General features: G+C 39.9%; 3 protein-coding genes and 1 pseudogene across 5 annotated transcripts in view; 1 reads left to right on the forward strand and 3 right to left on the reverse strand.

Moving 5' to 3' along the window:
* Positions 1 to 6,287: 6,287 nt before the first annotated feature.
* On the reverse strand, positions 6,288 to 57,292 carry Ido2 (indoleamine 2,3-dioxygenase 2). Of its 2 annotated transcripts, none has more exons than XM_020182487.2 (10): positions 57,092 to 57,292; positions 44,902 to 44,997; positions 35,051 to 35,170; positions 32,242 to 32,360; positions 30,482 to 30,496; positions 28,825 to 28,924; positions 26,855 to 26,972; positions 15,128 to 15,179; positions 8,201 to 8,349; positions 6,288 to 6,985 (listed from the first exon to the last, which is right to left on the reverse strand). In XM_020182487.2, the coding sequence occupies exons 1-10, from the start codon at positions 57,188 to 57,190 to the stop codon at positions 6,630 to 6,632; spliced, it is 1,224 nt and encodes a 407-aa protein (XP_020038076.2). In that variant the 5' UTR covers positions 57,191 to 57,292; the 3' UTR covers positions 6,288 to 6,629. The 2 variants fall into 2 exon arrangements, with proteins under 2 accessions (XP_020038076.2, XP_073910716.1); XM_074054615.1 differs by lacking the exon at positions 57,092 to 57,292 and adding an exon at positions 56,859 to 57,085.
* LOC109698343 (zinc finger CCCH domain-containing protein 15 pseudogene) lies at positions 17,909 to 19,113 on the forward strand (annotated as a pseudogene).
* A 21,736-nt stretch (positions 57,293 to 79,028) lies between the features above and the next one.
* On the reverse strand, positions 79,029 to 91,604 carry Ido1 (indoleamine 2,3-dioxygenase 1). Of its 2 annotated transcripts, none has more exons than XM_020182482.2 (10): positions 91,429 to 91,604; positions 88,198 to 88,293; positions 87,960 to 88,079; positions 86,045 to 86,163; positions 85,000 to 85,014; positions 83,157 to 83,256; positions 82,617 to 82,734; positions 81,356 to 81,407; positions 80,718 to 80,866; positions 79,029 to 79,732 (listed from the first exon to the last, which is right to left on the reverse strand). In XM_020182482.2, the coding sequence occupies exons 1-10, from the start codon at positions 91,501 to 91,503 to the stop codon at positions 79,377 to 79,379; spliced, it is 1,200 nt and encodes a 399-aa protein (XP_020038071.1). In that variant the 5' UTR covers positions 91,504 to 91,604; the 3' UTR covers positions 79,029 to 79,376. The 2 variants fall into 2 exon arrangements, with proteins under 2 accessions (XP_020038071.1, XP_073910717.1); XM_074054616.1 differs by lacking the exon at positions 79,029 to 79,732 and adding an exon at positions 79,759 to 80,099.
* Positions 91,605 to 132,089: 40,485 nt separating this feature from the next.
* LOC109698344 (disintegrin and metalloproteinase domain-containing protein 18) overlaps positions 132,090 to 144,179 on the reverse strand; it is a 112,411-nt gene continuing 100,321 nt past the window's right edge. The window contains exons 17-18 of the mRNA XM_074053313.1: positions 138,518 to 138,632; positions 132,090 to 132,247 (exon numbers count right to left, since the gene is read on the reverse strand). Coding sequence (XP_073909414.1) covers positions 132,090 to 132,247; positions 138,518 to 138,632 — 273 coding nt within the window. The remainder of the gene's footprint in view (positions 132,248 to 138,517; positions 138,633 to 144,179) is intronic.

Below are 144,179 nucleotides of genomic sequence, written 5' to 3' on the forward strand. Positions count from 1 at the left end.
GTCACCGGGCTGAGGTCCTTCTGCACCCCTGCAAAGAGCCCCTCCTCCCACACCCACTGGCCAACACCACCATGGCCACAGTCATAGCAAACACAGGAGAAGACCACTGTTGCCAAGAATTCTGGGATTCCCCATATCCAGAGCATAAGGTTGTAGAGGTGATGTGAACTCATCAAAGGTGATTAGGGCACCCAAACTCTTTTGTCTGCATCTGTCCTGACCTCAGCACTGAAAGTCCTGTGATGAGGGAGACCATTTATCAGAGTGCTAAAGCCCCAATTTTCAATCTTAGGTCAAAAGATTCAAGAAAAATTATAAAGTCTATAAATTGGCTTCCCTCTCCTAAATAGAGACCAAAGGTGACACTGTTTCCAGTACTGAATGGATATGGCATAGGTTGTCCATCTTGCCTAGTCAATGCCACTGGTTTCTCCCTCTGATTGCTGATGTATGGCCCCCAACGTGGATCACCTGTTGTTCACTCTGAGTGACATGACAGTCTCTCTCTCTGTCTCTCTCTCTCTCTCTCTCTCTCTCTCTCATTCTCTGACTTTGCAGTGTTTTAACTGCTGTATTGAGATATTATGAATTAATTTTCTCCTTGTGAATATTGTGATCATGATTTTTAAATTCTTTAAGTTTATATAGCTAAGATGAGAACAATTACAATCACATATTATCTGTTTAATTTGTCCCACTATTAGTTACTACTAGTTGTCGCTGTTAATTGGCTAATTATTAGTTTTAAATGCCACAGAAAAGTAATGCAGAATATAATGCAATTTCAGGTAGATGCGTGTTTTGCATATTTTAATGATAAAATACTAGCATGTGTGTGCATGATTATATTATTATTATTATTTTAAATTTCTGTCTGCTACAGTTGTGTCCCCTGCTGGTTCTCTGAAATGTTGGAGAGTCTCTCTGGCCCTGCAAGGGGCAGAGTGAGTCCCAGGGGCCTGAGCTCATGGCTTCCAAGCCCTGAAGGTGAAACCTCACAATGGTTCCTTTAAGAAGTAACAAATCTGTTTATGGACAATTAAAGGTAAATGCACGATAGAATTTGGCTTGATATCTATACAGCTGCCACAGAAGCATGGGCTACAGATTTGTGAGTTTATAAAGGAAATGACTGCAGAGAAATTCATTTAGGTTTTGGTGATGCTCACATTCAAGAGCAGATTTTTAATGTTACCAGGAAGCAGATGCTGAACTGTAAAGATGAACGAGCAGTGGCGTCTCAGAAAGCGGTGCTACCCCACTTCTTTATTAAGTGTAGCGTGCAATGTGCAAACAGAAAGAAGAGCATGTCTGCCATTAACAAAGCAAACAGAATGTCTGTGCAGAACGAAATGCAGCACAAACTTGATGGGTAAAGTTCATTGTCCTGGAGGGAATAATAGATATGTAGGTACAGGAAGTTTTATAGTCCAGATCTCAACTGAACAGTGTCTTATGGTTTTCTAAGATAGTGTCTTCCCTCCCTCCCTCTTTCTTCTTTTTCCCTTTTTGCTCTCTTTTTTAAAAGGGACTCATTTTATTTCGATTTTAACCCTGGTTTGTATATATCGAAAAATGACTTTCAGCCCAGCAATGAGGGAAAGGGAACTTGTTCTATGAGCTGCACTGTCTTGACTTCACACAGTGTGAGTACCTTTGTGTCCCTTTTTGAGGGGACCACCCAGCCAGAGTTAGCTCAGGAGTCAGGTCAATGCAGGGCCATGAGCACTACAGAGTGGGCAACACATGTTAGCCATGTTACTTGGCTGTTATTTCTTTACTATTCTTTGTTTACTTGCGTTTATAGTCATTCTGAGTTTTTACTAAGGTCTCTTTAACATTGCCAAACTAACCCTAGGACTTCGGCACAACCTAAAATGAACCAGTGTCCTTCGAAGGCAGCAGCAGGGATAAGTGGCGTGGCCCTGGCAAAGGTGAATCTCGTGTGCAAGATCTAGGCCTTCAGGGCCCTTCTTTCCTCTCCATGTGAACGTTCAACCCACATTGCCAACCTGACAGGAGAGTCTTTTTTGTTACTAAGAGGGTATTTTCAGGGTCAGGGGTGTAGTTCAATGATAGAGCACTTGCCTAGCTTGCTCAAAGCCCTGGGTTTGATCCCCAGCAACACAAAAAATTTAAAAAGAGGCAATACCTTCATTCCACATGGGTCACCTGGCACACAGTGCCTTTAGTGGTGAACAAAGTTCCCTAGGCCACACCCCCATGTTTCTCTCAGGTGTTTCGATCCAACCTATGGCCAAAGCCTGGAATCTCTTTGGTTACAGCCACACTCTCCACCCCTCTTATGATTGCTCTGGCACTATGAATGGAGGACTCTTTTGTCTGGAGAGTGGAGGGACAGCATGTGCCAGAAGCCCTATTTTACCCTGATTTGGGTTCTTTAGGAGGCTTTAATGATTGATTTCATGTTTGAACTTCACTGGGCCTCAGCAGACAGATATATTTGGTCAAACATTATGTGGTATGTGTCTGTGATGATGGGTTTTTTGTTTTTGGTGAGATTGGCATTCAAATTGATGGACTTTTAGCACGACAGATTACTACCTTCCCAATGTGGATGAGTCTCTTCCAATCAATTGAAGGTCTTAATAGAACAAAATCCAGCCTAGGAACTAGGAATTCTGCTAACAGATGGCCTTTGGACTTGAGCAGATGAGCTTAACATCAGCTCTTCCCTGGGTCTCTAGCTTGCCAGGCTCCCCCAACTTTGGACTCTCTCTCTCACTACATGGTTTCGATTTTCTGGAGAACTCTCACTAATAAATATAAGACTCTAATCAAGGAATCTCAAAAATATATGACCATTGAAGGAGAGATCCATATGTAAGGATAAATTTGTGAAGCTTCAGATCAAACCCATAAGCAGCACCAATTCCAGCTACTTGTAGACTGACCTTGTGCACCAATCCAAGATACAAACTCCCTAAGACAGGAAGAAACCATTATGCTTCCATCTCTGACAGGCTCCTGACAATAACAAAATCATTTTCTGAGGGGAAGAACTTGTAGACCTCCCCTCTCTCCCATTCAGTCCTGGAGTTAATTGATTCTGAATTATTGAGCAGTTGTGATGCATTAGACACTAGAGAGGGCTTGCAGAGCACACATCATGGAAGCCCTGATGAGGTAGCTATTATCCTCATTTCCATACGTGGTAACTATGACTTAGAAATGTGGTGCAAGTTAAACAAGTTGTACTATAAATAAGCATCTAAACCATCCATACCAGGACTTGAATCCACACTGCCACTTCTTCAGGCTTGAGTAGGGTCCCTTCATCACTACCACCATCATCATCACAAATTATTTCCACCATTACATAGCCGTTTTTCACTAGTGTGCATGCTCTTTGTTCCTGCAAATCTTGAAAACAGCATATTCACTTCTACATGGAACTCTGCTGTCATACCATAAAGCTGAAAATGGAACTCTCTACCCAAGGGATCACCTCTTGACACATGAACTACATCCATCAATTGACTGTTTTCATAGGCAAACAAGATAAAGGCTGTCTGCATTGGCCCCACGCTTGTGTCTAAGGTTTATCAGCAATGAGCACACAAATGCATTCTGAAGGCTCTGAAACACAAGCTTAGCACACGCCTCTTCCCACTCCATTGAGTCTGTCGAGTTGTGCCCAGATTCAATATTTATAGAAACCTCTGTGTCAAGCTCTATGGTCTCAGTGAACTTGATTCACTGCCAGGAAACCAGGTAGGATGGACCCAGTTCAGCATAGGCATGGATTATGAGTATGACATTTCTCCTTTAGTTCTCACTATTGCTCACCACACGCCTATGTGATTACCAGAAACATCCAGTTCCATCCCACTTTGTTGCTTGTTGTGGGGTTGCATTGCTCCTTATCTGCACCACATATGGAAGAGACAGACACCCAGTTCCTGCTTGTTTTCTGGCTCACAGGAAGCCCTAGGCCAGGGTCTCTCCAATGAGGGACACATAGATGAAACATTGTCATAATCCACTTAGCTCCTTCTTCCACATGCAGATGTGCCCCAACTTAGGACTTTTTTGCTTTTACAATGGTGTGAAAACAATAGACATCCAATAGAAACCAGACTGAGTGTTATTTTTCTCCCAGGCTAGCCATGTGCAGTGTGAGCCTCTCTCAAGTGCTGTTGAGCTGGGATGTCCAGTAGGTATACTCAGCACATTCCAACTTCCATGGGTTTCCAGAGACATTGTGGGCTGAACAGCATCTGTCTAGCTTCCCCCAGTAATTAGGAAATATTCCTTCTCTCACGATGAAGTAAATCACGGCTCCCAAAAGTTAGTGTCAGTCAGTGTACTATGTGACAAAGCTGGGGTTTTCAGCTCTTTTCACCCCATGCTTTTGTCACTTTCTGCTTTCCAGCATCCCCAAGTGATAAAGGGTCTCGTCATTGTTCTGCAGTCTCTGTGGATCCCAGATATATGAGGAATACACTGTGTTCTCTGGGCTGATAGGTATACTATCCTATGAGCTCCACTTCACAAGCCACTAAACTTGTATTGATATATTTCCTTTGATAGTTATCCTTTCTGTTTTTTGTATCTGCTTTGAGACCCGATCATCTCGATTGTATAAGAAATAGGAAACTGAGAATTAGTGACTTTCTGGAACCAATTGAAAGCCATGTTGTTTTTTAAAAAAAAATAGGAAAGTCAGAATCCAACCCAGGTCCTATCTTAAAGGTCATTTAAATTTTTGCACTTAAGAATGACAGAGGGGAGGGACGGCCATGTGAATCCTTAACCACCAGGCTTCTGTCCTCTTCCCTACCCAGTCTACTTCATTGGCCCATGACACATGTGGCATTGTCTGGCCTTGTTGATCTCAGAGCAAAGAGAAATAAAGACATTCATGCTCATATTTTTGAAACTTGAAAAGAGACTTTTCACACATAGGACAAGGACAGGATGTAGAGAAAAAACGGTTTTGGGATTCTGACAGTCTGAGTTATTTAGAGCTGAGACTCTGACCTGAACAATAAGCAGATAGGATACCACCAGACCCTTTGTTTCCCCTTGGCCACCGAATTAGAAGGAGAAGGGACAATGACAGACACAGAGGAGAGCATGTTTGAGTGTATCTAGGTCCTGTCATGTGCGCCTCCCTGTCTTTGCCAGACCAAGCCTAGGGAACATGAAACACAGCCCGCTGGCTGTGTCCAGTGCCAGACTTGCTCCGTGTCTTTTTACCAAATGCTCAGAGAGTTGACAGAGTACAGAACTCTCTGCCCCAGGCAGAAGAGCGGAGATTGTTGCTGTGGGCACTGGATAGATGCCCTCAGCTGCTCCTATGGCCTCCAAATACCCCAGAAAATGTAGGGAAGAGTCGAATGGTTTTGCAATGGCATAATAGGACTTTGACAACCAATGGCTGAAGAGTCTGAATTATCTTTCTCACAGGATGGGACATGCTGCCAGTTCCACCCAACCAGAGTCTACAGCAGGAGGGCTTCTCAAGAGGCTGGGATAGATTCTATCTCAGGGCTGTGTCTGTGCACGCATGCTTGTGTGGGTGCGTGAGTGTAAAGTGGGGATAACTTTAAATTAATGGAGTTTATTCTAAACTAGCAAGATTAAAGTTTTCTGTTTTTCTATTGTCAGGTAGAATGAAACTTTGAGATAGAAACTGAGAGAATAATAAGTTACATCTACTTATACACTGAACATCAGGTTTACTATTATTCCCCTTTGGATCATTTACTTTTAAAGGATCAATTAATTAATTTTATAAGTATAGACTTCCAGTGTCAGGATTTTTTTAATTCTTCTAAAAATAAAGAAGGGAATCAAGACAAAATTTGCAAATCTATGTCCCATGTAGAAAAGTCTCATCAGTTCCCTTACCATTAACTCCCTTTCTCACACTGGGACTTCCAGGTCTTCATTGTCACATCCTCTCCTCTACATAGCTCTCTGGAGCTTCCCCAATCTCCTGCCACCACATTCACCACACACAGGGAGAAGAGGGCCAGCCTGGGGTCACAGAAATCCCTGTTCTAATTCTCCCAGCAAGAGCTTAAGAGGAACTTAAGGAATTGTTAAGTGAATTTGTTCTGTAAAGGAATCAACAGGCCAGGTGTGGTGACATCTGTAATCCCAGCCTCCAGGAAGTTGAGGCAGGAGGATGTCAAGCTACACAGTAAGATGAAGGAGGGGGGTGGGGAAGAAAGAAAGAAAGAGAAAGAGATAAGAGGGATGAAGGGAGGAACTGGAGGGAGGGAAGAAGGAAGGAAGAATGTAAGGAACCAATAAGGTAATCTGTCAATGGACAATTTTATTTAGTTTTTGAAACTTAGTCTGGTTTTCTATCACTTGGCAAAGAAGACAGGATACATCTTCTCCTCTGTGGGACTCTGCATGGGGAAGTGTCCATAGCTGTGAGCTTGTTAGGTGGTGACCAAGTACGGCAGGAACATTTCTAGCATCATAAACTCTGCTGTGTGAGGACAACAGCTTGTCAGCAGAGGAGAATATGGTGTTTTGTAGAGCAGACATATAAAGAGGGTTGAGGTCCCTTTTGGAGGATTCCACGCCGACCCTGATCCTCATTCTCCAGCCCTCCATGGTGGGCTCTGCTTTGCCAGAGAGAAGGTGTCCTAACCGCTTGGTTTCAGGATTGCCTCTAAAGTCTTATCCCTGACACTCTTCAGGAAGCTCAGGATGGCACTGCCTCCTGTGCCTATGTCTTCTAAAGCTTGAGGTGGCCTGGGGAGGTGGGTTGGCCTTCTGCTCCTTGCTTTGGCTGCAGCTGTGATGAGGTATTTGGTCACCACGGTGATGTGATAGCTGCGTAGCTCTGCCAGGGCCTCCACGCACTGGTTGTAGGCTGTCAGGCAGTGGCCATGGCCGGAGGACAGGATGTGGTCCCTCAGAGAAGGGGCTGAGTGGATTTCTTCTATGAAGGCCTTATGGGAAGGAGGCATGTAGTCCCTCATCCTGTACAGAAAGGCAGCTGAAAGAAGCAACCCAGAAGAACAACTGAGCTCCACACAAAAATACAGGAGTTTGCCTCTGCTCCAGACACGAAGGTACCAGAAACTGTTGCTGATGTCCTAACTCAACCTACTTGCTGGTTGTTTGTTTATAGACACCTAACACTCAACTGTGTCTTTCTGACTTTTGACAGGCAATGAGGAAGAGAAAAAGAAGGAAGCGCATCCCAGATAAGTGAGGCAGAAATACATCGACCAGTTGGTGTATAAACCATTGGCCAAATGTGAACAAAGCCATCTAGCTTCTCACTGCAGTCACTGTGAGGGGAACCTACAAATGAAAGACACAAACCACAAGCTGACAAGGAGTTTTGTTCTCTAAGTGCTTTCTTTTAGAGGGATTGCAAGGGAAGATAAAAGTTACACTGTGCACAAAAACAGAAAGATAAAGAAGGAGCAACTGTTTTAATAATAACCTCTTGAAGCGAAGTTGTTTGAAAATCAAATGAATCGATATTTATAGGAAATTCATTATATGTTTAATATTACATTGTAGTAAATCAATCTTCAGCACCACCAAACTCAAAAAAACACATGAAGTTATCATTGTCCTAGAGAACCAACTTTGTGGAAGAAACTAGACTCTGGCACAAAGTTCTAGTCATTTTTTTTTCTAATGCAACTTGAAACCTTTATAGTGTGAAGTGCTTTTTTGCAGCTGTTAAATACACAGCTTGATACTGGCAGGCAAAGAAATAAGCAATTTCAAACTTCCAAAATAACAGACCCTCCCTCTCTAGTCCAAATGGATTTGGCTGAAAGTTGTACCATTTTATGGGGAAGGACATTAGTGGAGGAGCTCAGGTCCATTACCAGCTGGCTCCAGTCTCAGCAACATAATTTCATAGTCTTCAAATTCCCCATCTCTCCCCTGTTTTAGAAAAAGGAAGCAACAGCCTAAGGATCCAAACCAAAATTACAGGGGACAGCTGGAATATGTAGGAATGTTTCAGATTTGAAAATGAAATCCAAGCTTCTGCTGAGATCTGGTTCTCTGATATTAATTGATTTGACACAATAACATGTGGCAGGCATGCCCTGGTTGATTTAGGGAAATACATACTTTATGCCATTTTAATTTATGCTTGGTTTTATCAGTTGATTATAAAGAAACCCTCCCTGTTCTTCCTCACTCTCCTCTTGAGAAAAAAAGAAAGAGCAAATGTCTGGCTTACCACTTTCCTTGGTGTGATGAATACCCAAGAGCTCATCGAAGGCGTGGAGCACCGAGCTCTGAGCTGCACTCCCTCCAGAGTATTTCAGGGGCTCCGTGGAGACTCCTTCATATATGAGTCCTGCAGACATTGCCGGGTTGTCTTTCCATCTAATCAGGAGTGAAAGGCAGAGAGAATGGGCACTAGGAATGAACAGTATATTCTCGAATGTGGAAATTGACAGCAAACACAAAAGTGACCATGGTGTCAGTGATATGTGTAGAGCAAGGCCTGGGAGTCTCCACAGGTATGTACTGCAGCATCACTTTGACCTCAGCTGCACTATGCTCCACAATACCACATCCCTTCTCGTCCCTGTTTCAAGGACTCTTTCAGAGAAGTAAGGACTACTTAGGGAGGAAGCTTTGGCATTGGTTCCATGACATACTAAGTGGGAAAGATCAGTTCTAACAAAGCCATTCGTTCTGATCGGCAAGACAGTTCAGAGACTGTTGACAAATCTTCTCTTCCTCTGCTAATCTCAACCTCAATGATCTCATACTTGCAACTCCAGAAGTACAATTTTACAAATGCACACACACACACACACACACACACACACACACCTCACACAAGCACAGTTTTGCTCTTCTCTGAAACGATGGTAATCGTCACAGTGTTGCATTAAACTGTGGGTGCGAGATATCCCGTCTTTGTGAGAATTCCTTTATCAAATGTTTTGTTGACAGCAGGCATTGGTGCTGCTGGTGGCTAATAAGGGTAGCGACAAAGAAAGTGCAGCACAACCCTGCATCTTAGCAGGGCTGCAGGCAGGATCCATGCTCAGAGTAAATGGCTGTTCTCCCCTGCGCTCCTCTTCTCCGTCCTTCGTGCCCTTTCTTCCTTGTTTGCCCAGTACCTCTCTTTCTGCATCCATCTAATTGACTAACCTCCTCATGCCTGACTTTTCCCAGAGTCTTGAAGAGTCATAAGTGTAGGTGGTAACCTCATAGTAAGAAAAACAGTGACAAGGGGAGTGTGTTACATTTGCACTCACTGTGCTTTGCAGTTTATAAAACCCCTGCACACTCACTTTCTCATTTGACCTCTTGGAACTAGATCAGGGCAGATGTTTTTAGCTCATTTTATAGATAAACAAAGACTCAAAGTAGTTAAGTTTCCAGAGTCTCATTATTAAAGAACAATGGAACTAGAACTTGCATGTCAAACTTAATAATTGCCTATCTTTCTATTTTCACTAAGGAAAAGAATCTTTTCCCTTTATGTCTGGTAGCAAGCTAACTTCCTGGTGCCTACAATGGAAGTAACAGAATTGCATTGATGTTTTACCTTCTTCCTGAAATTCCAAATGTCATTTTGCCCAAGAAAAGAGACACCTGACACACTCATACATAAAAGCCACAAACAGACCACTCTGGTTGCATTCAAGACCTTTTTCAAAGATGCTGCAAGGAGTGGGTTGATCTCTCTGGAAGTTGTTTGGGGTTGGCTATTCCTGGGTTTTCCCTGGATAAACAGCAGAGTGGCTTTAGCAGTTGGGGTGCTATCTTTCTGGAAGGAGATGAGGCATGGAAAGAGAGGCGGACGCATGGCAAGAGCTAAGGAAAGAGTCCCACTCTAGGGTCATGACAGGCTGGGGCTATTAGGAGCAAGGGCTCCATTCAGCAGGCAGATATGCAATTTAATCTCCACTTTGCTATTGCTGACTGTGAGCCTTAGTGAATTAACCTCTCCAAGCCTCAGTTTCTTCATCTGAGTAATATTAGTATCTACCTGCAATAACTAATTAAAATAACATTTGCCTAGAGCTTGAAACATATTATCCATTGAATAATAAATATTAGTCATTTTTGTATTATTCCGAATGAGTTGGAATTCCTGCTTCCCCTCTCATTACTTGCTGACTTTTAACCATAGAAGGAGAAGATTCTTTCCCTTAGTGAAAATAGAAATCTATAGGGTGGGTTTGTTTGGCAGAGGAAGATAGAAAAATGCAAGTTTAGAGTTCAAGCTCTGGTTCCATCATTCTTTAATAATTGGTCCTGGAAATTTAACTACTTTGAGTCTTTGTTTATCCATAATGACAAAATCCTTCCAAACCTTAGTTCCCCCAATTTGTATCTATACCCTGTAACTGTTAGAAGAACTAAATGGGCTCAAAGAAGTCTTGTGACTCATCTAATAAAATGTTGAAGACATGACTGCTACTGGCTCCTAAGTGGACCCAAACACACTGGAGCACTGTGTGCTGGCATTTCTCTCTGTGACCTGAAGGTGATAAGAAGCCATTTCAATCTCCTTCACTAGCCCCTTTGCATCCTGGACCACTGATCTGACTCTCATAGGTCAACCTTGGACTTCTCACTTCTCTCCCTTCCCAAGCAATCACTAAAAAACCCAAGTATCTTCTATTTACAAATTTACAGCCATAGCTGTACTCCAGACTCAAATGCACAACTACTTACTTAATGTATCCCCAGAATGGACATATCCTAAAACCTATCTCCCAATGCCTCCTCTTCCTCCTCAATCTTGTTGTTTCCCTCCCCCAGTGCTCTACATCCTATTTGACGTGTCCCCATACTGCCTCTTATAACACATCTTGCAAGAGCTTGTTTTTCTGTATGTGTGTGACACTGGGATTTGAACCCAGGGCCTCATACTTGCTAGGCAGTTGCTCTACCATTTAAGCCACACCCCCAACCTTTTTGGCTTTGTAGTTATTTTTGGATAAGATCTCACATTTTTGCCCAAAGCTAGCCTCAGACAGTGATCTGTTAGAAGAGAGATAATAGATATGCAGCACAATGCTCCGCTTGTTGGTTGAGAGGAAGCCCTGGTAAACTTTGTGACTGGGCTGGCCTCCAATTGCAGTCTTACTGATGTCTGTTTCCTGAGTAGCTGGGATTACAAGCGTGAGCCATGGCACCTCACTGATGTTTGCTCTCATTAGGTTCACTTGCTTATTAATTCATTTTGTGTCCCTGTCTTTAAAATGCAGGCTCCATAAGGAAAAGTTGTCCTTTTGCTTTACCTCTCTATCCCAGAATGTACAACCGTGCCAGGTAGGAGACAAGCACTCACTAGATATTTGATGAATGAATGAAAAAAATAGCATTCTTTAAATCCGTATTATATGTCCAGAATATGCAAACCCATATGAGTTTCTTGAAAGGACCTGGCCTGCTTAAAGGAGCTATCAAATATGCCAGTCTCCTTTGTGCCCCAGGCTGGAGGGGATGTGCTGAGGTCACATGGAAGGCCATGAGGAATCACATGCATGAAAGCCCAAAGGCTAAAAGAAGAACATCTGCTTTGAAGCTCCTTGTTCCCCGCTCACTCCCCAGCTCAAGCTGGTCTGAGGAAGGGAAATTGCCTTTCTCCAGAATCACACTTGGGCCCTTGCAGGCCAAGCCACTGTTTACGTAGGGAAGAAACTAATTTCCTTCAAATCTCTGTAGTCAGGGTTATTTTTAATCTTTCTCATAGCTTATTTTTAGCGACCCCAAGAAAAGAGGAAGCTTAAACAGAAAAAAATTGAGATGACATTTTTTCCACAAGGTCTGATAACTTTCCTGAGAAATTTAATGTGCATGGAAACTAAAGGCAATATGTTTATGTACAGATGAAATTTTTCACCTCTCCTAAGTGAAAATGTTTTTAAAGAAGTTAATAAATAATAAAGCAAACAGAGGAGAAGTGGGGAAACGTGCATTCTCAAGACAACTCTTTTGGGAATTCTTAGCACTCCAGAGGTTTTGAGCATGTACAGTTATTAACACATTTAGGATTTGGTACTGGTCACATAGCTACATGAGAAATATTTTGTGGACTGGAAACACAGGGGATTCATTTGTGTAGACCACAGATAAAACATGTCACTGACCTAGAACTAATTTTAATGAAAACAAAGTCATCCTCTGCTACCTGTCTAATCACAAGATTTTCAAAATATGCAGTTTATCCTTACCAGATCCTCTGACAGAAAGAAGCAGAATTAATTTATTCCCTTGAAAGACACTGTGGTAGGAAATATTCTAAAAATGGTTCCCATCCTAATTCCCAGGACTGCTAATATCATGAAATGTTCCTGTCAATATGACATGGCAGAGGGCAAGGCAAAGAGGGTTTTCCGATAAAATTAAGGTTACTGATCAGCTGACCTCAGGCCAGAAGTCTCCTTGAGTTATCTAGGTGAGCCAAAATTTACAAGGCAGAGTTTTCCCCGGCCAGTGGCAAAGAAAACAGGGAGGTTTGCAGTACTAGAAGAGTCAGAAGCACAATTGCCGAGGCATAGGGAGCCACACAGGGAGGCTTCCAAGGCCTGAGAGCAGCTCTCATCTGACAGCCTATAAGGAAACACAGACGTCAGTTCTAGAAACACACACACATACACAAAATATACTACACAGACACACACACAGTGCCCAGCCCATCAGATCTCCTGACGTCAGCCTTTTGAGACCCTAAAGGAAGAACCTAATTGAGCTTGCCTGGACTTTGGATCTAAGAACTGTGAGATAACAAGTGTGTTGGTTTCTCATGACCTGCATGAGTTTGGCACAGAAACCTGAGGGCAACAGGAGTTGCAGAGAAAGACAGCAGACAGAAGACCAAACATGCATAAAGCTTGAGCCAGGTAGGCTAGGTGTTCCCTCACCTCCAGGGAGTTTATTATATACAGTGGCAACATGAGGTAGAGAGGCATTTCTCGGGGGAGAGGGGCTTAACATTGTAATCCTCGGGAACAGGAGAAACCTGTGACAGCTTCTCGCTGAACGTGAACATCTTAGGAAAAAACAGCTGTACTGCATCTTGCCCACTTCTGCAGCTGAGACTGTGCTAACTCAAGCATACAATTCATTGGGCATAACTATGCTTGCTCCCTTCTGCGGTTTGGGGCTGTGCCAAACTCAAACACGTGGCTTATTCAATACACCTGTCGGCTCCCCACATTTTTTATAGCTGCTAAATATGGTAGTTTGTTACACAATACTGGAAAAATGAATACAAATTTAGAAACTAAAGAGATACGCCAGGATTCCTTGCTTTCTACATTCTAGTCTGTTTCCATATCTAGTATGAGCTTCATGTAGAGTCTCAAAGCCCTTTTATTCTCCTACATCAACTTACCAAAATTATGCAAATTCTGAGATCAATTCCAAACCCTATTTGTACTCACTTCTTCTCATGCCAGTCAGCTTTCCACCCCTGTGACAAAATGCCTGGGATAATCAACTTATAAGGAGAAGAGGTTTCTTTTGGCTCATGACTTCAAAGGCTTCAGTCCATGGTCTCTTGGACCTATGGCCAGGTAGAATATCATGGCAAGGGAGAACAAGTTCAAGCTGTTCGTCTCATGGTGGCAGGGAAGCAAGAGAGAGAGGAGGGGCCAAGGTAATAATATTCCCTTCACGGTCACACCTCCAATAACCTAATTTCCCAATTGTACCTCAGGCTGGCAGCCAAGCATTCGATACATGACTTTTAGGGGACATTAGGATGAAAACCATAAGATCCTTCCCCTCCTTTTTCCTCCATAAGTCACAGGCCCATTACTCCTAAGTTACTCTCTGGAAACCTTCTTGCTTCCACTCTTCATCCTACAGCAAGGATTCTCCACCCAAGCTGGACTCCCCTCAAAGTGCCTGGGATTCCATCCAATCTGGAGAAAATATTTTGTATACAGTTTGTTTTTATACCAATGGGACAGATCATTAGTAGATTTTAGCATTTGGCAAGTCTCTTGATCTGTCCAGGGACAGCTCAGATTGTCCGTGTTGACAGCCCTGCAGATATCACCTAGCTAACACAGCATGGCATACTTGTCAACATTTATTTCACACTTGTCACCTCATCCAGCCACTGCCTCCACCTTTCACTTTTCACCATTTAAACATTTAAAAGCACTTAATTCTCTGAGTCAATGAGTAGGAAGGCAAGATAGGGATTACTAATGTGTTTAAGAGAAGAAGTGTATCCAAGAGTAGAGTTGTCTATCTAGAGAAATTTCTAGCCACATGACAGAAGAAGAATATTTAGGAACATCATAAAATGGTCTGCAGTTCCTGCTGCCATGCAGCAAAATACCTTAAACTGGGTAATTTGCAAATAATAGACATTTATTTCTCACAGTGCTAGAGGCAGGCAAGTTCCAGATCAAGGCACTGGCAGATTCAATCCATGAGAGGCCAGGCTTTGCTTCAGATGGATCCTTAAATGCTATGTCCTCACAGGTCAGAAGGGATGGAAGGCAAAAGGGAAAAAGAGGGCCCAGCTATTTTTCTCCAGAATTATTTCTTTTACTTTTCTTTCTTTCTTTTTTTGTAAGTATCTCACACAAGCTAGGTAAGTGCTCTACCTCTGAGTCACATCCTCAGCCCTTTCTAGCTTTTATATAAACACACTGGTACCATTCAACTCACAAGGGTGGAGCTTTCATGACACAGTCACCTCCCAGATATTCAACCTTCTAATACCATTGCCCTGGTGGTAAGGTTGCAAAAATTGAATTGGGGGTGGGGGGTCAGGGTTAGGGATTGGTGCAAACCATAGCAAGTAGCTCTTCCAGGACACTAGAAGAACATTTTTACACTTTATGCTACTATGATCTCTCCACCTGCCTCAACAGCAAGGGAGAGAATGGTTGTGATAGAGGTATGTGGCTGGCATCAAGATGGGATTCTAGGAAAAGTGGATACAAGTGGATTTAATATGATGACCTAAAGCCAATCCTTTTGAACTTAATGTCATGTGCCATGCAGATGGCACCCACTCCTTCACCCAAGAGTGAATCTGGGTAATTATTTTGCCAGTAAGGTCACTTGGTAAACTCCTTAGTCTAGGAAGGTTCTGCTGTTTCTCCTCTCATAAGCTTGGAAAATGCTACAGAGTCCTCATGCAGGAAAACAAATGAACTCTACTTACCCAGAGAAAAAGATCCGGATGACTGCATAAAATATGTCTGGATCTACATAATCTGGAAAAGCAATCAAACGTGAACTTTACTAAAGGCACAAAAAGCAATTGGTTGCATGTGCATATCCCTCTGCTCTCCTGGGGCTGCCTCCTCTATCTGATCTGCATGGAGGGTGGAGTGGAAGCAGAGGCAAGAGGCTGATGGAATGGCCCCTTCTGAGGTCCCTCTCGTGGCCCATACAGAACTTTTAAACTATTCCACATGCAGGCCTTTTCTATTTATGGTACTTCTCTTTTCTGTACTTAATCACAACAACAAAAAAGAGGTCAAGACCATCTTCAAAACACTTAATATTTAAAACAGACATGATATGTGAGAGAACATGGGAAATGGAGAAAAGGAAAGCAGAGAGAATCCTGCCCCACCCCCCCCCAACACACAGACAGACACACGTCTCACGGGAAAGGCAAACAAAATCCATCAAAGCTCACATGAAGGTCCTGTAGTCAGCAAGGGATGAAGAGTAGAGTATGCCTGGTCCAGGGACTGCACACTAAGGCAGATACAGGTTCGTTTAGCTCTAAGCTGCACTCGGTACCATGTACAGCCATTTCTGAATCAGTGCAAATGCTTGGAGCTAATTGATTCCACTGCTTATTAACTTGTATGTAAGAAGCAAATCTTTATATCTATCCTACATTTCTTCATTAACTTTCAAACTTTTCTCTTCACATAGTGGGGTCCCTTTGAATATGGTGATCTGGTACATGTTTAACTGCCTATATTTCTCTATTTCTGAGAGAAAAAGAAACATCTTCTGAGTGAAGCATAATTAATAGCATCTCCCTTCCATCAATTTCCCTTTTCGACCGTCACACAGTTTCCATCTCTTCTTTCTGTCTCTATTTTCTCAGAGGGCCCATGGGTCCAGGTGGCTCATGTTTTCCATCAGTGCCAAGGATTCCAAATGCTCTTCTCATATGTAACAATTTCCTATTTGCTGTGTTTTTCTCTTGGTCCTACTTCTGGATTTTTCTCATATGGAGCTCTATTCCCATCCAAATTGTTGAGTACTGTACAGAACTTTCTACTGAAGAAGTAATGACTGGCAATAATATTTTACCCAATTCAGCTTATAAAAGGAGAAGCCAAATGATCATTTTAATAGATCAACATATTTTTAATACAGAATAACCTCAATAGAAGTAAAAAATCCATTCATGATTAAAATAATCAAGCCCAAACCTTCAACAAGTTAGGAATAAGAAGGCTCATCCTTCAACTGATACAAGGAGTCCACAGAAACCCTACAAGGCATATCATACCTAATGGTGAAATATCAAAAACAATTCATTTAAAGTTTAGGACTAAGCAAGGATTGACACTTCCATTCAGTGCTGTGTTAAAGTTTCTACTGAGAAGAATAAGAAAAAAACATTAAAAACAGGAAAAAGTTGAGGCCAGCCATGGTGGTTCATGCTACAGCTCCAGCTCCCCAGAGGATGAGACAGGAGGATTGCAAATGTGAGGACAGCCTTAGGTCACATAGGGAGTTCAAGGCTGGCCTGAGAAACATAGCAAGACTAGGTAGCTCTCAAACAAACAAACAAAAAGTTATAAGTAGTATAACTGAAGAAAACAAGCACATTTATCAAGTAATATGATTCCTACATAGAAAAACCCAGATAATACACAGATACTTACTAGGATCAATAACACCGTTGACCAAAGTACTAGATTCAAGGTTAAAAGTCAAATATCAATTTTATTCTATAAATCAGAAATGAACAGTTAAATACTCATTAAAAACAAAAGTATCAAGCAACTATGAATAAAGCAGAAAATAGCTAAGTCCATTTACTCTGAAAGACATTGAGAAAAAAATGATAAATCAATATCCACTCATGACCATGTTCATGAATACTCAAAGAGAAAAATGTGTAGAAGAATTTTCTGTGTGGATACATTTCTGGTCATGTGACAAAAGAAGAATATCCAGCAATGTGAAGAAATGATTTGGAATATTTCATCCAGGAAACTTCATTAACACTTTGCTTTCCTATCTGCCTCATTTATAAGACAGAAAGATTGGACATAATATCAAAATGATGTCATTCTTCTCCAAATGAACATACACACTTAACGCAATTAGAGCAAAGTTCCCAACAAAGACAGAAATGGCCCTCACCAAGCTGACTCTCGGTCCCTGCGAAAGGCAAATGGTCACGGAGAGCATAGGCACCCTGGAGGAGAAAAGCAAAGTGAGGGGAGTTGTTCTACTTGAAAACGAGGAACAACAAGGAAACTACAGGCTTCAAGGCAGATTGTATTGGAGCAGGGAAAGACAAAAGCACAGTGAACCAGAGCACAGAGCCTAGAAACAGACTCTTTCTTATAGAAAATCTGACCTGAGACTGTGCTAACCTGCAAATTAGTGCTTACCCACTAATTTACTTATTTTCTATCTCATACTAAATACAGATAATAATTGCATGTGAATTAAGAACTTGAATGTGAAAGACAAGACAATTTTAGAATGAGGGAAAATAATAGGTTTATGACCTGTGCATATGGAATGATTTCTTATGTAAGAACTTTTCAAGCAAACGTTTTTACAAATCACTTATTTTTTTTTTGACTCTGTTTAAACCCAGACCTTCTGACAATGCTCTGTGCCCTGAGACACCGGCCTGTCACAACAGCTGCTGCAGTGGCAAGGGCATGGTGGTGCCAGGTCCTGCACAGAATCAATCTGTGCCTAAGTCTGGCTGGTGACACTTGTCTCTGCCATGCCTCTCCAGAAACAGGCAGAGGCCAGGGGCAGCAAAAGGCAGAGGAAAACAAGATTATTGAAGACAAAACCTTTGGTCCAAAAGAACTAGAGAGGAGCAAAGCAACACAAGTTTATAAAGACTGGCACTAGTGAAGTAAGTCACCAAAGTGCCCATCAGGTAGCACAGAGAGATGCTGAGAAGAAACCTAAGAAAGATGACAAGGAGAAAGACATGCAGGAGCCAAATGAACTGTTAAACCTGTAACTGCTCCTCAAAAAATGGTGAAGGTGCAGGCCCCAAATCCATGGTATGCACATTCTTCAAACAAGCACAGTGAATTAAAGGAGAGTAGAATTCTCCTGTGACTTAACTTTGGAGAGAGAAAGAGACAAGCATTTACATTGATGCGAGAAATGAAAAACTTGGAAAAAATACCGGAGATAATTGGGATGATAAAAATCTGGAAGAAACAGTGAATAAAGTAGCATAGTGAGGTGGAAAAAAAAATCCAAATATTCAAATAGTGTGTGAGCATTTCCTTAAAGTATTGAAAATAGCAACTACAGCTGGTGGGAGTCTGATAATTGCAGGTATTGCTATGCCCTTCTCCTGGATTTGTGTTCAAAGAAGACAAAAACAAAGAAGAGAAAAAAGATGAAATGGGATTAGTAGATCTAGTTGAAAGAGAGCATTCTGTCCAGGTCCAAATGTTCCCTAGATCACTCTAGAATATTTCCTTGCCTGGAAGACACAGGAAAGATTGATAAACTTGAACAAGATACAGAAAGAAGGAAAGTTGACTTCAATGCAGGGGAAGCAGAAGTGGTCAGGGCCAGGAGGTGTTTGACCTTCATCCTGAACTGTGGGTGATAATGAGGAGGAAGCAGATAATAACTGTTATGCTCAGGCAACAGCTGGTGATGGGGCTGATGATTCCATGAGTGTAAATGACAGATTTGGTCTGTCAATGACAAATCCCAAGAGATGTAGATGAGACAGGCATCGCTGTAGCCAGTCTTGAAAGATTGAGCATATACACTTCAGATAAAGATGAAAACAAATTAAGGGAAGTCTGGAGGTGCAGCTGAAAATGGTGAAAAAGTGATTTGTAATTGGAAAACATGGGAGGGGCCGGAGAATGAAGCCATCCATGCTGTTCCTGTTGATGGAAAGCTTTCACTGGGGAAGATTTGGATGAACTAGAATTAAACACACTTTGATTTAGAAGAATGACACCTAATGAATAGAAAGAATTAAGCAGCTCAGCATAAGTTGAAATTGACTACCTTACTGTTTTCTTTCTAACATCAACAGTATGTTTATTTCCCATGGTGGCTGTCCTTAGTATCTACCCCAGAAAACTCTGACACATGTACACCAGGAGCTATGGACATGAATGTTTGTGATGGCATTCCTTTTAACAGCAGAAAAAAATAAAACAAAAGCCTACAAATAAAAAACATAAATAAGTGAGAAAATAAACTCTGCCAACTTGATGCTGATAAGGGACAAGAAACACGTAAACACTTTTGTTTTGGCTAGGAAAGGAGGTTCCTAAAAGCCAGTGCTATTATTGTACAGGGAACACAGAAGTTCTAACGCCACTCCCGCATGCCTCCTGCTTTCCCTCCACGTAGGTTAAAGCTTCTGCTCAGATTACGCACTCAACTTTCTCCCCATACCCGGGTAAATGTCTGCCAGTGTTCAGTGCTGGTGTTCAGCAAAACATGTACTGTATTGATTAAGTGACCTTCTCTCTTTTTAAAATTTATTTATTACCATAGTATTAGCATATTATAATTGTACCATGGCATGACATTTACAAAAGTGCTTACAATATATTTTAGTTAGAATTACCTCCTCTATTTTTCTCCTTTAAACCTCTCCCCTGCCACCTCTTAGAGCAGTTTCAGCAGGTCTCATTGTTCCATTTTCATACATGAATACATAATATTTACACCATATTGGCCTTCCTTCACCCTTTTCTTATGCCCTCCCCCATCCACGGATACCAACCACTGGGTAGGACTCATTTTACCTTTCTAGCCTAAATTTTTTAAAAAGACATTTTTGTTTGCTTTTGATGGTTATATAGGGAGTTTTCTTGTGACATTTCCACGTATATATTTATTATACCCTGAATTGGTTCATCTCCTCCATTATTCTCCTTTCTACCTTAGTCCCCTTTTATGGTGATTTCAACAGGTTCAAATGTTCCATATTCATATATGTGTAGAAAGTACAGCAAGGAGTAAGGGAGAGTAACAGAGAGGGCTGAGCTTCTTAAAGTAAAGCATATTCCCAGCTGGGATGCATGAAGAAACCCTTTGAACATCGACTTTGGAATTAAAAATGAAGACAGAACTGTAAAATAGGTACAGTGTGGGGGTACTTGTGGGGGTGGGTGAATGGAGGAGATGAAGGTGAGGGAATGTAGTTGATGGGCTTCATATACCTCTATGAAATAGAACAATAAAACCTCTTGCAATTACTTTAAGTGAAGCAGGGAAGGGGGCAGAGATGGTGTGGGTGTAAGGCTATTAGGAATTGTCACAATAAATATCCCCTGTACAACGAATACATACAATAAAAATGAAAAAATAAAATTTGAATTAAAAATATAGAATGAACTCAAGACCTTGTACTTGCTAGGCTGCTTGAGCCACTCTCCCAACCGTTTCTGCATGGGTTATTTTTGAGACAGCATCTCACTTTATCCTGGACTGGCCTGGACTTTGATCCTCCTATTTATGCTTCCTATGTAGCTGAGATGACAGGCATGTGCCACCAAACCCAACCATTTGTTGAAATGGGGTCTCATGGGGGGGGAGAGGGAGGGGGTGGAGTGGGTGGTAAGGGAGGGGGTGGGGGCAGGGGGGAGAAATGAACCAAGCCTTGTACGCACATATGAATAATAAAAGAAAAATGAAAAAAAAAAAAAAAGAAATGGGGTCTCATGAACCTTTTGTCTAACTAAGCTGGCCTTGAACCATGACCAAAATGATCTCTGCTTCCCAAATAGCTAGGATTACAGGCTTCGGCCCCTGTGGCTAGCAACAAGATGTATAAGGAAAAAGTATGTTTTTCTCCTTCTCCTGTTCCCAAATTCCTCCCCTCAACAGTTTTATTGGCTTCTTCTTCTATAAAATATTTTATGTAGAATATTTTCTGGTTATGGGTAAGGCTTCAAAACCTTACATTTGACCCTTCTCAAGGAAGAAAAAAACCCTTAATCTCTAAAGCTATCAGTACATTTTGGGACATCATCTTCACACAAGTGGACCCTAATGTATCTAGCAGGGTTTGGGGTTACCTTTTGCTTTACTGTTTTACCAAACAGCAGTATTGTGAGTCTCCTCCCAGCAGCAAGAAACCAATGCTTCAAATCTGAGAACATCATTGCAAAAGATAGCAAGTCTCCAAGCAAATTTAACATCCTTGCCCAGTATTCCCTTTCTACTTTGAAAACCAACCAATCAATAAAGCAGAACTTAATCATGTCTGCATAGATAAACCACTACATCTAGATAGATAGATCTTTGACAAAGCATCACAATTTTGTTTTATTATCCAGTCTTTAAATCACATGTATGCCTTTGACACCTCCTTCCGCCTATTACTGGAACCCAGCGTGTCTTTTGTCCTCTCTCTTAGCGTCTCTTATTCCTCTCTTCTGTTCTGTACTTCATTTCTTCCCCTCCCAGATTTGATCAAAGGTTGAAGCAGTTCTTTGTCTCAGGGTGAGACCAGGGCTCTTCCAGAAGAAACTTCTGGGCTGCCATCTAAGTGGGAGTTAACTAGGCAAAGGGTAAGTAGGAACGAGTGTTTGATCAGAGGGAACAGCAATTACACAGGCCTGGAAATGAAAGAAATCAGATTCTTTTCAGGAACTGACAGCTAGTATCAAAAACAAAGACTGAAGAGAAACATGGTGGCAAAGTAAGATAGAGACAGCCTACGTCCTGCAAAAGTTGTTTAGAATGCTAGATAAACTAGCACTGTTCAGTAGAAATACACTGTGATTTACAAGTGTTATTTATTTGTTTAGGCAGTGTTAGGGTTTGAGCTCAAGGCCTTGTGCTTGCTAGACAAGTGCTCTACAACTTCAGCCACACCTTCAGCCCCTTTTTGCTTTGGTCATTTTTCTGCGTAGGGTCTCCCGTTTTTGTCCAGGGCTGGCTTTAGACTATGATTATCCTCCTATCTAGAATTACAGGCATAAACCACCCCACCTGACAAGCATAATATCTAATATCTAATATCTATCTATTAGTAACATTTTAAGAAGGAAAACTTGGCAAATTTGATGTCAATAATATTTATATAATTTAATCACAACAGCCAAAGTATTATTTTAATTTGTAATCAGTATGAACATTATTAATGAGGTTTCAGGGTTTTTTTGTTTTTGTTTTTTTCAGTATTGGGGCTTGAACTCGGGGCCTACACTTTGAGCCATTCTACCAGTCCTTTTTTGTGAAGGATTTTTTTCAAGATAAGGTCTCATGACCTATTTTCCCCAACTGGCTTTGAACTGCAATCCTCCTGATCTCTGCCTCCTGAGTAGCTAGGATTACAGGCGTGGGCCACCAGTGCCCAGCTTCTAAGGTGTTTATGGGGCTCATAAACATGGGGCTCAGTGTGCTATTTCTATATATGCACAGAGCATGCACTGATCAAATCCAACCTACCTTTATCCACTTTCCACCCTACCCTTTCCCGACTTTTAGTAATCGCTATTCCACATTCAGGTTGACTGTTTGGGTGTGCTAAATTTTCAACAGTTAAGTACACTGACTCCCCAATCATCCTGAACACTTCACGTGTTCAAATGCCTTGTGTGTTTAGAGGTCACCAAAAGAGACTGGGCCATCACACACTGAAGAATCTTAAAAGGATGTAATCTAATTTGTACTTTAAAAGCTTCTTTGGATGATGGATTAGATTAGGTGAAAGTAGATCTGAACAGGATTTGGAAAAGCTACTATAGAAGTCCAGGCAAGGAATAACTTTGGAAACAAGTGAGAAACAGATGAAAATGATGTTTAAAAAGAATAGAGTGTGGCGATGAGTGCTGTTGTACTTCCCATCCTTCCACTGAAAATGACCAGAAGCTCTGGCCATGAAAGCATCAAGAGCTATGAAAGCAGCAAAAAACTGCCAAGAAAAACCTCAGGGAAAACAGGAACCCAGCAGCAGAGCCGCTTTGTCCCCAGAATCATTTGCCAGTTCTGGTACACTTGGGCTTGGTTTTAGTGGCTTCTCTGCATCATGGGGCCAGAAGTAAGGACTTGGTTCTAACTGTGGTGACAAATTTCACACAATACCCTTCTCACATTAGCTGGAATCTCCAAGTGCCAATACCCTCTTTTTCTGTGTGAACCCGCACTGTGCCCAAAGGAGACAAAATGAAAGTTACATTGGTACAGAACAAACAAAATTTTAAAAAAAAATCTGTCTCCGAAAAGTTGTGACCATATTTTGCACATCTGTAGCCGAAGTGCCTGACTGGCACATGGGCCCTCATTTACCAAATTTAATTCAAGATGGCCCAGGATTTTAGATCCTCAGGAGCCAGAATGAACCAAATACAAATATTCCTTTACCCTAGTCCTTACAAACTGCTTACAAATGATGTTTATGAATAATCAACATTACTTAGTAAAAAAATCAACCCTGAGAACCAATGGAAAAAAAGAAAGAAGACAGAAGCCACCAACAAACCAAGGAAGATAGACTGATACAGCAGTCAAAAGAAAAAAGATGAACTGGCAGCTAACATCCCAACAGTGACAATGGAAAACAGAAGATATTGTATTGAATGCATTCAATATTGAAAAGAAATGAGTTGCTAGCAAAAATATCATTCAGAAATGCAATATGGTAAATTTTAGATGACAAAGTTAACATCAGCAGGCATTTACTATGAAAATCCAAAAGGATGTACTTCAGCCAAATAAGTGAAGAGCAAAGAAGGTTGTAAATGTACAAGCTAATCCAAGTTAATCTTCACCATGTAAAATGATCAATGACAATGATAGACTTCTATGTAGTTTTGTTGTGTGACATGTAATTTAAATTCTTCCCATGTCCTTAAGCAGTGAGGATTTATAAAAATCCTCAATGCTGTGGGAGTTGCTTTTGTGTGTTTGTGTAGATGAATATTTCAGATCTGATGCATACACATTACAAAACTGAATTTAAGGTAAGTGACTTTGGCGCTTGGATATATTCAGACTACTGTGTGTAACTAACCCCTGAGTGAAGATAAACTTTACTAGAATGACCTTTTATTGTATGGAACTTAACAGAGAAGAATTCCAGTATTAATTATTTTCCAACTGGTTTTAGACAAAATAAGGTCATAAACAGAAACGGAAAATTCCTTTGTCTATGTTAAGGGAACGAATCAGAAGAGAAGAGCAGGAAAAGTTCACACTAAAGCTAGCCCACTTTCCTCCTTAGAAAATCTAATTTTAACACACATTCCAAATTGTTAGAAGGAAACATTTTGACTACTCTTTACTATTAAAAGAAAAAATTTTAAAGCCACCAGTGAGTCAAGCAGAAGCCAGAAATTCTGTTGACTTAGAAGCAAATAAAAACAAAAACCTACATGGCTTTTTGGAGAGAAAAAATATCCCTTAACCTTTCTAAGTGGAAAAGTCCCTCTTCAGGGACAGAAACTGTCAAATATGCTACAAATATGACTCTAAACAATCTGAATGTTTAAAACTCTGAAAATAGTTTAGCTTCTCAATGGACCCCAAAGCTCACACTAGGTACAGGCAATTAAATCACCAATTCAAAAAAAAGAGCTAGACAGAGATCCCGAAGATTACTTAGTGCTGACCCTGACAATGGTGTGTTGACATGGCTGTGGTTGATATTTTTAGTACCATCATGGACTTAAAATAGCTTTATGGGCAGTCATGACTGATTATGTAAACAGAGCAATTGCTTTTACTTTAAGGTCAGTAGTGAGCACTGTGTGCAACTGGGCAGAACTCCGCAGAGGCCTGGCATCTCTGGTTGAAGTATGGTGGCTCTCTGACATGTCAAATGCAATTCACGAAGACCATCTTCCCCTGTGCTGTGAGCATGAGCAGGTCTACCTGCCAGGAAGGAAATATTTACAGAAGAAGACGGTAGGGCACACGATGCTTGCTTAAGGTGGGATCTGAAAGAAACCATTGCTTGGTAAAAAGTCTTTCTAAGGACTGAAAGCAGAGGGAAGAAGTCCAGCCAAGCTCCATTTATCATGCAGAAGAAAGTTAACAACCATAAACCAGAGACAAGGCTTAGAAAATCTGTGTGATTCCTCAAACCTTACCACTTCTAATATTTGTTTTTATTTTTATAACTAAAGTTTTATGGTTGCTATGGCAGCAGAACCAACCACTCTCAACTGGGTAGCATTCTATTCCATTGGTGGGGAATTTGTGAGGGTTGGTGGCAATGGCTTGTCTCAGCTCCACAGTGTTTTGGGGCCTCAGTCAGGAAGACCTGAAGACTAAAGAGACTTGAGGCTGGAGCCTAGAGTCACCTGAGGGCTTATCCACTCCCAAGTCAGGTGCCAAGCTGAGCACCTCACTGTGTGGCTTTCCTTTGTCACTCATAACTTAGTGGCCTCCAGGATGCTGGAGTTTGTGCATGATGTATCTCAAGGGCCCTGCCTTTTCTAGCCTTGCTTCAGAAGTCACGTACTATTTCCACTATTACATTCTATTGGTTACGGCCTTTTAAACAAATTCTGACTGTGTGGGAAAACTTGTCTTTGTAGGAAGTAGGAAAAGTATCCCTGGAGCCTCCCAGGCCATCAGACCTCCTCAAGAGATAAGGGTAACAACAGAGAGTTGTTCTGGACTTACAAAGTGACTGGAAATTAGCACTAGGGAAGCCTGTATTAGGCACCATGTATGCAATTTACTGTGCCATGCACCGTGACGTGGGGAATTTCCCATGACCTTCTCAGACTGCTCATTGTGCTATAAAGGCCTGGGAGGCACTTTTGATATGGGGCTTTGGGGAAGCTCAAATACATTTCACTAACCAGGGGAGCTTGAGTGGCAGGAGGCCTCCTGATGTGATCACGAGGACATTAAATTTCAAATGCAATGAAATGGTGCAAAATGTAGAATGGGAGAGTTGATGGGAAATAACACACAATCCTGTGACTTCGGGTGGATTTCTGAGATGGCCAAAAAGTGAATTCACTTAACACAAGACGTTGCAGCTTGGCACCACTCCCCACCCTCTCCTATCCTGTTGTCAGTCAATGCTGTCTTTTGCCAGAATCTGTCTCTCTTTCAGTAAAGCAGAATTCAAGGAAACAGGTACTTCGACTCTGCTTTTCCCTGGAAATGGAGCAGAGGAGGCTTCTCCCAAGCCTTTCTTAAATACTCAAAAAGCATGCTTTTTAGATTGGTCTGATAGCAGAATTGAAGACGTGCCAGACATCAGACACCAAACACAGCAACCAGAACAAGGGGCAACCCATGCAGGAAGGGCAAGACACTTAGCTGGCGCCTCTGACAACTCCTGCTTGCCCTGGCCTCACAGGATCTAAAGCCAAGGCCAATCATGTCAGGGACCAGTTGAGGAAGTGTGAAGATAAACTCCACCATCGGAATCCTGTCAGGCAGCGGCCTCACATTGCAGGGTGGAGTACACAGTACCTCCTCCCAAGCTTCAGCAAGACCAAAGAATTACCTGGACCCTGAAAAAAGGAAACTATTCCAGTCATGGATAAAATATAAAGAAGGGCAAACCTGTAAAGGTATCTTTACACACTGAGAAACTCTCTGGTGGTGTGAGGTACAAATTACCTTAAAACAAAGATGATACACCACTGCCACCTTGTGGAACGACACATCATCCATTTAGGATGGGCCCAACCTCCAGGCCCTTTTCCCCAGCAGCCCTTGACCTGACCCCAGGCATCTTTCATGAGCATCCTACCATGCATTTGTCCTAAGGCTCTGGTGACATCCTCAATGGAGAGTCTCAGTAGCTGCAGGGCATGGAGCAGGACGTCCTGGTTGAGCTGCAGGAGGGCACTCACTGCCAGAGCAAGGGCCTGGGGATGAGAGTCAATGTCTATGGAGATGGGAAGCCAGGGGAGGGCACCCCCAACTGCTGGACTGAGCACTCTTAAATTAAACCAGGCCTGCCTTGAGGCCCACCTGAAGGTGGGGACCTCTCTGGGTGCCTCCCAGGTGGAACGCTGGTCAGGCTTTTCTGGATCTTTCTACTGGTTGCTACTTCTTGAACGCTATTATTTTTCCCCTTTGTTTTCCTGGATTTATTGTACGTTGTTATCATTTCTATTTCTGCATCTCCAGCTATGGCCTCCTCACGCCCTTCAAAGCTCTTTTTTGTTGTTATTGCTGTTATTTTTGATGGTACTGGGGATTGAACCTGGGGCCTCCCGCTTGCTAAGCACAGGCTCTATACCACTTGAGCCAGGTCCTCAGTCCTCCAAGCTGTCTCATGAAGCCTCAGGCGATTCTAAAGACACTCCTGTACCAGAGCCTCCTCTGCTGCAAAACCTTCCTTGACGTAGAGGAGTCTCTTTCTTAATGGAACTACTTTAATTATGTTTGGAAGGGGACTATATAATTTTGCATATTCCGGTGGACTATGCCTAAGAAAAAGTGGTCATATGGTTTTGCCTTTTTTGGGTTTTTAGCCTGCTGGAGACGGACCAGGGCCTTGAATGTGCTGCTCTACCTTGAGATACAGCCCCTGGCAACAGCCTGTAGTTTATAATAGCTATGCTAGGCGTGGCCACCCTTCTGAGGACACAGTAGGCATTCAGTATATGCTCACAGGGAAAGCTGTGAAGAAAGGCATAAATCTAAGTTAAATTTGCCTTTACGTAAAACATAAATGCTCTGACTGATCTGATCGTGGTCTGTTCCACTATCTTTTGTTTTATATCCAACCTTTCAGGTACTTGTTTGACCCTTGACAACATTCAAGTTTGCAACTCCAAGAAGTAGTTTTCTCTGCCAGGAAGATCTTGTTCTCTCTCTCTCTCTCTCTCTCTCTCCCCGCCCCTTTGTCTCATCTGTGTGTCTCCTGTCTCTCTCTGTTGTCTGTATGTCTCTTGTCTCTGTCTTACTCTCTGTCTCTCTCTTGTCCATGTCTTTCTCTGTTTCTCTCTCTGTGTCTTTCTTGTCCGTGTGTCTTTCTCTGCTGTCTGTATCTCTCATCTTTATTGTCTCTGTCTTACTCTCATTCTCTCTCTTGTCTGTCTCTCTCTGGTTCTGTCTCTGTCTCTGTTTCTGTTTCTGTCTCTTCCCTCTCTCTTGCTCTGTTTCGGCCCCCCCCCCCGCCCCTTTTTTGTCTCTCACTCCCCCTTGCTTGCAGTTTCCCTCCTTCCTATACATCATTGAGGTTTTAACCCAGCTGTCATTTCCCTAGGGAGGTTTTGCCTGGGCCTTCACATCTGAGACAAGTGTCTCTTTTTTTTTTTTTGCAGCACTGGGGTTTGAACTCAGAGCATCACACTTGCTAGGCAGACATTATTACCACTTGAGTCACTCCACCAGCCCTTGGTCTTTCAAGTCTGGATTAGCTTTTAGCTGTCTTTTCATGAAACCCTGAATTTTCCTCCTTTCATCTGTCTTAGTCTGTCTTCCTCCCCTGGATCATGAGCTTCTAGGGCTGGGACCATTTCTGTCTTGTACACCCAGATACCCCATTTCTAGAACAATGCCTGTGTGTGTTGGTAGAGAAATGATCCACTCCAAGTTTTATAGTAGTTGAAAAACGGGAGCGATCTCTTTCTCAGACTAGAACTAAGTAGGGTGAAGTCTATGTTCACCTGTGCTGAGAAATTAATGGCAGGGTCAGGAGCAGGATGGAAAGAAAGCACAGACTGGCTCTCACTTAAGAGAAAAAAGTGGTGTGAAATGAGAAGCTACCTTAATCCCAGGTGCAGCTACCTTCTCCACCAAAACCGTCACCAGAATGAAGCCACGCAAGCTCTCTCCCCCAGGAAATGAGACGATGGTCTCCAGGTTACTTGGGAAGGGAAAGGTCACATGGTTAGAGATATGGAGGAGACTGTGCTGTGAGCTCTCACTGCCCACAGATCCTCACTGAGTTAGACAGCAGCAGGAGGAGCCAAAAAGCAACTTCCTCTCCATAACACAGCCATGGGGTGAACATTGACCTTCAGCAGCACTCAGGGAGGAAGAACACATCTGTCAAGTCGAAGGTCGCCTAACCAAACACTCTCTAAGTCTAGCTCTCACTGATGGTCCTAGACCCTTGCTCTAGTGGAACGGGCAGCTGAAATATGGCGCTCAGTTCTTAGCAACAGAAGTGCTGATGCCTCAAGACCAACCACATCATTGTTGTATGAAGCCAGAGTTGTGGCTGGAGTGATGAAAGCTAAGTCCATGCTCCCTTTTACAGATACAGCTTCTCTTAGGTCATGTAGCAGGCTAGTCACAGGACCAGATCAGGGGTAGTTTCACAACTCTGGCTAGTACTTCTTTGTAACTTTTGGTTTGTTTTGTTTTGGGACAGGGTCTCCCTGTAGGGCCCAGGCTGGGCTGGAACTTGAAATCCTCTTGCCTCTGCCTGCTGGGATTTCAGGTATGCACCACCATACCTGGCCAGTGTCCCTTTTAATCTTTCATTAAATGCTTGTCTAGTAGAGTGAAAGGTGGAAGTTTTTTTTTTAATGGCCTGTTGTTCTTTAAATGAATTTGACTGTTTCAGAAGTAGAAGCAGTCTACAAAACTTAAAAAGTTAACCCCATATATCACTTTGCCTCCAATATTTTATGCATGAGAAAAGCTGAGAAACAATCCTAAACAGAAGAAAGCAAAAATAAATTAGGAATTTCTTCATTTCAGCAGAGGTACGTTAAGGCTGGTTGGTAGAGTGGCTCAAGCAGTAAGAGCACCTGCCTAGCAAGCGCCAGGCCCTGAGTTCAAACCCCAGTGCCAATAAACAAAAAAATAGCAGAGATACGTTACCTTGGGGAGCGATGTCTTCATCTTTCACCTCCCTTCCTCACCTCCTGGGCCTCAGCTTGGACAGTGGACCCCTTAGTGGAGCTGAGGTTCAGTGATGGGAGAGGCAACAGTGGCTTCGAGGCCAGCTTTCTTTCCAGGGAAGGTGGAACCTAAGAACGTCTGGACCACACCTGCCCAGAAGCTCCAGTCCATGTAATGATAAGGCATTTCAAGGATTCTTCTGGGTGTCTACAACACGATTGGCCCTTCCTGGGAGTTATTGTGAGATAAATCTCTTTTGGACCATTAAGCCTCAAAGAATCACAGAGATCTGGGGGACTTTTGTTGTTTCCTTGTGTTGCACTTTGTTTTATTCTGCACAGGTTAGAAAACATAGTAAAGAAAACAAATTCCCTTACCACTACAAGGGAAAATCAGCTGACTACCACTCTATTAATTTGGGGCACATTTCCTTCTTGCCTTTTTCATGCATTTTTGTACAATTGATATTATACTAGCCATACAAGTTGGTAAGGTTTCCTTTTTGTTTTATTGTAAGCTTTTAAATTTAGCATGAATTTTCAAAATGAGTAAAAGATTTCTGATGACTTACCTGATTTCCAGGGGTCTAGGAAATTTCAGTTATTGGTAACCACCAAGAGAAAAAGAGAATGAAAAGAACAACTCAGTTTGTGAATCAGATATACCCCCCTAGGGTCACATATATCCAGGCACACACTCAGACACACACATCCACATATACCTTGATGTCACAGGGTGTGACTGCACCATTAGCCACTATAAGATAAAGATTGAGCCAAATCTCAACTCACATCTCAGTCCCAGAATATATGGCTGTGGCTATCTCAGTAAATTATTTTATATGTCCTTATTTGCCATAAGCCCATGTTTGCATTAGTTCTTCTACTCTCACCCATCTTTCAGGATGGACCTTACATCAATCTCTGCTCCTCACTGTGCTGTTTCCTAATTTTTAAAGCCTGCTTTGGTGCCATTTTCTTGAGATTCCAAAGGACATATAGTTTGTGCCATCCTTTGTCATTTGTCATGTGCTGCTTTGTCATAATATTTAACTACTTTGGGAAGGCTTAGTTTCTATTTCTTTCATTCTTCATAGCTCTTCATTCTCTGCTAGGCATATTAAAAGACTCTAAAAGCACTTGGGGACTCCAAGAACAGCTGGGGATCCCCAGGACTCTGACTGCATCACCAGGTCTTGCACTCTCACTCCCTAAGACTAGATTTCTGTTGTATTGTCAACTTGCCCATCCTAGTACAGCCACTTTTCCCAGCCTTCCCTCCTCTCTTCTTCGTTGAATCATAAATCCAGTTTATTCTACATTCAATACATTGACCAGCATAAGTCATGCAGATAAATTTATGATTTTACTCTACCCAAATGCTAAGCCACATCTAATAGCACTAAAAATAGTGCTTACTATTTTATTAAAGTGTGATTAATAACTCTAGAAAACAGAAAGTCCCAGGGCTCAGAGGTCTTTAGAGAGATGACATGGCCCATTTTCACTCCTTCCATGGGCTTGTAAATTAGTTTTAGAAGTTAAGCTATGTGTTAAGTATTTACTCCTTTACAGTAGCTTCTTATCTCCTCAGTAATCCCATGATTACCCATAACCAATATGCAAGAAAAGTTCTTTCTCATATCTAGCCCAATGTCTCTTTGGCTGTTTTAATAGGTCACAAAGCAAGTGAATGTTTTGCATGTATAGCCTGCAATAAATTTGGCTGTGAAAATGAATTCAAAGGGAAATTTAACACTTTCCTTCCCCACCCCATTCTTACTATTGGATTTCTTCTGTCCTAAAACTCCTATTTCCTCAAAAGACAAATGTTTAACTTCCCAGCACAACTGTCAAAGAGGATGGAAACCAGATGGAACAGATGGCATTAATCAGATTCTCAGCCCAACATACCTAGCTCTCCTACTCATAAACCCATATAGCCATTCATTTATGGTGGGAATGAGCCCTCATTGAAACCCCCAGTCCTAACTTAACTTGAACGGAGGGCAAATTAGGAATACACGGTTTGATGAGAAAGGAATGAGGTGTGACTATGCAAGATGGCAGTCAGGTTGAGAAACTCAGATGTGACATGGAAGCAACAAGAAAAAGTGCATTTTCAGAATGGATTTGAGATCTGAGATGTTTAAATGTGTGTTCAAACTCTCTTTCTCCAGAACCATAAAGAAAATAATAACAATGAACATCCCTACTTATAAAATAGTTGAAAAAGCCTGAACCTCTATTGAGGGGAGAGCTGAAGACACAAGACTGCCCCTTATTGACTTTCAGATCTGTTCAAATTCTAGGCTTTCTCTCACTTCCTTACCCTTCTGGGTTCCTTTTAGTCCAGTTGCTTAGCACCAAGTCCACGTGGGTCAAAATGGGAGGGAGCCCCAAGTTCTTGGAGATTTCCACAAAGGGAATGGCAAGATTTCTTGGCAGCACCTTTGAGATATGAATCCAGACAGTTAGCATATTCTAGAAAGGACAGGACAGAGGACATAACCATGGCTGTTTTGTTCCAGCTATCCTGTGATAGATAAGTGGCTGGGGAAGCAACCTTGAATTCCCTGAGTGAGCCATATCCACGCACGTCATACAACCTTCTGGGAACGACCAGTGGAAATGTCGTTTCTGAGAGCACACTGCAATGTATGTGACAATTACACAGATGGAACACACACAAACACATACAGTCCCAATAACCCATGAAAACTGTGTGAAGAAGAGCTCACCAAAATGCTGAAGGATAAAGTGGAGCTGAGGAGACCTGTTCAGTGTGTGTGTGTGTATATGTGTATACAGGTGTATGTACGTGCATGTGTGTGTATGAGCATGTGTGTGGGTATGTTTACTGGTGTATATGCATGCGTATCTGTGTATGGGTGTATGCATGCATGTGGGTATAAGTGTGTGCACATGTGTATGTATGCATACGTAAGTGTATACACATATGTTTGCATTTGTGCATGCACATGTGTACATGTGTGTGCATGTGTGCACCCATTGTGAGTGTGTGAATCCTGGACATTAGCACCCTAGGAGAATGAGAAGGATAGAACACCTCAGCCTGCACCCAACTGACTCTGTGGGTCACTTTGCAAGTCGAATCCTGTAACAACTTCAAGTTAACCAGTTCCACTGACCCCATTCAGCCTCTTTTGTCTCTTCTGATTCACTGGACAACTTTTTATAGTTCAGCCTGCACTTTGGGACCTAGAACACACAGATCCACCATCCTGGTGTAATACCACTGAGAGGCTGCCTGCTCCCTCACACTCAGAGCACCCTTCAAGTCACAGGCCCTGTCCCCATCCCACCCTTTCAGATGCTCATCTTTGGACTGTCTCTTGAGCAGATGCCCACAGAGCCTTATTCCTAGGGGGCTCTAGCCCTGCCAAAGGCCGAATTAGTCTAGATTTTTAAAAAACAAACATTCATATGCTCCCCACCACCTGTGCACTCTCTCTCTCTCTCTCTCTCTCTCTCCCTCTCTCTCTCTCTCTCTCTCCATGCTGAGGCTGGATCCCCGGGCCTTGTGCTGTGTGCCAGTCCTCTTTTCTTTTAAATAGAAATATCTATAAAAGAAGCTCCACTTCTGCAATTTACTTTTTGCCTTTGATTTTTAGATGGCTTTGGAGCAGAACTGTTTTGTAAGTAGGAAACAGAGATGAGCTTTAAAGAAATTAGACCTTAGGAGGCATGGGGAGGATGGGGAGAAGTGAGCTTAGCTGAGAAGTGAGCAGTGGAGAGACACAGGGAGAACAAGCCTGGCCAGAGGCAGGGTAGGGACAGGTGAGGAGCTCACTCAGGAGCTGGAACTGCATGGGTCCAGGTCAGGGCTGGAGACTACACCCCTCCCCTTTCCTCCCCAGACATAGGATAATGGTTGAGGGGGCAGATGGCACAGGGGACTCACTGGGATGTCATCTTATGTGCCTGGATTTCACACTTCGGTTCTTAAAATGAGACGTGTAGCCATATAAAATGTGGGGCAGCTCTGCATGGTCCTTGTCCCTCAGTGTGGGATCAGTCAGGCAAAGAAAACAGCCATGGGCTGCCCACTTAACCATGGAGCTCCACAGGGATGACTAGCTTCCTGGTGTCTGGGAAAGGTACATTTATAAAAGATGAAGAGATGTGCTGGCTCATGCCTGTGATCCCAGGTACTTTGGAAGGCTGAGACTGGGGAGATCATGATTTAAGGCCATCCCAGGCAAAAAAGTTTACAAAGCCTCATCTCTGTGGAAAAAAGTTGAGTGTGGTGTTGAGGGAGATAGAAATTAGCAAAACTTTGGGACTTTTAAAACTGTATGGCTTAATTTAGAACACCATAAATTTTGACCCCTTCCTCCCTTTTCTTAAGTTCAACAGGTCTCATTTTTCCTTTTTACACATGAGTACGTAATATTTCTACCATATTCACCCTCCTACATCCTTTCTTTATATCCTCACCCTCCCACTGATACCAACCCCCAGACAGGACCTGTTTTACCATTCTGTCTTCTTTAAAAAACAAAAAAAGACATTTTACTTTAAGATAGCTATACAGACAGTTTCATTATGACATTTCCATGTATATATGTAGTGTATCCCAAATTCATTCATCCCCTCCATTTTTCTTTTTAAGTTCAATGGGTTTAAAAATTCTATATTCATTCTTGTATAGAAAGTACATCACCCATATTCACTTTCTCTGCTTCCTTCTTGTACATGTATTGTTCTTAAGTCAATGTAATCCCTTCCACTGCACTTCCTCACCCCTTTCCCCCATCCTGTGTTAGTCATCAATTTTCAGTATCTTTCATTGTGCCTCATTCCTACACAGATGTGATGAATTTCATTATTATTGGCTATCTTTCCTTCCTTCTTTTCTTCCTCCCTTGGCCTCCTTTGAAGGAATACTCTCAAACACTAATAAGAGTGTGAATGGCTGTCGATCTAAGAGAAAATGAGCTTTTTTGCAGGGGAAAAAAAAAAGTTCTTCATTAAAGTGGGCCCTTCCCCATTCTTGAACGAATAGCTGGGAAAACAGCAAGGCACTCCCCGCTAAACAGTGAAGATCCAAGCAGTGTGGATTATTACAGGAGCAGGGACGTTCGGAATCACAGGCCAGGCGTCTCTTTGCCCCTTACCTCCGCAGGCTGTGTCTCTCCTTCCTGCCAGACATACCCCATGGTAATAGAGCTCAGGACCAAGTGGGCCAGGCGCTGCTCCCGGTAACTATTTAGGAACTGGAGGTCCAGGAGGGGCATCTGGTCAAAAGAAGTCCTAAAGATTAGTAGTTCAAAGGTTGGGATGGGGACAAGGGACTCAGAGCCTTCACACAAGTGGGTGATCACCAGATCCCAGGATGCCACAGTGGGAGGTGGCTCACTTGATCTCCTTCAAGAGGTACCTTGTCCCCAGCCCCCACACACCTGAGGCCCAGCTTGTCCCCAGCTTGTGCCAGGCACTGAGGCCACCGCTGGGTGAGTGCTGTGGAATAATTACCTCCCAGAATGGAGATCACTTATTACATATGAGTTTCTCCCTATAACTTACAGTCCTGGTTTACCAACGCCTTCTGCTTGCTGGGTTTCACTTAGCCCTGTCACAGCATGAATAAAACGAGGCCCACTGGTGTCAGAAATGGGACAGAGAGGTAGCTGAGCTGGCCAAAGGTTTGTTGAGCCCTGTTTGAAAGCTCTGGCGACAGTGGCCTTAGCCGGGTCTTTCCACCCCGTCCTTCCTCATGCTCAGAACCAGGAACCAACAGCACATTGCATTTACCATGGTTGAAAGGAGCGTCCTGTGCTGAAGTTAGGTTATCGTGACAGCCCTGCCCAAACAAATCTACCACGTCCTCAGTTTCGCCTGGGGCTGGGCTGCCTGTCAGGTGGACATCAGCTCTGGTCCTGCTCCCTACCGGCTGCAGTCACAGCTCTTCCCCGAGCGGTGGCAGTGGCGGGGATCTTGGCTTTCCTTTGGGGTTGCGGGCTCAGCCCTGCCACGTGGCTCTGCAGCGCCAGCCTCTGCCGCTAGAGGGCAGGCTGTGCCGCCGGCGCGCGCCGCGCGGTCCTCGGGCTCCGGATGCAGACAGCGCCAGGCTGCGGTGCGTACCCCTGGCTGCGCTCCCAGGGACCCGGGCGCTCCGCGACTGAGGCTGCTCGTGCTGGACCTGCCCGCGCAGGATCGTGCACATACTGCTTCCTTAGTATTTGTTGTAAGCTCTCTTTAGCTGACAGGGAGGCTGGGTTGAGGACACTTAGCTACAACACAAGCATAGCAGCCAGCACCTACCTAGCTGAATGGTTGTGTCTTTAGTCACAAGTCATTTTGCAGGGGCCAACCTTGGTGTACTTAAGACTGGCTGCTATTAACTTTTCCTAATACAGGTCTCACTTTCCAACTCCACCGAGCTTCTGTGGAAGAATGAGTCTTCTTAAAATATGTTCATTTAGAAGTTTATTGAAAATAGTTTCTGCTGGGTATTGAGGGGGTGGCGGGAGAGGGAGGGGGCGGAGTGGGTGGTAAGGGAGGGGGTGGGGGCAGGGGGGAGAAATGACCCAAGCCTTGTATGCACATGTGAATAATAAAAAAAAAAAGTTTGTTGTAAAAATATCAAATACAGATCTGTACATCTGAAGTACATGAATATACTTTATAGGTAGGAAATGGTTTTGATTAGCATTGCTATCACTCCTGGGATGCAATCATCAGTAAAAGTATAGTGGGTTGGCCAGATGCGGTGATGCGTGTCTGAAATCCCAGCACATTGGAAGCTGCAATATCTCGCGTTCAAGGCCAGCCAGGGCTACATAGGGAAACCTTGTCTCCAAAAACCAAAAAAGTTTAGGGTGCCTACTTATCTTCTATATAGATCTATAAATTTTAAGCAGTGCAATCACATGGAATGTATATTATATATATTATATATAGCTACACTGTTAAACACTTCTTTTTTGTAAAGTACATAGCAAAGGCATATAGCAAGAGGCAGACACATATATTGTTATTTAATAGCTGAATGGTTTTCACTTATTTAACATCTATTTATTAACGGAAATTTAGGGAATTAGCTTATTTTTAAAATCTTTCTTGTTTACCTTATATTATCTTTTGCTATTACAATTGCCACAGCTTGTGTGCCCATCTTTGGCATTTTGAATGAGCATTTCTGCAAGATTAACCCAGAAGATGACATTGCTGTATCAAAGCATGCGCATATGTAAGAGCTAAATGGATATTGTGGAATTACTTGCAGAAAGAGCTCTCCTGACATGTGTTTCTCCCGCTACCTCTTGGTTAACATTATGCTAATATATTTTATTCCAATTCTTTGCTGAAGACAGACATTTCATTGCTTTGGTTTCATTTTTGGCTTGTCGGTGGGTGTTTTTGCAAGCTTCTCATGAATTCTAACATTTCTTTCTGTGACGTCATCGTTCACATCCTTTGCCTGTTTTTCCCCTCAGTTCGTTTTCTTATTGACTCAGTGGAACACATTCTGCATTATGGAGCCTAATCTCTGATAGAACTATTCTCCTTTTTCCCTACTTAATTACTTGCTTTTAGTTGTCTTGATGTTATCTAACAATTATTTGTGTTATGGCTGGACACATTGAAAACCTATCATTTGAGAGTTATTGTTGACACTTGCTTTTCACTCTCTCAAATGAATAAAATACAGATCATTTTTCATTTATTCCTAAGACAGTTTGTTCTGAATTGTTAATAAGTTTGAGCACACAATTTTCTCCTTATGACAGTGCACTAAAAACTTATTAACTGATATAAGTGAGATTGGAATGAAAACCAAGTACTCATTTGTGGATTTCTGTCACACCAGAAAGGGAAGGTCCTGCACCAGCTGACCTCTTGTCTTTCTTGATGATGGTCAACTCACATTTTGACAGTTTTCTGGCTCTTTGGGAGGACAATGGTATGTGCACTTTCCCTTTCAGAGCCAAACCTCAGTGTGAGGAGCTTTTGAGAAGTGGTATGAACATTTCGTTAGCCTCCACAGCTTGATGCAAGGCAAGATGCCTGCATTATATATTTATTGAACTTTTTGCAATGTTTCTCATAATTTCTTACACATTTGAAGTATTTTATGAATTTATATCAATGCATATGAATTAAATGCATGTAATTATCTATTTATAAGAATATATACAGATAAGCAACTTAACCCTTCACCCAGCTTAAGTAGTAGAATTTGGCCAAACTTACAGGGTCTTCTGGGTGCCTTGCACCGACAGTGTTGCCCCGCCCCCCTGCCTGCCCCTCAACATTGCTGAATGTTTTTATTCCGTATTTCCTTGCTGCTTCCAAACCATGCAAAAGTACATATGATCACTCTTCAGTGTACTATTTAGTTGGAATGACTTTGAACTTAACACAGTAGAATCATGCTGAATATATTCTATGATTTACTTTTCTTATTCAACACTTGGTTTTGAGATTCATCTGTATTATTGCATGAAGCTGCAAGTCACTCATTTTCTCAGTTATTTCATGATTTTGCTCATGATTAATAGTACTTTTACACCTCTTGATACACTCACTTTTATACCTTTTAGTGCCTAAGAAGCACTAAGGAATTTACATACACAGTGTGCATGCCTGTAATCTCAGCACTCAGGAGGCTGAGGCAGGAGGATGGACGGTGCAAGGCCACTCTGTGCTGCATAGTGTGGTCCAGGACAGCCTGGTCGGCACAACAAGACACTGCCTTAAAAAAAAGGGGGAAAAGAGAAAAGAATTCCCATACAATGATAAATAGCTTTTGAAAGACGTGGCCTCACCCACACAGCCCAAGAGAACTGCGTGGTTTGCATTGCTGCTAGTACCTGATAGTGTGAGCTTGTAATCATTTCCAGTTGTGTGGTTTTAACATTAACATGTTAATGCTATGCTCCATTATAGTTTTAATTCTCATTTTTCCAATTAATAACTCTCTTCCATGTGTCTATTGGTCATTTATGTTTCCTGTTCCGTGAACTGTCTCTTGAACACTTTGATACTTTGTGTAGTGTGCGTGTTTCTATGTGCATGCATATGTGGCATGCACATGTGTGAGTGTGCTTGTGGACACATATGTGTGCATGTGTGTGTGCACAGGTGTATGTGTGTGCAGCTGGGGGTTGAACCCAGGGCCTTGCACACCACGATTGAGCTAAACCCCCAGCCTCCGGTTGTCTTTCTTATTGTTTTTCAGGACTCCATGTTTTCAGGATACATTTTTTTTTCACTTTTACCTACAACATCCTCTCTCTGTTTGTGAAGTTTTTTTCTTTTCATTTTCTTTTGGCCTGTTTCCATGAGCACGTTTCAATGATAACAAGTTCTTTTAAAAATCCCAATATATGTCTTATTAGGAAACCCTTGCTTAGTCTTGGAACATAAAGTTAGTCCCCTAAATTTCCTCTGGAAGGTTTATAAATTCTGTCCTTTACATTTAGTTCTACTTTTGTTTGTGCTTACACAGTGGACACTTGGTGTTTTTTGCTCTGTGCCTCCTGTGTGGTCATCAGCCCCGGAACTGTTCCTCTCTCCCAACCCCAGCATCTCACATCTGTCATGTCTTAGGTTTCCAAAGACCGTGCGTCTGTATATAGGTTCGCTAGTAAGTTTTGGTCTCTCTTTCTTTGTGGCTGCCCCAATACAATCTAGTCTCAATTTCTATAGTTCTAGAATATATAACTGGTAAAGCAGATCTTTTTACCCAATGTTAAATATAAATTATTTTTCTTTTTCATTTGCTTTATAATACAGCATAGCAAACTGGCATGAATATACTTGACTTTTACAACTCTCTATGTCCTCAGTTTTAGTTTAAAAGAAATACGAAATTTTAACCTCATTTTCTTTCCTAGTCACATTATCAATGATTGTTCAGAATTGATTATAATTATAATCAAGTTTACTGATTTCAGTTTTTGGTAATGTTTCTGAAGTACTCATATTTCCCGAATTCCTTTATTCTGACTTATATTTTTTTCTGTTGGAATAATTCCTGAGCAATTGAGGCAAAGTGATTGCATGGTATACTTTCTTCTTGATTTGAGTGATAACTTATTTTACTTTTGCCATCACAGAGGAACAATACAATTCTGAATTTTAAATACATTTTCCCTCTAACTTTATAAATATTCCTAAATTGTCTTTTTTGAAAATATCAGTTTGCATTTGGGAAGAGTATGGGGACCAGTGGCAGGGGCAGGGGAATGAAGATGGTGACAGGAAAATGTCACAATGGAACCGTTTTGTGTGTGTGTGTGTGTGCAAATAAGATACACCAACAAAAAATATGTATATTGTTTTTTATTTTAACCTATTGTATTTGCTTACTCAGATTATTCCAGCTTGGCCATTGGAACCTCTTTCTGGTGGCCCTCTGAGCTCCATTTGACGTGTCCTCATCTTTTTCTGGGCACACCCTTCCTTTCTGGTAGTACAAGATGTTCTATGGTCTTCTGTGTTTTCTCTGCCCCAGATGCATAATCAGGGGTGTGGGTTCTTTTTGTTGGAAAGACTTGCTCAGTGTAATTGGGATCTCACTTCTTCTAGATCCTCCCAGTGGAGAAGTGTGTGTGTGTGTGTGTGTGTGTGTGTGTGTGTGTGTGAGCGCGTGCATGTGTAGACACACACATGCATACATTTATATATATGCACACAGAGTACCTGTACACCGTATGTTTTTATCGATTTATACATACGTGGACTTATACATAATATATTAGCATAAACATGACTTCATGCTGTTGTCTCCAACTCTAATCCAGTACTACAGGTTAACTCTGGCCTCTGGCTTCCATTGTTAATCTGTAACTTCTCTCTTTCACAGAGAAGCATCTTCTGCCATCTGTTTGTTTATTTGATCAACCCAACTCTATAGCTAAACAAATGCAAAATTGTTACTCTGCCCCTCACGAGAAACAAGATACATCCACTAGTGCAGTGATCCTGTCTAGTTTTTTTTCCTTCAGCCTTAAAGTCAAATTATTTTCCCAAGTAACTTAGGCCACTTCCTGTTTCCTAGTTGTCTTCACTGAGATTAGGCCATACATCTGTGGTTTTGTTAGATTCATTTGCACATTCTATGTTCCATCCTGTCATCTCTTACCATTCTGCCTTATTTTTAAAAATTTACAAACATGGACGTTCATGCTTTGTGACATAAAATCTGTAGGTTTTCAATGCATACAGTCACATACCCACCACTGAGGACAAACACTTTCATCATTTTAAAAGGTCCCCAGTGTATCTTTTTTGTAGCCAACTACTTTGTCCTCACCAATCCTTGATCTCTTTTCTGTGCTTATAGTTTTGCCTTTTCCAGAATGTCACATAAATGGAATCATACGATATGAAGGTTTGGGGGTCTTCCATTTAGTTAAGTGTATTTAAGGTTTGTTCATGCTGTGCACGAATCAGTACTCATTTATGTTTGACCCCTGGTGGTGTCCCGCCATGTATTCTAACACAGGGGATGCTTTAACTCCAGTTAGTCAATCCTCTGTAGATGGATGTCTTGGTTGCTTCAAGGTCTTTTATTTGGTGGTTATGAGTAAAGCTATTATAATATTCACATACAGGTCTTTCTATGAACATAAAATTTTAGTTTTTTATTTTACCCAGTCAAGTCAGTACTAAGTTTTTTTTTTACTGTTTGATATTACAGATAAATAGTCCTATGTAGTTTGTCTGTAACTAAACTAGTTTTCATTTTAACATTTCCTGGCTAAGCATTATTTTCTATCATCTTATTATGATAGAAAGTTTTTTATTTCATCAGTGTATTTATATTTATCCCTTATCCCACCTCCCAAATTGTGTTTCTGCTGTAAAAATCAAATGTTCATTAAGATCTGAAAATTGTCTTTTCTTTTTGTAATACTGGGGTTTGAACTCAGGGCCTGTACCTTCAGTCACTTCACCAGCCCTTTTTTGTGATGCATTTTTTTCAAGAGAGGGTCTCATGAACTATTTGCCTTAGCTGGTTTCAAACCATGACCCTCCTGATCTCTGCCTCCTGAGTAGCTATGCTTATAGGTGTGAGTAACTGGCGCTTGTCAAAAATTTTCAAGTTTTGCTTTTCCTGTATCCCTGTTAATCTCCTATGGGACTTTTATTACAAGGAATTGAGACTGTATTTTTCTTTTTCACATTCATTTTTCCAATGGTTTGTATTTCTTTGATTTTTGCCTTATGAAATTCTTTCACAATCAGTGTTTCACTGAATTTACTTGATTATTCTGAGCTTTTGTGTTTTCTTCTTTGCTTTCTAATAGTTCCTGTTACATACCAATTTTTGTTTAAAATATGAAGATGATATACTGGACATTAATCATAATTTTAAAAGCATATATCTCATCTTTGGTTATTTATTGGAGGCCATTGAATGCTCAGTAGTCTCCCCCTCCCCACATCTTTTTAAATTACTCATTAATTGTATATTTAGTAACTTCTGTTTGTCTATTCATATGAATGGATATCAATATTATCAAGATTAGTAAATAATGTGATTTGTCTTTTTTACATCTCCAGAGTAAAACTGAATTTCCTGCATGCTCCCTGTGAGCACATCTTTCTGGGAAATGTGAGTGGATGAGTCTAAGCCAATGAACAAGTTGTTCACAATGCAGATAGGCATGTAGGGTCTTTCAAGAGCAAGGTAGTGGCTTGGGTATACTGTAAGATCAAAACCTTCAACTACTCATTACGTGACTTTTCCAAGTAAAAGTTTCCAGAGTATTGACGTTTTATTCTATAGCTCTTGTGTGGTTCTAGAAATTCTTATATTAGCTGCATACAAGGGATTTGCAACTGATTCAACCTCAGTCTTTGGTGGTGAAACCTTCAAAGTGTTTTATCCAATTGAATGTTTTATAAGTAATTAAAAGTATAAAGAAGGAGCTGAGGGTATAGCCCAAGAGGTAGAGCACTTGTCTAGCAAACACAAGGCCCTGAGTTAAACCCCTATACCACCAAAAAAAAGAAAGTAGGGAGAAAAATCTAAGAGTCTAGTATTCGTTTCCTGTAGCTATCCTAACAAATTACTACAAATTGAGTGGCTTAGCAGAAAGTGATCCTCCCAGAGTTATGGGAAATAGGAGCCCCAAATTAGAATATCAACTGGGCTGATTTCTTTTGGAAACTGAAGGAGAACCTGTCCCATACTTTTCTCCTAGCTTCTGGCAGTGGACCGCAGCCTCTGTCATATTTCAGATTATAAATGCTCCATTTCAATATCTGCTTCCATTTCATGTGATGTTTCCCCCCTTGGACTCTGTGTCCAAATTTTTCTCTTCTTATAAGGACATCAGTCATATTGAATTTAGAAAGTACTGTAACACAGTATGACCTCATCTTAACCTGGTTACATCTGCAAAGGCCTTATTTCCAAATAAGGTCACCATTGCAAATTCTACATGGTTTTAGACTCTGGGGAGATGGTTTTGAACCCAGTACAACTGTTAAGAGACTGATGTCAATGCTGTACTATGAGGAACCTCAACTGAACAAATACAACCAGAGGAAAGCCTGGCACTGCATAGTTCACAAACTGAATTCTAACCCGACCTCATGCAACTGTCTCTTCTCTGCTTTCCTGCAATGGGGAGGGGCTCACAGGAACCTTCTTTTGCTTGGTTCAAGGCTTGGCATGGTGCTGTTCACTTATTTGTGGATCTCACATGCAATGTGCTTACCACAGCTCAAAAATCCTTCAAGACTTATGTTATCACATACCCTTTCCTCCGTCTTCAGGCAGTTACATTATTTTCTTTTTTTCTTCTTTCTTTGTATATTCCTTTGGGTCAATGAAATTTTTATACAATAAGCAAAGAAATTACTAGGTTCAGTTTGCCATCTTCACAGACATTGACGAATCTCTTATTTGTCTTTTACAGGGTTCGGATCTCATGCTTTGCACAGAGCAGAAATTCAATAACTGTTTTTAAATCAATTTGTAATTATAAACATTAAGTATGAACACATCAGGCCGGAGGTGTGGCTCAAGCAGTAGAGTGCCTGCTTTGCAAGCAGGAAGTCCTGAGTTCAAACCCCAGTCCCACCAAAAAAAGAATATGAACACATCCACAAAGAAGAGCTCTAAGGGTAGAAAGCTTTTGTCATGCCTGTGAAGTCATGTGGCTTGATACTGACAGATGGAGAAGAGAAGAAAGGAAGTAATAAATACACATTGAACAGCAGGCTCTTTCAAAAGTTAGTTTTCACAACAATACTGCCAGACCAGTACCCCCCATTTTTTAAAGAGGGAAGGGGGATTGCAAGATTAACGGTCAAGGTTTCATAGTTATTAACTGATAAAACCAAGATAAACGCAGCTCTTTCTGGATAAAAATCTTCGTTTTCCCCATTATACCTTCTTATTATCCCTTATGGGATAATTAAAGTTTTTCTGGGACCAAAGAGTTTCACTGTTCCTTGCATATTCTTAAGAAAAAATTGCTCATTTTATCACCCATTCTGCATCATATACACAAGTATATGTAAATGCTTATGTGATATTCACAGACTCATTTCTACAGAATTCATAGTCAACGAGTTTATAAATCAGAAATTTCCTTGGTTCAATTTCTCTGTAATACCAGTGACAAAGTCAGGACTGCCACTTGGAGGCAGCAGAGCACTGGCCATGTGATTTGTCCTTCCCAGGCTGCACATTTTCCATTGACTTATTTTCAATTCCCAGGCAGCTACTTTTTAAAACAAAACAAGTGGTGAGGACTTAATATGGATCAGGTATGTTTTGTGCAGGCCCTGGAAGCTTTAGGGAAACACAGGAGCAGGGAGGAGTTTCTCTGTTCTTAGGAAAAGGTTAAGCAGATTTGCTGACAATCTCAGTAGCAACAATCATCTTCCTAAGTCCACTGTCTCACTCCCTCAAGGCTGAGAGACAAAAGAGGTATGAACAGAAAAACAAGATGGCAGGAAGAGGCATAAGAGAACAGCATGAAGAATAAAAACGATATACCTTGTTCACATGAGCCCGAAGTTGGTGGCTTTCAATCAAGTGAGGAAGTTTGCTAGCAATTTCCATCCAAGGCCTGTAATGATCTGGAAGTTCTTTCTGCAATTAAAATAAAAAATCCCAATATTTTAGATGCCTCTTGAGAAGCAGGTTCTGAGAGTAATTGTTTTCAGATTTCAGATTTCAAGACAATTCAAGTCAACTCAGTTCAACAATCATTGGGAAATCATATGTTAGGTCTTTAGCTACTCAGTGTAGATATACAGATGACAAAAGTACAGGTCTTATTTTTGCAGGATCTAATAAAGGAGAAAAATGTAGTCAGATGGCTTCCAATAGTTTGCAAGCAAGTACAAGTGGTTAATTCTGTCAGCCATTGTGGAGAATTAAAGGGAAATATTCCCAGAAACATGACAGTTGAACCTAGTTTGGGAGCCTGAAAATGACTTTTCTCGGTGGAAACTAAAAACATGAAGGTAATATGGCAGAGAAAGAGAGAGCAAAGAAACAGATTTGTGTGCTCCCTGGGACTTCATGTGACTCAGAATGGCTAGAATATAAAGCTTGGGGGAAGGACTGGGAGGCAGGTAAGTCTAGACACTTTCATAAGTCTGCTTTGTGTAACACATACAGGAGTGGCAATGACACATACACGTAAGCAATGACAGCAGAACAGAAGGGTCATGTAGTCAAGATATATCTGGAAAATAAATCTAAAATTGATGTGACGATGACATTTGGAGAGTGGAAGCTTAAGGGAAGAAGATTACCAGCCCGAACAGCACCATTTGGTGGCCAGTGCTTTACTCAAGTAGAACATAGTCTGTGTTTCAGTGACCCCAACTCTGAGCTAGGGGATGGCAAGTCACATCAGTTTTTCTTGGAACCTAGCTCCTGTCACTTTTTCATCTAAGCTCTGTGACTGCTTTTGCTTCAGAGCAGGAGAGTTGTGTCTGAGGGTTACCCCAACAGAAACCATGTGACATGCAAAGCTTAATGTTTATTTGACTCTTCAGAACAGCATGCTAAACCCTAATCTAGCCTCTGTTTTCAGTGAGCAGCCTGTACAACTGAACGTCATGTCTCTGGGTCAGGAACAAGAGGAATGAAGGTGACTTACATGTTTGTGAACTTGAAGGAGGGCACCGGGCCTGCCGTAACTAACCCCAGTTGTCTCTCTCTGATGCTTTAACCATTTTTTTTCCTTCCGAGTCTCTCCTTCCTCCATCCCCATGGTCATGTTGGGAGTCCAGGAAGGACAGGGTCAATCAATAAACATCTTGGGACAAAAGCAGAAACTGGCCCTCATACAACAATGTCTTTTTCTTATGTGAACAGCTGCCACCTGACCACATATCCCAGCTGGGATGAGGATCAACTGGAGCATATGTTTGACCAGGACCACCTAATCACATATTCCTCTCACCCTGTCCCAGTGCCTTCTCCACTCAAACCTGAAATTTATGTCAATACCCAAAGATGATCTTGAGGTCATTGAATCCCTTTGTCTTCCCAAGGTGATCACATAAATTAGATCTCCTCTCTCTGCTTTTCACTGTTGCTCAGCTCTTTAATTGGCAATAGGGATAGATGGCTGAGCCTAGTCCCATTGAAATTCCCAGAGCTAGAACTTTTCACCCTAAAACTCTGGTTTCAATTTAGGTATCCATATGAATGAGTGAGAACACCAATTGAGATAGAAACACACCTGGAAGTCAAAGAGTGGGCATAAAGATAGGAAACTTATTTTTAAATTTATTGAGCTTAAGATATCTGTGGGCTGTACCAAGAAGTTTGAAGTTCAGGAGAAAAATAGTATTAGAAATATATTGCAGTAAAACCCCACATTGTAGTTAAAACCACAAGTGTGTAATGTCTTTCTGGAATTTTCTTCTTATTGAAATGAGAAGAAAGCCTAGATTAACACATAGGAAACAGTCATGAGACAGGAAGAAAAACTGAATATATGAATACAGATCAAAAAGAAGTTCTCGGGTTCAATAGGGAAAGAGCACATAGAAGTCAGACGTTAGAGGATTTTACAGAAGTAGTCGACAATCAAAGGATCCAGTACATCGTCAGAAAGTTCAAGTAAGACTGCTGCTTTTAGAAAATGATACAAAACAAGAAAGTGCAGATTAGTTTGTCTATTTTCTGGCATAGGAATTAAGGTCAAGGTACTGGAAGCAGGGTTCAAATGTTAATATGTTGAGGAAGTGAGAAAATGAGATAGCTTTTTTCTAGGGTGACATTAGCAAAGTGGGAATTTGGATTTAAGAAAGATCTCATTGGAAGAATAAGAAAGTTGAACGGCTATAGTTTGCTACTGCAAGAGGGAGAGAAGGAAGAGAAAGGGCAGAGGGGAGCAAATAAAGTAGCTGGAGGGAGGGAAGGAAGAGAGCAAGAGCCTCTCAAGTCTGGTCCTGAATGGTAGAAGGGGAAGACCTGGAGTCTGAAGTGCGCTTTCTGTTTCTCAGTGCCTTGGAGTGAAGATCAGGCTGTATGACTTGAGCAGGTGGTAGGAATTAAATGAGTAACACAGGGAAAGGAACAGGTAGTGAAACACAGGCAAACATGACCACTTAGGCGGTGAAGTTTGAAGCTATAAATTTGGGGGGGTAGAAATCCACAAGTTACCCGTAAACACTTGCTGGGGGTTGAATACCCCTCAGAGTCTACACTACTCCTGGGTTCCAGCTCTTAGTTAATGTGTAACCTGGGTGCACTAACATTCCATCTGTGTGCTCTGAACTTTATGAATTTCATTTAATCACCTTCCTTTTTTGGTCCTCAGGACAACCTGGATACCTTTTACTAACTTTCACAACAATTCAAATTATGCCAGATAGAATTATTGTATCTTTTTTTAAACAGGTACTTAAACTGCTTTTGCTGAAAAGCACTCACTCCTTATTTGGGCCCACAAATTAACTGAAAGCAAGAGAAAACCTTGGCATCCCTGCCTCCATTTTGTATCTGTCTGCTTTGAGCCATTCTCTCTGCAGCCATTTTGCATTACCTTGGTTCCAGGAAGGAAAGGACTGATGGATAACATCTTTATGACAAGGGACTGAAACTACCCCTAAGGAACAATAGAGCCTTCTCAGCACAGACCACCTGCCAGGCAATTATGACTCCCCCAGACAATTTCTCCAGAAGCTCTCCCAAAACCAGGACTAAGATAGTGACCCATTGGACCACACCTGTGACCAGGACTGTTTGATAATTATTCAGACTTTTCCTCCCTGCCCCCAGTTCTTTGTCTATTTAAACATACAGCTTACGTCTGCACACTACAGGTGGATGGAGATGAACTGAAGTGCTGTCTTCTTGTGGTATGCCCACGCCATGCACTAATTCATATGTTTATGAAAACAACTGAATATAGTAACAGGAACAGTGAGGTAGTGTACGTGATATTAATTCTGAAACAGGAAATCAAGGATTCAGAGACACAGGATTTCGCAGGCCCCTTAAAGACAAGAAGCAGGCCAGGCGCTAAGGTTCACACCTATAATTCTAGCTCCTCTTCAGGCAGAGATTGGAAAGATTGCAGTCTAAGGTCAGCCTGGCCAAAAAGTTAACAAAACTCCATCTCAAACAATAAGAACAATAAGCAGAGCATGACATTGAGCTCGACAGGAGGCATAAGTAGGAGAATTACAGTGCAGGCCATGGCCCCTGAGAGTGCGGCTCAAGTGGTAGAGCCCCTGCCTATCAATTCTGAGGCCCTGAGTTCAAATCCCAGTACTGTCAAAAAAGAAAAGCATCAGGTGTGGTTGCTTCATGCCTGTAATCCCAGATTCAGGAGGTTGAGGCCAGCTTGTATTACATTGCAAAGCCCTCTTTAAAAAAAAAAAGTTACAATTAAATTATCACTTCTGTCTTTCCTTCTTTGATGACTAGATAAGGAATCACATTCTGAGAGTTAATGAAAGCCTCCTGAATTTTAGCTTCCTGGTTTGCATGGAAATTCTTAAATAATTCATTCTTTAAAAATTAAGACTCTGGGTTGTGTATATTCTCTAATATGTCTACCTTTTCTTTTCCATTAACTTTCCAGAGGAATGTTACCCTTCTTTTCATCTTCTCTCTTTTCAAAGTCTAATGTTTGAACCCAGCATCAATCACAAACCCCCCAAGGCTGCCTGCTGAGTGGTCCCCCATCCTGCTGCATCGGCATCACCTGAAAGCTTGCTAGACATGCACATCCCTGAGCCCTGCCTGGATCACTGAACCCCACACTCTGGGGTGGAACCCAGCAGCAAGGTTCAGCAGACCCTGCAGATGATTCTGACACAAGTTGACAACCTGTGACATGGAGACCAAACCTTGCAAGTAATCCAGAGGGGAGAAAGCACTTAAAAGACATCTGAAAAATCACACCAGCTGATAATCATATTGAGAGTATGGGACCCAGAATGAGACAGAAATTCGTCTATACCTCTGACAACACCTAAGCTTTACTAATTTTCAATTTGTTATGTTTTGAAGATATGACTTGCATTATTCTATTTGCATTAAAATTCTGTAAATATTTTATTATTTATTAAACTAAGACAACCCTCCAAGAACTATACTCTCAGGCATGATGATTAAAAAATCTAATTGATGCAAACGGCAGGACTGTCCCCTGCTCTGATTGTATGACCTTGAAGACCTGTTGAATTTCTGCCCTTCCCTACCCCTGTTTAGCTTTGAGGACTGGATGCATGTAGGCCAGAAGTCCTCATCAGGGGGGCTAGTCCAGACGGTTGGATATAGGATGGCTGCCAGAGTGACCACTAAACAACCTCTAAGTCAGTGTAAGCCCATCTGCACTCTCACAGACACTGCCAGCACCATGACAATTGACATTTGCTCTGAAGACCACCAGAAAGAACCCTAAAAGGAACGAAAAGATGGGTTGCCCAAATTCCAGAAAAGCTCCAACCATCCCCAGAAAATCCATCAGAATTCCTTCCCTTCACTAGCCTATCCTCTTCCTCATTTCTTTTATACTATATCTGTAACCTCTGCTCCTCTACTCGGTCAAGAGTCTATCTTCCATTTCTCTTATTCTTAGCCAAGAATTGGTTCCACAATTCCAAGAGGGAAAAAGGACCAACTTTGGGGTCCAAGTCAGTAACAGGGCATTCAAAAAGCATGAAGTCTATACAGTATAAAATTTAAAATATCTTAATTTTCATCTTCCTGTCTAACAGTGATGACTTGTGTTTCTTGTGTGGTTTCCTTGACATGTTATATGGTTTGTACATCACCTGGCTAATTATCCATTTTCTACCATTTTACTTTTTAAACTTACCTTTCTGAGATTGTTAATGAGTTGGAAAATCTTATCATATGTGTTGGTCATCGCAGTTTTATGTATGTGTTTGAAAAAGTAGTTCCTAATAGAGTAATCAAATGAACTGAAATTTCATTCATTCCTCTGGGTTTTAAATCATGCATAGAAAATTCACCTAATCCCAACACCATTTCTTTTAAAGAATTTCTGGTTTTACTGCTGTTGCTTAAGTCTTTAACCCATCTGCCTTTGTGTTATGCATGCTACAAGTTAAGGCATACTGTCTTATCATTTCCATATTGAAGTAGAGGAAGTGAAAGCCCAGAGAGGTTAGTGACCAGGTCAAAACTCCTCTGATTCAAAGTTCAGGGAACTTTCCAATACCTCTCTAGAATAAACATGCAGAGGACAGCGGGGATGGGTGGGGGTAGAAGACTGGTGCAAAAGTTGGGGAACTTGGAAAAGCTTTCCATGTTTTTCTTCCCTAATTCTAACAAATCAGAAGGCTCAGAAACGGATTGGAAAGGAATAATAATAATAATAATAATATAATTATAATATAATTATAATAATAATAATTATATTATATATATAATTATTTAATATATATTATATAATTATATAATTATATAAGTATATAATTATATAATATATATATAATTATATAATTATATAATATAATAATAATATATAATAATAATAATAATAAATTGGCATTTCTTTTTTTCTTTTTCTTTCCTTTATATTTGATTTTATTATTCTGAGACAGGATCTCACGATGTAGCCCAGGCTGGCCTGGAACTCCAGATTCTCCTGCCTCAGTCTCACGTCTGTGATCACAGATTTGCACAACCTGGCATTCTTTCATTTATAGGAAAAATTTCCTGTTGTCTACCAGTCCTTTTTGCTAGATTTTTGCATAAAAAAAACTTTTACAATCGGTTTTATTTTTTTTCCCTGTAGTTTGGTTTTTGAGACAAGGTCTCGCTAGGTAGATCAGGTTATCTCTGAACTCAGTCTATTCCAGGCTGGCCTGAAACTCAACAATCCTCTCACCCCAGCCTCCCAAGTGCTGGGATTGCAAGTTTGTGCCCCTGTGCTCAACTCAATAAATATTTACGTTTTTGACTCATACAAGAATAGAATATATGTTAAAATATATTTAGCTTATTAATGCTGAAATCAGCAGGATGGTGAAGTTGGTTTAAAGAGCACTTGAGAAACTGAGTGTTTACTGTCTTTTGAGAAAAGCATGTTGAAATACATTCCAGGTGAAATACACAGTCAAATAACAGTACCATAGACCAGCACAATTACAACATAGGGGTTATGTTTTCTACTCACTAAAAATTAAGTGCACGTCAGAAACCTGCAAGTAACTTCAAATAGGGGCCCCAACCAATAATAAATAGCACATAAACCAAGGGAGGCCCATCCCTAGAGGAGAAATAATCTTAAAATGAGACTGGAGGCCATTAACACAATTATAACCTAAAGGAGAAGAGATTTTTGCATGTGTGTAGTACTGGGATTTGAACTCAGGGCCTCATGCTTGCTAGGCAGGCACTCTACCACTTGAGTCACTCCACCAGCCGAAGATTTTTAAAAATGTGTTTTACAGAAACAGCAAAGACTTTTTCAGATTGATTCTTGCTTAAGTTACCTAAAACATGGACTAAGAAAAATAATACAAGGAAAGTTAAAAATAAAAGTTTGAACAAAAATTAAACAGGCAAATTTCAGCAGACAAGTTGGGTGATTGAAGGGGCTAGCTCCTGAACCACAGGTGACACTAAATGCCCAGGAAAAGCCAGGTGAGTAGCATGGGGCCATTAAGGAGCCAGTCAAACATTGGATTTTGATCTAAAGAGAGTTTTTAAAGAGAAGTCATGGTTGGTTTCCACTGTAAAAAAGTGACTACACTGTCTGCTCTACACAGAATGTTTTATAGCTGGGCGAGAATGAAGACAAAGAAACAAGGTAAGAAGCTGTAAGTAGTCCATGGTGTCCACACAGTGTCCTGCAGTAGTGTGGACATGGAGAAAGGTGTCAGCTACGACACACATCCCAGAGACAGAGTTGAATTCAGTGCCAGATGGATTATTTCTAAATGATCCAGGAGGAGCAGGTGAAAGAAGACTTCAGTTTATACAGGGTACAGTGTGAGTACTTTCTATGTATTTATTGCTATTATCATTATTATTTGTCACAAGGAGACTCTAACAAGAATTAAGAAAAACAGTTTGAAGGAAATATAAGACAATGACAGCAATAATTTTTTTTTTCAGTACCAGGATTAGTCTTGTGCTTGTGCATGCTACCCTTTCAGCCACACTTGAATCTTTTTGTCTTTTAATTTGTTTTTCAGATAGGGTCTCATACTACCTTTCCTAGGCTGGCCTGAGACTTCAGTTCTCCTACCTCCACCTCTCAAGTAGCTGAGACTATAGACGTGAACCACCACACCTAACTTATTGGTTGAGATGGAGTCTTAACAAATTTTTACCCAGGTTGGCCTTTAACCTGGATCTTTCTGTCTCTGCCTTTCAGGTAACTGGAATTACAGGCCTGATCCACCATCCCTAGCTCATGAATAAATTTTGCTAGTACATTGGAAATTTTCAATTGGATCCTCATTTGGGGAATTGTGAAAGATCAAATTCTTGTCTAAAAGTAGGAAACCTCAACAGACAAATAAATATGTAGGAGATAGAAAATGTACTTTAAAACTTTGCACCTGGCCTGGGAGCATGGCTTAAGTTCCTCACACAGGGCCTTGCACATACGAGGCCAGTGCCCTACCCCTCCCTGACCATTTTATATTTTGCATTCTCACTCTTCCTGTCTTTTTCTTTCACACCTGTAAGATCAGGTTTGGGATTCTTGGGTTGCTTCGGCACCTTCACTCTATATCTTTTCTTCCCACTTCCTGTAATAGTGGGTTGAGTGGTACCCTCTCCCACCACCTGTGAATGTGAGCAAGAAAGTTTCCAAATAAGGAAAAGGATCATCCTGGATTAGCTTGGGTCTTTTTTTTTTTTAATTTTTATTTTTTTATTATTCATATGTGCATACAATGTTTGGGTCATTTCTCCCCCTGCCCCTACCCCCTCCCTTACCACCCACTACGCCCCTCCCTCTTCCCCCACCCAGCCCTCTCCCTCTTCCCCCACCCCCTCAATACCCGGCAGAAACTATTTTGCCCTTATTTCTAATCTTGTTGTAGAGAGAGTATAAGCAATAATAGGAAGGAACAAGGGGTTTTGCTGGTTGAGATAAGGATAGCTATACAGGGCATTGACTCACATTGATTTCCTGTGCGTGGGTGTTACTTTCTAGGTGAATTCTTCTTGATCTCACCTTTTAGCTTGGGTCTTAAATGCAATGACTAATGTCCTCATAAGAGAAACACAGATAGGAGAGGAAAAGATGCAGACAAGATGTCCCTAAGGAGGTGAGGACACAGGGTGGAGGGATGCTGCCAGTGCCACGGAGCACCTGCAGCCCCCACGGCCCAAAAACGTCAGGAAGGATCCTCCCCAGGGTCTTCGGACGAAGTCTGTGCCTGCAGCAATAATCTGTGACTTCTGACCTGCAGAATTCCAGGAAGTAAGTTTTCTGTTGTTTTAAGCCACAAGACTGTGGTAATGTGTTACGGTTGCCCTGGAAACTACCACATTCCCCAAGCTTCCTGTTGATGGAAAATATCAGACCTGCATGGGTTCCCATCCTGAGTTTTTCATCCACTTTCAAGATCTGTCGGGTCACCCTCCTCCAGAAGTCTTTACAGCTCAGCTAGTTGAACATACTTTGGTTCCTTAATACCGGTACAAAAATCCATACTTCACGCATTACATTCCCCTTCGTCCAAACACATTCTAAAAACATCATCTATGTTAACCATTCTGACATCAGACATCTGTGTCTCATCTCTACCATGGCAGCATCAATGTGTCACGTCCCTTTCAGCACCGCCAGGCATGCCCTAGAGACTATCAGAGGTGCAATCATTTTTCAGGACAGTATTTGAACTCTTCCTATCTGGGTTTTCTGTCTGAAAATCATAGCCTGCCATGGCAATTTTCTATTTTTTTTTCTAATCAGCTGGAATCCAATGCTTCTATTTAGTGCTTTGCATTTCTACAGGACAGTGTGTGTGTGTGTGTGTGTGTGTTTATTTTTCCTGAGTGGTTGATTGATCACATTAAAGTTCCTCAAATTGTCTTTTCTTCTATCTCAATGGTGCATGAAAAACCAACTCCATCTCCTGCCCCAAATCCAGAATATTTTCTTAATCATTATATTGACCACGTTTTCTTCAGAGACTTTCAAGTGAAAAACTCAAAGACAATCTGGAAGAGATGGTTACAGGACACCCTTGAGGCCAGCTGACAGAAGGAATGGTCCCCCAATACTTGCTCTTGACCTAAAGGAAAACAAAGCCTGGCTCTGCCCTTGAGCCCAGGCACTGAGCTGACCTGGCTCTTTGTAGTTGGTGACCATGATCGATTGCAAAAATGCTGTCTGGTGGGGCTGGTGACTGAGTCTCCCTGACGGTGGAGCAACTTGGGGCCAATTCTGATGACAAGCCCTTTCCTCTCCTTCTTCTCAGAAAAGGAGATGTGTAAAATCCTCACATGAATGAAAAAAAACTAAAACTGAAACCAAGATTCGTGTTTTGAGAGATCTGGGAACTAGAACTCTCCTCAAGTAGAATCAGGAATTTTTTAATTTGAGCTCAGCGCTCGGAAGTTCTTCTGAAGAGCCAAACCACAACAGAGATTGCGTATGGCCAGAATGCCACAGGACTTGATGTTACTACTTCTCATCTGGTTCTGACATTTGTTTAAAAATGAAAAAAAGAATCAAAGATGGGAACTCCACTGCCGTAGCCCAGGGGAACTCTACCATTGTGACCCAACCCGATGTTTACCTGTGATATTGTTTATCCTCAGCTCTGTGCACATGCTCAACAGGAGCCTAGTGATCTATTAAACCTGCCTCCTGTGCCCTAGGGAGGGTGGGAATAATCTTGAATCAAGTCATATGCACAGCATGGAGTAGGCTTTTGTCTTTGTTTTTTAAGACAGGTTCTCACTATGTAGCCCAGGCTGGCCTGGAACTCATCTTACCTCTGCCTCCTGAGTGCTGGGATTATCAGCTTGTGCTGGTCCAGAGTTTTTAATGAGGTCTAGATTAAGGGGTCAGGAAGACTGGCTTCTAGTCCTTCCACAGGCGTTCACATCCATGCTCCTTAGCAAGACTCCATCGAATAGATGTGAAAACTGAGGACCAGGCCATGTTAGTGACTCAAGGTCACAGGAGCTAGTAAGCTGCAAATCAGGGTGGATGACTAAACAGTTTTGTCCAGGACTTTCCTGGCTTAGCACTGAGAGTGCTGCATCTCAGGGTCTGATCAGCACAGAGCAAATAGAGACAGACAGTTGGTCATCCCAGTGTCAGTGTCAGGAAACACAGTGCAGTTCTCAGGACTGCACTGTATCCCACCTTGCTCCCTGGAGTCACTACATCAATGCCAAAGGACCTGGAGATCTGTGAGCTGATCTCACAGCTGGGAGCTCTCTATGGTTAACACTCAGAAGTAAAGAATCCACAGGGCGTGGTAGCTTGGAGCTGTTCATGCCAGCCATTAGGAGGCTCAGGCAGGAGGATCACGAGTTCAAGGCCAGTCTGGGTAATATATAGTGAGTTTCAGGCCTGCCTCAGGTATATAGTGAAACTCCATTTAAAAGAACAAAACAAAACAAAAATCAGAGTAGGTATTCAACAAAAGGTCTTTGAGTTCTAAACCATTTCTAAATCACAGGTAGATAGCAAATTAGACTGGGGCAGAGAGTTTGTTCTAATACAAAATTACAATAGTTACAACATCAGGGACCTCAGTGGCCTTGATCCTTATTTATGATGTAATAGAAAACAAATGTCAAGAGTCTTCAGCATTAGCTCTCTTTGCCAGTAATATGACTTTGGTGGGGTCACTTCCTCTGGTCTTCAGTGAGCCCAAATGCAAAAAAGGGGATTGGGGCCAGATGTCTTCTAAGGACTCCTAAAATTTTGGTGTTCACTGCATCAGACCACATTTAACTAGAACAGTATTCAGGGCTAGATGCTAAAACAAGAATTGCATGATAAGTTATATGCCAAGTAGAATCATACAGGTACTATTTGTCTTCAAAATTCCTTCCTCATCTCAGAAATTCCCGATAACATCTAATCCCTTTTGCCAGCCCTGAAATTACCAGATTTCCCTCTTGTTCTCTTTTCTTTCCTCCAGCAAAGAGATAAGTTAATTCATATCAACGTGTTAAGACTGGAGGTGTGGCTCAAGCATTAGAGCACCCGCTTTTACAAAGTCTTGATTTCAAAACCCAGTCCCATCAAAAAAACAAAAAAAAGAGAGAGATCTGGCTTTAACATGCTACCAGTAGCCATGGAGAGCTGTTTAGGAGTCAGCCCTCCTAGAGGGGTTTATATCACAAACGCATCTCCAATGCAAAGGAGCGAGTCCATAGCAGAGAAATTCCACTTATTTTATGTTTAGGAAACCTTCCATGGGGGTAGAATGTACCTTGAAAATGAGGCTCTATACATTTATCTTGGTCTTTTTCCTGCTAACTACAGATTTGCTTACAATTTTCCCAGCCTCACTGACCTCTGTTTGAAGAAAAACATGGCAGTAGAACTTTCCGTCTGAATGTCCTCTGGATAGCTGACACTTCTCTGTTGTTGGTAATCCACTCTATAGTTTTTGTAGCATCTTCCTCAGGTTAATGTGCTGGTATTTATATTTTATCTCTCTCAATAACCGCATAAGTTTAGAAAACAAACACATAAGCCAGAATCTCAAGACACCTATTCTGACCAGGTGCAAGGCTTTCTCCTTACCAGAGGATTCGGAAGAAGAAAGCCGTACTCTTCAGAAACGTGATATCTTCCTAAAGACAACAGCGGTGCAGCCTTTAAAGTCTGTCTGTGAGACTCCATAATTTTGTTTGAAGTGTCCACTGAAGCTGCCACTGAGGAAACACTTCAAAACTGTACCTTTTAGTTGAAATTAGTTGTGCAGTGTCTCAGCAGGGGGACAGAACCTTGTCCTGAGGTTGAATTCCAAGCTGCTACCAGCTTGCTCAGAGACAAGGTTGAGTAAACAATTTAAGACTGCTGATGAAAACAAACAGGCAACCAAAACCATCTCCAAGAAAACCCTTCCTTTCCTTTCTCATTCCTGGAATATGAGAAGATTGCCTTTAAACTCAGAGACAAATATGTTCAGTTTTGTAAAAGAGGAAAATGAGCTAGACTTTTGGTTCTGGGTGATCAAACCTATATCCAGATGGGAATCTGGTCCATGATGAATTTGAGAACTGAGACAAATTATACAAAAGGAGTGATGTTGGTGGTGGAACCCAGGTCCTTGCTCTACCACCGAGCTACATCCACAGGCTTTGGATTTTTGAAACAGAGTCTCACTATATATCTTAGGCTATCCTCAACTCAACTCAAGATCCTCCTGCCTCAGCCTCCTGAATGCTGGGATTCCCAGCATGCACCACACCTTACACACACACAAAAAATTTTGTAATAGTAGAAGTTATATTGGTGGTTGGTAGAATGAGAAGAAGAATTACAACAGCATATTAGAACCTCTGAAAGGTTTGGTATGTATTTTGAACAACATAGTCTAAGATTATGATGGCTTAATTTATTTTAAGAGATAACATTTTTTGAAAATTTTAATCACATATTCACATATATATATTTGTATATAACATACATACATATAAACAAATAAGGTGATGGAGACCAGCAAACTTGAAAAGAGCCTAACCAGATCATTTGATTCAACCCTTTATATTTTTAATGGACATATAATAATTGTGCCCAACCCTTTCCTTTTTTTTTAAACACCTTTTAAGAACCCACCATTGAGACTGGTAGTGGTAGAGTGCCTGCTTATCAGTGTGAAACCCTGAGTTCAAACCTGTCTCTGGTGACTTGACTTATGAAGTAGGCGCAGCAGTATCACGTCACAGATCAGCAAACTGAGGCACACACGTGACGCCCCCTGTCCAGTATCGCTCTTCTGCGACTAACAGAGTGAGGACTGGAGCTAACCTGTCTGACTGCCAGGCCATTGCTCTGTTCACTAGGGCAGGCCGACTGTCACAGGACCATTGTAGTTGGACTTCACTTTGAGAAGTTCCTGAGCAATGGTTTCACATCGCAGACCTGCACAAGGGAAGTTCTGACGGCCTGGCCTGCTGCTCAGTGGACCCTGAACTTAAGTCTGTGTTTATTTGGAAGCTAGTTAATCCATACGTAATCTCTCTCCCTTCCTCTCTCTAAAATAAATATAAAATCTAACAGCAGGGAGTGCCAGGATAATATAACATAATGGTCCTCATGGAGATTTCTCTTCTGAAGGTTGTGTACCAAAAGCAGTGTAATGTATTTATGGTTCATTGTGAGACACCTAAGAGCCTCTCTCAACTATCCACTAACCCTCAGTCCAAATCCAACGAACTGTGGAGTTCAGTTTCTTATGGCTTCAAAATGCAATTTCTCAGTCTTTATATGCTTAGTTGTCATTTGTTCTCCCCTTCAGTCTTAGATGAAAAGGTGGCCCTATTATATTTTTATATTTATATTATAATGTTGTTTTTATCTGTTCTCTCTGTATTTATTCAAGAATGTGCTATAACATTGTAAAACCATAAACTCATAAAATAAAAGAACTGAAAAGTACACTACAGAATAAATGATACAGTTCAACAACCTCATCAAACATATGATTAACCCAAGATTTATAGGAATGACAGGGTTTCTGGGAAATGACTATTCAACATCACCCTTCGAATTGGAATCAAAATTGGGCTGTAGTCCTGACTCCATGCAGTTTGGTGCCAATGCTTCCCATTGTTAACTCAGGATGCCTGGAGCATGAGTCTGTTCTGTCATGTGTTATGTAAGTGGCTTATGATTCCAAATCTTTATTTTCACATCTACAGGAAGTAGTAATGCTTATTTCAGAGACATTGTGTATTATGTGATGAATAAATAAGAAATTGTAAGGGAAACACCTAACATTTTGTCAAGTTCTTTTCACTTCATTCTGGAGATTTTTTCTTAATATTATATAGTTCTCAGTTTCTTTTTATTGTGCTATTTCAGTCACTGACTGGCTCCATTTAATGTTTCAGCTCTGAACATCTAGTTATTTGTTGTTTATTATGTCTTTCCCTACCTCCATGTTTTTGTGCATTTCCATCTGATCTTAACCATCGACTCTATACACAGGTTCCTGTCTGCACATTCAGGCTTGACCTTTCTTGCTCCCAAGTCCAGACTCATGTTACTTGGAGGTCTGTGAAAATCTCTGGTCATGCCACAATTACTTTCAAGAGCTCCTCACTGACTATGAAATAAAGTGCACATTTTGGACCAGGCCTGTGGCTTTACTTTTAGCTGTTCACGGACCTGTGCTCAAGCCATTAAAAAGTGTTTTGCTGTTCCAGAAACAGCCAGTGCTTGCCTTCCCACCGTTGTCTCATTGTTTACACTATTTCCTGTTTCCCAAATACTTTCTGATCATTTCCATCTCTGAACTCACTTATCTTTTAAGGTACATCTCAAATGCTAATACTTACATGGACTTTTTTCACAATTGTTTCCTTACTGCAAATTCTGTAATCAGCTTGTCCCTCTTTTGCATCTCATGTGAATACTACCTGCTTTGATCACTACTGATGTTTTCACCTCCTCTTTCCATTTAGATGGTAAGATCCTAAGGACAGAACCCGTATCTAACCCAGCTTTGTGTTTTCCTTTAGTGTCTGACACTAAAGAAATGTTTATTGAATGAATGCTTTCTCATTCTCATTATGGACTTGAAATTTCTGGATCCAGGGTATTCATGTCAGATAGAACTTTGTGCTGGTCTATGATGCACCATTTTAGTCTCAGCCCCAGAGACTTATCCTGGAGTAGGGAACACCCCTTGCAAGAAGCACTGCCCGGACTCTTTCTTATTTACCCAGAGGAAGTCAGTTGATATAGTTGTGCCCAGAATGTCCTCCCCTGAAGGTAGGTCTGAGAGTTTCAGTCCTGGGTTCCATACTCAACTTTCCTGCAACTCATACAGTAAAGATTTCATTTTTTTAGATGCGGTATTTGGGCCTTTTACATATGGACATATGGGTATTTAGAAAATGAGGAAGATGTTCACAATTGAAATTCTTAGGGTATCACTCACATACTGATTGATAACAACATCAGACTTCTTTAGTTTTAGTTTCTAGGTTGATAAAGTACTAAATCTAAATGGTCAAAACCCAGCAACCCAACCCGTACTGAGAGTGCTCTTGTCCATCTATCTCATTAATTACTTCTTTGTTCCTTTTTTCAATGGGGACTTTGTATTCTCTTCTTGATCAATGGTCTGGCATCTGGCATGGCTGTCTACATTTTTTTAACTCTTTTCTTAAAATTGCCTGTGACAATTATTCCTCCTTGTTTTATTGCACTTAAAAAATAATAGCTAACCACCCTGATTTTTCTTCCTCTGAGTCCTGTGGTAAGCGCCCGCGTGGAGGATCTCACTGAACTCTCACTGCAGCCCTATCAGTGCTCATCAATCCCATCACTCAAGTGGGGGCACTGCAGACAGAAAGTTACATCACAGCCAGATACCATTGTCATGCTGCTCATGAGCGATAAAACCAGGTCTGAAGTACAGATAATCTGATTGAATACCCCTATTCCAAGCCTATAGAGGCATAGCTCGCCTTCCCTGGTTATTCTCTCTCTTTTTCCAGCTACAGTTTATTATCGATCGTCTCTATAGTACAGGCTGACTTCCCTCTCTTCTCTTGCCCTAGGATATCTCATCCAAAGACAGTCTTCTTCTATAGGCTGCTAACATATTGCTTCCAGTTGTATCTCTACTGAACTCCAGACCCATATATCCTCCCATCTGCTAGACAGAGATTTCATGTGAAATATCTTAACTTACGAAGCATTTACAAAGTGACTTCCAGCAAGGCAGGGACAAAGATGTAAAATCCACAGCTAGTGGCTGTGAATGACTGAAGGTCTTGAGCAGAAAACTCACTGTCTAGTGACAGCTAAGCTGCAGTTATTGTTCACTTGCATAACAAGAACAGAGTTCATCTTCCATGCCTTAGTAAACAACAATATCATTGGGAGGTGCTCAGTAATGAATGAAAATATAAGTCCCCTTGTTCATTATTATTAGGAATTTTAAGTCACTGACAGAAAAGTTGCTAAGCTTCTGCCATCAAGAGCTTGTGTAATTGCCCATAGCTGACCAGTTAGACACCCTAAAGTCATCTCTCCATTAGAGCCACATCTAACAGAGCACTGTCTTGCCATTTCTACTGCCTCTATATTGCTAGTATTTCTCTTTATTTCCAATCCACTGTTGTGTTCTAAGTTCTTATCATTGACTGTTGAGGTGCTATGTCATAATAGCCATCTGCGAACACATAACTGATCTCTCTGTCTCAAGTCTAATGTGGTATTTTCCAACCACTTCAGATGTAGATTACTTATTCAGGCTCCTAATTCATCACCCTATCTTTATAGTTACTCCCCATTATTTACTTAAATATGCATTTTTTAAAAAGTTGCAGCTATTCATTTAATTGCTATTCAAATATAATAAAGCTATTTCTTTGCTTAAAATCCTTTCCTTTGTTTTCAGGATAAATCAAAATGACTTCATCACCTGTCCTTTGAAGTCAATCATGGTTTAGCTTCCCCAACCTACCCAGCATGATTTACTTATCAACACTCATATCACCCTTCAGTCATGTTGTAGGGGAAACTACAAAATATCATGTCTATACCACTGAGGCTTGCACAGCCGTCTTTCTCCTCTTGCCGTTTTATAATCTTTCTTTCTTATTTGCATATGTATCATTTGCCCTTTAAAAGGCATCTCCACTCTGATCTCATGTAGGAAAGTAGTCAATTTTTGCACCCATCTTTTTCAGCACTATCCTCCCCTTCCTGATTTTGCCCTTGGAAAGCTCCCTCTTCCCTCTGTCGCCCTCTGCTGTACACTGCTATACCTGCTGCCTCTGTTCACATAGCCCTACTCCAAACGTGCTGATAGGATTCACTTGTCCAGTCTACTGAGGGTGGGTAGCTCTATCCCTGTTATCTACTCAGATATTTGCCTGCTACGTGATCATGGAGCAAACGTGATGAAGGCAGAGATTCGACGGTATACAGGGTCTGGTGTAACCCCATTTATGAAGCAATCCACTCAATTAACATCGTATTCACATTCTTCTTTTAGCAGACAATATTGTAAATAGGTTGCTAAGTACTATGACGTAAAAGTGGAACACTGGCAACATATTCGTGGGGAACTGACCAATCAGCAAGTGGAATAACACACACATTGACACAGGTGGAGCCATAATCACTCTGTATAGGCAAATGTAACAGGTTTTGAAAGAGCATTTTTAAAAACCTGTGGGAACAGAGTTGAGAGAGAATTCCTTACAGTTCAGGTTTTCAGTTGGGGTTTGGTTCTCAAACAGGAATAGGCAGGTGGGTCATTCATCAGCCAGGTTATGCCCAGGCCCCAGTGCTCTGAACACCCGTGGAGATTTAGAGGGTCTGGGTTGTGTGCTCCTCAAAACTATTTTCTTCAAAAGATAGGTTATTTTAGAATTTTCCCTCCTACAACCCTTTCAAAACTTAAAACAAAAATAAGAAAAATAGTTCCTTTTATGACTTAACTGATAGGATTATTGAAAGTAAGCAATGACATCAAGTGAAAACACTTTGAACTTTTAAAACATTTAACTGTATAAAACAGTTATGACTCCAAAATCATTCCATGTACAACCTGGAAAAGATAAATACTGTTCTATTTTTCAACACACATTGACCTTTGTTGTTTTAATAGTTATGTAATAGTTAACTTAGCCTATCAATTAATTTTCTTTATGGGTGAAATTTGCAGATCATCCATGTGTTTGAATCATGGAGTTGGAAGTTGTCTTTAAAATGATCTATATTGCTGATAATTTTAGACATACAAAACAGACCAGAGAGGTTAATGGAATCATCTAGTGTAATAGAGCAATTTTCTTTTTGGTAGACTATTTTTAGAACAATTTCAGGTTCACAACAAAATTAGCCAAAAAATATAGAGTTCCCAGATAGTCTGTTTCCGAAATGCACAGCCTTTCCTGGTACCAGCATTTCTCACTGGAGTACTTCACTCGTTAGAACTAGTGAGCCTACATTAACACAACATTGTCACCCGAAGCCCATAGCTTCCATTAGGGTGACTCCTTCCTTCCTTCCTTCTTTCGTTCCTTCTTTCTTTCTTTCCTTCCTTCCTTCCTTCCTTCCTTCCTTCCTTCCTTCCTTCCTTCCCTCCCTCCTTCCTTCCTTTCTTCTTTCTCCCTCTCTCTCTCCCTCCATTCCTTTCTCACTCTCTCTGCCTGTCTCTCTCTCACCTTTCTTTTTTGACAGTACTGAACTCAGAGCTTTGCACTTGCTAGACGAGTGCTCTATCACCCCAGCCATGCCTCCAGCCCTTTTTACTATGATTATTGGAAATGGGGTCTTGTTTTTTTGCCCAGGCTGACATGGACAATGATCCTCTTATTTTAAGCTGCCCGTTCCACTGAGATGACAGGCACGCACCATCGTGCCTGGCTTTTCTCTGTTGAAATGAGATCTCTCAAACTTTTTGGTCCTGGCTGGACTGAAACCAAGATCCTCGTGAGCCCAGCCTCCTGCATAATAGGGTGATGAGTGCACACCAGCACACTCAACTGTTGGGTGTGATGGAGTTCCAATGAACTTTGACTGGACTGGCCTCCAACCATGATTCTCCCAGTCTCTGCCTCCCAAATAGCTAGAATTATAGGTGTTAACCATAGGCACCAGGTTTAGGGTTCACTCATGGTGTTGCACATTCTATGGACTTTGACAAATGTATAATGGCCATGAATTCACTATCTATAGGGTCATATGGCATAGTTTCAATGCAATAAAATCCCTCTGTGCTGTTTATCCCGTCCTTGTCCCTAACCCCCGGTAACCACTGATCTTTTTTCAGTTTTGGTAGGTTTACCTTCTCTAGAATATTACATATAGTTGGAGCCATACAGTATGCAGGCTTTTCAGATTGGCTTCTTCAGCTTACTAATATGCATTTAAGGTTCCTTTATGTCCTTTCAAAGTTTGATAGTTCATTTATTTTTAGTGCTGAATAATATTCTGTTGTTAGTACTACCACAATTTATTCATCCATTCACCTACTGAATAGCATCTTGGTTTCTTCTAAGTTTAGAGCAATTATGAATAAAATTGCTATAAACATCCATGTGTACACTTTGTGAGGACATAAAATTTTCATCTTCTTTAGGAATATGTTTTCATCTTTGATTTTAAGAGTATGATTTCATCTTCTTCCAGGAGTATAATTGGAGCATGGTAAGGTAAGAGTATATATTTTTTTCTTTCTTTTTTTCTGGAACTGGGGTTTTTAACTCAGGTCCTCATGCTTGCTAGGCAGGTGGTCTACCACTTGAGCCATTCCACCAGCCCTATTTTGTGTTGGGTGTTTTTGAGATAGGGTCTCATGAACTATTTCCTAGCAGCTGAGTTAGAACTGTGATCTTCTTGATCTCTGCCTCCCAAATACCTGGGGCTATAGGCATAAGCCACTGGAGCCCAGCTTAGTTTCCTAAGAAATTGCCAAACTTTCTTCCAAAGTCCCTATAGAGAATACACACACACACACAAACACACACACACAGTCTTGTTGTATAGCCTAAACTAGCCTCCAACTCACTAGGTAGTCCAAGCTGGCCTCAAATTTTATCCTACAGCCTCAGCCTCCTGGGTAATGGACCACCACATTCAGGCAAAAAGGTTAATTTTAATTTAATAAAGTGCAGTGCATTATTTATTTCCTAGATTGTGCCTTTGGTCTTGTGTTTTAAAAGATCACCTAGATTTTCTCTCTAGGAATTTTAAGGTCATAGCAGTTTTTGAAAATGAATTTATTAGGATATTATTTTAAGTAATTATTTAATGAAATACATCAAAAATAAAGTACTTTATTATATTTTGTAAAATGTATTTGTAGAAGTATTTTCCAGAAACTCTGCTACAAGAAATGTAAAACTAATACACATTTTCATAAATGCTACTTGTAATGAAAAAAGTTATTTAAATATTCACAAACTAGTAACTTACTTGACAGGTACGAAAATGATAAAAGCACAAATTTAGCGCACACGTTATATTTTGACTTTTACTAAACTGTTCATTAAGATTATATGAATGCAATAATTTTGTAGGCTGTTTTAAAGGCAGAGTCATATTGCTCACCTATTTTACTTTTTTTGACCATTAAATTGGAAGGACTGGAGTTTCCTTATGCATTGTTCCCACATTAAAAAGTAAATGTTTTGTTGTAGCTCAAAATTCCCTTTTAGAAATACTTACTGAAATAGAAGTTTATGTTAAGTAACTTAATCACTTTCCTTCACTGTAAGGAACAGTTACTTATTAATTACATGAATACTTAAATAGAGTTATAGTCAGTGACAACCTGGATTCGGGTTAGAAAACATGACAGGGATAGAAGAAAGATACTGTAAGAAGGATGTTTTCTATTTAATGTAAACTAGTGATGTGCTGGAATTCTCAGCCTGTTCCACGCTTAGGTAGAAATCAAAGACAAGAACTCAAACAACAATCAAAGGAATTTTATTTGCAGAGAAGCGATAGAAAAGGCAAAACGGAGAGGTGTGCGGCAAGACCTGGAATCCAGTAGTCCTGAGTCGAGTTGGACTTTAGGTTTTATACTTTTTTATTGCCAGTGGGAGGAGTATGTTTCTGCACAAAGATTTTGGCGTGAACAGGTGTCTCTTGGGAAGGAGACGGGGCTCTTCTCCCTCTGGCTAATTGCTATCTTTGGGGAACATGTGGGCCTCCTGCTGTCAGCCCTTCAATCCCCCCACTCACTGATTGCCCTAACTGTTGTTAGGAATAGGGACAATGAAGTCTATTCAGTGACTGCTTCCCACTGACAGGGGGCGATGAAGGGGCCCGCAGTATCAGGGCTGACCACAAGGGCGGTTGTCAAGAGGACCATGATACTAGGTTGTCCTCGTTTCCATCAGCATCTGTAGTTTGATGGATTCTAGGTGAGAGGAAACAAACTTGACAAGTAAGTTTAGAATGCAAGGCCCAAACACAAGCAAGAGAATAATGGCAACTATAGGCCCCAGAAAGGGTAGGAACCATGTCCTGGAGGAGAGCCAGGATTTTATCTGGTCCCATACCTGTGTGGATGTCTGAGTTTTAAGGGACTGTTCTCAGAGCTACTTAGCCTGTTGGAGGATGTAGTCTGCACGTTTCTCTACAATGCCTGAAGTGTTTATATGTGCAATAGGAAGTATTGGCGATGGCACACCCCTCTTTGGTTGGCCAAAAGAAAATCTAGGGCCAGACAGTAATCTATTACCATACAGGCAAGAGATGACAAAGATCTTTGCATGTCTTAATGTCAAGGCCTACCTGGTCTGAGGTGTTCTCTACTACTTTGGTTAGGTTTTTTGCAGTTACTTGGTTGGTGATCACCCATAGCATATTCCAGGTAGGGCTTCAGTCAATGCTGTTTCCCTAAAACCATTAGAGTAACCACTTTCTTATTCCTATGGGAAGTTATTCCTGACTTTTGGGAAAATTTAGTCTGTTGTACTGTGGTATTATTCCAAAAAGAGATATGCTCAGGATTGGGTTTAAATTGGGCATTTGCCCAATTGCCCAATTTCCTCAAACATGATTTGGGTGTAGACATGGCAGTCCCCATATCTGGTCCTTTTTTTTGTGACTTTCCCACAAAGAGATATCCTTCCTCAAGGCAAAAATCTCTTGTGTGTTTTCAGCCAGGGCCTGAGAGGTGTCTCCTGGAAACAAGTAGATGGAGACATTAAGGCTGCTAGTGAAAGATGGAGGCACAGGGCATGGCAAGGTAGAGTTCTACAGTTTTTTTAACCCTCTTGTGTGCTAAGGTACATTTGTGATGACCAGTAACAAGTATGTAATAAGAGCTTTTACCAGTGAGCTTTGAGGACTTGATCAGATTGGAGACGAGGCTCCCATTAGAAGCACTAGCCCTAAGCACATTGGGACTCACAAAAGTGGAGTCCTTGGAGTTATTCTCACAGCACCAGCTGGTTGCTAAATGATAGTCTCTTTTAAGGGTGGTGAAGTTGAGTATGCCCTTTCTTTGGGGTTTAGGCTGTAGGCCCCTTATTGATAATTTATGTGATGAATGACAAACTGGTGTACAGCTGTATAGGACAGAGATGTTAAACATCCAAATTTGCGTCTGAGAAATGAACCCAAGCCAAGAGTGAGACATAGTAAGTTGGTTCTTTCATGGAACCCCTGTAAGAGGAACCATGGCATAGGAGAAGTTATCTGGCCTGAATAACAAAGAAGGGAAGGGACCCCGCGTAAAATTTAATAGGACCCATGCCAGCAGATGAGCGGCTGTCGGTCACTCATAGCAAACCCAGCAGTCTGTAGTGGGGATTTTGGAAGGGTAAATGTTCAAGAGAGGTTTAAAAATCCATTGGCCTCCCATGAAGGGCTGTAGGTCTTCCCATATAGGGGTGCTAGCATACCCAGAAGACAAAGCCTCTTAGAGTAACATGTTAACGCTGCCTTTTGAGTTCCAGTCCAATCAGAAGGATCTGTAGCAGCTAGTCCCATTCCCAAAGTAATTATAAACAGAATGCAGAGACTGATTAGGAGGTATTGGAGGTTTGGATCAAGAGGGCTCATGGAGATGATTTATTTGTAGGTATTTTATTTTTGAACAGCAGTTTTAATCCATCCAAAGGTTTGCACTAGGGGGAGCAGGCTCCAATTTTGGGTCCAGAGATGGAGATGATACTGTCATGTGGGGATTCCAGCCATTGACTCTCTAGTGATGGATCCAAGAATCTAGACCAGCCACTCACATTGCTGTAGGTAGACAAAGTGACTGGATATGGCCTTTCTGAAGGAGGGGTGTTTAAGTCCCAGGTTGAATTTAGAGACTTTATTAGGACTAGGTCACCAGGGCAAAAGAGAGGCGGTCCCTTTATATCTTCTCTGGGGGTGGCTTGTTTGATATCCGAGACCTGTTTAGGCAATAGAATAGCATCTAGGAGGGCTAGTAAGTTGCAAACGTTTTTAATGGGAGATCCCATTGTGGTTAACATTGCCCTTTCCTTCCAGATAGCTGCATAAGCATGCAGGATCAGGAATGTATTCTTAGAATATGTATAGATGTTGACTCTCTGGTCTTTGACAGTTTTAGGGCTTCTGTTAGGGCCAATTGAGTCCTCATCTCCTTCTCCAAGACAAGACCTAAATATTTAACTTTAGAGAGACACAATTGGGCTTTTTCTTTAGAGATTTTATAAACTCTATCTGCTAAGAAGTTTAGTAGGGACTCAGTGGCTCATGAAATGACAGGCTCAATCAGTCCACATATTGGAGCAGAGTAGGAGGAGGAGGTCATCTACATATTGTAGAGAATAGTTTGTGGATATTGCCACTCTGTCAAGTCTTGGGTTAGACCCAACCCAAAGAGATGGGGGCTGTCTCTGAATCCCTGGGGGAGGACAGTCCAGGTGACCTGTCTGATCTTTGATGTGGGGTCCTCACAGGCAACGATAGGTTGACTTTCAGGGTGCAAGGGAATGCAAAAGAAGGTGTCCTTTAAGTCCAGGACAGAGTAAGCAGTACCTGGGGGTATTTGGGCTAGAAGTGTATAGGGATTTAAAACTACAAGGTGGAGAGGCAGTGGAAATCTTGGACTAGCCTCCATTGTTAGGTCCCTTCTTGACACTGAGAATAGGAGTATTATATGGACTGGAGCATTCTATTAACAGCCCCTGTCTCTTTAAGTCTTTGATTATGAGAATTAGAATCTCCTTAACTTCAGTCTTAAAGGATATCGTTTTCGATGGGGAAGCTGAGAGGGGTCCTTGAGATGAATTAAGACTGGGACCACCATCTGTGCGTGTTCCCTGGTATGACCATCTGTCCACACTATTGGGTCTACTTACTTGCTCCTCTATCAGGGGCAAGCAAAAGAACTCCCCTGGGGGTAAAAGGAGCTGGACCTCCAATTTAGATAAAAGGTCTCACCCTAACAGAGGTGTAGGGGTTTCTGGGACAATTAAAAAGGAATGACAAAAGTGGAAATATCCCCAGGAGCAGGCTAAAGGCTGAGTGAAATAATGCTGTAGGGGCTGGCCTGATATGCCCCAAACAGTAATTTTCTTGGAGGACCTGGGTCTGGGAGAGAAAGGAATAGCTGAAAAACTGGCTCCAGTATTGATAAGGAGGTTGATGTTGTGCTTTTCGATAGTAAGTACCACCCAGAGCTCCTCTGATTTTATGATGGTCTTGGGAGCCTGGATGGGAGGCCTCAGGACCCATCATTGGGTGAGAGGCTCTGGCCTCAGTCCCCTTGGGAACTGAGGACAGTGTGCCTTCCAATGATTTCTCTGGCAGATGGGACAGGGTCCTGGAGGTGTCTTCCTCTGGGGGTACTCCCTCTTAAAGTGGTCCTTCTGTCCACATTGAAAACATGTCTGCAGGTTTGGACTGTGCCCCAGGGGAACCTCTTGAAGTTCTGCAATCAGAGCCTCCTGCCATATATTCTTTCTCCTTTCCTTTTCCAGGTCCCTTTTGTCTTTATCTAAATCCCTATTATAGTATACAGATATGGCTGCACAGACCAGTTGGTTCAGATCTCTGTTCCCTTCAGTTTTTGATGCTTTCTACCAGTACCTGGGGCTGGTTGTGTGAGGAACTTTAGGATGATTTCCTCCTCCTGTGACTCCAGTACAATATTGGTATGTTTTTATAGTGCATCCTTAAGTCTCTGTAGGAAGGCCACTGGGGCTTCTAGGGGTCCTTGTTGTATATCCATGACTTGGGATAATTAAGAGGTTTCACTTTGGCCCATCTTAGTCCCTCAAGAATGCAGAGGCTGAAGTGGTTATGGGTCCGTTCATGCTTGTTACTCTCAGGGTCCCAATTAGTATCATATCTAGGCCCTGCCTGATCTCCTGTGGAAATTGGGAATCGGGATTCCCTTTTAGGTGTCTCTGTCCTCCTTCCCCCTCCTCTTCTGAAAGACCCATCAGAGATAGGCTTGTAGGGACACATTTATCTAGGTGATAATTGTCCCCAGCTCCCACTGCTTGATCTAGTATTTTCTGTTTCTCCTGGGAAGTGAGGGTCTGAAGCAATAGTATCATTACATCTTTTCAGCTCAGCTCAAAATTTTGGCTGAGTTTCCTGAATGCCTGAGTTTCAGTATAACTTCCTGAAACCTTATTTATTTCCTTAAGCCCACTTAATCTAAAAGGAACACGAGCCCTATCCTGTCCAGGAATTAACTGGAGGGGGTAGAGTCCTGTGGGACAATGTCAGGGGCACAAGGTGGCTGGGTAAGGGGATATTGGCTGACCGGGATTGGAGACAGAGGCCAGTGGTTGGGACCCCACTTGACAGGAAGTATTTGGAGGCCTTGGTATCTGCAATAGAATGAGTCCTGCCTGGCTCACCAGTGAGTCTAAGACGTCCTTGGTAAGGGAGTAGAGGGTGAGCCATGCAAGCATTGACCAATTCCCTCAGGGTGGGATATATCCCCTGTGGTTACCCTAGAGATTTGATTTCTGTTATGGGGGAGACCTTCTTTTACACTATTGGGGGCCCTTGGGCATCAGACAATTTTTTGGGTTCTGGTTCCTCTAGGGAGCCTAGAGGCTTTTTGTAAAGGGTCACTATGGTCTCGGTATCTATCCTGGATTCACTCAGCTACTCTGGGTGGTCTCTTAGGAAAAAGAAAAATTGGACATACAGGACTTCAGTCCATTTCCCCTCCTTTTTATTGAACATATCTAATTGAAGAATGGTATTGTAGTTAGTGCTCCCCCCTTCTGGCCACTTTTCCTGGTCTCCCAGAAGATATTGGGGCCAGGGCTGGGTGCAGTAAAACTTGAGTCTATTCTGTTGAAGACTTTCTGGATCAAGATATTTTCAATGTTTTAGTAAGCATGCAAGGGGGATCCTTCCAGGGTACCGGAAGTTTGATTCCCCCATCTAAAAGGAAAACTGATAACCCTAAAAGGAGTTTTCTCCTTTTATCCAGGCATCCCCAGGTGAGGAGAACCTCTGTGAGGGAGAGGGCATCTCTCATTCCCATACACTCCCACCATTGCCACCTGTGGCTAAGGTCATGAGGAAGACATTCAGGTCTATCTGGGTTGCAGCCACCCTACTGGTATTACCCTAATCAATTTTCTTTTTATTAGATCTGTGACCCAGGTACTGGATACACTGCCAGGTGGCGAAGGCATTTAGCTCAAAAAGGAATCTCTTATGGAAGGGTTCCATAGCAACCCAAAGGGCCAGCATGAAAAGGGGGAGGACTCTAGTGGGGCTGGGGCTGTTTTGTCACAGCCCAATGTCCCCACATAGAAGATACCTCTGATAAACAGCCTCGGGAGGGAGAGGATGGGCCTCATGTCAACAACAGAGGAAGGAGGAGAAGATCACTACAGGAACAACCTCACAGGAGAACCCAGAAAATGCACTACTCCTGACTTGGCTGCTTTGCACTGGGGGATGTTCTGTCACATGTCTAATGTACATCACGAAATAGAGATTGAGCAAAGTCTTGAGCAAGTGAGTCCAGTCCAAGAAGGGATTGCAAAAGGGACAAGGATCCTGCCCAGGGCATAGTTGGGCAATGAGTTCCCAGGTCAGGACTGGGATGGTCTCAGTATAAATCCAGTGACAGAAGAAGACCCACTGCTACCTAGGGCAGAAGAGACAGCTACTCATTCTGATCTACTTGGGAGAGAAAAAGAGAGGAAACCAAAAGTTGGGAGAAAAGCCTCTGTGCACTGAGGTTTCAGCTCCACCCACATAGCTTTGGCAGTCCAGTATAAGCCCTTAGCTGGATCCTGATTTCTTGGGTTACTGGCCTAACAGCTGTAGTGGGATCAGAGCTTTTTCCTCAGATTCCAAAGGGAGAAGCCCTCCTTAACGAGAGAGAGAGAGAGAGAGAGAGAGAGAGAGAAGTTGGCCTGAGTTCCATGGTAGCTAATCCATGGGGTGGGTGGGTTGTCTCCTGGAGGGTAGACTCCACAGGAGTGCTGGACAATCATAGCCACTTCCTAGGTAGTCCCCTCCAGTTTGGTGCAGCCTATACTGACCTCAGGTGAAGAAGGGTCCCTTTGTGGTCACCAAGATGAGGCACTGGAATTCTCATGTGGTAAGGGTCCTTGTTCCATGCTTAGGTAGAAAGCAAAGGCAAGAACTCAAGCAAAGCCTAGGACTAGTGCCTTACGCCTGTAATCCTAGCTACTCAGGAGGCAGATATCAGGAAGATCATGGTTCAAAACCAGCCCATGCAAATAGTTCCTGAGACCCTATCTTGAAAACACCCATCACAAAAAAGGACTGGTGGAGTGGCTCAAGGTGAAGGCCTTGAGTTCAAGCCCCAGTACCACCAAAAGAAAAAAAAAAAGGAATTTAAGCAAAGATCAAAGGAATTAGACCACATGGAGCAGTATGAGTTGGGCCCAGAATCTGGTAGTTCCCTGAGTCAGGCTGGATGCTGAGTTTGGAAGACCATCTTTTGGACTCCAGAAGAGAAGTTTGTCCTCAAATTGTTGCTGGGATGCCTAGCTTTTATATCCTGCCATAGGTTACTTTGTGGGCCAAGTAAGGAAGGAGTCAATGCTCTTAGCCAAAGCAGTTTAAGCACCTAGTACAGTAATTCCAAATCGCAAAACCAGCACCGGGATAGAATTCCATCAAAATGTATTAACTGTACTTTTCAAATGGTTTTTGGAGACAGATTACACAAGCTTAACAAATTCAGAAGCACTCTCATATTTCCCCCAGGAATTTAACAGGTTAACTGTCAAATCTGTACAACTGGTGTTGTTGATAGGTGTGTACATACTATCAACAAGAGAAAACTTCTTCCAATTTGGTTAATACATAGAAATCATAACTCTATTGCCATATATGTGAAGGAAGACTTCAGAAGCTTCATGCACAGCTCCTCTGAATGAAGTAGGTTCACTACTGCCCTTTTCATTTTCAGTGTAACTGATTTTAACCTGTGAACATAACACTTCATAATGTACATTTCTGATAATTCAATGGTAGCTTTATAGCTATGGTTTTGCTTTTTTCATGAAAAGTGTCATAATCTGCCAATATTTCTTTATTTAGTGTGTTCTTGGCTGTGTTGATGTCCAATGAGGGCCTCTGGCAAGTAACATGAAGCATATAGCCTGCGGGCCAATGTTAACCTGAAGTTTACATGAACTAGGCACTTTCTCAAGAAATGCAATTAAGAGTTCCACATAAAGTGCTACTCATTTATTTATTTTACTTTTACAGTACTGGGACCTGAATGCAGGGCCTCATAATTACTTGGCAAGCACTCATCCACTTGCACCCCAGTGCAGTACAGTGCTCCTTAAATAGCATCTTCAATCAATTGCTAGCCTAATAGTGGCTTTACAACTGTGAATCTTTTTCTATTTTTTTTGAGACAAGGTCTCAGTCTGTAGCCCAAACTGGCCTTAGCCAGCTCATGATCTTCCTGCCTTAATCTCCCAGGTGCTGGAATTACAGGTGTGTACCATCTGACTGCTCTATTGTTTTCACTAAAACATTCAAACCAGTGTAAATGGACTCAGCACTGTAGTAGAACACCAGCAAGTGATTCCTTACTGAGAAGATTTCCAACTTTAAAACTCTCCAGCTCTTTCCAATGAGGTCACCATATTTCCAGGCACCAGTTTCTGCATCTACTAGGCTCAACTCTCTAGACCACAGCCCCTATAAATTGCCCAGGGTAATTTCCAATGTCATTTTGAAATGTTCGGGCCACTGATCCACAGTGGTAGTAATGGGGACAAAAGTAAGTCTTCTTACCACCCCACTCCCCTGCTCTCTTATTACTACAACACAATGAGAAGTCATGAATGAGTTGGGAATTTGAGGAGAATTTATACAATCAAGCATCCAATCGTATATTCTAAATACAAGTGTTTTGTTGGGCTGATAGTTTGTTAATATTTTATTTGTATGGGACTTTCCTTTGTATTTCTGTAACAGTTTGTGTGTGTGTGTGTGTGTGTGTGTGTGTGTGTGTGTGATGGAGCCCAGGGTTTTAGGCATGCTAGGCAAAGGCTCTACCACTCAGCTACATCCCCAGCCCTTATATACAATACATTGACAGCAATGGTCAAAAGGAACAGAGTTCCCTTGTGAGATAATTTTGAGGTTGTTCTAGGGAGTGGCCTGAAATATTCCGGAGTGAGATTGCCTGGGTTCAATCTTTTACTTTGCCATAGCTCTCTGACTTTTGAAAATTACTGAACCCGTAAGGGTATCAAGTTCCTTACAGGAAAAAATAGTGAGTAATGGCACCTATTCCAAAGGCTCATGTGGTGATGAGGTGAATTAGCACATGGAAAACTTTTAGAACAGTAGCAGAATAATTAAGTACGAGCCATCATTATCCACTTACGCTTTATAAAAGTTGCTCCCAGAAGATTGTATGTTATGTGATTCTGATGCTCAGTTGCAAAATTCCTATTTTCTATACTTCTTGAATTGCACAGTAGAGGCTAATTGAACAAAGGTACAGATTGCTTATTTATTTCATACTAGAAATTCAGAAGAAAATTTTTGCAAGAAATATTCTTCAACTCTCTTATTCTGTGCCTCTATCACACACAACTTTTCTGATTAGTCTGATAGTCAGAAAGCTAGTCAGTCAGTAGAAACACAGTATGATGTCTAACTCTGTCAGCTGCTTCAGACCAAAAACAGTCTTTTGTTAATGGTAAAATATTAAGTGAACCGGGTGTGGTAGAACAGCTATAATCCCAGCACTAAGGAGGCTGATGCAGGAGGAACACCAGTTTAAAGCCACAATGAGCTAACTAGTGAAAGCCTGTCTTAAATAAAATAAAATATTAAGTATCTAGAACAGCAGCAACTGGAAGCTGAAGCCTTGGAGCCAAAGGAACTGGGTTTGCACCCTAGCTTTCCCTCATTTTTCATATTCTTAAACAAATGTCCTGATCTCTTGGCATCTCAATGAACTCCCGAAAAATGGGGAGCATAATAATACCTACTTCACATAGATGCCTCAAGATTAAATGCATTCATATATGCCAGCACTTGTAGCAGTAACTGATAACATCAGCCCTAAATAAAAGAGCTGCTCTATTTACCAAAGGTTTCGGAGGTGGAGTTCATGCCCTGCCTGGGTCATTTTGTCTAAAATTTGGCAGGAACTTAGAAACTGTGAGGCCATTTTGATCAGCCAAATTTCTGGTCTGAACTTCTAACTTTTCGATTCTTTATTGTCATGTAAAATAATTCTGTGTCAAGGACTACATTTGTACTTCTAGCAATGGTCCTACAATGGTAGGACTCTACACTAGTCTTTTATAAAGGATAGAAGTTCAGAGTGGTCCTAATTAATTAAGCAATCTCAGTTGCATGAAATATTACTTAATGTCCTAAATGTATTTTGCAGGGTATAAAACACATAAGAAATTTTAAAATGTGAGCATGCTTTAGAAAAGTAGCTCCCAGAAGATTCTTTGTGTTACATGATTCTGATGCCCAGTTGCAGAATTCCAGAAGGCGGGGGTTATATAAAGAATACTTGAGTTTCTGAATCCTTGATATGCAAAGATACATATTAAGCTAAATTCTCCTTATGCATGGGAAACGACATGTGGACAAACACACTGCTATCAATTTCAGATTTTGCTAGAACATAGACTGGAGTAGAATTACTAATTCCATTAAAAAGCACTATGGTTTGAATGCAGTTTGTCCTTGCAAAACCTCACATTGAAATTCAATCCCCGTTTGGGGTTTAAGACAGTGGAAACTTAATCTAACTGTTTAGATGTGAGGCCTTTGGGAGGTGACTGGGATTAGATGAAGTCATCAAGGTGGAGACCCACACTTGAATCCTGGTGGCTTTGTTGGAAGAGAACAGAGACCAGCTTTCACACACACCCTGTCTCTCCCATGTGATGCCCTCTGCCACCTCAGGACTGTGCTAGTAAGAAGGCCATCACCAGATGCTGGCCCTCAGTCCTGGATCAACTCTGTGAGCTAAAGTAAATCTCTTTTTGTTTTATTGTAACTTGTTTAATGTTACCTTTGTTTTTCTGAGATAGAGTCTTGCTATGAAGCCCAGGTTGGACTGGATCTCAAGATCCTTGATTGCTGGGATTACAGGTGTATGTCACTATGCCTGACCTGTGCTATCCTAAATGCCCCAAAAGGTCCTTTGCTAACAGCTTCATCAGCAGTCTGTAACACTCTCCAGGTACTGGAACCTTTAAGCTGTGAGGCCTAGGGGAAGGAAGTTAGGTCACCTGGGGTGAGCCCTTGAAGGGGATATTGACACCCCAACTTCTTCCTCTGTCTTTGTTTCTCAACTTCCAGGAACTGAGCAGCCTTGTTCTATCATGTGTCATGATGGTTTGCCTCACTAAAGACCCAAAAGTAACACAACCAGCTCTCCATTGGTTGAAACCTCTGACACTGGTACCAAAAGAAACCTTCCCTCCTTTAAGTTTTATCAGCAATGGAAAGGACAATATACACAGCCTATGGCACTGTGTGATGAGCAACTGAAAATGACTAGGATAGATAGGAATATCTGAGAAAATTCCCTGTCTAGCTACAACCTCCTCCTGTGATAGGAAGCCATCTTTGCCAGCTGTCACAGAGGTACTCACTGTGGTGAGCAGAAACTTGGAAAGCAACAGCTTTGTTAAAAACAGATCCAGGCAGGGGGGAGAAATAAACCAAGCCTTGTATGCACATATGAATAATAAAAGAAAAATGAAAAAAAAAAAAAACAGATCCAGGACTTTGTGCCTTTCCCAGTCCAGACATGAGTTCTTTGAGGAAAATCAGGAATCTTGTTTTCTACTTTTTGGATGGATAAATGAGAACAGACTCTGGAACAAGTGCCCAGACACCATGAGGGAATTTGAAACCTGTTGTTAGTTCATTATCTGTGACACTGCCCCTCACCTCCTCCTTCTCCTGCCTCCCTCCTCTCCCCAGGGTCAGAGCAGATGTGATGTTCTAAAGGAGAAGGTGTGGTGCAGGTCTTGCCTTGGGGACCAAAGATGCCCTACTTCTCAAGGTGATAAGATTCCATTTACATAAAAGCAACTCTCACTTAGTGAATCTCCTGAAGTTCAGCTCCCCTAGAGCTGTGGGGCTAGGGCAATGAGTGTAGCAAGCTGGAGGACACAAGACAGAAGATGTCTTATCCTTGGCAATGGACTCTAGTGATGCTCTACAGGTTTAGAACTCTTCAGCACCATGTACCATTCTGTCCTCACAGTAACCTGGTGAAAGGGGCAGGACAAGTATTATTATAGTCAAATTAGAGAAATATAAAGTGCCTTGCCTAAGGTCACAAAGCCAATCAGTGTGCTAGCTGGAAAGTATGTCTCAGTCCCCTGACTCTCAGTTTACAGATTTCTGTACCACCTCAAAGTCTACGGATGGGATGACCTTTCTGATAAGTCCTAACAATTACACACACATTGCAGACATATCTGAGTTTAGGATGTAGGCATATATACTTTTTCATGATAAAATTATGTCTACTCATCTCAGAAACATTGACAGAATAAAGAAAAAAACATCCCCACCACAGAAGTACTGTTTATCATTGCCATTTGCAGTATTTTCTATGGAATCAAGGGAATTTTGCTGTGAGCTGGAATATGTGCTTTGGAGGAATAGTGTTAAAATGGTGTTTAGCAGTTTGACTTCTAGAAGTATATGACCAGTTTCCTTCCTCAAACCTACTTGGCTGTATCCATTCAAATTCCTGAGTTTGTTCTGCTTCCGCAGAGCTGAAGTTTTCATAAATTCAAAATGCTTGCTAATTCCACCCTCTCAGGACCATTGTGCATTTTTTCTCCTCCTGTCTTTCATATCAAACCTGATTTCTGGCTAACCATTTGCTTCCTCATGAAATCCTGACATGTCATCTCACCTCTTCTCCCACCCTTCCCACACTGCTTTCCTTCCAACCTCAGTCTATTCCAAGTAGAGTGTAAAGCAGATGAGAGTTGTTTAAACAAAACACTTAGTATTTCCTCCCCTTTGTGCCTAATTGTGTGACTCTCAGTAAGTTACTTCACCCTCTGAGCCTGAACTTTGTCTTCTTTAAATTGCAGCATTTGGCTCAGATGATTTTTAAGTACTTCTTAAGCCCTAACTCTCTAGGGTTCAACTACTAAATAAACTCAAGACAGAGTGTGAGTGCCCAGCAACACTGATCTTTCAGGAGAAATCATGCATAGTCTTGGTATGTATCCCAGGCTGGCCTTGAACTCAAGATCCTCCCACCTGAGCCTCTCAAGTGCTGGGATTACAGGCAGGTGCCATCACACCCAGCAGATATCTGTTAAGTATCTACCAAGGTCTGTAATGGATGAGTCTGGTAAACAAGTCAAAGTGTCTCTGACATCCTGAAGGTTATTGGATAATGAGAATACAGACAAACAAGCAGGTAATTATAAAAAAGTATAATATTTGCATTTTGAAAGTATAGGGATCTATGGCCTGTGAAGGGATAAGAGTGGCTCTCTTCTGGAAGAGTATTTTATTATGGTTATAAAAATGAAGGAAGATTTATTTCATCTTAATAAATATTTATTTACTGAATTTCATCATAATATACCAACTATAAATGCAGCTTATATTTCTAACATTATTTTTAGCATTTTTATATAGTTAAGTATTTATTATTTTCTTGCACAGATTACAGAAAACTTATTTGAAATCTTTTATAGTATATTACATTACACATTATTAATTCTTGTATCTGATATAATGATCATTGACAGGACTACATGAAGACCTCTGTGCATTGATCAAAATGCACTCTTATATTTTCGCAGTATGGGGTTTGAACTCAGGGCCTTGTTCTTGCTAGGCAGGCACTCTACCACTTGAGCCATGCCCCCATGCCACATGCTCTCTTTCTGGGGTTACACTAAATTTCCTTCAGAAGGGACTTCTTCGTTGTGTTTCTCACAGTCTGTAGGAAATCTTTGACATCGGTGCCTCCGGTCCCTCTGTTCTCCAGGTCTTCCGGCTTCTCCAGCTTATTGTCTTCCTTAGCCTTCTGGCTTGCAGGATCCAGAATGTATTCTCTCACTATTTTCAAGTGGTAATCCCTCAGGGACACCATGTTTAGCACACAGCTATTATATGCTTTCTGCAAGTTGCTGCCACCTTGTGAAATGACAAACTCCCGAAGCGATGGGCCTGACTCTAATGAGCGAAGGAAGTCCCGGTGAGCTGGCGGCATATACAGTCTCATTTCCTCGAGGAACTTAGCAGCTGATCCTGAAGAAACAAAACAAAGATGGGTAACCAAGAGGCCTGGCCTTCCGCAAGCAGGGTAGACAGGTAAGGTTAGAGAGGGTGGGTGTCACGTCCAGGCACAGAAGGTGAGTCTGAGTGTAAGGCCATCTTACATGAAAGCTAAATAGTCACTAGCAACAGCAAATACTGAAAATTATCATTAGTCCTAAAAACGAAACGAGCAAAACTCACTTTCCATAATGAGAATTTTTGTTTGTGCCTCATTTTTCTACTTTTTCTACTTTTTCTACTTCCAAGAGGCCACCAGTACAGACTGGGTATGTATCATCTGCAGTCAGCAGGTCATGACTCTGAGCTGGAGAGAGGTTAAGCATCTTTTTAGATGTGTCTGGAAAAAGCAAAAAGTATACTTTCTCTTAACCAAGTGCTTCCTCCCTTTATTGGTTAAGCAGACTCTTAATAAAGCAGAGAAGAAGAGTAAAATGTTTTCCCTCCTCTCCTCTGAAGTCTCTGGAAGGCATATGACAAACGTGGCTCATCTTTGTGTCCTGTGCAGGACTCGCCTGGTGCTGCTGGCTGCTGTGTCCTCAGGATGGTTGCGTGTGAGACCTGTCACTGAGATCTCTATGTCTCCAACTCCTGCCCACGGTTGTGTGTTATTTGCAGGCAACTTTCCACATCAGATCTGACATTTTCAGAAAAAGAACACTGGCTTCCCCAGAGGCTACAGCAACATGCTCAAGTTTCAAGATCAAGGCAATGATGAACCTGGGGTCAGCTTTGGCTCACTGGCTTTCTAGCTGGTTAACAAGGAGCTGGTTACATATCCTCTGTAAGTTTGTTTTTTCATCGTGAAATGGATGATCACTATATAGGCCCTACTTGGTTGATTATGCTAAAAGCATCAGATAAGCTCAGACAAGATGCTGATGGGAAGGATTTTTAACAGATATTAAGATATGATCATCTTAACAGAAGATGATTGATATTTGTCATTCCCACCTACCTCCAGTGGCTCTGTGATCTGTGCCCAGAAGCACATCGAGGCACTGAAAGATGCTGCTTTGGGCTGCACTGCCCCCTGCATACTGTTTTGGGGTGTCCCAGACCCCTTCATACAGCAGACCTTCTGGCAGCTGAGGGTTGTTTTCCCAGCTAGAGCAAGAAGGAAGGAAAAAACATTCTTTAGATTGTCAATTTTCAGATAAAAAATCTCCCACTAGAAGTGACAAAAATAATAAATAACACAATTCTGAGCAAATTTGCTATAACTCTCTCAGAATGGAAGTTTATGTCTGTACTCGTGTGGATCATTGACTCCCTTTAAAATGATGGACTTTCCAGTTCAGTTCCCTTTCCTGGGCATCCCTGGCCAGGCAGTAACAAAGAGAGAGAGAAAGAGAGAGAGAGAAGGAGGGGAAGGGGGAGAAAGAGGGGGAGAGGGAGGGGGTAAGGTAAGGGGAAGGAGAGGGAGAGAGAGAGGGAGAAGGGGGGGAGAGAACGTACAGTCTGTTCTTTCTTTCCAACATGTATTTTAGAATATAAATTGTTTTCTAAACCCAGTGAACAGTGAGGGCCTTCAATAGGAGTTGGTATGTTCCTAATATTTGAGAAAAAAACAAATTCAAGCATAAGACTACATACCCAGACAAATATATGCGAAGAACATTGAAAAATAATTTGGGGTCCACATGTTCTGTAAAAATATGAAATGTGTTTAATTAAGCATCTTCAGAGGTGTACAGGAAATTCAGAGTGTTGTAAACAACTGACAGGACCTCAGCAGAGGCTGAAATTTCAGAAAGACATTGGGCATTGGGGCAGTCTGCAGACACAGCCAGGATCCCTCCCAGAGGAGCCCTGCCCAGTACCCCGCCTAGACCCACTGAGTGGGTTCTGCCATTAGCTTGTGTTGAGGGCCACCTGCCCACCTACTATGCATCATCAGTTAAACTGCCCTCATTTCCTTTGCACAGTTTTATGCACTAACTTACACAACAGAGAAACTGCTTGCAAGAAACAAACCAGGACTAGGGATGCAGTTCAGTGACAGCTTAGCACGTGTAAGGCCCTAAGCTCCATCACTAGCACCACGAAATAAATAAATAAGTAATAAGTAAATAAACAGCCCAGTATCCCATGGGCTACATTCCCAGGTCTCCTTCCTTAAAGCTTATGAACAATTAGTCAGCAGTGACTCCAAACCTAGTAATAAACAACCATCTATTTGTTAGGTCCTTCCAGCAGGGCAGACTTCCTTTTACAAATAACTGCTTACTCACTCTTCCAGTTTTTGTATTGTTTTAAGCTGTTAATTTTGCAATAACTTTTCAGCTCAATGACTGTTGTTTCTTAGTGAATTCTGAAGAAACAGAAGCTGTTCTCAGCATTTAAAATTGCTTTCACATTTAGCAGATTTCTTCTTTTTTTTTTTTTTTTTGATACTGGGGTTTGAACTCAGGGCCTCATACTTGCTAGGCAGTCGCTTAACCATTTAAGCCACTCCTCCAGCCCTTTTTTTGTGATTGTGTTTTTTTAGAGATAGGGTCTCATTTCCCCAGGCTGGCTTTGAACTGCAATCCTCCTGATCTCTGCCTCCTGAGTGGCTAGGATTACAGGTGTGAGCCACCGGCACCCGGCTCTTCATGGTTTTAGTAGCAGTCAAGAAACTCCTCAGAGTTTCCAGCTTGGAATTCTGGGTAACCTTGAATTGTCTAATCTCTTTGACTTCAGTTTCCTTTATCTGCAGAATGGAGATGATAAGCCCTACCACACAGGAAATACAACAGGTTAGTGATGAGATAAACCAAGTACTAAGTGGTGGTTAGCTTTTGCCTCCCTTTTCTCAACAACTCTTCACTCCAGACAACCAGAAACATCTGACCGCCCCGAGTAGGATACTTGCCAGGGATTTTCTCAAACACTTTACGGGCTTTTCGCAGGCACTGCTGTATTTTAAGCAGTGTGTCTTTCAAACTCTCCTGGTCCTGACGTTTTATAGCATTGAATACATTGGGAATTTCCTGAAAAAGAAACAAACAAACAAGACAAATATGTAAGATCTCCTACAACTAAATATCGACACAGAATAAACTTTTCCCAACTTAGTCTGCAATCCATTTTTATTTTTAAAAGCCAAAAATATTGAATTTATTTTACTGTATATTAAAGACAAATTACATTGAAGACTTTTTTTTTTTACAGTACTTGAAGGTTTTTATTTATTATATGAGTTTCAAACTGGATTCTAAATATAAGGCCTCTAGATTTTATGTTTCAGGTGATACACAAAAATCAATGAAATAAAATGTTTCTGTTAGATGGTCCATCACCCCCAATTAAATAATCTAATGCTATATTTATTCCAGAGAAAGTCAATTCATGCTACTATACTTCAATCGCCCATGTAAATTCATATAAAATACCCAAAAGTGAGAGGACGCACTTTGATCGCTGGAGACGCTGCAATTTCCACCAAGAGGGAAAACAGAAAGAATCCTTTACCACAGTCCCCCCCAGGAAACGAGAACAAAATGTCCATGTTCCTAAGAAAATCAATTGAAAGGCAGACAAGAAATTTAGCAAAGTCAATGGTACATTTGTAGAATGACACGGATTTCAAGCATTTTTGTTTATCTTTTGGTTTTCAGCATTATTTTGCCATGATGCTATGGTAGGTCCTCCTATCTTCACCACGTATTTGAGAATGTTAAGAGTCAGTTACATCAGTCCCATTGTTGAGAAATATAGATAACAAATACGGTTAATCTGGGGCTTGAAATTTTATTCTAGAACTTGGAACTGGAAAGTCTCCAAATTGCTCTATCCGTTAACTTCTTGCAGGTATATACAGTAGCACAGATGTGCACTCACTGTTGATGGAGAAATCTTTGAGGTAGAGTTTTAAGAGATACGTTTTTGTTTAAATAAATACATTCTTATTCATACTTTTTATCTGTGATCCTGACTTCTCCGTTGATTTATGGCTTTACAAAGGAATTAACCAGGAAAATATGAAAACTGGTTGGACACTACTTTTCTTTTCTTTTGGCATTGGTGCCAACATGGTCTAAGAATCTGTGTGTCTATGAGTTTTGATTTCTGAAGCCAGACTCCCCCTCCCACTGTCCCTGGAGCTTTGCTCTGTGTCACTCGCTGTCTCTGTGTTTGCAAAATGGGACTGATGGTGCCATCCTTCTGTTTAAAACTCTATTTAAAGATACTTTTTTAACTCTTGATCAGAGCCAACAAAATCCTAGGTAATGATTTTTATAAATTTATTTCGTCATGCTTTCCCCATATAATTTTTGTCATTCATTATTTACAGTGACACCAGGTCCCCTTCAGCATGATTTTTGTCACTTCAAGGTCTTCACACTAGCTATTTTCTCTGCTAATTCCCTCTCGGTCTGCTGGACTCAAATAAATTGCTTCAGGGACTCCTCTCTTCAAATCTTTTGTTTGCTTATTTGCTTACCTTCTTACTTTACTCTCTCTATATTAGAATTTGAACTCAGGGCTCTATGTTTGCTACACAGGTGCTCCACACTTGAGCCATGCTCCCAGCCCTTTTCACTTCAATTATTTTTTACAGAGTGGTATGTCTAGGCTGACCTGGACCACAATTCCATTTTTTCTTCCCACATAGATGGTGCGAGCCATCACACCCAGCTTTATTGGTTGAGATGGGGTCTCCATAACTTTTTGCCTGAGCTGGCTTCAGACCCCCCTCTTCCTGATCTCTGCTTCCTGAGTAGCTGGGATTACAGATGTGAGCTCCATGCTTGATCTTACTTCTCTTCTTAATCAAAGAGTATATATAATCTTCAGATATTGGATTATACCGTGATACCTACCTTAGCAAAGTTTAGAGTATAGGACAAAAGTAGCAAGATTGGGACAAAAGAGCTACTTAGTGACACTGTTCACTAGCTCCTGCCACAGGGGTAACTAGGTCATGTATAAGTAGATGTATGTACATTTTGTATATTAATTACATCTTTGCATAATTGCATATATATATATGCAAGTAATATATTTCTATGTACCTATAGCTCTAATGTCAAATAGACACAAATCAAGCTTACTAGTTGTTACTATTAAGACATTTGCTAGATCAAATAGTCATAAATATAATAAGGACTGGGATTCATTGCCCTTTAAAATCACTTAAATTAGTTTTTGCATGAATTAAATCATTTAAAAATGCATTTGGACTATATTGATAAACTTGCATTCACTATGAGTAGCAAATAATTTTTAGAACAAAGGAAGAATCAAATACTCACTCATATGTCATGGGCCTTAGGAAAGCAGCCATGAAGCAATGGAGCAGTTGGAAGAGAGAAAGAAAATCAATTTAAAATCAAGTGAGTTTGAGTTATCATCATTAGATTGAATATTACTGATCTATCAGGTAAAAAAAAAGAAAAAATGGTCTTCACATTTCACAAGATTGCATCGCAAACATTTAGCTTGCAAGTTAAGTGAAAAAATGAATATGCGAGGAATAAACATATTTAAAACTAATTGTTACTATTAAGACACTTTCTTCATCAAATGCTTTCATGCCGTGGTGCCCCATGTTCCTTGTGGGTGCATCCCATGGCCACAGGGCACTGTAGCTCTCTGTTCCTTTATTGTAGCCGGTCCCATCCCTAAGTCCATTTTCAGAGCAGGCAGCTCTGAAAGCCCAGCTGTTGCTGCCTCTCCAGCTGTAGATGTGCTGACTCTTCAATGTAACTGGAACCTCAAAACCATGACAACCTGTGCTTTAATTCATAAGAAATCCAGTTACTAACCCAACTAGCCCAGCACAGTGGTGCATGTCTGGAATCTCAGCACTCAGGAAGCTGAGGCAGGAAGAGCTTGAGTTCCAGAACAGCCTGGGCAACACAGCAAGTTGGAGACCAGCCTGGGCTACATGGCAAGAGTCTATCTTAAAAACAAAATAAAACAAAAAACTAGTTTTTTAAATACAAAACCAACTAATTTTTGATAAGACAAATCAGAATATATTTGCCTGGTTGAGAGAAGGGAGCTGAATAGAAAGGGGCACACAGAATTTTCTAAGGTGATAGGAATACTCTTAGCTTGCTTAGGGTGAAGGTTACCTATGTTGTACAGCTAATACTCAAAATGAACACATAGGTTGTCTGAATTTTCCTGTATGCCCACTATGCACCTCTCTCTCACACACTATAATACATTTGTAGTTATAGCACAATCATCCAGGAAACCATATCCAACAACAGAGAAGCCATGTTGCCAAAAATTATCCCAAATCTACCTAGATTTCTATTCCAATTCCTGTTTGAATCCCAGTTTACGCACCCACTAGGATCCTTCTTCTTCCAGTTTGCCAGGACGCAGTCTGCATAAAGCAGAATAGGAGGCAGCCCCAGCTTCTCAGAGAGTCCGCAGTATGGGACAGCAATGTTTCTCGGCAAGACCTAATTAAAAACAGTATCTAGTCTTAATTGTTGAAGTGTCTTACCTTTTCCTCTGCTTCCTGTGCACCAAAATATTAGTGCTTCTACATGATGGCGTTTTCAAGTCAAATTAATGCAATTTTTTCTCCTTCATGAATTCATAACGTAACTCTGGTTAAATGTTCCTGTTTTGGATTTGGGTGGATGTGGGGATGTGGCCATAATTTGGCCACATAGAGGAAAAAGAACAAGGGAGCAAAAGCCTGCACCTTTTTTTCTAAGGGCCTTTCGCATTACTTTCACTCCTTCCTTCATCCATCCATCCCAGGAGCAATCATTAAACAGTTTTTTCTATGCATGACACATTATCCTCTGGCAATAACCAAAGACAAACTCAATTTTCTCAAGAGATGCCCAAAGTCTTTGTAACTAAGACCTGTGAATGTGATACGCACTACAAGTATAAACAGATCACTGCTGTTGGAGCTCAGTACTGAAGGAAACTTGCCAGGATGATTTATGTGCACGTGTCTCTCTGTGTGTATGTGTGTGTGTGTGTTTAAGGGTTTCACTGTGAGTGACATGGTGCTTGTCCTCAAAGACTTTCTGGTGTTTAAAGGAGGAAGCTCCCTCCTCCAGGCTTGGTGTGTCAGTGTGAAAATACATCATTTGGAAGAACAGTCCTGTCATGGTCCAGCGATCCCATTACCTGGATGGATGTGATGATTAATCTAATTGTCAGGGTGACATGCCTCTGGGTATGTCTGTGAAAGTGTTTTCGGAGAAAATTAAGGGTGGAAAACCTGCCATCAGTGTAGGCTGGGGGGCCAGGGAATAAAAGGAGATGAATACCCACTAGCTCAGGCATTCCCTCTCCTTCCTGGCCTCCATGAGGTCAAGACTCTCCTCCATCTTCGGCTCCTGCCACCATAATGTTCTGCCCACCTGCATGGGGCTAAGCTACCTTGGACTGAATACTCTGAAACCACCACAAGCAAAATAAATCTTTCCTCCCTTAAGTTGTTTCTGTCAGGAATTTTGTCACAGGGATGAAAAAGCCAGCAAGCTCAGTGGGTAAATGGTTGGTCTGATCCTGACAGTGTCTCAGCTAGTCCCCTGATGTCATTGTTTCTTGGCCATGTTCTCCAGCACCTCCACTGGCTAGAAAGCTAATGATTCATTCTCTATCTGCCTGACTTCACCACCTCCCCATTACTGGACTTACAACTGGATGGTCCCATGTAGAAATTAGGTTAATAGTTGTCAGCAGCAGCCTGAGACAGAAATATGTGTATCTAATCAGGAAAAGAACAGGGAGGTATGGCCAGTCTGGGGTAGTGGATATTGGAACTTCAGTTTCATAGCATAGAGGTGGTGTGACAACAAGCTCCACGCCACAGTTCTGTGAAAATCCTGGGAGGCTTGAGATTCATTTCATACCCTGGTGATGGTCTACTAAGAGAACAAAATGCTAGGGCAGAATCACTGACCATCAGATCTTACCTAAATGTTAATTATTCAACTAACCCCAACCCCCCCCCACTGGCTTCTGATCTTATTTCTCTGGATCAGAGAGGGACAGAATGTATCTCCTTTTTAAACGTGTGTAAGTAGTTGGTCAGCCAAATGGCTCCAATATCTGGAAGCACAACTCTGTAACAGAAAGCCCACAGGGCTGTCCACATGCTAGGCAAGCCCAGGTCACTGAGCTCTACCCCAGTCACTGAAATTCTTTATAATAAATGTAAGTTGGATTTTAGTCTCATATAAATGTAAATCCACCACATAGCATAAGAAACACCAGGAGATTTCCAAACCTTTCGGATGTCTCCATCACCTTGACCCCATACATATGCCATGGTGATGTATCCAAGAACCAAACGTGCAAGGCGCTGTGATTTGTGCCCTTGGAGGTCATCGATGCTGAGCTCTGGTAACTGAGAACAAAGGGGAGATGTGACTAAAATCAATCCCGGTGACGTTTTAGGCTTTAAAAAACAAGATTAACATGTTAATTAACTGCACAAGAAGACGAATGGAGTACATATGACAAACCTTCTCAACTTCTCCTCGAAGTTGGCCATTCCCAATCAGTTCAGGCAGATTTTTGGCAATATGAATCCAGGCATCATATTTGTGAGGTAGCTCCTCCTTGAAAACAAACAAACAAAAACAAACAGGGTTTTGATTTGCTAGTGGAAGCTGCGGTAAAACAGAATTAGCCTCCCATAGACAGCACATCTTGCCTCCAGCTCCATTTTACATAACATGATCCCGACAAACGCTTACCTGTGTAGCAACACCAGTCCACACTTTGCCACCTGACTGACACACAGGTCTCAAGTCTGTCTCTGTGCTCCAACTCTTCCTCAAAATTCTTCTTTAAAATTATCCTCAAAGTTCCACCCAAACCTTCCTCACTACTCCATGAGTTGTGTACTCCAATCATATGGATGCTGCCTTTTCACACTGTTAATCTGTCATCTGCTACATTTTCTTCCAGCTAAATTTTAAGTTCTTTCAATGGAAGAGAAATGCATTAAATTCCACCTCTAGATGAAGGGTTCTACTCAATAATCTCATATTTCACATTTAGTTCTTGTAGTGGTTCAAGAAATGGTCTCTGTGGTAAATTCAGAAGCCCAGGCTCAGTTTAAAGAACTTGTTTTTGTGTGTAACTTATCCTGTCCTATGCCTCCTCGCCAGGCTGCTTCAAGGTGTGCTTTTGCAGTTTTTAATAATGACTAATGACTGCATATAAACGAAAGGATTAACTTCAGTCAACGTGGATGAGGTTTCAAGCTTCAACAGAAAGTCAATAGTGTAAGAAAACTATAAAGCAAAGTGACAAATACAAAATCCAAACACTTTTAAGATAGGCTGTTATATGTCCAGTCTTAATTAGTTGAGGCAGATTTTCAGTAAGGAAAATATAGGCTGCACACTCACCAGATAGCCACCAGACTTTCTTCCTGACCACACAAACACTGTCCTCTGCTGCTTTTGGCAGTGTTTTTTTTTTCCTCCCGTGTTTCACTGTGTAGCACGCTCTAGTTTTTGGCTAGTCTTATTTTCCCCCCAACTAACAGATGTACTTTTTTTGTTGTATACCATGGTTAGTGTCTTATTTGACAGCACTTTTAACAAATGTAAGGCTTAATCGGTAATATACTTCCAGCTCAAGATCCCTAAATTAATGGAGATGAAAACCTCAGAGAATCATTTAAATTCTGCTAGATTGGAGAATGTATATCAGATGCATTATTTTCTTTTGAAGAGGAAGCTAACAGTTTATGAGACTAGATGGGCATCAAGTTCATAATTTCCAGGAAAGATTTTAAGTGATGTGAAACAAATAAACAAACAAATAAAAAAACCCTACTGTTTGCGCCGTGTTTCACGTCATGCCATCCAACTTCCTCATCAGCTCACGTAGCAGAATTACCCTTTTAATTCCCGTTTCTGCTACTTCCTTCTCTCCAGAATTAGATTTAAATAGCCAAAGGGAAGTTTTGTTTTGTTTCTTTGGGTTTTTTTTTTTTAAAACTCGTGGAATCTATTCCTGAAGTCTCTGTAATTAATCTGCGGGAGCAGAGCCTGTGCGGGGCGCGGCGGGCTGGGCATCTCCATGCAAGCAAGCGCTCTGGCTGGGTCGCCTGCGGTCCAGGCTCGCGGCCACCCGTCCCGCAGCGCGGCTCCGCCCGAATGTCCACTCTCGGCGGTGCTGGGCGCCCGGGGCAGGGGGGTGCGGGGGGCCCGGGGCAGAGGGGTGCGGGGGGAGGGGGAGGGCGGTGGCTCCTGGCCAGGCGGAAGCTGGGCGGCTGCGGGAGCGCGCGGGACACCACGGACATCGCGTCCCTGCACCTGCTCCTGCCGCGGCCAGGGATCGCGCTTTGCTGGGGCTTGATGGGGGCAGGTGCCGCGCTGGGGCCGAGCGCTGGTGCGCTCCCCATTAGCTGCTGTCGCCCGGGGCTGGGCCTCTGCCTGAGGTCGCTAGGGTTGCGGGTGTCTGCAAGAGGTTGCGCTGACCTTAGGAAGGGACCCGCGGGGACTCGCGGAGTGACTCCCGTCCGGGACGGAGCGCGGCTTTGTGAGCTTTCTTCCAGCCTCTGTGCCACTGACCCTCCTCTCTGCCTCGGTCCCAGTCACCACCCAAAGTGCAGGGGTTTGTTCCGCTGCTTCTCTGTCCTCACATCCATGAGAGCCCAGCACCTCTGCATGGCTGGCTTGCCCCCTATTCGCTATCGGTGTTTGATAATTAAAATATTGTCGACAAATCGGTTTATCTGGCGTTCCTTAGAATACAATTTAGGTACATGGAGGGTACCGCCCCTCCCACCCCATCCCCACCACCAGCACAGGGCTTGCACTTTATAACTTACAAAAAAGAGAAAGAGAAAGAAAAAGAAAGATCGCAGGTGGCTCACACCTGTAATCCTAGCTACTTTTGAGGCTGACACGGGGTCATGGTTCAGAAATTGGGAGAACCCATCTCAAGGGAAAAAAACTGGAGGACAACAACAAGCTGTGGGGAGGAGGGGGAAGAGAGCATCCTGGTCCAGGCTGGATTGGGCAAAAATAAACTAGATTTATCCAAGATAAGCAGAACAAAAAGGGCTCCACAGAGGCGTTGCTCAAGAGGTAGAGCACCTTCTTTGCAAACGTAAAGCCCTGAGTTCAAACCCCAGTCCCACCAAATAAATAAATAAATAAAGGTACTTGAGACTCTTACTTGAATCTTATGCTCAGTAAACAGCAAGAATTATTAACACAGCACAAAGGGTATTTGATGTGGTGGTTTCAACCAGTTAGGAACACACATTTTGAACATTTGAAATATATCAGTAGACAAAGGGCTTTCCCTTTGATTCATAGGTTATTTATAACTTTGGCCTTTTCAAAGTGCCCTCTAAAAATGAAATTGTGATAAGCCAACTTCTCATTTGTGATAAGCCAACTTCTGATTCCTATAACACAATTCTTTTGTAAAGCTAAAATACTTTCCAAAGTGTCCTTATCTGATTGCTCTCCATTTTCACCTTAGGTAAATAAGAGGTGTGTGTGTGTGTGTGTGTGTGTGTGTGTGTGTGTGTGAATATCTCAGAAGAAAATTTTAGGAACATTAAGTAAGACCTACTTATTTAAACTCTGCCTCCAATTTTGCCACTGCTTTTTCCATTTGTTTAGTGGAAGTTACTGAAACAGAGTTGTCCACTAGAAGTTCACTCTTCCAGGTAAATAACGAGAATACAATGCAGTTTTCCACATTTCACAGCTATTTCTTACCAGTGGTTGTGGCAGAGCAAAAACCAAGTCTTCGTCTATGTGGTGTTCTTCAAGAATTTTCCAACACCCCTCCATAGCAGGTATTTCACTGTGTGGCGTTCTTGCAGTCCACTCTACTGGTCCTTCTCAGCCACTGAAGGGTTTCAGAGCATCTATTTATTACAGTCACTACTAGACCTGATCAGTCCACTGATCACGTCAGCAGGGAGGATGACTTCCACTTTTGGGGTACTTTCATTTTCTATTTTCTATATTTGCAATTGGATAAACAATAAAATTGCAAAGTCTAGTCATCATATGAAGAAACTGAAAGTCTGTATTCCATATCAGGTGTTTACATCTAAGGAACATCATTTCCTTGATGCTATCTGGGAACCCAAAAGGGCCAAAGTGAGATAAGAATAATCATGGAAACAAGTGACCAGAAAAGAGCATTTTACATTATGGAAATTCTTAAATCTCTGGTGTAAAATAAAGAATATTACCATGGCTATTGTCCTAAATTACCGTTGTCACTGGCTTTCATTTAAGCTTCTAGGGGTCTTTCAAATTATTAGTGTCTTATTTCAGCAGCCCTGAAATACAACTTGTGACTCTCTGAACTGTTATTCAGTGACTCAGAAGTAGAAAAAAATAGATGCACATGAAGAATTGGTAAATAGCACCTCTCCACCTCCCCATTTTTAAAAAAAAACTTAGATTGTTTGTGTTCAAAATAATGGCCTTCTCTCTCCTGCCCATTCCTAGTAAGTGACTTCCAGGAAGGTTGTCTGGAATCTCTACTATATCTTCCAGCCAGGTGCTGGTGAGACCACAGCCCAGTAAATTTGGAAATGTTCTAATATGTTAAAAATTAAAGCCAAAGATAAAATACCTTGAAAAAAATTTTTTTTCAAAATACGAAATTAAGACTCCATTTGGCAAAGGTTTTCACAGTGCACACAAGACTATGTTCCTGAAGGGCATGTTTGACCTTACAATTCTGAAGCAAAAGCAGAAAGCATCTTTTGAATGATCAAAAGGAAAAAAGAGAAAAAGTTAGTGTGCAATAATTAAAAGATAATGCAGGCTGTTCTCCAGGTTGTCAGCTGTGAAATAAATTAATAAACCATGGCTCTGGAACATTCTGTAGCTCCCATGATATTCTCTACTACTAATTATTATGGCTTTTCTGTGAACAGATGGCTTTACAAGAATATGCTCTCTATATAAAAAAGGAAAGGTAAGAGAAATTGAAAGCAAACCAAAGTGATGCAGCAAACAGAACACCATGGTAAGCTTCTTTACAATAAATGATTCATGAGGTCCATTCATTTGGAGCCAGGCCCAAGGGTGTGTATGGGGGAATCTCGAAGTCCTGTCATATCTACATGGACAACAAAGATGCTAACAAAATATTAACCATTAGAAAACATGTGATTATCTATGGATTTTTACTCTTTGGACCTGAATTTATCTATGAGTGAGTCTTAACATAGAATGAACTTTCTGATGATTCTGACTTGGAAAAAAATCTCGTGAGACATAGCTTAGTAAAACTTTTTTAAACATTGCTTATCCAGTTCCCTCACTAAATCTGGAGGAACAATCATTACTATTTTGACTACAGGAACGTCATTATTTACTGCTTCAAGTCTCTCTCTAATGTCTTGTTCAGACCCTTTCATATTTCTAAAACTATATTTTCAATTGATCCTGTCCTCATTTGTCTTGATTTTTCTTCAGCTGTAACCACATTGCATTGAGACCCCCTTCACTTGGTTTTAGAAGAACATTTTAATTTTATGTTTTCATTGGATTCTTTACCTACATCTTTAGCTTTTTACTTCTACCCAGGTTATCAGGTAAGAACATGAGTGCTTAAGAGCCAGAACTCAGCCTTTTCCTCTAGGACCTCCTGGATCTGAGGTTTTATATTAATCTGCCCCTGTCCTTTATAAATAAATATCACCTGTTCCCATAACTTGAATATTTTTTCCTCTGTAATGATTATATTTCCTAACGAATCATCCTCATCCTCATTATAGACTTCTCTTCCTGGAAATTCTGTCATCCTGCTTCACTGTGGACTCATCAACACCAGATCTACAAAGGAACTTTATCCAGGGCCATGCTAGAGGCGAACAATTTATTCCCTCTTAATATGGCATCTTCTATAATACACCCAGCCCTGACCTTACCATTGTGTTATGCTAATTTTAATATACAGCTGTGTCTTTAAAAGAAAAGAATTCTTTGCTAACAATACGATGATCTAAAACATGCAAGAAAGACAGAAAATCATCGAAATGGCAACATTTACTGGCATTCATTATTAACACTTAACTGATAATGTTTTATGTAAATTAATAATAGCCAAATTTTCCTGAGTACTTATTAGTGTCAGAAATTTTCTAAGAATCTTGCTTGTAGTGACAAATTTGACTTCCATAATTGATTTATTAGGAAAATTTCGTGATGTTCCTAGAAAGGAATTAGAGTGGTTAGGATTTTCTATGTGTTTTCTTACTTGAATAAAACAACTAAATACTGCTGTAAGGAAGAGAACATAATTTTAGACCTCAAAGTATTTATACTATTTTTGAGATGACTTGTGGTTCAAGTGGTAGAGCGCCTGCTTAGCAAGCATAAGGCCCTAAGTTCAAACCCCAGTACTGCCAAAAAAGAAAAGAAAGAAAGAAAGAATTGAAGCTACAGAAAATGGAAGAAAATGAGCCAGATCTAGTTTGAAATTACTCTCCAAGTAAACAAATATAATACTAATGTATCAGGAAAAAATCTCAAACATTAAATACTACAATAGATAATTTATCTTTGCTTAAAATAAACTTATATAAGAGAAGGATGCTGATAATAATATACAGAATCCTAATTCCAGAAAAATAAAACTGCAAGTGAAAATATATCTCAGACTTTAAAAAAGGAATTTATACCATTTTTAATAAGTGTCTTAACAGTCACTAAAAAAAAAAAAAAACACTACAACTATTGAAAATAGCAGAAAATTAACCTAGAAGGAAATCAATGTGAGTCAATGCCCTGTATAGCTATCCTTATCTCAACCAGCAAAAACGCTTGTTCCTTCCTATTATTGCTTATACTCTCTCTACAACAAAATTAGAAATAAGGGCAAAATAGTTTCTGCTGGGTATTGAGGGGGTGGCGGGGAGAGGGAGGGGGGAGTGGGTGGTAAGGGAGAGGGTGGAGGCAGGGGGGGAGAAATGACCCAAGCCTTGTATGTACATATGAATAATAAAAGAAAAATAAATTAATTAATTAATTAAAAAAAAAAGAAACAATGTTTTGATAAGAAAAGCAATTGCTTTTTTAGACTGATTCCCAGGCTATCCACCCCTCCAGCCCTGGTTTTTAGCAGTGTTGGGGACCAAACCCAGGGCCTTGCACATGGTAGGCAAGCACTCTATCATTGAGCTCCCACCTAAAAAAAAAGAAAATAGCAGATTATAGAGAGACCTGCAGAGGATTACATACAAGAAAAAAGAAGACTTTGAAAGTTATTTGTTTAATATAATCAAAAAATAAAAGCGATTAGGAACTATTTCGAAAAGTGTAAGCAAATGTAAATAATAACCAAATGAATATTTTGGAATTAGCATAAATGAGAAGAGAATTAATGACCTTGCAGATATGTCAGAAGAAAATACAGATTAAGCCTAGAGAGAAAAATATGACTGATGGAAAATGACAGTGGGGTTGGAGGAGAGAATAAGAGACAGAAGGTGTGGTAAGGGAATCTAATAGAGGTGAAAATTTAGTCTTTGAGGAAGAGAAGGTAGAGACTGAAGAGAGGCAGTATTTAAAGCAATAAGGGCTGAGAATTTTAAATATGATGAAAGACACAGAGTCCCAAGTAGACAACACACTATGCATCTCAAACAGGCCTAAGTGGAACCAAAACCATAGCTAATCACATTATAGCAATGTTGCTCAAAATTTGACAAAAATCCTTCAGATTCAAAGTTTCTAGAAAAATGAAAAAAAGACCTTTAAAAGATCAACAATATGACAGGTGATTATAAAGCAATAATCGAATCCTGAAGACAGGAGCACTTAAAAGTGCTGAGGGAAAAGCGTAAGTCAATCAAGAGCTGTATGTCCACAGAAAAGACTATTTAAGATTCTAGAACTACTTTAATCACAAGAGCCAATTATTTTGAAAAAAAATGATTTAAGGCATACAAAAAGAAATGTAACATGAGCAAGCCCACAATCAAGAAAATACTAAGGTTTCTTGTTTGTTTTGCAGAGGAAAAGTAGTCTCAGAAGTAGTCATATATGAAGAATGATGAAAGAGATAACTGTCTGGCAAAAATCTAAATGAATGCCTATAAAACAATAAGAATAATTCCCCAAACAGTAAGGGGTGTGGAGTTTTACCTAGGTGATAGGTATGCATATTGTTCATGCATACATAGATTGAGTTTGAATATATCACAATCCATTTATTATAAACGTGAGCAGGGCTGAAATGATGTTAAAATACTTGTATATTTTAGGAAGAGAAATGAGAATGAATTTACAAAAATTTTGAAAATTTATGGATGTTTGTTTTAATCTCCAGTTACTAATAAAAAAAGATATAAGAATGTATAAGCAACAATCCAAAGGATAGGTAAAGCTTGTTTGTCAATAAATTTTAATTAGTATGAGAGAAGAAATTTTAAAAGGATAAAAAGGTATATGAAAAAGAGAGCAAATAGATTGATGGCATATAAATTCTGTGTAATTAGAAAAAGCAATCCAATTGAAAAGTACAAAGATTATCAGAATGGATTTTTAGAAATACCTGTTTAAAATATAAAGATCTGCAATACAGTAAAGAATAGTTAAAATAAGAAGATAAAAATAGTTACCATGCAAACAAAATAGATACCATGCAAGTACAGTAACAGCTGATATAACAATTCAAAAATTAGGTTATTGAGATAAATTGAAGATCTTACTGGGCAGGCAAGCAGACTTCATAAGTAGCAGATTGTTTTAGGTGAACAGACAGACAGACAAACTTCAAGGAATTAATTAAGGTAATTGTGAGGGTAAGGTCAGGGGGAGCCAACATTTGGAAGACATTTGAACAAAGTAGAAACTCTTGGGCAGGACTTACGCTGTTTCCACAGGCAGAACCTCTTCTTCAAGAAAACCTAAGTTTTTGCTTTGAAAGCTTTTAACTGCTTGGGTATAACCCACCCAAATTATTGCACTTAATCTCCTTTACTTAAAGTCTGCTGGTTGCAGGCACAAATCCCTACCTACAAAATTTCTTCACAACAACCTAGATTAATGTTTAATTGAATAACTAAGTAAGGTAGTCTAACCAGGCTGACATAAAACTAACCATCACAGAGATAAAGGAGTATACTCTGTAGTAGAAAATGAAAAATAAATTCTGCATTCTATTCTGGACTGAAGTGTGGCTCAAGTGGTAAAGTGCCTGCTTTGCCAGCACAAAGCCTTGAGTTCAAGCCCCAGACCCACATAAAAAAACAAAACAAAACTTCATTCTATATTGTAAAATGTTCCATTTACCAGGAAGGCACAAAACTTCCAAATTTCCATATATTCTGAGCAGGGTGTGATAGACCATGACTGTAGTTCCATCTACTTGGAAGGCTGAAGCAGGGCAATCCTGTGGGCCCAGAAATTCAGAGCCAGTCTGGGCAACATGGCCCAGACTCTGTCTCACAACAACATAAATAAATAAAAAACAAATATATTTCTATATGCTTAATTAATAAACTCTAAATATGTAAAGGAGAAATTGATGGAACACAAAAGACAGAAAGGCAACCCTGCAATTAGTCTAAAAGATGGGGGGAGAAATGACCCAAGCCTTGTAGGCACATATGAATAATAAAACAATAAAAAAAAATAAAATTAAAAAAAAAAAGATGCTTCTTAGTGAGAGTAATAGGACAAGAGAAATTAAGACAGAAGTAACTTTTTAAAAAGTTATCTGGACTGCTACTTGGGAGGCCAAGGCAGTAGGAGTGCTTGAGTCCAGGAATTTCAGGCTAGCCTGGGCAATATAGGGAGACTCTGTGTCAAAAAAAGTTACTACAAATACTATATTATATGATTCGTTGGGCAAGGAAGACACCGAATGTAAATTAGAGGGTAGGAGACGTGACTCAGTGCTAGAGCACTTTCCTAGGATGTGCAAGGTCCTGGGTCCAACCCCAGCACTGCAAAGAAAAAAATTTTGACTTGAATCATAGTAATGAAAAAAGACATAAAACTTGTATTCTGTTAATGGCACACTTAGTAGTCTACATTATATAAATTATTTTTTTAAAGGGCTCTTCTTCTGTCTCAAGATTTTGGAAAAGTAAAAATACATTAATTAAAAAAATGTATAATGAAGTAAATAAATGAATACACTAATTATTCAGAAATATACATGTTTATTTAGAAAAAAATGTAAAACTACGTTTGTTGAAACCATTCTAAGAATGGGGGCAGTGATAAAGGAGTATGATGGAGGGTGTGAATTCAAGGATAATGTATTTGATATATTGTAAGAACATTTGTAAATGCCACAATGTACCCCCACTCAGCACACCAATAAAAAGAAAGAAAAAAATGTTAAACCCTGATAAGTAAAAGAGAAAATCAAGATGCAAATGCCTAATATCAGGAATGAGAAGGAGAACGTCACTGCAACTCTACAGTCATTGGAATTAGAATATTCAGGTGTGAATCTGAGTCACTTTTCTGACGTTGCAAAGTTAACGCAAAAGAACCTCAAGATGTATGCAATAAGTAGACTTTCTTTCAGAACTGAATTTCTCTAGTGTGTCTTTCAAAGAATGTCATGTAAACAATTTCACTTACATAGTTTTTTCTAAGCAGTTTACAGATTCTAACCCATTCATTCTCATAAGCACCCTAAAAGCTAAGCATATTATTATTCCCATTTTTGTGGTCTTCCCCCTCCTGAGACCAGCTGGGGTCAGGTTTGGAACTGTTTGCTTTTCTTTGCTTCATCGCCTCTGATTCTCTGTGCTTTTCTGCTGTCGTGACACCTCTTTCATGACTCCCAAAGCTCTCCCTCCTCTTCTCTCCTCAGAAGACAGTCTCTCCTGATTTCTATGACTTTTCCCATTGGCTGAGTCAAAAGGATGCTCCCAATCCACCATCTCGCCCCTCCAGCGTGCAGTTGCATATGGTAACTCTCCTCCAACCTTTAGGGGAAAAATTGTTAAGTTGATAATAACATTTTCACTTTTATTTCTGATTTTAATCATTTAATATTCCTTTTTTCTTAGGCAAGCTAGCTAAAAGTTTGTAATTTTATTGATCTTTTTCCAACTTTTGGTTTTATTGATTTCTCTATTGTTTTATATTCTCTTATTTGTTTACAATCTTTACTACTTCCTTCATCCTGCTAACTTTGAGTTTAGTTGATTCTTCTTTATCTAGAATCTTATTTCTACTATTAAGTTAGCTTTTTTTTTTAATTTTGTCTTTGTTTTTGAAACAGGATCTCACTATAAACCCAGGCTGGCTTTTAAACTCACAATCACACTGCCTCAGCCTCCTCAGTGCTGGAATTACAGAATTATGCCACCACACCCAGCCATAAAACGAGAGCATTGACATGAAGTCCTAGGCTTTGAGGTAAGCACTTACAATTATAATTTCCCTCAGCAGTGTTTTCACTATGCCTCATAAGTTCTGATATATTATATATTTGTTTTATTTGCCTCAATGCCTGTCATAATTTCTCTTGTGTCTGCTTCTTGGCTTCTTTGGCTGTTTATATTGTTTTTTTTAAAAAATAATTCAATGTATTTAGTGCCTGCAGTTATTTCCTATTTTTCTTTCTGGTAAAAATACCAACACCATAAAAAGTGATCCTATACTGTCTTCTAAATGTTCAGTCATGAATACATGGTGGAGGTACTGCTGCCATTTTAGGAACCAGCTCTGTGGAGACAGACTCCTTGAAGATCATTGGAAGATAAGCTGTCCTGAAAGGGTGTCTTATACGACTTTGCTTTTTAAAGATCATTTCAGTGAGATAGACCAACACATTAGCATTGCTTTGCTTTTGGCTTTTTATTTTTTATTCAATATTTGTATAAAGTAGCCAAGCTTGAGGAAACCAACTGTTATTTTCCCATTAATCACAATTACACTGCACAGAAAATAGAAGTAAGCTAGTGAAGACTCTTAAAGTAAACAATATCAGGTAGGCTGAAGATTAAAATCAGAATCTGAATAGTAACACATACTAGACAATTTTATTTTTCTTCCTCTTCTGAATCATGATACCAAACTTACCTAAATCCTAGAAGAGGTGCTGAGTAAAAAGGTCTTCCTACTGGTCAAGGGCCTAGGAAAATTCTCATGCATGTTGAAAACTGTGGGGAGAACTTTCACCCCTCTCTCTCTCTCCAGAGCAAGAGCACCGGTGTAGAGGTTGTACCATGAATACCTGAAGCTCTGAAAGAAGGATTCCTTGCCAGAGGAATTTGGAAAGGTACCAGAAGTGTCCACAGAGTCTACCTGCTCTTTTCCTCTCTCTTCTGTCACCATTTCATTCTAAAACTGACAGCCATATAGGATGGCACACTTGTGCAGAGGCTTAAACTCTATGTTAATATCATCTTTCTGAACAAAGATCTAGACACAGGCCCCTAGACCCTCAAATATGTGGAGAAATCACAGAGATAAGATCACTCCAGAATGGCATCCCTTTGTTCTGGTATAAACTGATCAAAATTCTGGTCCCATCTGAAACTGTGGGCACACACAGAGCAGATCCAAAGAAATTCAGTAAATATTTCAAGGACTGAACTATGATATAGATGACTGCCCAAATTCTAGACTAAACCTTGAGTGCTTCGTGCACCAGGAATATACAAGTAGCATGGAAAGAGTTCTGAAAATTAAACTGACACAGGTAAGTTGTGCTCCCAGGATGAGGTATGAGAATTTGAGGCTAGGCAGGGCTACAAAGGGGACTCCACTGCCCTCCCCACCCCAATCCCGCAAAAAGACATTCTTGCATGAGGAAAAATGAGAAAATTTCTCTACATCAAACCAGCTTAAGAGAAATGCTAAAGAAGTTTTGTAGGTTATAATGAGAACTAAACTTCAGGAATGAAGGCAGAGGAGAGCCTCTCCACTCAGGTTTCTAGGGTTCCTTATCTGAGGCTTAGTATTAACACTGGAATTACAGAGATCTGTCAGGGTTATTTGTCTCAATATTGCCCAGAAAAGAGTCTGATAATACTTTCTACCAGGAAGGTTTTCCTTGTGATGTCATACAAGAATGAGAATGAGCAGAGATAATTATGCATAGCAGGAGGCTGTCTAAAATGACAGGGGCTTCTAAGATGAATAAGCTGGTCCCAGAACTGGAGGGAAACTGGTAGATGAAAGTTCTCTGGCAAATGAAGTTTCATTATCAAAGCAATGAGTGCAACATAATGCTTGTACCAGGATTATCCTTGGTCTCTTCACCAACATTGCCTCCTGCTGTATAGAACAGGAGTGACAGAGATCTTGTGTGAAAAGATGTGATGAATCTAGCACAGATGAGCCTCAATCAAAGGCATTCCTCCATCAGCAGTGTATATAATGTGAAAACTTCCAAATGTTTTTCCCCTTGTGTTTTTCTGGGAGTTCAGGCTTTAAAGGCATTTTATCTTTAACTATACAAGAGGGTCTGGAATTGAAGCTCTCCTTCAGATGGGACTCAGGTTTGGTCAAATGAGACGATGTTCTTAGGACACATAATTCTCCCTCCTAATTGCACAAATTCTGGAAAATTCCCTTCTCTCCCTCTTGGTGATTGCCCTTTTGAAGAACCAGCTCAGAGTCATGGTTGTAGGGAAATGATATCCAGACACTTTATTCTAGATGAGTCTATGCCTGCTATGATTTCTGCACATACTTAGCAAAATTTGTTAATTTCCTTTTTATTTTTTCTTTGAATGTTATTATAGCCATCTTACTAGGAAGAAAGTGCAATTTCATTGTGCTTTTTAACTAAATTTATTTTTGACTAATAACATAAAGCATAATCATTTTGTATATTAATGGGGTGATCTGTGATGTTTCAACACACATGTACATCACGTAATGCTTAGATCAGGTTAAACATTTCTAGCTCTTCAACAGCTGGCAGTAGAGTCACTCCAACCATCCTATAGTCACAGGCTCTAGAAATAAATGATTGCTGAATCAGTAGTTAACTGATGCATGTAGCAGAAACCCATCAATTTCATTAATTTGTTTATTCCCAATGGGAAATACATGCAAATACTCACCAACACATATTAATTGGAATGCTTATGGCATCACAAATTGTGCTTAGTATATGCTGGAAACTATCTGAATATGCATAAGCAGGTGCATGGTGAAATAAATTGATAAGTAAAAGATGTGGAATACAAAAGGGTAGACATATTATGTTCACATTTGTAGAAACACAAATACAAGGCAAACTAATTCACAACAATAAGTGAAAATAAAGTTTACTTTTGAGGGTAGTGGAAGGAAATGAGCAAGGAGTGGCATTGCAGGCACAGGGGTAATGTTCTTTTTCTTTCTCTGAATTCTATTTTCATAGGCAAGGTAAGTGTATAAAACTAATTGGAACCAGTAAAATTACTCATGGGTAACCCCAGCACGCCTGTTATCCCAGCACTCTGGGAAGCAGAGGCAGAAGGACCTTGCTGTGGCATTATTCATAAAATTCATATTTCACAAACTAGAAACTACACAAATATTTCTTGTTTAGAATAAAAGTACACATTATAACATTTCAGGCAATGAAGTATTATTCAATAATAAAGTGAATGCTTTAGACTTACAGCTGTCCATTAAGTATATTATTCATTGAAGCACAATGCAGAATAAAAACATATCCAGAAAGGCATTTGAAATCTTTAAAACAATACTAGGTGGTTTTCGATAGACCTGAATCTGTGCTGGCAGATCTGTGCATGCATGAGAAGACTTTGAAATCATGAGTGTGTGTGAGAAGAGGGCCAGGCAGTGGAAACAGGTAGCTTTAAACTGTAATTGAAATGGCCTATTTCTTATGGGTCTGCAATGTTCTACAAAACCTGTAAAGCTTCATTTATTAATAATTTATCTGAAGCAATATGAGATTCTATTTATGCTATCATATGCCATTTTTATTGCTAACTTGAAATTATTCATACGTGGAAAAGAATACAAAATATCTTGTGTTCCTAAAGATCATTTTTCATAGGTCCATTTAATTTTTACAATACTATTGGATTTCTTAAGAGATAAGTCAAGAAATGTGCAAAGATAATTTGATTATAGTATATTAAAATTAACATTACAATAAAAATAGCTCAAGATGATGTCTGCTACCTATGTGTGAGACTGGCTACATGGTGCAGCATGAAATGAAAGTGCAGGGCTTCTTGTTAAACCTGTCCCACAGAGACTTGCTAGTGCTAAGCCAGCTTGGGCTTTTATAGACACAGGGCCCGTGTGGCAAGGTGCAGTCCATAAAGTCAGTCCTGATCCTGCAAGTCAATCCATGCAACTTGGAGGCTTTTCTCACACATGCGTTTGATTACAAAGCAGAAAGTTATTTAGCTAATCCATCCTAAGTGCAAGCATCTTAGGTTTGGAAAAGGCCACATTTGCCCTGTGCTCCATTCACCTGCCCCACTGCCATTTTGCATCCTCAAGTCACAATTCAGTAAACACAAGTGAAACGTATCACTTCTAAAAAGTTCAACCCATAAGACATTCATTTTCCCAACAATAATTTTCTGATTTAAATAGCTGTGTAAAAAATAAATCCAAAATACTAGAAACTTTCCATGTTACAATATTAATCACTTGACATTTTAATTTAAATTAAAAATATTCACTATAAACTCTCCAAATTTATAAAGGGATATTTAGAAATCCCTAAATTGGATAACCTTATTCTCTCCAAAGACTAGAACAAAAGTAATCAATAAATCAAGATACAAATTTTGAAGTACTTGATCATTTTTCTCCTCCTCTTCCTCTTCTTCTTCTCTCTCTCCTCTGGTCCTCTTTTCTTTCTTTTTCATTCCCTTTATCCAGCCAGATAATATATGAGGATTATGTCATGCAGTTTTGTCCCATTTTATATTTTATTAACTGTTATCTTCAGTGTAACAACATAATTTTCCCTTATATATGTCACATTGTAATTTTAATTGTACATCGACTTAATATTTTGGAGTTTAGGGCCTGGCATGGGTGGTGCAGGCCTGTAAATCCGAGGTATGCCAGAGGCATAGGTAGGAGGCCATGGTAAGAGACTGGCCCAAGCAAAAGCACAAGACCATATCTGAAAAGTGACTAAGACGAAAAGGCTGGAGGTTGTGGCCCAAGTGGTAGCGCACTTGCCTCACAAGCATGAGGCCCTGAGTTCAATCTTCACCACTACTTGGGGGAAGGGGATTCTTTGAAGTTTATTCCTACTTCAAAAATCTTGATCAAAATTTTTCTGAAGTAAATTGACGTTTTTACTTTTCACACAGACACCTTCACACATTTGCTTGTCCAGGACGTGTGAGCTTTTCAAGATGTTTCAGCAAAGTTTCTTATACTTACTATAAAACTGTGTATTTATTATTAAATATCCCAGTCATGTTATTGGAGGGCATCCACCCCAATGTTTACAAGCATGAAAGGTGTTCATAGCCCATTGCATAAAGTCCCTTGGCCTTGTGAATCTAATGCGTTCTGGAATTTGGTTGCCTTCTCTTGCAGGGCTAGACCATACAGATTTTCTTTTTCTTCCCTTTTTTGGGGGGAGGGGGGCAGTCAGTACAGGCCGTGTGTTCCTAGGCAGGCACTCTACCACTTACTTGACCCACACCACCAGCCCTATGGACTTTCTTTGATGTCCCTGTCATAGGGAAACTGTTGATAGAACTCAGCAAAAGGATTTCCTCATTTTTAATAAAGACAGTGGCAGACACAGTGCACAGTTCTGCTCAGCTCCTAGTGGCAGAACTCTAGTGCTATCTGAATGAATGGTCATTAGTTGCTTGGTTTGGGGCACTGGATGATGCCAGCTGGGTATTTTAGTCAAGGCTCTATGAGTGTAATTATGCAACCAAAGTGAAGTCATGGTGGTTGCCGAGTTGGTGACAGCAGTGGCAGTTAGATGGTGATGGGTGTTCCCGTTATCTTTTCTACATTCTCCAAGATGGTGTTTTGGTTCCACAGTGATGGGACTGAGACATTGCTCAGTGGTGGAGTGCTTGCCTAGCATGCACAAAGCCCTGGGTTCCATCCCCAGCATCATTAAACAATAAAGAAAGAAAGATAGTTGGTTCCACAGTGATTTGAAGACAGATATTCTTCTCCCTGGCTATTGAGAAAAGGGCTTATGGATGGGCCCTTTTATTAATGATAGCAAAGCCTGCTGCACACACATGCATTTCAAAGTGAGGGAATTGATTGTTGTTGATCTGATGGGGGTAATTTTCCTCTTATCTCTGATGACAAATCATACAAAATATTTTTGCAACTATTAATAACTTAGACAAATTATACATATGACACGCCAGGGACCAAATGAGGCATCATAATTTTCTATATGTGTCACGTGAGTCATTCAGTACTGTCTCTAAACCACCAGGAAGTAAGAAAGAATGAAAATTTACCTGATTTTTAAAATGAATCCCTCTTTATTTTTGACAGAATGTTTAGTGTCCCAGTGACTCTTACCACCAACTGTTGGAGCCCTCAGAAACGTCACCAACATGTTATAGTCTCTTACCAGTCATCATTCAGGGAAGGCTGAAGCCATTTTACCCAGAATTTGTTAGATTAGTTTGACTTTCAGAAACACTAAAGATTTACATAAACTTTACAATCTAGTTCCTGCCTAGTAGAAGCCAAAGACAATATAAAATTTGTCCCTCTATTCTTTCCTCTTTGAAGAACAAATGAATTAAAATCTGAGAGCCCAGTCATTTTCCATGTGAATTTGAGGGATCAGGTTGCTTTCAGGGAGCTACAGACATAACCCTGACTGGGACAGTGGTCACAGGAACACCACTGCTGATCTCTCAACTAGAGAAATTACCTGACTTCAAATTTGAGGTGGATCATATGAATTCATTATTATTTTCCAATGAAGAAAGGGTAAGGTGACAATTCCTGGGGGGTTGTGGCTTTGCATTACATTCACTGACATTTCATTTTATTTTATTCCTGTGCTAATAATGGACCACCAGGACCAAGGTAGAATAGATCAACCTCACTGAAATGTTGATACAGCAAAATTGCAAAGTTGAGCTCATCAACATATTAGTGTTTTCTCTCTCTTTTGCTTTTTTCTGTGTTTGTTTTGAGGCAGGGTCTCACTATGGAGACCAGGCTAGCCTTTAACTTGCTATGTAGCCCACACTGGTCTCCAACTCAATCTTCCTGCCTCCTGAGTGCTGGGATCACAGGTGTGCACCACCATCAATGTCCTATTTATTTATTTAAGTGGTATTGGAGTTTGAAGTCAGGGATTCACCATGCTAGGCAGGCACTCTACAACTTGAGCCACTCTACCAGCCCTTTTTTGTTTGGGGCATTTTTGAGATAGGGTCTGGAGAGCTATCTGCCTGTACTGACTTTGAACTCCAATACTCCTGATCTGTGCCTCCTGAGTAGCCAGGATTATAAGTGTAAGCCACTGGTGCCCAGCTCAATGTCCTCTTAAGGAAAGCGTTTACCTGAGGTAGCGTGGTTTGAGTGGTTTCTAGTCTACTATGTAAGGATGAGGTCCTAATTTCTAGTCCTTGTAGCCACGTTGTTCTATACTTAAATACCAGAATCAGACTGAGAACAATCTCTAAAATTGTGAGGCTTTTAAATGTCTTAATACATTTTTCTTGATTTGTCTAAGTATTATATATAAAATACATATTTATATATATGTATAGTATATGTATAAATAATGTTTTTTTTAACTTGTAGAGATAGTAAAAAATTTTAAAACTATATTCTGGACAATGAAAAGGAGCTATTTCCAAATTTTTAAGAGATCTGATAAAAAAAAGTAGGTGTTTATTGTAATTATTGCAATTATACTGTTTATCAGCAAGCAAGTAGAGCACGAGATACCTTTATTATTATTCATTATTTATATGCATATTTTTATTTGGGGTGGGTTCTAAGCACCTGAGTTCAATATGTGCATATGGTCAAATTTAGTATCTCACTAAACATTCCTTACATCATTTTTTCCAGCAACTCAAAGTGGCAATTTCTGGTTGGAAGATGGACAGCATTTGTTTTTATCCATTTTTCATTTTAAATAATGGGAAAGGATGCAAGGTTTGCTTGAGGAGCCCTTGTGAGCCTGGTTGTTAAATGATCCCACAGAAAGTTCAGTATTTCAAATTTTTGTCTTACTTTATTTATTTGGTGTTTCCTCCAAGTACAGGTATAGACTATGTAAAAAGTGACTATCTGGTAGAGAATATGAAGAAAGAGCCATGATTTAAAAAAAAAAAAACTTCCTTAGACATTTTAGACCACCGGAGATCGAGAATATCATTCTGTACACGTGCTTTTACGTTTATAACAGTATTATTAACTTTGAAATTAATGCTATATCTGCATTTATGCCTCTGCCCTTAGCCGTATTTATAAATACATGAAAAATACACCTTTTATATTGCAGCTGTGATGCCAATACATAGAAACCTAATAAAAGACCACAGAATGAGACACTCAAGCTATTTATGGTTTGAGAAAAAAAGATTTACCTATTACAGGCTCAAAATGAGAAGTCTGATATCATTCATGATATAAATGATATTTAACGCAGTGACTTCCAGTGAACCTGTGATTAAGTTGAGCCTCCTGAAGTGATTCATGTATCCACCATCTCCAGTGCTCTTGAAGATCCAGTGCTATACTACCTCTCACCCCTGAGGCCCTAAGAAAGAAACCCAGGCTCACTCCTTCCATCCTTTGGAGATGAATCACAGAAGAGTCCTGGTCACAGGAGTCTTTGCAAGATAAACAAGGCATCCTTGTCACCAGGAAGCAGTTATCTCCAATGATAGAGCTGCTTGAAAACAGTGCCTTTGGTGAGGACTCTGAGAATGCTATTCATTAAAGTTTGGAATGAACAGGAACAGGAGATAAAACTGATCATGGGAAATATGTGGCCTCTCTCTCTCTCTCTCTTTCCTTCATCTTACTATTTGCCCGGCTGGTTTCAAACTGCAGTCCTCCTGATCTCTGCCTCCTGAATGGTTAACATTACAGGCATGAGTCACTGGTGCCCAGCTACAGTTTCTTAATAATATTTTCTAACTTAAGGTAGAGAAACAGTGATGTTAAAAATAGCTCATTTTTTTATTTAAAAAAAATAAACTCATCAGTGATGTTAAAAAATTTAATCATGCCAGCTGCTGAAATCATCCCAACAGGGGCTGCCTTGCTACCAAGCCAAAGCATAGTTCAGTCCTGGGTGGCTGAGTTACAACTGGGGTGGGGAGGGACGGAGCCAAGAGGTGGGCAGTTTATCATTTTTCCTTTGAACAAATGTCACTTTTTTTAGGTAAAAGAAAGGACAATGAACATGTTTTCCACCCATTTCTTTGGGGTAAGTTCTTGCAGTGTTTCCTCCCAAAAAACACACACGCATTTCCCTTACCTAGTCCCCTTGACATCACAGAGCCTGTCCCACCCCAACCAGTTTCCTCTGAAAATGACTCCAGGTGTTGTATCACCTAACCTCAGTTGCTGGACCAAATCTGCAGGGAGAACCCCTCAGTGAGGTTGCCCAGGAGACTGTGCTCAGGAGCGCACAATGACTTGAAACTGCCTGACCCCTTTCAAATTAACCAAACCAGTAAAAAAGATGATTTGGAAGCTTGTCTCAAGGACACTCACATGTGTCATCTTGTGAATTTAGATTTGTAGCTCAATTTTATTCCCTTTTTCTTTGTAGTAGTACTGGGATTTGAACTCAGAACAGGGCATTCGCTAGGCATGCACTCTACCATTTAAGCCATGCCTCCAGCCATCTATTTGATTTCTTAGAGCAGAATAAAACCCCACTATATCTTAGGACTGTGATTCTCATCAGTCCTGGGCTTTATTCATTCAGTAGTTTATTTAAGGAACACTTATGTGGCACTATTTTATTACATCAGCACATGGTGAGTAGGGACAAGTTTATTGCAGTCAGTGAAAACTAGCCATAATAAATACTCATTTCTGTTTGTATATGAAAAGTCTTATTTTGGTGCAGCAAATAAGAATGCTGTTTAGGCCTGGGTTGACTTTGTTTGTTAACGCGGCAACATTGATTTGGTACAGTGGCAAACTTCCTGCTGAGCATGTACCCAGCTAAAATCAGTCCCCAAGATGCATTAGATGATGATAGACAGATAGATAGATAGATAGATTACAGATAGGTGATAGATGGTAGGTAGGTAGGTAGGTAGGTAGATAGATGATAGATAGATGATAGATAAAAAGTTTAAAGGCAAATAGCCTTTAAATAAGATTGGAACCATAAGTGATTGTGTTCAGAACAAGAATGCTGGCAGTAAGTGCATTTGTTTTGTTTATTTATTTTATGAGACAGGGTCTAGCTATATGGTCCTCTTACTTCAGCCTTCCAAATGCTGGGATTACAGAAGGGTGTGCTACCATGTCCAGGTGTGGATACATTTATATAGTGCCACTGAATTGTCATATGAGCCAGAAGCAGTCATTCCTTAACCTCGCCGTCCCTTATACACTTCAAAATGTATTACAAGGGAAGAAAAAAATATATAACATTATTTTAAATTTAAAATACTTTTCTAGCTGGATGTGATGGTACCCATCTATGATCCCAGCACTCAGAAGGCTGAGACAGGAGGATTGAGACTCCAATACAGGCTTGAGCTACATAGTGAGATCCTATCTCAAAAAAAAAAAAAAGAAGAGTTTTAGTAGAATTTTTATTATCTCTCTATCTTAAATGTTCATTAGAATTCATCTATGAAGCTGCCTGGGTCTGGAGTTTTCTTTCTGGAAATGTTTTTTAGCTGAATCTGATTTCTTTATTAGTGAAGGTATTTTCATATCATCTATTTCTTCTGAATTGGTTTTGTTAATTTGTGGATTCTGGTGATGGTTTTCCCGTTGTATTTAAGATGTCACATTTGCTAATATAATATTTTATTATACTCATTATCATCCTTTATCACTTGCACCCCTTCTTCATTTTCTCAGAATGGCAATCTGTGTTTTCTTTCTTTTATGCTACCAAACAAGGATAAAGGTTTAGCAAACTCATGACTGAGAACCACCTTTTATTGAATTTTTTCTACAGTACATGTTCTAGTTTATTAATTTGTATTGTTTACTGTGCTTTTCGGTTCTTTGTACAGCTTCGAACCTCCACTTCACATTGTTTCCTTCTTCCTCAAAATCTTTTCATTCCTGACATGGTTTATTTGTGCCTTTCCATTATTTTCTTGATGAACCTTACCAGTGTTTTGGTAACTTTGCCTGTTTTTAAACCTTTCCTTAATTTATTTATTGTTATATATGTATACATATGTATGCATGTTTTTATCTTTTAAATTTTGTATCTTATTTTTCCCTCCTATTTTACCTGCATCTGTATATTTTAAAACTTAAAAAAGGGCTTTTGTATTTCAAGAAGAAAAGTAACAGAATGGGAGGAAATTTTTATAAATCAGATATCTGGTAAGGGACTGATGTCTAGAATACATAAGGAACGTTTACAATTCAAAAAATTAAGAACACAAATAAAAAATGGAAAAATGTTCTCAATAGACATTTCTCCATAGAATTCACACAAATGGCCAACAAATGGCTTAAAAGATGTTTAATGTCATTAGTGATCAAGGAGAGCTAAACCAGAATCATTATGATTCCCACTGGAATGACTATATACAAAACAAATAAGTGTTTATAAGGACAGGGAGAAACTGGAACACTTGCTCACTATAGTGAGGATGTGAAACGATGCGTATGAGATTTCTGCTAAGTCAGAGGTAGTTTGATGTTTTCAACCAAGGTTAAGCACAGCGTAAACTCATGATCCATCTCAGTGTATGGATTCACCACTTTTGCCTACTTACTCACCAGTTGAGTACCATTTGGCTTGTTTCCAGTTTCTGTTATTGTGAACATGCATATAAGTGTTTTGGGGGACATAAGTTTTCATTTCTATTATTAGGTGCCTAGAAGTGGATGTTCAGGATTGCAGGGTGGGTCATCCCCTCTGAGTTAAATTCTTTCTGGAAATGCCTTGCAGACACACCCAGAGTGTGCTTTACTAATTTTCTAGGTGCTTCTCAATCCGATTGGGTTGATAATCAAGATTAACCAACTCAGATTCCCACCAGTAATATATAAGATATCATTTTAACAACCTTATCAATACATTTCATCATCCATCTTCTTGATTATTGTCATATGTGGATGTAAAGGGTTTCTCTAATCACTTTCCTTGAGTTATTTTCCTAATGACTAAGGTGCCAAGTGTCATATGAATTTACTGTTCTTTCAAAATCTAATCACATATTCATTTATGCAGCACATTTTAGTGGAATGTATATTGAACTCTTCCCCCCACACACCTTTATATTGGTCCATTTCTCATCTTCTTTTAAAGTTAAAAATTCTTTCTGTATTTGGATTCAAGTCCTTCAAATGATCTACCAGTATTTTCTTCCAGTTGGTATTTCATGTTTTAAAGTGTAAATGTAGGTAATTTTGATGAAGTCTGACAATATTTTACCTTATAAAGCCTTGTGAAATTGAAGTAAGAAATATGCCACCCTGTGTGTTCTGGAAAATGGCTTAATGCACAGAAACAACTTTACTCATATTAGTTAGATAAGATCCACAGATACCTACAACCCCCATTTTCTACCTATGACAGTGCTGGAGAGCAACTCATCAAATTCTGATTCTTTGCCTCAGAAATTATTAGCTGTACTGTGTATCTCCACTACAATATTTGTTAGCAAAATTCTTGTTAATTTTGCTTCCTGATTTTTGACCCACCTGAGCCTGAGCTAATAATATGTAACCCTTCCACCATAACCCAGGCTGAGAAAAGCTGCCTTGGGGTTCCATGTCCTGTCCCCAATGACACATGATGGTGCCACTCATTTTCACACCATTTATTCCCACTCAGTCTTTACAGCATTGCCTGTTTCCCCCTGCAAAAGGACAGCCCTGTGTGTCAACCCTGAAAATACTTGCAGACCTTACGGTCCCAGCCAACCCTATTGCACTTGTCCTCTGCCCCCATTGCAAAAATCCTTTCAGATAAAAATCTCTCATTGCTGAGTCTGGAGTTGTTTTTTATTTAGCAAGTACAATTTATTAGCTTTGTCTATATGAATTTTGCTTTTATAATTTTTGGAGGCTATATGTAAGAACTCTGTCTAACAAAGACATCAAGATTCTCTTATGCCTTCTTCATGTTCTATAATTTTAGCTTTTAAATTTAGGTACTTGATCTACTTAGAGTAATTTTTTACATAACACAAACATAGTAATTCACCCTTTTCCATGTACATACACAATGATTTCAGCACATTGATTTGAAAAGGCTATCTTTTTCATCATTGAATTGTCATGGTGCCATGGTTGGATGTCAATTTGTCACAAATACAGGGTTTACTTCTGTACTCTTAGTTCAGTTTTATTGATCTATGTGCCGGCTTTTCACCAGTACCATATTCTATTACTTCAGCTGCTGGGATCACAGAGGTCCTTGACCCAAAAAGGCTCAGGGAAGGAATGAACAGACAAGACATATATCAAGAGGGCCAGAAGGCTGATGACCAACTGGCAAAATTTTGTTTTTCTCAGCAAGCTTTATACAAAAGAGGAAGAGACTTAAACATCAAAAACACTCTGACCTAGTAACAATCTTTCTGTTTTGGCCACCCTGCATTCTTACTGCCAGTGTCCTTGACTAAGTATAAACTTCTTTTTAGTCAAGGGAAACCATTTAGCGTTCCTTCCCACCGTGATAGAGACATGGTCCACCTGCAGATTCCGACCTTGTCGGAATGCTACTAAGCCACAGTGACTTTGTCAGACTGTGGCTTTTGGTTCACAACATTTCAGCCTTTTTTTGATGAAATGAAAATTAAAAATAGAAATTCACAAAATTGTCCTTATTTTTCAAATTCTTTTGTATCTTCTGGATCATTTTGGGTTTCTATGCAAATGTTCCAATGTCTGCCCAAATCCTGCACGAACCATGGTAAGTATGGTGTTCTATCAATTTGGGGAGAATTGGCATTTTAGCAACATTTTCTCTTTAAATCCCTGAATGTGGATTTTCTTTCTATTTAGACCTTCTTTAACTTCTCTTTGCAATGTTTTGCATTTTTAAGTTCTTGCACTTATTTCATTAAATTTCTTCCAAAGTATTTTATTATTTTTGATACTATCATCAGTAGAGACAAATGGCAAGGTTTTGATCTAACCAAAGAAGAAATCAAAACAAGACACACAGAAGAGTCTTAACAGAGCAAGATTTATCTGATGTAAAGGCAAAAGTATAAAAGCAAAACAGTAACAAATGAACAAAGAAATAAAGGAAAATACTCCTTTGATCAAGCAGTAAAGCATCCTCCAGCTCCCAGGTCTTAGGCACTTTCACAGAAAAGGTTTAATGATTGTGCTGATACGTATGAAATTGTGGAGATTTCTGAAAAGTAGGACATCGGTTCCAAAAGGTGGGGGTTTACCACTCTGAGGTGTCCTCAGAGGGGAGATGCATTCATAACTCTGATTATGCAAAAGAGACCTCTGGCTAACATTTAGGCTAGGGACCATTGGGCAATGGTGGCGCACTCTGGCAAAACACACCCAGATATGCCATGCTGTGCCTGCTTTCTGGCTCCTCTGTGGGATTGGCCCCTTCCTGCCTACCTGCCCATCCCAACTCACTATTGTTTATATTTAACACTGTCACTTGCTACTTTCATTTTTAGATTGTGTAGCTATGATATGGAGATGCATTTGGCTTTTTTTTATCTGTATTTTGTTTCTGTGCCATAGCCGAATTCATATATTCATTTGAGCATTTGGTGTGTGGGTTCCTCAGAATTCCCTTACACGAGATCATGTCTGTGCATAAAGTTTAAGTTCATCCTTTTCAATCTGTATGCCTTTCATTTCCTTTCCTTTTCTGATTGAATTTGAGGATATTTCCTTCTTTTCCTCATCTGTGGTGAGTTTTAGTATTGTTATTTGAGACAGTCTCACATGTAACCCACGCTAGCCTCAAACTCATGATCTTCCTGCCTCCATCTCTGAGTGCTGGAAGCACAGGCATGTTCTCCCACACCCTGCCATTATTTATTTATTTTTGACAAATAAATTTATTTATCATTGACAAATGATAAATGTTTATATTTATGGGATATGACGATGTGATTACAGAAAGATTCAAACAATATAATTAACGTGTCTATCACTTCACCAACTTATTTTTAAAATTTTATTAGCATATAATTATGACCCCCTTCCCCACCTCCCACTAGTACCTATCCCCAGAAAAGACCTATTTTCACACTCCTGCCCTTCATTTTTAAAAAAGTGTATACTGATAGTCTAAGGAGGTTTTACCTTGCTACTTCAGGCCTGTCTATATCATGTTTTAATCAAACTACCCCCACATTACTTACTCATTCTCTATCTCCAAGATCCCCTAACCTTCAACTGCTTATAGTACAGTGTCTTATTTTATATTCATATATAGATGGGTCTTTTAAATATTTTACATTCACTAACATTTTCTTTTCTTTTTTTCACTTAAAAGAAGCATGTGATGGCATCTCTGTTTTTTTTTATTCATATGTGCATACAAGTCTTGGGTCATTTCTCCCCCCAGCCCCCACCCCCTCCCTTACCACCCACTCCACCCCCTCCTTCTCCCCCCACCCCCTCAATACCCAGCAGAAACTATTTTGTCCTTATTTCTAATTTTGTTGAAGAGAGAGTATAAGTAATAATAGGAAGGAACAAGGGGTTTTGCTGCTTGAGATAAGGATAGCTATATAGGGAGTTGACTTGCATTGATTTCCTGTGCATGTGTGTTACCTTCTAAGTTAATTCTTCTTGATCTAACCTTTTCTCTAGTTCCTGGTCCCCTTCTCCTATTGGCCTTAGTTGCTTTAAAGTATCTGCTTTTAGTTTCTCTGCATTGAGGGCAGCAAATGCTATCTAGTTTTTTAGGTGTCTTACCTATCCTCATAACCTCCCCTGTGTGCTCTCGTTTTATCATGTGATCAAAGTTCAATCCCCTTGTTGTGATTGCCCTTGATCTAATGTCCACATATGAGGGAGAACACACGATTTTTGGTCTTTTGGGGCCAGGCTAACCTCACTCAGAAAGATGTTCTCCAATTCCATCCACTTACCAGCGAATGATAACATTTCGTTCTTCTTCATGGCTGCATAAAATTCCATTGTGTATAGAAACCACATTTTCTTAATCCATTCGTCGGTGGTGGGGCATCTTGGCTGTTTCCATAACTTGGCTATTGTGAATAGTGCTGCAATAAACATGGGTGTGCAGGTGCCTCTGAGTAACCTGTGTCACAGACTTTTGGGTATATCCCCAAGAATGGTGTTGCTGGATGAGATGGTAGATCAATGTTTAGCTTTTTAAGGAGCCTCCAATTTTTTTTCCAGAGTGATTGTACTAGTTTACATTCCCACCAACAGTGTAAGAGGGTTCCTTTTTCCCCCGCATCCTTGCCAACACCTGTTGTTCGTGGTGTTGCTAATGATGGCTATTCTAACGGGTGAGGTGGAATCTTAGCGTGGTTTTAATTTGCATTTCCTTTATTGCTAGAGATGGTGAGCATTTTTTCATGTGTTTTTTGACCATTTGAATTTCTTCTTTGAGAAAGTTCTGTTTAGTTCACTTGCCCATTTCTTCATTGGCTCATTAGTTTTGGGAGAATTTAGTTTTTTAAGTTCCCTATATATTCTGGTTATCAGTCCTTTGTCTGATGTGTAGCTGGCAAATATTTTCTCCCACTCTGTGGGTGTTCTCTTCAGTTTAGAGAACATTTCTTTTGTTGAGCAGAAGCTTTTTAGTTTTATGAAGTCCCATTTATCTGTGCTAGCTCTTAGTTGCTGAGCTGCTGGGGTTCCATTGAGAAAGTTCTTGCCTATACCTACTAATTCCAGAGTATTTCCTACTCTTTCCTGTATTAACTTTAGAGTTTGTGGTCTGATATTAAGATCCTTGATCCATTTTGAGTTAATATTGGTATAGGGTGATATACATGGATCTAGTTTCAGTTTTTTGCAGACTTCTAACCAGTTTTCCCAGCAGATTTTGTTGAAAAGGCTGCTTTTCCTCCATCATATATTTTTAGCATCTTTGTCAAAGACAAGTTGGTTATAGTTGTGTGGCTTCATATTTGGGTCCTCTATTCTGTTCCACTGGTCTTCATGTCTGTTTTTGTGCCAGTACCATGTTGTTTTTATTGCTATTGCTTTGTAATATAGTTTGATATCAGGTATCGTGATACCTCCAGCATTGTTCTTTTGACTGAGTACTGCCTTGGCTATTCGTGGCCTCTTGTGTTTCCATATAAATTTAACGGTAGATTTTTCAATCTCTTTAATGAATGTCATTGGGATTTTGATGGGAATTGCATTAAACATGAAGATTACTTTTGGGAGTATCGACATTTTTACTATGTTGATTCTACCAATCCATGAGCATGGGAGATCTCTCCACTTTCTATAGTCTTCCTCATTCTCTTTTTTCAGAAGTTTATAGTTTTTCTTGTAGAGGTCATTTACATCTTTTATTAGGTTTACACCTACTTATTTGATTTTTTTGAGACTGCTGTAAATGGAATTGTTTTCATGTATTCTTTTTCAGTTTGTTCATTATTAGTGTATAGAAAGACTAATGATTTTTCTATGTTGATTTTATATCCTGCTACCTTGCTGTAGCTATTGATGGTGTCTAAGAGCTTCTGAGTAGAGTTTTTTGGGTCTTTAAAGTATAGGATCATGTCGTCTGCAAATAAGGACATTTTGACAGTTTCTTTACCTATTTGTATTCCTTTTATTCCTTCTTCTTGCCTAATTGCTCAGCCTAGGAATTCCAGTACTATGTTGAATAGGAGTGGAGATAGTGGGCATACTTGTCTAGTTCCTGATTTTAGAGGGAATGGTTTCAGTTTTTCTCCATTAAGTATAAAGCTGGCTGTAGGTTTGTCATATATAGCTTTTATAATGTTGAGGTACTTTCCTTCTATTCCTAGTTTCTTAGAGCTTTTATCATGGAAATGGTGTTAGATCTTATCAAAGTTTTTTTCTGCATCTATTGAGATGATCAAGTGGTTTTTGTCTTTGCTTCTGTTAATGTGGTTTATTACGTTTATTGATTTTCATATGTTGAACCACCCCTGCATTCCTGGGATGAAGCCTACTTGGTCATGGTGAATGATCTTTTTGATGTGTTGTTGAATTCGGTTTGCCATTATTTATTGAGGATTTCTGCATCAATGTTCATTAAGGAGATTGGCCTATAGTTCTCCTTTGTGTAAGGTGTCTTTGCCTAGTTTTGGGATAAGTGTAATACTGGCTTCATAAAATGTGTTAGGCAGTTTTCGTTCCCTTTCTATTTCGTGGAACAGTTTAAGGAGGGTTGGTGTCAGTTCTTCTTTAAAAGTCTGATAGAATTCAGCAGAGAATCCATGAGGTCCTGGACTTTTCTTTTTTGGGGAGACTCTTGATAGCTGTTTCAATTTCCTTTTGTGTTATAAATCTATTCAAGTGATAATTTCCTCTTGGTTCAGTTTTGGATGATCATATGTATCTAGAAATCTGTCCATTTCTTTAAGATTTTCAAATTTTTTTGAATATGGTTCTCAAAGTAGTCTCTGATGATTTCCTGGACTTCCATGGTGTTTATTATTATCTCCCCTTTTGCGTTCTTGATTCTACTAATTTGGGTTTTTTCTCTCCTCATTTTAGTCAGGTTTGTCAGGGGTCTGTCGATCTTGTTTATTTTTTCAAAGAACCAACTTTTTGTTTCATTAATTCTTTGTATGTTTTTTTTTGGTTTCTATTTCATTGATTTCAGCTCTTATTTTTATTATTTCTCTCCTTCTATTTGTTTTGGGATTTGCTTGTTCTTGTTTTCTAGGAGTTTGGGATGTATCATTAGGTCATTGATTTGAGATCTTTCAGTCTTTTTAATATATGCACTCATGGCTATAAACTTTCCTCTCAGGACTGCCTTTGCTGTGTCCCATAGTTTCTGGTAGGTTGTGTTTTCATTTTCATTGATGTCCAGGAACTTTTTAATTTCCTCTTTTATTTCATCAATGACCCATTGTTCATTAAGCAATGAGTTATTCAGTTTCCAGCTGTTTGCATGTTTTTTGTATTTATTTTTGTGTTCAGTTCTAGTTTTATTGCACTGTGATCAGATAGAATGCATATTATAATTTCTATTTTCTTATATTTGCTGAGGCTTTCTTTGTGCCCTAGGATATGATCTATTTTGGAGAAGATTCTGTGAGCTGCTGAGAAGAATGTACATTGTGTAGAGGTTGGATGAAATGTTCTGTAGACATCCACTAGGTCCATTTGATCTATGGCATATTTTAGATCTAGGATTTCTTTATTGATTTTTTTGTTTGGATAATCTATTTATTGATGGTAATGGGGTGTTAAAGTTTCCCATGACCACTGTGTTGGAGTTAATATATGCTTTTTGGTCCTTCAGGGTATGTTTGATGAAATTGGGTGCATTGACATTGTGTGCATATTGGATGATAATTGTTATTTCCTTTTGGTCTATTTCCCCTTTTATTAGTATGGAATGTCCTTCTTTATCTTGTTTGATCAATGTAGGTTTGAAGTCTACTTTGTCAGAGATATATGTATTGCTACTCCTGCCTGGTTTTGGGGTCCATTGCCTTGGTAAATCTTCCAGCCTTTCATCCTAAGCCTATGCTTATTTCTGTCAGTGAGATGAGTCTCCTGTAAGCAACAAATTGTTGGATCTTCCTCTTTAATCCATTTCATCAAACGGTGCCTTTTGATGGGTGAATTAAGTCCATTAACATTAAGTGTTAGTACTGATAGGTATGTGGTGATTCCTGTCATTTACTTGTCTTAGGTTTTTGAAGGCTTGATTGTGGGTAGCTGAATCGATGTTACTCTCTACTTTCTTGCTTTTTCTTTTCCTGTGGTTTGGTGCCGCCTGCCCTTTCATGGTTGTGTTGGGTTTCACTTTCTGTGTGCAGAATCCATTGAAGAATCTTTTGTAGTGGTGGCCTTGCGGTCCTATATTGTTTTAGTTTCTGCTTATCATGGAAGACTTTTATTGCTCCATCTATTTTGAATGATAGTTTTGCTGGGTAGAGTATCCTAGGCCTGAAGTTATTTTCATTCAGTGTCCAGAAGACTTCACCCCAAGCTCTTTTTGCTTTTAATGTTTCTGATGAGAAGTCTGCTGTGGTTTTGATGGGTTTACCTTTGTAAGTTATTTGTTTTTTCTCTCTTACAGCCTTCAATATTCTTTTTGTGTCTCTGTACTTGTTGTTTTAATGATAATATGTCGTGGGGTCGTTCTATTTTGATCTGATCTGTTTGGTGTTCTGGAGGCTGCTTGCACGTGTATGGGCATAGATTTCTCTAGATTTGGGCAATTTTCTGTTATTGTTTTGTTGAGTATATTACACATTCCTTTTGTGAATCAATGCCCATGATTCTCAGGTTTGGTCTTTTGATGGAGTCAGTAAGTTCTTGCATTTTCTTTTCACAGGTCTTAAGTTGTTTAACTAATAGTTCTTCTGTTTCTCCTTTAATTACCATCTTATCTTCAGGTTCTAAGATTCTGTCTTTTGCTTGTTCTATTCTGCTGATTGGCCTTCCATTTTGTTTTGCATTTCTGTTTTGTTCTTTTTTCTGAGGTTTTCCATATCCTGAGTCTCTTCCTCTTTAATATTGTCTTTTTTGTCCTGAGTTCATTTATCTCTTTATTTCTCATGTTCTTTGTTTCACTTTGGTATTTATGCAGTGCTTCTATAGTTTCTTTTATTTGTTCTTGTGCTTTCTCAAATTCTCTATTTTTGTTGTCTAGGAATTTCTTGAGTGTCTCCTGTACATTTTGGTTGACCCTATCCAGTATCATCTGTATAAAATTCTCATTGATTACTTGCAGGATTTCTTCTTTTTTTTTTTCATTTTTCTTTTATTATTCATATGTGCATACAAGGTTTGGTTCATTTCTCCCCCCTGCCCCCACCCCCTCCCTTACCACCCACTCCACCCCCTCCCTCTCCCCGCCTCAATACCCAGCAGAAACTATTTTGCCCTTATCTCTAATTTTGTTGTAGAGAGAGTATAAGCAATAATAGGAAGGAACAAGGGGTTTTGCTGGTTGAGATAAGGATAGCTATACAGGGCATTGACTCACATTGATTTCCTGTGCATGGGTGTTACCTTCTAGGTTAATTCTTTTTGATCTAACCTTTTCTCTAGTACCTGTTCCCCTTTTCCTATTGGCCTCAGTTGCTTTAAGGTATCTGCTTTAGTTTCTCTGTGTTAAGGGCAACAAATGCTAGCTAGTTTTTTAGGTGTCTTACCTATCCTCACCCCTCCCTTGTGTGCTCTCGCTTTTATCATGTGCTCATAGTCCAGTCCCCTTGTTGTGTTTGCCCTTGATCTAATGTCCACATATGAGGGAGAACATACGATTTTTGGTTTTTTGAGCCAGGCTAACCTCACTCAGAATGATGTTCTCCAATTCCATCCATTTACCAGCGAATGATAACATTTCGTTCTTCTTCATGGCTGCATAAAATTCCATTGTGTATAGATACCACATTTTCTGAATCCATTCGTCAGTGCTGGGGCATCTTGGCTGTTTCCATAACTTGGCTATTGTGAATAGTGCCGCAATAAACATGGATGTGCAGGTGCCTCTTGAGTAACAGTCTTTTGGGTATATCCCCAAGAGTGGTATTGCTGGATCAAATGGTAGATCGATGTCCAGCTTTTTAAGTAGCCTCCAAATTTTTTTCCAGAGTGGTTGTACTAGTCTACATTCCCACCAACAGTGTAAGAGGGTTCCTTTTTCCCCGCATCCTCGCCAACACCTGTTGTTGGTGGTGTTGCTGATGATGGCTATTCTAACAGGGGTGAGGTGGAATCTTAGTGTGGTTTTAATTTGCATTTCCTTTATTGCTAGAGATGGTGAGCATTTTTTCATGCGTTTTCTGGCCATTTGAATTTCTTCTTTTGAGAAAGTTCTGTTTAGTTCACATGCCCATTTCTTTATTGGTTCATTAGTTTTGGGAGAATTTAGTTTTTTAAGTTCCCTGTATATTCTGGTTATCAGTCCTTTGTCTGATGTATAATTGGCAAATATTTTCTCCAATAAGAGATAGCATAGATAAATGGGACCTCATAAAACTAAAAAGCTTCTGTTCATCAAAAGAAATGGTCTCTAAACTGAAGAGAACACCCACAGGATTTCTTCTTTCAGAGTGTTCTTGTGTGCGTCATTGGGTTCTTTGGCATAGTTAATCTTTTCTGTTGGTGTCTGGATCTGAGTATCTGTTTTCTTCATTTCCCTCTGGTTCCTGTACTAATTTTTTGCTGTGGGGAAACTGGTTTCCCTCTTTTTTCCATCTTCCCATCATTGCCCTTGGTATTGTTACTGTCCCTGTACTTTGTGCAATTTAGTGTTTTCCAGCTTGTAATAATAACAATGGTGATATCTAGAATGGAAGGGTGAGAGGAGAGGGAAAGCAAAGAAGGTAAAGAAAAAGGGAAAACAAACAAACAAACAAACACTAAAAAAAGCAAACCAAGCAACAGAAAAAAAAAAAAAACAGTGCCAAAGAACTAAACAGGGAAAGGTAGTGTACTAATCAACAGTAAGCTAAACAGGCATTAGAGTGACAGAGAGAGGATAAAAAAAAAAAAAAAACCCAAGTTCAAATGCAATGAAGTTTCAGTCTTAATAATTTTGGTATTAGTTCCTCAGCCTCCAATCCTGGAGATGGTGTCTCAGAAGTAGTTCTGTCATTGTCTCATCAAAGGGGAAAAAAAACAAAGAACAAAACAAATCAAAAAACCCAAAATATCCCAAGTTCAAATGCAATACAGTTTCAGTTAGTCCTTCAACATGCAGTTGTAGTTCAGTCCTTGTCTCATCAAAGGAAGAGAAAAAAAAAAAGGTTCTGGAGACAGTTCTGTGAATGTCTATCTGAGGCTTTGGCTCACCTGCCCACTGCTATCAACCTGCTGTTGCTGCTGTCAGCCAGCTCTTGCTGGAGGCTTTATTGATTGCAGATCTCAGGAGTGAGCTTAACACTCACCTAGCCCAGCAGACTTTGTTTACTTAGAGTTCTCCTGGGCACGACCGACACTGTTACAAGCTTTCCCCTTTCCAAGCACACTGGGGGAGGTGACACTGCACCCATCTTCTCTGGCCAGCGTGTTTACTTACAGTTCACGTGGGAAGTGCCCCTTCCCCACTATCCAGTGGAGCTTTCCTCACAACAGCCACTGTTACAAGCTTTCCCACTCCAAGGTTGCTGGGTGGGTGCCACCACTCCTGCCTTCTCTGGCCAGCTTGCTTATTTACAGTTGTGTGAGGGATTGCCCCTCCTCCCTCTTTGGCACTCAGGGTGCCCCTCCTTCTTTCTAGGTATCTTTTTGTTGTTGTTGTTTATTATTCATTTTGGTTTTTTCCCTTTTTTTCCCTGGGTTGGGGTCATTCTGTCCAGAGAGCTATGCTTATCTGGCCCAGGGTTGTTTGTGGGAGTAGCACATGCCGCTTAGCTCACCTGGTGGTCGGCTTCTCTCAAGCTAGTAGGAGCTGGCATCTGGCAGTGAGGGAGCCCTCGGTTTCTCCCTTTAACGTGGAATGGGCTGGGGGTGTGGAGGTGTTGGAGTTTTGCCTCTTCTGGGTGGTTTTTCCTGCAAGGTGTTTCTCCAGTGTCTCTCCAAGATTTTACTTTAGGAAAATCTTTCTGCTTCCTCCCTCTAATCGCCATCTTGGAATCCTCTCCAAATATGTCTTTTTCAAAAACAGAGAACAGGAAGGTAAAACAGGTCCTGTCTTTTAGTTGGCACCAGTAGGAGCAGGGAAGATGTGAGGAAAGAGTATAAGAGGTGAATATGGTAGAAATATAATGTACTTATGTATGAAAATGGGACAAAAACCTGTTGAAACTATTTCAAGAATTGGGAGATGGGAGCTAAAAATGAATGATGGAGGGGGTGAATTCAACAATGATATATTGTAACAACTTTTATAAATGCACAATAAAAAAGAAACAAAAAAGAAAAAAAGGTTATAGTACTGGGAAAAAGACCATTTTTCTTTTTCTTTCCAATTTGTATGGTTTTTTTTTTCTTGTATGTATTTACTTATTGCTTAATTGCTCTGTTAATCAAGGTGAGAGAGTGAGCATCCTTGTCTTATTCTTGATCTTGGAGGGAATGTTTTTAGACTGTCACCATTGAGTACGTTGTTCACTGTGGGTTTTTTGTATTTATCTTTAATTACTTTTAGACAGTTTCTTTCTGTTATTAGCTTATTTAGTGATTTGTCATTAAAAGGTGTTAAGTTTTCTCAAATTGAGATGGTCAGGTGGCTCTTTTCTTTCAGCCTGGTGATTTGGTTTACTATATTGATAGATTTTTAAGTGCCAAACTACATGCTGGCATTTATTACTTTGTTGCAGACTATATAGGAATCAAACCAGCAAAGCATTTTTCATTATGCTTTATCCTTCCTTCTTTTACCCTATTGCTTGAGCTTAAAGATGTATTTGTCCTCTACATTCTGCATATCAGGTAGCATCCTTATCACCTTATCATGTGTACAGTTACTTAAGGCAGGAATTTTCTAAACTTTCTAATTAGTTATAAGAATATGTATATAAAATCTCTCAGGTTTTAAATCTATATAGTCATATAATCTGAAGAAAAACTGCTGGTTTAAAGATGAAAAATCGTATGTTCTCCCTCATATGTGGACATTAGATCAAGGGCAAACACAACAAGGGGATTGGACTTTGAGCACATGATAAAAGCGAGAGCACACAAGGGAGGGGTGAGGATAGGTAAGACACCTAAAAAACTAGCTAGCATTTGTTGCCCTTAACGCAGAGAAACTAAAGCAGATACCTTAAAGCAACTGAGGCCAATAGGAAAAGGGGACCAGGTACTAGAGAAAAGGTTAGATCAAAAAGAATTAACCTAGAAGGTAACACCCACACACAGGAAATCAATGTGAGTCAATGCCCTGTATAGCTATCCTTATCTCAACCAGCAAAACCCCTTGTTCCTTCCTATTATTGCTTATACTCTCTCTACAACAAAATTAGAGATAAGGGCAAAATAGTTTCTGCTGGGTATTGAGGGGGTGGGGGGAGAGGGAGGGGGCGGAGTGGGTGGTAAGGGAGGGGGTGGGGGCAGGGGGGAGAAATGACCCAAGCCTTGTATGCACATATGAATAATAAAATTTTAAAAAATAAATAAATAAAAAAAAAGAAAAACTGCTGGTTTACAGCTTCCCTTTTAAACCTCATTTATTTTGTTTGTTGTAAAATTAAAATAAGCACAACGTTTGTTGTAAAATTAAAATAAGCACAACAATCTTCATTATTCATAGTCTGTATTTTTAATTTACCTACTTGTTATTTATTTCTAACTCTAAAATCAGTATTTCATAGCACTTTCACTATCTCTCTAGTTCGTGCATATGGCAGTAAAATCTTCAGTTCTATCTAGGCCTGCATTCCCAGCAGAGAAGGGTCAGGATGAGTGAGCTCTTGCTTCCTGTTTCAGCTCTCATTCAGAGAATACCCAAGGAGCCAGGGACAGGGGCCAGAATACTGGAGGAAGCTTGGGTTCTGGTCCAGTTGGATCAGGTTTACATGTTTACTGTGGCAACTGTTAGTTGGCTCACTCATACAAGACATTTTTCACTTCTGAACCTCCCTTCCTCTTTAAAAACTGAAGAAAATAGAATCTCCCAGGCTGAGTTCTATGTGAAATATGTTCACAGTTCCCCTAGCAACAGTGATTATTTGTTAATTCAGTATTGTATGACTTTCTAGAATGTAACTCCTGCAGGAATGGATTGTATTGTATGCTCTCATTTATATAAGAAGGAATGTTTAGGGCTTGGTCATGGCTCAAGTGATTGAGCACCTGTCTAGCAAGCATGAGGCTCTGAGTTCAAACCCTTGTACTGCCAAAAAAATAAAAGACAAAAGGAATGTTTAAATGAGCATATTTTTGTGGAGAAAAGACCAGCAAACTGTATTTTTTAAAAATTAAAAATTATTTCCATAGTGTTGATGTTATCTGGAGAAGAATAAAAACTTATCAAAGCTCTCCCTCTGACAAAAGGGATCTTAGGAAGTAAGCATGATTTTATTATAAATGCATATATATTGAAGCATGGCCTATGTGGGCACCTTTTTCTGTCTTCTGTTGCAGTATAATTTGAAGAACTTTCTGAAACATGAGTTTCAGAATCTGCAGTGAGCAAAACATATGTGAGCACGCCCCAGGGTGTAGCTGCATTCTCACTCCTCACTCACTTCTATTCTTGTCTCTTGTCACTCTGTAAACTTCCAGGTCCCAGCACATACCCTCCCAGCCACACTCTCACATGCACACACAATGGCATGTGCACCCGTGCATGCACACACTGTAACAAATACATTCTCACAGGAGCACACGCTGCTGGGCAGTCACACATTGTCACACAGTCACAAACACACTGCTACATGTATAGTCCTGCAGTGTCACATGCCTACACACAGCCCAGCACACAGCCCCACCCACAGTCCACTCACAGCCCACTGCCCTCAGAGAGACACATAGAAGCTAAGCATCTGCTTACGTGGACTTTATTTTCCCAAAAGTCTAACATTTAAAATGTTATGTGGGGGAAATATAAAAGTACAAAGCACATTTTCTCCTTTAGCCTTTGCTGGTGAACTTGGCAATGTTAATATTTCACATCACAGCCTTCTGCTACAGTGGATAAATTACTGCAGTAAGAAAAAAAAGAGAAAGTCACAATATGTCCAGTAGTGGTTGCCACTTTTAGCCATATCTACTGCTGGATTTCTACTTTTAAGTTTCAATTCAAAACACAAACATTAACAATCAAAATCAATTCTTCTATTACAGATAAGTTTGAGTTTTAAAAAACTGTCCAAGTAGTCCAAATAAAAAGCTAAATACAACATGTACATATTTACTACTGTAGTATTGACCACGATTTAAATATCAAACAGAATTACAACTATGAAACAACTATAAATGCAAAATACATTTTTTCCAGTTTTGAACATTTTCATTTTTTAAAAAGAACTCACAACTTAGGAAAACTAAATGAAAATTAGTCATAAAGTTTTCCCCATCACTGTGGACTTTCACACATGGAAAGACAATAATGAGTTAACATGAAAAAAAAACCTTTCATTTTATGACTAATATTCAGATTGGTGACATGCTAATTTTAAGTTTTCACAATTTATTTTCAAATAATACATTTTATGTTTGTAAAATACACATAACATGAAATTTGTCATCTTCACCATTTTTAAGCTCAGCAGTATTAAGCACATTCTTACTATTGTTCAACCATCACCACTGTCCATTTCCCAAGCTCTTTTCATTTAGCAAAACTGAAATTCCATACCCCTGAAACAGTCACTCCCTATTCTCTGTGGCCCCTAGTGCAGGGGCCAAAATCACTAATCAAATTCCAATATCACTAATCATTAGCGAATTGAAAATCAAAGCCATAATGAGAAACCATTACCCATTGGGGCAGCTACTATTTAAAAAACAAGCAAACAGAAAAAGAAAGAGCAGAAAACAAGCTTGCCAAGGATGTTGGGCAGATTGGAATCCATGTGTACCGTTGGAAATGGAAACTGGTAAAGCCACTGTGGTGTGCGGTACTGTGATTCCTCAAAAAATTAAAAACCGAACTACCTAATCTCAAAAGCAAGGATGTTTTCTCTTCTTTCCTTCCTTCCTCCTTCTTTCTTTCCATCCCTCATATCTCTCTCTCTCTCTCTCTCTCTCTCTCTCTCTCTCTCTCTCTCTCTCTCTCTCTCTCTCTCTCTCTCTTCCTATATCTCTCTGCCTCTCTTTTTGGCTATACATTCCTAAATTGGCTTTCCATGATATATTCACTCATGCTTGTATACCTAATATGAATATTTATAGACAAAACTCAAATATTGCCTTTCCAAGTTTTAAAATGAAAGCAAATTAGATAAGGGGAGCTTGAGCAAATGTTTGAGAACAGCACCTGGCAGAATTTTGAATTCCCACCCAGCAAGGAAGCTACTCTGCAATGGCTCCACTAGTTACACTGAATTCGTAGTGACATCTTGTGGCCATTTCCTAAAATTGCAATTGGAAATTTTAAGGTGGTCAACAAAGACTTGTGAGTGACTAGGAAGCTTGTGGAAGCATAAGGACTTCCACAGGTGTTACAACTTCATAGCGTTCTCCCAATAAAAGTGCTCCTTTCCTAGATCAGAGGGGACAACCCTGGCTTACCCATGAGGTGCTCCTCAAGCACTATATCACTTCAAAGTATGCAGGCTTTCATCCAGACCCATCAGGGTAGCCATTGACCCAAGTGGTGGCTCTTTTGGGAAGTATTCCTCAAAAATAGTCCATTTATGAGCCAAATACTTTCCTCCTAACTTTGGCCAACAAAAACAGGTTTCCTACATTCATAATGAGCAGCTGTCTTTCTGAAGGTATTATTGATGGACAATCAGCCTCTGGCCCTGCTCAACACTTATGGGTTCATGTTTTGCAGGAACTTGACACAGTGGACACATGTACTCAGGATGATTTAAATTTGTGCTGGCCAGGCAGGGGATCTTCTAGCACCCTCAGTGTACTTATATGCATATTTTTTCCCTAAAGAGAGAAATAAGCCTGCACCTTAAGGATCTTTGGAAATGTAATGAAGTCAATTCAGAGGCTGAGATGCTGGATTTTTATCTACTACCACCCCACAGTGGTTTCCCTATGGGAACTCTGCTTCCCTATGATCGCAAAAATCAACTGATACCAGTCACATTTATTCCTTTTACTTGATAAAAATCCAATTGACCAAAATAAATTTCTTCCCCAAATTCACCAGTATCCTCCAAGTCCAAAAATTGAACAGCGAATCAAGACTTTTGTTGAAGAGTTCCTGCATCAAAGACTAAAACTCCATCCTCCCTGCACAGAAGCCTCATGGTTGAAGATGGTGGTTTGTTCAACACCTCAGGACAATTAATGACATTGACATTGTCATTCCTAGACAGCCTGTGGTTTCTGATCTCCATACTCTTCACTGCCATACCTCCAAAGAGAAGGCTTTTTTCAAGCTGTTCATCCCAGTGGATCCAAAAAGCCAGTGTCTAGTCATCTTCACCTAGGAAGGCCAACAATTTACATGATGCCTTCACTAAAGGCATCACTAAAGTTGGAGATACTGAAACTCCAACTTGCTTTCTTCTTCCAATATCACCCTTGTTCACTGTAAGAACCTCAGTCTTGCTCCCCTGCAACTTCTCACTTCAGTGGAAGCTCCCATGGCTGCCTGGTGATGACAGACTGACTGTCAACAAAATAGTCTGACAAGAAATTCCATCAGAGAATGCAGAAACTGTCAGGGAGGCTGCTGGATCTCACCATAGAGATGACAGTGGGCATTACGAAGCTGGATCTGAAATTATAGAAGCAAAGTCTTTCTCACAGGCTAAGCCAGCATAGCACACTCACTGAGCTTGTGGGAATGGCCAACATCGTCTCTGAAAGAAAGCTTGCTTTTTGGTGTTACTCATGATTTCAGGAAGTTGTGGAAAAAGGGGATTTCTAACCTCCTCTGGTCAAAAGATTTAAGAACAGTTCGTATGTGTTAGAGCTTCTAGGTGCTTTCCAATTGCTCATATCTGGTCATGAATGAAAGTCCCTTTCCATTCCAAGAATAACACTGAGGAAAGCAGCTGCCACAGCAAAACAAATGGCTAAACTGGAAGAGCTCTACACTACGGTGAACATTGTCTTTATAAGCTCTCTATCCTCAAAATTCCTTCCCTGAAGAGGAAATAGAAAAATGGCAAAACCAAAACTCTTTCAACAAGTCCTTATTTCTGTTCATTTTCAAAAGTATGCATTGAATGTATTCATGCACTAAGCCACTGGAATACTGATTAAAATGGGCTAAACAAGAATTTTCGAAGGCATCTCAAGAAATTTATCATAATTGTCTCATATGTCCTAAGCATAACCCAGGGAAACCTGTTCTCACTTCCACTTTTCATCCTCCTTTACTTCCAGGCCCTTGAACTATGGCAGATGGACTTTATCCACTCACCTCCATCCTTGCACTGCAGATATGGTCCTCATTTTTATTTACACAAAGACCTACACCATCTATCTCTATCTTATAGACAAGTGCCCCACTGAGATTAACAAGACCAGACTATGGCAGAAACTTCCTTAAATTAAATATCATTCAGATGGCTTCTGGAAAGCCTGTGGTCACACCCATTCTTGGTTTGATAATGTTGTTTTAGCTTCCTGGTCAACAACAAAATACACGAAACTATGCTTGGTTGTATTGTCTGCAACCTCAAGTGTGTACTTTTGTCTGTGACATAGGCACTGGTCCAGCAATTCAGGGATGGGCCCGCTGTTGTTTAGACAGCTGGCAAAACAAAGGCCTTCTTTTAAGAGCATTTCATTACCCCATTCTGTCTCTACCCAAAGCCACGTTTTCAAAAAACAGTAATCCCCCTATTATGAAGAAAATGTAGGTCAAATCATACTTGGCCATCTTATTCCCAGTGCTGGTGTATGTGTAAACAGACATGATTACAAATATTTCCACCACCACAGATCAAATAGCACAAAATATTGACAAGCGTGTTGCTGCACCAGAAAAACCATTAGGCTCTTGCCTGAGAGTCCAAACTAACAGAATTGCTCTTGATTACTTACCACCAAACACAGAGGCATAATGCAAAAGCAAATACATGTTGCACCCGTGTAAACACTTCTGGGAAAGTAGTGATTGGGGTAGAAGGAGTCAGCCGAAATGCACACTGGTTGCAGGATGACCTCACCAGGTGTGGTGGCACCGCCAGCACCCAGGAGGTGGAGACTTGAGGATCACAAATTTGAGGCCAGCCCAAGCTGCATAGCTAGAATGTGTTTCAATAAACCAAGGGCTGAGCATGTAGCTAGCTTGTACAAGGCTCTGGGCTTCAGCCCCAGCATCATGGAAAAACAAGAAATAAAAAAAGATGAGAGCCTGTATGCTCTATATGATTTGTCCAACTGGTTGCCTCAGGGATGAGCTCTCTACTTAGAAGAATAATATGAGGATGATGCCTAACAATTTACTTCACATCCTTCTGACTTTTACTATCTCCTGATGGTGGATTTACTATCTTTTTTTTAATTTTTATTTTTTTATTATTCATATGTGCATACAAGGCTTGGGTCATTTCTCCCCCCTGCCCCCACCCCCTCCCTTACCACCCACTCCACCCCCTTCCTCTCCCCCACACCCCCTCGATATGATTTACTATCTTTTTAACTTCTGTAAATCCATGGATGGAATTTCTGTAAAGAATTACACTGACTAACTGCTTTTCCTAAATGAAAATTGAAATCTAGTTGATATTTAACTCGTGCCACTTTGTGTGTCTTTTACAAAACTCTGGCCACTTGGTCAGTTCTAATTTCTAATTTAATGACAATTTTTATGAAGAGCTGAATGACAATAACCATTACTACATTTTACAAGAAGGTCCAATATTTTGATTATTAATTTTACTTAAATTCACTCTAATGAATGACTGTGGCAAGCATAGCATGCACTGAGAGCTCTTACTTGCAGAGGCTATCCCTTCTCCTCCAGAATAGCAGAGAGATGAATACAAATATATTCTGGAGAATGAACTTAAAAATGAACAAACAGAAAAACCCAGGAAATTCAACTCTATCTTACTCAAGAGAATAACTCAGGATGAGAGATAAGACTTCTAAGGGTCAAACCTTAAGTTGTCACTTAAAGGATCCCTACTGAAGCTAGTTGGGTAGGTTCTAAGTACATCCAAAGCTTACTGAGCACCAAAGACCTTCATAAAATTAAGGAAGGAGGTAAAGCATGGTGGAAATGAATTTATTGCTGCAAAATGAAATTCTGTTTTTTTCCCAGCTGATTGAAATACTTTTACAATGACTCTGAGTATATGTTACTTGTAGAATAAACAAAAATGGAAGACCAAAGTGTACTTCTTAGGCCAGCATCATTGCAGCAGGGGCAGTAGAAATATTTAGAATACAGAGATCTACTGAGCTCCTGCATCTCTTATGTCCTGTCAATGGTATAACATCAGGCATTTGTTTAGATTCTGCTTTTTCTTTTTCTCCACAAAAGGCCATGGGAGCCCACTGAAGTTACTTCCTCTTTCAGTGAATATGACCTACCACTTCCTGAGTAGTATAGGTACAATGTAAGTACAACTAAAAGTGTTTTCATAAAATAGGCCTGTAATAATAGCTTTCAAAGAAGACAAACAACCACTTTGAAGTTGAACCACAATTTGTGATTGCTATGATTGGATATTCCCACCAAAAGCCATGTTGAAATTTAAACCCCATTGTGAGATATGAAGATGGAACCACGTGGAGACTTTAAGAAGGGATTAGGTCATGAATGCTCTGCCTTCATGAAGGGATTAATCTACTAGTGGATTCTTTAATTAATAGGTTAATGAGTGACTTTTAGAATGGGTCTGTTATAAAAGTGAGTTTGGTTTTTGTCTCTTGGATGCACCTGTCTCACCATGTGCCACCTCAGGACTCTTCAGAGTCCCCAACAGCTAGAAGGATCTTGCAGCCTCTCAAACGTGGGTCTTCCCACCTGCAGAACCATGAGCTGAATCAACCTTTATTCTTTATTAATTATACACTCTGTGGTATTCAGTTATAGCAACAGAAAACTGACTAACACAGTTCTGTTGCACTTAAGAGATTTAAATGGGAGTTTCTTGCCTTCAATTAGTTAAATGTTTGGTCATGAGAAGAGAAGCACAAATGTAAGAACAGCATGTACAAATTTATAGATGTAGCATATAACTTCAGAGGGATTCTCAAGCAAGATATTTTTATAGCCTTTGAGAGAGATAGAAAAGTTATTAAATTAAAATAATTTATTAATAAAACTACAACTAAAACTGAAAAATTTGTCCTTGAGTAAACATAACTCTATTACATAATTTAGATTCAAATAGAAGGAAATTTAAAGCGAGCATCAGATAATAGTCTTCTCTGACATATTAAGTACTCAGTGCCGTGTGGAAAAGTAGTAGAACAGTCAGATTTCTTACTTTCACCAACATACCAACAACAAACTACTGAAAAACAAAACTGTAAATGCAATTTTAATTTATATTAGATTAAAAATGCTGTGTGTTTAGGAGTAAAGGTAACAGATATAACATAAGTATATACTTATAAAACATAACTGTGAATTTAAGACCTAAATAATTTAACCAAATAAGTTAAATACATGTCATATTTACCTTTCACATTCTGGGCTCTCTCTGCTGTGCAATTTTTCTCATTTCATTTCTCTTAATGATCATAATAGAGAAAGTTATGAGAAATGGCAGAAGAATGTAGAAACTCAGAATAAGCCAGTTGTCCCAATGTTTATTGAAGCCTTTCTTAATAAAAAACATATCTAGAAATGAAATATCAGAAAGTACACATTCATTGGGAAATTAAATAAATTTACATTTTCTCACTTAACCATAAATACTTTTTTTTCACACATTGCAAACTGTTATAGGGAAAAATCAAAGATCTTTTAAGCTCATATCCTCAAACTGCATGGTACATTTTTCGTAGGTTTCCTATTTGTCTTTTATGCATATTTGTGTAAATATTCTGGTGTTGTATATGTATGGTTTTGAGTGCTGTTGCTTACAAGTGGAGTTCAGTTGTAACATCAATAATTCAAAAGTTCCCATTGCTCAACCTCTCGCTCTTGCAGGTACTAACTTTCAGTGAGATGAGTAACACAGTGACTATAGAAAATGACAATGCACTATACATTTCTAAAAGCTAGTAGAAAGGATGATGAGGGATTTCATCACAAAGAAAAATGATAAATGTTTGAGGAAATGAATATGTTTAACTTGATTTAAATATTGCACAATGTATACATGTACTGAAATACTACACAGCACTCCATAAATGTATAATTTGTATCATTAAAAAATAATTTTGGCTGGGTGCCAGTGGCTCACTCCTGCAATCCTAGCTATTCAGGAGGCAGAGATCAGGATGATCACAGTTCGAAATCAGCCCAGGCAAATAGTTCATGAAGCCCTATCTCAAAAAAATACCTATCAAAAAAAAAAAAAGGGGCTGGTGGAATGGCTCAAGGTGTAGGCCCTGTGTTCAAACCCTAGTACCACAATTTTTTTTAAATTTAAACAAAGAAATTATAAGTTAATATATTAATAGAGGTTAAGTCAAAATTTTAGAAAGTATTTTTTAAAATCCTTTATCCACTCTCTAGCTAAAACAGTTTCTGTCCTTGGAGAAAACAATTTTTAAATGAGTCTCATCTCTCTATTCAGTATTAATATTTTATGCATATAATAAATCCCTGTTTATACCTACACCTATATCTACATATCTATACATATTGTGTGCATGTGTGTCTCTATGTATGTATATTTCTCCTTTCATTGGCATTCTATAAGAATGCTTATTTTTTACACTTTTTAAAAGTGCAGTATTACACATTTCAGAAAAGTGAACAATACATAAATATATTAGTAAAATTAACAATAAATTAACAAAATGAATGTGAATATGTCTGTTGTCCCTGTCAGAATCTGCAAAGCACGGCAGGACATTCGTTATCTCATCATTTATTCTTCTCCAAAGGTTATGTAGATTCTGATTTTTTCCAATTATTATCTATCTAGTAAGTTTTAGTGAAGCATGTAACATATTAACAAAAACATATGCATACAATTACACTGCACAAATATTTCCTAAATTAAACATGACCATGCAATTGGCACCAAATCCAGGACTCCTAATGTCACCACTCTCCTAGGCTGCTTTTGCAGTCACTGTCTTCTCAAGAAAAACCCCTACTTTGGCCGCTGAAAGCATAGATCATCTTTGACAGATTTTAAATGTTATATTGATGGGATTATACTATGTGTACTTTTTCCTGTCTGACATTTTTTGGTTTAATAGTGCTAATTTTTAGGATCCCCCCATATTGTTGCTTATAGTTATAAAATGTTTGTTCTTATCAATGCATATTACATTGTTTTCCAAAAATAACATCTGTTAAGGGTCCTATTCCAAGACACATGGGATTTTAGGAACAGTGCTGCAGTGACTATCCTACTACATATCTTGGGGTCGGCATGTTCACATCCCTCTCAGGTACGTGCATCCCTGGGGAATGGCAAAGCTTGTTCATAGCATGTGCGTGTTTGTTTTTTAGTGAGTATTTTAAATGATTTTCCTAAGTGGCTACAATTATATTCCCATTAATAATAGATGAAAGTCTACGTTGTTGCATTATCTTTGGTACTTTCCTTCTCTTTATGTATTGATTTTTCTTATGCCATAAAATGCACAGCCAGATGAGATTTGACAAGTATATATCCCATGAGGCAAAAACATCACAAGAGACAAAGAAAAGGTCTTATGTAATGATAAAAAGATCTTTTTACTCAGAAAGCATAACAACTGCAAATATAGTCATGTACTTAATGACTAGGATATGCTCTTAGAAATGCATCAACAGACAATTTCATCATTGTTCAATCATCTTGGAGTGTATTTACACACACTATATGGTACAGCGTACTATATACTAGGCTATGTGGTATCATCTATTTCTCCTAAGCTCTAAGCATGTATACAATGTCACCATAGTGAATAAAATCGGCAACTGTATGTGTTTCTAAACATAGAAATGATACAATAAATATATAGAATTAAATGGTCATTTATCGTGAATGAAGTTTGCAGAACAGAAATTTGCCCTGGGAAAGTTTAGGGTGGTGACAGTGTGAGGGCCACGGATGTCACTCTACTACAGAGTTTGTAAACATGGTGCAGTTAAGCTGCACTAAGTTTATAACAAAATACTAAGTTAACCTTAGTTTACTTTTTACTTTATAAAGCTTGTAAATTAGTTTAACATTTTTTGACTCTTTTGTAAAATAACATTGCTTAAAACACAAACACATTGCCAAGATATACATACATAATATTTTCTTTCTTTGCACCTTTATTCTATAAGCTTTTCTTTTAAAGTTTGTGCTTGTTTTCTTACTTTTAAAGTCTTTTTGTTGTAGTTAAAAACAGAGGCATAAACATTAGACTAGTTCTAAAGAGCACAAGAAGTCAATATTATTTCTCCATATCTTGTGCCGCTGCAGGTCTCCAGGGTCAGTAACCTGTGTGGAGTGTCATCTCCTGTGAGGACAGTGCTTTCTGTAATCCCTCCCAATGAACCTGTCTGTGGCTCTTCTTGAGAGGGGTGTCACTCTCTTCAGAAACATGTCCATGTGCTTTGCATAGTTTATTTCTTTTTTTTTCATAAGCTTGAACAAAAGTCCTTCTCGAGTTAGAGGTCTTAAGAATGACAATTATTCATTGGTTGGCTGATTGGATCAAATAGGTGGGTTTGGAGGGAGATGTACCACTTTGATACTGGAATGAAGTCACCAACAAAACGAACATGTGGAGGAGCCTTGTCAAAAATAAGCAGAATCTTGAAGGGCCCATCATTCTCTGCCGAGGACCTTGCTGTTTCTCTAGCTTAGCAGTTCAGAGTGGCATCAAGAGGAGGAGTTGGGTCATCCATGACTTTATTACCCTGGAGCACATGGGCAGCCTGTGCTTGAAATCTGGCAGTGACCAGGCCTTCTCGTGGCTGGAAGGCCTTTCAGATATCCATTTATAAAATAGAGAGATTTCATCCATGTTGGAGATTTGCTCTGGCAAGTAATTTTTATCCATGAAAAACCCTTCTGGATTTCACACTAGCCAATACTTGCACACTATGTAATGAATGACAGCTCTTAAATCATTTAAACCACCTATACCAAGCAGTAAATTCACCCTTCCTTTTTCCATCTGTTCAAATCTGCTTTGAACATCTGTACTGAATATTTCAGTTTAGATAGTGTACTTTTCAGTTCCAGAATTCGTTTGGTTCTACTTTATCATTTCTATCTCTACTGACATTCTCATTTTGTTCCTACTTTTTTTTTTTTTTTTACTGATTAACCTTAGTTCTTTGTCCAAACTTTCCTTCAGGTGTTTGAATACATTTAAGATAGTAGTTTAAAGTCTTTGTCTAGTAAATCTTATTTTGGAACGTCTTTTAAGATGATTTCTGTTCATTTGTTTTGTTGCCATAAATAAGCCAAGCCTTGTGAACTATTTTTGTGGTTGAAAATTGGGCTTTTGACTATTACAGCAAGGAAATCTGGAAATACTATCTTGCATTCCTTCCTTAGGGTTTGTCATTTGTTTTGATTGCTACAAACTTCAACAGTTCATGTTGAATGACTTTACAAACTCATTTTGCAAAGACTATATTCCTCATCTATATGACAACCAAAGGAGGATTCCTTTAGCTTTTGTTGATAATGTTTTCACAGCAATGTCTTGAAAAACAGGGGCTAAATTAGAAGTAATAATAATGATAATAATAATAACCAGACACCCAAAGCAAAGGTAAAATGAAAAACATACATGAAGCACTTCCTAGACATTGCAGAATGAGACTGTGATGTGTCATTGCTTTCACTTAACCAGGCTTTCATTGACCAAAGGAAATACCATCAGGCAAAAGCTTACATTCCCTGAGCATGGGTTTGAACTAGTCATGCATGTGCCTTTCTAAATTCTTCCCCATGCAAGTTATTTTGAATGTCTTAATGTCCCAAAGATATATTCTGTTAAGTCTCCAGTTATTTCCTGGTGTGTCATTTGTCCTAAACAGGTTGATAATTTCAGTCCTACAAGGCAGCTAGTCCTCCATGTTCTCCTGACAACATAACTGCCTGTGTAGTAGAAAATACTCAAAATACTGGATCATTCCCACTATTTCCACCCTGAGTCTATCGCAGTAACACTAATGGTTTTTGCATATTACTTTTTCCTGGTTGAACTACAATGTTAACAGAATTGAGTGAGGAGAGATCAGATCAGGCTAAGAAAAGGAAATCACAGACTCACACTCTTGTTATCACAAGTAATTTTCATGAAAGGTTTGCTAGTTTGTGTGCCTTTGGTTGATCTCTAGAATAGTATAATGGATGGGGAAATTTGGAGCCACCATTTTGAAAATATCTTTTCCATAACACATTCTCTCTCTCTCTCTCTCTTCCTCCCTCCCTCTCTCAATCTTTCCCTCATCTCCTTCTCATTCATCACATATATACAAAAATGGTAGAGCTTGTCTTACAAACCTACCACTCATTTTTCAAGGATAACATTCTACTCTTACTTGTTGACCAATATTTCATGTAATATTCTATCGCCATTCTGTGATGGCCAAAAACATATATCCATTTGGCTCTTCTTTGTACTCTCTCCTTTCCAAGGATTAGCAGTCATCTCAGTTCAAAGATTATGTTCCTAAAATACCATTGCTTCTTGAAGTTATAGGTAGTGCCTTTATCTCATGTCACTGCACAGTTTTAGCATTCCATGATGATTTTGATTATGTAAGTTAACTATAAACTATGGATTATCAATATTGATGTCCCTAATGTATTAGAAACACCATCCTCAAGTGCCCAATTACATATTTGCATGAATTCTCCCACAAATAACCCTACTTCTCCATACAAAATTAAATTGTTGATATTCGTGCTGTCTCCATTCACTGATTCTTGTATGAAAATTTGTATATCATCCTCAACCATTTTTCTTCATGTATCAAATATAATTGATAACTGTGCTTTATTCATTGTTTTTTTACAAATACCTGATGTTATGAAGCACCTTATTTATCTTCCCTTTCCTTGTCTACTTAAGGCCCGTATAATTAAGGTCATTGTTTGCCAAACAATATACCTTCATTTAGACTGACATTATCAAATGGCCATAATACTTCTTGTGTAGAATTTCTGAAATTGGATCTCAATTTTATTGCCTCTTCAGACACCCAACAGCATATTTGTGGAAGGAATGTATAATGAATGAATGGTTGAATCAATGGATAATTTATTGCAATGCCTCCGCTCATAGAAAAAGCAGAAAGTACAAATATGTACTCCTCTATCACTTGAAATATGACTGATATACTATTTTTCCAAGAAACATATATTTCTGTTTTTCCAGGTGATTTTCCATATTTCATTTGTAATGCACACTGTACCCTACAGTGTTTTAATAGCCTAAAGTTTTAATAATTTAAAGTGCAGCACTGGGCACTGGTAGCTTATAACTTTAATGCCAGCCACTTGGGAAGCTGAGATCAGAAGGATTGTAGTTTGAGGCCAGCGTGGGCAAACAGTTCATGAGATCCCATCTTCAAAATAATAAGAGTAAAACAGACTGGAGGAGTAGTTCAAGTGGTAGAGTGCGTGATTTGCAAGCATGAAGTCCTGAGTTCAAGCCCCAGATTCACCAAAATAATGATAATTATATAAAGTGCAAATCACAGGTACAGTTTCCATTATTCTATATGTAATTTTCAAAAGTTTACTTGATGACAGTTATTGAAACTAAAGAGTACTGTTTTATTTTTCTTTATATAACTATGATGATTAAAGTGAATGCCTCTGGGAAAAGCTTATTACAAATATTGTGTAACAATTTAAATAAACCACCATCATAACTCTTTGAATAAGTCAAATCATGAAATATTTGACTAAGGATTAGATTTCTTCAGTTAGCTGCATATAAAACAACATTCTATTTTTGCTTTAAAAGTTTAATTTCTACTGACCTGATTTCCAAGTATTTCCATCATTGACACTGCCCCCTGGTGAACCAACCTGGAATTCACAGTCTGGAGGCCTGTGGTCAGGAAAGCATTGGCAATTGCCAAAATTATTACAAATCTGAAACCAAAAAATATTCAGTTACTTTGAATGATCTTAGTATATGTAATTGATATAAATGCTTGACTTACATAAGATAAATAATTTTTCTTAATATTTTTATAACTATGAGAAATTGGTTTAAAAAGTAGTGAAAATCTTGACAACACAATCATTACCTACATGAAAAATTATTTTTAATCTCCACACATTGACTATTTGAATGACTAGTTTATCTTCTCCAATAATCTTTTAAAAACAAGATTCAATAATGTATTTTTCTACCTATCAAAAGCAATTTCAATAAAACAAGTTTGAATTACAGTCTTAAATTCTACAAAGTGATCTGTAGTTTTATATGTCCATACTTCTATACCTGACCGTTCAGTGTACTGGCAATAAACATTTTAACACACGGTTCATAAGTTAGGATTGGGATACCACTGTGCATAATTTTAAGCTTATTCCACAATTGTTATCCTTTTGTGAGTTAATTTACATTTATTTGAACAACATAAAACAACAAAGTTTATCATTGTCTGCTAACTTAAAGGAAATAGTCAGTTAGCCAGAGCAAAATAATACCAAGTAAATAGTATTATACACATTTTCTTAAGTATTAACATTTCAGACCATATGTATAGTTTGGCTTTTCAATAAGTAAAATGAACAAACCCCACAAACCTTAGACAATTTTTGGTGATAATTCTAATCTCTAGAGAAATAAAAATAGAAAAGTAATCTTATAACATTCTATACAGTGTGAACAGAATGAAACTAGCATTCATTTCCTCCCTGTCAGGACTAAAAGCAACAGGAGAACAGCAGTGTTTAAGGAAAACTGAAATTGAATAGTCCTTTAGGCAACAAAGAGAACATTTAGGAAGGGCAAAAAATAATTTGTATTTTGGATACAAGATCTGCAAATGTGTATCTCCACACTCACAGTTCTTCCCACACTTGGAATGAAGTAGTATTGCAGCATCCCACCTCTCCCATGAGAGTCGAGATTCCTATGAACTCATAGAGTGTTTGGCTTACAGTAGCAAATCTAAATATAACTTCCACTGGAACATAATTTTAAGAAACAAAGTTAACCTATCTTTTACAGTACCAGGGACCTCAGAATCCAACATAGCAAATAAAAACAGAACTTAGAGGTAAAGGATGGAATATGTGTTAAAAAGTGCACAAGGTGGTCATGACTTCATTTGCGTGTAGGGAGAAGTGGGTTTTATTTACATTTGATATAGAGAAATAAGTGTAAGAACAAATGTTAAAATACAAGGGGACCTTTTCAAAGTTACATTCTATAACTGCCTTTACATTAGGGCAAGGTAGAACAAGAGAAGGAGTTTAAAAATGACTTATTCAAAATGAATGGGGAAAGCCAGGCATGGCAGTTCATACCTGTAATTAAAGCTGCTAGATAATTTCTAAACTCAGTACCCCCATTCATATACTGAAAATGCAACCCCTGCTACCTCAGAATACGACTACATTTAGAAATGAGTTCTTTAAAAGGATGATTAAGTTAAAATGAGTTTATTGGTGTGGGCTTTAATCTAATTTGTCTTGTGTCTTTATAAAAAGAGAAAATTTAAACACACAAGGAGACCCTGGAGTGCATGCACACAGAAGAAGGACCATGCAAGGACACAGTGAGAAGCCAGCAGGCCATCTGTACACTAGGGAGAAAGGCCTCCGGATGAAAAAAATTGCCTACAGATTGATGTGGAACCTCTAGCTTCCCAAGCTACGAGAAAAAAATAAATATCTGTTTTCTAATCCACCCAGCCCATGATATCTTGTTGCAACAACCCTAGCAAAGTCCATTTTTATCAAATATTATATGGTCACCAAAAGATACACATAACAATCCTGTTTGCATTTTTACTGATAATCATATTACACGATAACATAAACTTCCCAAATGCCCACAAACACTGGTATGACCCAGGGTGATGAACACAAACAGAACAACAGTACAAAGAAACAGGACAAAACCAAAAATTTGGTCATAATAAGGTCATAATAAGGATAAAAATGTCAAATAGTATATGTTTTAAAAATCCAGAAAGAAAAGATAACAGATCAAACTCAGGATAGTGGTTGCATTTCCAGAGCACTCTTGATTGGAATGAAGCATGAAGGTTACCAGTAATGTGAAGCAATTGTTTCTAGGAGATGACTTATATAGGTAGTATTTTTAAAGAAGATTTTAAATGAAGTTACCACGTTCTGTAAACTTGCATGGTCCAGGAGGATGGCAAAAGCTCTAGATAGCAAAACTTTTATATGATAAAGATGCCAGGCCTAAATTTCATGGCAACCAGCCAAAGCACAAAGTTTTCTAACACTCAAACTAATACAGGAGACATTATGACTCAATAAAAAAACACAAAATAAGGAATAAAAAAGGCAACAAACAAAATATTTTTAAAAGTCTTACCATAAAAATTATGTTAAGTAATAGATAGGTTAATTAGCTTGATTTAATGATTTCACATTGTGTACACACAAAACAACATTACTTATGCCCTGGTAGCGAGCAGCCCTGCCTCTAACCTCTCAGGTCCTAGTCTTAGAGCAAGGTCTACCTCAGGGCACTAGTTGAACACCCTGTCCTCTAGACAAGCAGTTCCTGAATGACCGTGTTAGGCCATTAGACTAAGCATTGGAGCCCAGGGTCCATTTGGTAACACCTCAATGAGCAGAGAGGAGCCACCAGGGCCTTGACCTTCAGATAAGTAAAGTAAATAAATGTACTTAGTTTTCTTCAACAAACAACACAAACACATTTTTCTGTTTCCCAATGTCTTCTTGCATGCTGGCCACAGGCACTGAAGAATTGGCTCCATGGATGGGCTCCTAAGGCTGGAGCCTGGGCTCTAGGTCTTTATTTCTGTCACCCTCTCTAAGAGCAGACACTTGGAAGTCTGCTTACTTAGTACTCCTCTTTTGATGTCGAGTGTTTCCCTGGTCCCTCTGTATCCCAAACCTACTGTCCTCCCATGCACAGCCAGAGCCCATGTTTGCCCTCAATCACCTCCCCACAATTTACCCTCCTATACCCTATTCCATGTGCAACACCCATGAGGTCTGCCTGACTGCTGAGTGCTGCTGCAGGAAAATCGCATACCTGGAACTTGTCACTAGAGCCACTGAAACAGCATGGCCTCAAAATTCAGATACTCAAAACCCCAGTGACCAATTTCATCTGGACTCCCAGACTCTGCTCACCCCCACATCCCTGCAGAGTTGCCCCATCGCCTCCCTGCACCTTTGCAGGAACTCTCAGTTGATGGCTTCTCCCTGCCCCTCTGCAAAGGAAACACTGGCCCAGGGTGGGGAAACCCTGTCTGCACTCCCAGTGGCTAGGATTACAGGCGTGAACCACCAGCGCCCTGCTCATTATAGATGCCTTATTGTTCTAAAGCTGGAATGTTTTATGTACGCATGACTGGTGACACCAATCTGTCTTACTTTAGCACTATGTTAATGAGAATCACATATGCTGCTCCATATAGCTACAGTTTATTTCTGTTACATTATATTGTTTTATTTAGATATAATATGATCTATTTTCCCCACTCTACTTTAGGGGGCTGTGTAGGCTGCTTCCTGAAGATTATAGCTACTATGAACAGTATTCTTATTCTTTGTATATGTATATGATAATCAAAAAGATGAATTAACCTATGACCCCAGACTGAGCCAGAGTGGGCCTCATAGTGAACTCCCTGCATCAAAGAAAAAAAATGATTAGCCTCTAATTAGGCCAACTTTTAAAAAAAAAGAAGAAATCAAAATCACTAATATCAGAAATGAAAGAAATATCATTACTCTAAATCCATGAACATTCAAAGGATAATAAAGAAAATTTATGAACAAATCTGTTAAAAATTGATAATCTAGGAGAAAGACTAAGTCCTTGAAAGCAAAAATATCTATGAAACTTACAGAAATAGAAATAACTATATTGGTTGATGAATTTAAGTCAATAGGCTGGGCATGGCGTCTCAAGTCTATAATCCCAGCTACTCGGGAGGCAGCAATTGGAAGAATCATGGTTTGAGGCCAGCCTGGGCAAGTAGCTCATGAGGCTACCTCTTAACCAATAAAATTTAAGTGTGGCCAGGTGCAGTGCCCATGGTTCACACCTGTATCCTAGGTACTTGGGAGGCAGAGATCAAGAGGATCACAATATGAAACCAGCCCAGGCAATTAGTTCAAGAGATCTTATCTCAAAACACCCAAAACAAAACAGAGCTGGCAGAGTGGCTCAAGTGGTAGAGCAGCTGCCTAGCAAGCATGGTGCCCTAAGTTCAAACTGCAGTAGAAGAAGAAGGAAAAATGAAGAAGAAGAAAGAAAAGCTGGGTGTGGTGATATGTGCCTGTCATCTCAGCTACCTGGGAAGACTAAACAGGAAGACCACGGTCCAGGCTGGCTGGGGCATAAATGAGAGACCCTACCTCAGAAAGAGCTACCGCAAAAAGGGCTGGGGGCATGGCTGGTAGAGCAACTGTCTATTAGTGCTGAGTTGAAACCCCAGTACCACCAAAAAAACTGAGTCAATAATAAGTAAACTTCTAGAACAGAAAGCACCCAGGTGAGATGTATTCTTTTGTGAATTAGACCAAATATTTAAGAAAATAATCATTACAATGTATCTACAGTCTCTAAAAGAAACCCAAGATACTAGGCTCACATTATCCTAATTCAAAAGCCAGACAAAGATATTATATGGAAAGAAAAGTCCACACCAAAAATAATGGGGGAAAGCCTTAAAAGTTAGCAAATTAAATCTGACAATTTGTAATGGGACTATTATATCACAACCAAATGACACTTATTCTGGGTACACAAGGCAGGCTTTTCATTAAAAAGGTACATAAGATATCCAAACCTGAATTACTCTGGAAAAACCTCTATAAATTATTTTTTCAAAAGCTATTACAGAAAATATATTGTGAAGACATGTCTGCAGGCCATACACAGTAGTTCACACCTATATTTCCAGCACTCGGGAGACTGAAGCAGGAGGGTCCCAAGTTTGAGGCCAGCCTGAGCTACAGAATGAGGCCTTGTCAAAAAGAAGCAAGAGGAGGAACAGGAGATGAAGAAAAAGAATTCTGATAACAAAACAAAGACTTTAAGTTCAAGATACAAAATTTATGATCAATGACATTCATAAAATATAAACAATTATACCAAACAAAACAAAAAAAACTTGACTAAAAAATAGATCGTGTTTGGATTTCTTCTGGGAATTGAAAGCTGATTTACTACTTAAAAAATGTTTTCTGAATTAATAGATTAAAAAAGGTCTTTGATAAAATTAGGCATTGATCTATGATAAAAAGACATTTAGCAAATTAGAAATACAAAAATTTTTTAGTCTGAGAGGTATCAATGATTTTCTGCAAAGGTTAACATGCAATATGAAGTGTTGAAATATTTTCTTTCACACTGGGGATAAGACAAGAATAACCACCACTTCTTATATTCAATAATGAACTAAAACTTTGAGCTTAATACTACCTTCTTTTCTTAACTTCCTGATA

The sequence above is a fragment of the Castor canadensis genome, chromosome 14, assembly GCF_047511655.1.
Source record: "Castor canadensis chromosome 14, mCasCan1.hap1v2, whole genome shotgun sequence".
Lineage (NCBI taxonomy): Eukaryota > Metazoa > Chordata > Mammalia > Rodentia > Castoridae > Castor > Castor canadensis.

Excerpts from the sequence above, each read along its gene's own strand:
- Ido2 (XM_020182487.2), bottom strand. The coding sequence starts at position 57,190 with ATGGAGTCTCACAGACAGACTTTAAAGGCTGCACCGCTGTTGTCTTTA. Across the intron at positions 32,361-35,050 it reads GAGAGACACAGCCTGCGGAG|GTGCTGCCAAGAAATCTTGC; the intron begins GTAAGGGGCAAA and ends CATATCTCAAAG. Across the intron at positions 15,180-26,854 it reads AGCCTTAGGACAAATGCATG|ATTATGTAGATCCAGACATA; the intron begins GTAGGATGCTCA and ends TTGCTTTTCCAG.
- Ido1 (XM_020182482.2), bottom strand. The coding sequence starts at position 91,503 with ATGGAGGGGTGTTGGAAAATTCTTGAAGAACACCACATAGACGAAGAC. Across the intron at positions 88,080-88,197 it reads TTCGAGGAGAAGTTGAGAAG|TTACCAGAGCTCAGCATCGA; the intron begins GTTTGTCATATG and ends CTTTGTTCTCAG. Across the intron at positions 81,408-82,616 it reads AGTGTTTGAGAAAATCCCTG|AACATGTGGACCCCAAATTA; the intron begins GCAAGTATCCTA and ends ATATTTTTACAG.